The sequence below is a fragment of the Melanotaenia boesemani genome, chromosome 6 (genome assembly GCF_017639745.1).
Source record: "Melanotaenia boesemani isolate fMelBoe1 chromosome 6, fMelBoe1.pri, whole genome shotgun sequence".
Taxonomy (NCBI): Eukaryota; Metazoa; Chordata; class Actinopteri; order Atheriniformes; family Melanotaeniidae; genus Melanotaenia; species Melanotaenia boesemani.
The window spans coordinates 15290872-15405181 of record NC_055687.1 but is presented as its reverse complement, the minus strand read 5'-3'; the positions used below and the strand labels follow the sequence as shown (position 1 = coordinate 15405181).

Genomic DNA, 114310 nt, shown 5'->3' with positions numbered 1-114310 from the left:
TTATTCCTAATGAAGAGCTTGAGGCTCTATAGTGTGATTGTGGGTGAGGGGCTGGGATAGGAGGTGTGGGGATGAAGTTACAATGATGTTCTTCAGAAAAATTGCTCTATTGTTCAAACTTATAGACACACAATTTTTTTTGGAATAAAAGTATTCAAACAGCCCTCCAGTGGTGTCTTTGCTTTTCGATTGGAAAGTTAATTTCTTCTCATCTCTGAGTGATCTTCTGATTTCAGGGTTGGAGCCCGAAAATGCCCTGACTGGCCTGCTTGTCAAAAATAATTAAATAAAAAACATGGTGCATTACATACAGCAAAGTGCACGGAGGCAGAACAGCTGAGTTGCAGGGAAACATGGTGGCGAAGTGGACTCAGAATAAAATGATGAAAGAGGGAAGACAGTTGAGGAGGTGACTGGCAAGTGTTAGAAAATATGGGATATTTTTTAAATTACCAGCAGCAATTTAATAAATGAGTGATGGAGGAGAGACGGCTGGTGTGTTACAAGCTCCAAATTTTTATCTGAAAATAACATCAGCACTAGTTGAGATTCTCCATGGCCCTTTTTATGTTGCTGTAGTAAAGACCCGGTACTACTTGCTGTAATAATGATCTTGGTACTATTTGTTGTCAAAACTTCTTTCTATTGTTAATGTTGCCGTTATTTGTTGCTGTACTGTTCTCTCATCAGCCCAAACATAAACACTACTGGTTATTCCAACCTTGGACATAAAGGAGGGTCATATTTGAGATTTCCTGGTATCATAGATAAAATGTTAGCTTATATCATGTGCTATGTTAAAGTAACAGGCGGATATTTCAATACTGAGGGTGCTCGGCTAAGCTAGTCTGTACACATAGGCTACTGTCCACATCTGTCCAACTCAGAAACAGCTGTAAACTGAGCCAATGAGGAACATTTTATTAATTATGGGGAAGAGGAAACCTTAGTTCTACTTCCTCAGCTTGTCAGTGTGTTTCTCTGGTTGTAAATGATGTGGCTGCAGCGTGCTATGCTTATTGGTTTATTTTAATGCATGAAATATTGGTGGGTCCTGCTGGATCAAACATACCTCCACAGGTGGGTTGCTACATAGAAAAATTTGGAAAACCCCTCTTAAGGCTGGAAAGTCTCTTATCTGTAGTTGAGTTGACTTTTTCATTTTCTAATGGTAGTGGAATCACATCAGGTGAAGTTGCTTTTGACCACTTCTTGTTTTTATTGTTGCAGTAAATATTGATGTTACCATATTATATTTATGGTAAACTGGCATCTAAATTATTTGCTGACAAAATGACACAATCATGTTGTTTCAGATTAATATAAGACCATGATATGACTGATGGAGTCCTGCTATGACTGTTGGATTGAGTCTTTTGATGAGAGTAGGAGAGAAAAAAGCTCAGGGGCCGCATTTATCAAGCTTGCATAGGAACAAAAACCAGCATATGTCAAATATAGTCAGCTTTGGGATTTATGAAAACCAAACTTGACGGGAAAATGTTCCTACCTCCACACAAACTCTGACCCAGGTGTACGCACAAAACGGTTCAGAATAGAATCGAGGAAATGCTGTGAAATGTGAGACATTTGTGCACAATCCACTCTCACTTTTCACACCACATGTTAGGTATTAAAGCTGTTTGCAGAAATTAAGAGGCACATTCAATATTATTTCTCCAAAGAGCGCACCGTCGGAAAAAAACAAAACAAAACAAACAAAAAACAAACAAACAAACAAACAAACAAACAAACAAACAAACAAACAAACAAACAAACAAAAAACCAACAGGATTTTCAGGAAAAAGGGAGGTGACATTAATAAGAACCTCAGCCACAAAAATATGTTCTGTCATTGTGAAATAAAACTTGCATGTTATAAAATCTATTCGGCTAAATAAGGTGGACAGTGTGCTGCCAGCATGTAGGAGCCGGTGTGAAAAGTAGCTTTGGTCCTTCATTTAGCAGAGCAGGACACAGACTGGAGGCTGGAGCGTCTAGAAGTGATGCAACGCTAGTGAAACACACAAGAGGTGAATTTCCTTCTATTTATTTATTCTAACACAATGTTTTTTTTTATTGTTGTCCCAATTTCTGTCAAGAAGGTCTTTATTTCCCGAAACTTCTTGTCCACCTTGTTAATAGTGGTGATTGTGTCCCTCTGCACCGTCCACACCTGGAGCACCCAGCAACTTCATTTTTGTGCCGCAGACGCCACCTGTAGTTTGCTTTGCTACGCAGTTTGATAAATGAGGCCCCTGGACTGGTGGCTCGTAGTTGTGTGTGAATATCCATCTATATGGAATTATTAGCTTTTGTTACTTAACTTGTGTTTTTGTGCATGCATGCTTGTGTGCATTTGCATGTGAGCATATGTGTGCAGGATCTGAATTAGGGCAGCCTGGGTGAGAGTACAACTCCCGGCCTGACCACTGTAATCTACAAACAACCATCAGCCACGCAGCGCAAATCACAAATATATTGCACAATACCCATTTGGGATAAAACTTCGAAGAACATTAGAAACAAACTGCGTATCATTTATAAAAAGGATGTGAAAATCATAAAACCACCAGATGTGATGACTGTGTCACACCCTCAAGGCGGATCACAGGTCCTCCACTCCCTTCCAGGTTGTGATTCTTCATACACTCCTGAGTACAGTAAGACAATTCCTTCCTGCTTTGTGTCCCATTTAAGTTTGTTAAACTGCCTTCAGTCTCTGTGGGGTCCATGTGTAACAGACTGAGAATTTAAACAGTAAAAAATAGTGAAGAAACATTGATAAAACTTGTGATTAGGCTGAAAGCAAGTTTTTCTTCTTAATAATATACATGTGTTTGTGCAGCAGCAATAAAAGCCAAAGAATGCTGGATTATCTTTGGTAAACAATTGTTGATCACAATGAAAGTCATTTTATTTGTACTAATCAATTAAATTTTTCCTAAAATCCAGGCCATTCCTTCCTTCCTTCCTTCCTTCCTTCCTTCCTTCCTTCCTTCCTTCCTTCCTTCCTTCCTAAACTGTCCTCCTGAGGGATCTGGCTGGTTCATAATGAACCAGAAGATCCTGAATGTACTTTGGTCCTAAACCATTCAGTGCTTTGTAAACTAATAGCAGGATTTTGAAGTTTATTATTTGACAAACAGGAAGCTAGTATAAAGATCTGAGGAGCTATTAGATCTACTCTCTCTGTCTTAGTGAGGACTCGAGCAGCAACTTTCTGGACTAATTGCAACTGTTTGATGGATTTTTTTTAGGAGGCCTGTAAGAAAGCGTTACAGTAGTCTAGTTTGTTGAAGGTAAATCCATGAAGTTTATCTAAATCGTGCTGAGACATCAGTCCTTTAATCCTTCATATGTTCTTTAAGTGATAAAAGGCTGACTTCACAACAGTCTTAATGTACTTTCTATAAACTTCAAGTTCAGATACAAAGAGAAATGGCTGCACTTTTCATGGTAACAGGGGAAAAAAATGCTTATCATTCATCCAGTTTCTTAGTTATACACACCACTACCCATGAGGTAGCCATGCAATGCATTGCATGTGGGTACTGGGTATCAAACTGCCGGCTCTGTAATCTGAGGCATCTGTGAGAGTCAAGTCACAGGAAAAAAAGAGGAGAGAAATTACATTTTTAAATATTCTTGTATTTTTACAAATGTAAGTCTTGCTTTCTTTACAATACTTCTATTTATTTCATTTAATGTTCTCATGTTTTTTTTTTTTATAATCTTATCATAGGTTAAAAATGCTACATACTAAATGACCAGTATGTGTAGTAGATTACAAATTAAATTTTCTCACTTAGGTAACAGTATTTGGTTTCTCTATATGATTCAGCCGCATCAAACAGTCATTTACAGCCAACACAAAACTGCCGTTTATGTGGTAAAAAGAGAAACACATTACTGAAACAACCTTATTTAGCTACTGTTGCTCTTATCTTTCCAATGACGACAGTTTAACAGAAAAACCACCTTCCCTCTGACAGCGTAGTGTTATCAAGATTCTCAATCAGTGCTGATACACGGCGCAATTAGTCACATGAGAAATGACTTAATGCGGCACACAGAATACTTTTACACAGTGAAACTAACAAGATATTTCTCATACATGTACTAACAGCCCAACAACGTTGCAACCACAAAAACCTGAGTAAATGTGGCTTGAAAACTTTGAACTTCTTGGTGTGATACAGAATTCTCAGACTGCAACATCTGTAATAGAAGTGTGCATCATTAACACTGAACCATGTTGTGCACAAAGCAAACAACATAATTAAAGTCAGAACTAGAACATGAACATCTGCCACTAGATTATAGTTTTGTATACTGAAATATTAATCTGTAATTGTTGTGTTTGGTTTAAGGCTGTTTTAATAAGTTTAAGATAGGCAGAATGCAAAGTGGACGCAGAATGCAAACCACCATGCATGGTTTGGCCACAGGATGCATATATGTGCTCTTAGTTTCTTACAGCTGCATGTTTCCTGTCTATATCCGGTGTGCAGATAAGTAAAGGAAAATGTGTCAAAACCAAGCAAAACTGTCAAAGATAACAGACATTACTCAGCTTGTTCCCATTCCTTTCTTTGAACAATCACATGAAAAAATCTGAATGTTGCTTCAATTTCATTGGACATATTTTCCCAAGAAAGATTTCAAACTTTAAGCCTGACCCATGTTTGTTTAAAACCACAGTGCAGTTTGTCAGATTAACTTTAGGAAAGATGAGTTAAATCTAGCTGCAGGCTTTCATTCAAATTGTTTGCCTCTGTGGAATATTTTATTGATTGATGGCTTTCAAGATGAGATAGCAGTGCCACTAATTATAAACTTCATGGTTACTTGATTATATCTACTCTGATTCTGTGTCATCGGATGGAGGAGTAAAATCTCAGAGTGGGTTCAAATTGAACTCAACATGAACAAACATTGTGCTAATATTTATTTCCCTCGTTTTTGCAATTTCCCTCTAGGTTTAATAAAGTATTTTTCATGTATTAATCTTCATTATTTTTATCATTCTGTTATCTGACTTTCTGATTAAACTTTCTGTCAAACTCATGAGAACTTTCCTTGTGAAGCGTTTGTTTTATTTCATTAAAGCGCGTCCTCCTGTCGGTCTGAATTTACTAAATATGGAATCAGCTTTATGTAGAGATGGCCAGAAGTAGATGTACATGTTGTTTACGATTCATTTCCAGAAATTTCCATTGTTTACATCAACCTACATTATTTAAAAAAATAGACTTTTTGGATGTACCGTACAATGGTTTTGGCAAATTTAAAAAATTTTATTTCAAAATCTTTGGCAAGTGACAAAGTGGCAGATGTTCGACCCTGCATCTGCCATTTCTACATATTCTCCCCTTCAGATCAGGTTTGTGAATTTTATCTCCATGTTGGCTTTTAAAAATATAGATTTTTGTTTAATTTCCATATGTCTGCTGGAAATCCCAACAAACCTCAGGCATATTTGTGAAGTTTGGTCCTTGGATGAACAAGAACTTCAGGGTGACATCACCCCAACATATCCAATCACTTCAGACAAGATTCCTTATTTTGTGCCTGAAAATTAATGTTAGAAATGTTAGTCTTATTTTGAAAGTTGTACATCATAGTTAATCATCCTTTCAGAAAAGAATATAAACTAATTCTGCACTAATTTTTTTTAAATGTACATTTTTCAAAGTTTAAAAGCCATGATCTTTGCCTGAAGTAATGTGATATAAATCAGCCTCAATATGAAATGAGACCACGTACTGCAGGCTTTCACTGTGCACTACTACAAGCAGTTGAAAATGAAACTGAAAAGCCTTTGAAAATGAATAATATTCCTGATTTCATCAGCTTAAAGTCAACTTCAATGCAACTCAATGTCTCAGACCTTTAAGCCTGCAAAAATTCTATAAATAAAGCAGTGGCTGTAGATTTATACAGCATATGGCCCCCATATGCAAATTCTTAAAGCTGTAGACTAGAAATGTATTCCTACAAACCCTACAAATTCCCACAAGCAAATAAACTTGAGTGGAAATAAAAAAAAATGAAATATGATAGATTTCCAAGCTTGGAACTGTGGTTTTCCAGTAAGTCTCCCGATCATGAAATAAAAAAGGAACCAATTACATGGACTTACAGGTTAGACCGTGTCAGGACTGGGTATCAAGAGCAAGTTTGTCCATGATAAACCTAATTTTGTTTGTTTATTTTTTCATGGATATAGACAAAAAAAGTTTTGCAAATGTGACTGAACTTAAATAATAGCTCAAGTCAAACTCACAGGAGATTAAGTCGATTCTGTTATGACGAAAAGAGATGAGGACTCAAATGCCAGCTCATGGGAGTCAGGCTGATGTGGTGATAATGTCTTTAATGCAAAAAGTCTAAGTAATGAAAGACCTCCAAAACATGAACACAAGAATACTAGACAAGGGTAGATGGGGATCTGGCAATGAACAAAAGAAACCAATGAGTATTTAAGCCTCCTTTGTTTACCTGCTTACTGTAGAACAGGGTCAAAGAGGGGGAGCCCATCCCAGCAGCTATTAGACAAAAGGGTGTTACCCCACATTGGATTAAGCAGGTATAGATGATGGATGAATTTTCACTTCAGTCTGAAAAACTAAATAAACTGAAAATATGTTTATAGTAATTTAAGATTAGATCAAATTATTCTTGTACAAACACACATACACACACACCTGGCCCCACCTCATTCTAATGCCAATAATATGAGATATAGTTAATGCCATGATAGTCAGTAGTTTCAGCAGTCGTGCTGTATAATATCACCAATGTGAAATTGACCATCCTCAGTTACACTATTCAAAATGTAAAAAGATGTTCATAATGTTGAGATGATCATTAGATCACAAAAGGAGACTTGTGTGCATTTAATTGTTTGGAATGTGTTTTTATTAGTTTTTCATGGTAAACTGGTACATGCTAAAAGCACTTTACTTACTCATCTGTAAGGGTGGTGATTCCTTCAAATAAAAGAGGGAAGGCTGTAATGCTGCAGGTGTGTGAGCCTGAATCTGCATCTTCCTTTCAGAGGAGATTTAGGAGTATACTTTATTCCAATGAATAATGTCCTTTCCTCCCTCTGGGTGCAGGAGATCCCACTGACCTTGAGTAAAACTGTCATCTTGTGATTTTTTTTTTTTTTTTTTTTTTTTTTTGTTGAATTGGTGTGACTGGGTGACATCATGTCCGAGGTATTCAGTCACTTCAGGCAAAAGTTTGACTTTCTCTGCCTCAAAAACTGCCAAAAATTGAGATATGGAGTGGCAGAGGAAGACAAAAGAAGAATAAATAAATAAATAAATTTTAGTTAGTTTTATTTAACTTAGTTAATTATTTCTGGGCATGTGTTGTGTGTTCATACGGTCTTTGTAAACTGTGTCATTGATTCAAAAAACAATGTAAATTATACACAACTCAGCATTTTGTGGCTCAAGACCATAAAAAAAAATAAATAAACAGATTCACCTGTATGTAATGTTATGTAAAGCAGTACCAGTACTAGGTCACATGTTCAGTTATACATTTATATTGTGCACATTTACAGGTGGTGGATTTTAAATTAATAAATAAATTCAAGAAAATAAACATTGGCCAGAAAATTAAACCTGCTGTTTAACAGCTGGGTTTAGAATAAATCCCACTCATAAAGGAGAAAATAAAATATCCAGAAAAGGTCACGTTAAATCTAACCATCTGTGGTCTAGATATAAATAGATACATAAACTTTATTCTCTGTCCAAAGGGTAAGATAGGCTCTTCTTTGACAATAAATATCATTCATAAAAACCTAAAAACAAACTTTAATTGACTGATTAAACTTTATTAATTCCAAAGGAAATTCAGTATGGTCATCTGATTCACACATACATTAAAATCATTTATCCTATAAAAAAAACATAATCATAGCAATAAAATACTTAATAAAAAATAAATATATTAAAACTTTATGATAAAGGTCAAAGTTCAAAAGTGCTTTAGTGTCGTCTCTCTTCTCTCCCCCTCCCCTCCAGAGAGTTGTGTAGTCTAATGGTGATCGGGACAAATGACTTCCTGAGTCTTTCCGTGGAGCAGCACTGAGACAGCAGTCTGCTCTGAGTGAAGGCTGCGTGTAAGGGGTGGTTGGTATTCTCCACCACTAAGTTTGGACAGTGTTTTCTGCTCGGCCACTGTTTCTACAGCAGCCAGCTTCAGTCCCAGCACAGAGCCTGCCTTCTTGATTATTTTGTTCAGCCTGTGGATGTTCCTCTATAGAAGCACACAGGCAACTACAGACTGGTAAAACATGTTCAGTAACTTTGAACAGATGCTGAAAGATCCAAGTCTCCTCAAAAAATACCTGACCTTTCTTGTAGAGGAGGTCAGTGTTCAGTGTTCAGTCTAGTTTGTTATCCAGCAGGATCCCCAGGTACTTATAAAATGTTACTGTCTCTACGTTCACCCCATCTTTGCAAACAGGCTGTAGAGAGGTAGTCTTCCTCAGGAAATCCACTATAGAATGTCTATTTTAAATGGTAGTGGAATAAAGAATGTTTTTTCCAAGCCATCAGGACTCCGTAATGCCTGCCCTGTAACTGGAAGGAGTGCTGGTGTGAGTGTTGAGGGTCTTCTGTGGTCAGGGTGGCTTTCCTGTTCACAGAACAGTTATGATTTTGCTGATCTGGTTATTATACAGAAAAGTCTTGTATTTAGAAGTGAAGGTGTTTGTTCAGGTTACCGTATTTAAAGTCAGAAAGGATTTGATGAGTGAGCAGTAAATTAAAGTTAAACTGTTTTACTGATATTAAAGTCTTAAAAGACTTAGTTTCATTAGCAGGTGAAGACACTGTTATGCTTTACTGAACATAGAGTCTACACAGTGTGAAAGGAAACACGGGTGTTTGCTCTCACATATCTGAAGGAGCTGACTTCCTCTACAAACTGACCAAACATACAGGATTGTTTAAGCAGAAATGATCACTGAACAACTCCCTGGTCTTTGTGACACTGGCCTCCAGCGAGTCTTTATTTAAAGTCTGTTCCAGGTTGTGTCAGTTTGGTGAACCAGTCAGGGCCATGTGGGTTGTAAACTTTAATAGTTTCATTCATTGGTGTTAACAGAGAAGAGAATGGGAAATAAAGCACGCCATGGGGAAGTTCTGTGTCTAAATCTAACCTACTGGATTTAAAATAATTAAAACAAAACCTGGTGTAGTTGGTCATGGCAAACCATCATAAGATCTAACAGGAGGTGCAAAACTGTGTCTGTCTGTACAGTGTTTTAAAAACACAGTACAGACAGACACAGTACAGTGTTTTAAAGCACAACTTGCACAACCTGGGGTTGTGCAAGTTGTTTGGAGATTGTATCTAAAAGTGTGATACTTGCATCCGTTGCACCTTACACTGACATTCAGGCAAACTAATGGGGATCGGGTTTGTGTGGCAGTAAGTGGTCATACACTACTCTCTCCATATATTTGCAGAATAAAAAAAAATATTTGAGCTACTGGTCTGTGGTCCTTAAAGTCCTAAGAATGTCTCTTTTGATTGGGATTATGGTGGTCTTATTTTACTGGCTAGTAACACACCCAGAAGCTTAAATGTGCTGAAACAGTCTGGTGACGACCTCACATTCTGTATCTCAGTAGAGCAATCTTTGAAGACCTGAACCTGACAGGACCATGGGCTGCAGGATGGAGGTCACCAGCTGCTCATTAACATTAAGGACTTGGTGGGGAGAGCTAGTTGGAAAAGGAAGCAGTAACAGGTGCATCTTGCATTTCTAGGAAGGTTCAAGACTTCAAACTCTCTTTCTGAAAGTGTAAAGAAGGAAAAAACAGCTGGTAGCTCTGTATGAACGTGATGCTGCAACACTAAGAGCAACAGTGACCTCTGGTGGACAAATTATGAAAAAGTTGAGAAACATAATTTATTGAATGGCTTCAAACAATTTTATTGCTACTCAACCAAAAAAAAAAAAAAAAAAAAAAAAAAACTGCAGATATTCACACTGAGTTTTGATCTTTAAAGTAACTAATGTGTCAGGGTAAAAGATAAAAAATAAAATAAAATAAAATTAAATTAAAATGAAAGAACTGACCAATGGAGGATGAACAGTAGATAGAGGAAGTGCTACATATATGCCAGTAGGGAAATATAAATTATCTACCAACTAATAAAACTGATAAAAACAGCAGAAAATATTTTTTAAAACACTTCCTGTCATTTCAGCTGAAATGATCGATCGAAAGAGAAACTTAATCTACGGCTGTTCTGATAATTATTTAATCTTTTACACAGTTATTTGTACATCTGACACTGTTTTTTCTAACCATTGGTTGGACACTAACCTTTTTTAATTTCACAGTTCTGAACTCTTTAGATAAACGTCTGTCAATATGTGAGACGTGTGGTTTACACATACGCTTTACGTCTCTCAGTTCTTTGATAAAGGGTGCAGCTAAGAGGAAGAAAGGCATATTTTCTATATATTTATGTAGTATATATGTATATATATATATATGTATTACTAAAAATATAGAAATCTTCTTCTTTTTTTTACCGGGAGCCTCATGTAAAGCACATGCTCTACCACTGAGCTTCATCCCCAGCACTAAAAATATAGAAATAAATATAAAAAAAAAACTATATTAAAAGTACATTATTAATCCCAGGGGGGAATTATTAAGGTTAAATCCAAAATAATAACTAAAAAGTAGGTAACACTTTTGATTGTGTAAACATTTATGACCAAATAAATATATGATTTAAAATTCAAACTACTTAAAAAATCCTTCAAATGAAGTGAAACTTCCTAAAAAGATTCACAAGTCAGTTTTATTCCCCAGATGTTCTCAGCTATCATGCTTTCATCAGGGTGGTGTTTCCTCAACTCTCAATTATGTGAATACATTTCCCGGACTTTTCCAGTAATGGCCCCAGTGGAAATGTGATATACTGTTGTAGAACATCTCTAACTTCCAGTCCTGTTTGCATTAAGATGAAGATTAATGTGCTCTACGGGGAAGAATGGGTAAACATTTTCACATCTTAAAAATGCCCTTTAAACCAACATCAATAGTATGTTACTGCAGGCAACAGAAAACTTTCAGGTCTGCAGAATACAACAACAAAAATTAAACATTTAAATATAATTTCATGTCCCAGTTGAGCTATTTCACATTCTGTTATTGTACACCTATTAACAGGAAGAGTAATTTTAATTTAGGGGAAGGGTATTCAACTGTCAAATAGTTAAAGAGACACCAAGCATGCACAAAGAAAAGCAAAATTAGTGTGAAAGAGATGAAAATTACTAATGAAGCAACCAAGCAACCTGCTTTAATGATGAAAACCTCCATTTATCCCTCAGTGCTCATTTTTTACTATTGACATCCAAAAAACTCCTAACATAGACCTCATGGATGTGCTTATTTGGCTCTCGATAGTTCAAATATATTTTGATTTCGAGTAAAAATCTCACTGTGGTAAAAAAAAAAGAAAAAAAATCATAAAGAACTCCCTTCAAACAGCATTTATCTATCTTCCTCATCTGTTTCCGTTCTCAGCAAAAATAAGAAAAAATAAATAAAGAAAAATAAAGAAAGAAAAGGATTACCAAGATCTATGAGCGTGTTTATTTAACAACAGTAAATGAAAATACAAAAAAAAAAAGAAGAGTTACTTGTGTTCATATGTTCTGAAAGTACACAGCGAGTGCGGAGGATTATCACATCTGTTGCCTCGGGCTCAACATATCACACCCACAGAATCACACTGTCAGGAGATGCTGCTGTAAACCAGTAGGTGACAGTGACTGTTAGTCACCCAACATTACTGCAGGTTTGCAACCATATTTTTTCACGGCACTTTCAGCCTTCAACACTTGCAGACAGAATTGTGGCATTGGGCAAATTTTTAGCACAGCTGTGTCAAATGAACAGAAAACTAGGCAAACTTTTGCAAGACTGAGACTGAATTTATTCAGCTTTTGCCTTTAAATCTAATGTTGCTGCAGACCAATTTACTTGTCACTGTTGCCCCAGACAGACATATATGTGTATATATATATATATATATATATATATATATATATATATATATATATATATGTACAAGCCAAGTTACTTCTGCTCTGATTGTACAATTTTCTTCTTTTTACTTCTTTTTCTTTCCATCTTCCTCTTTTGATGGTTAGCAATTAAAGAACAGGAATTTAATGTTCACTTTGTGACATGCAGAAAGGTCTGCAGAAACAATTGACTGTACATGAAAGTCTCACAGGAAAAGTACTTTAGTCTGTTTGCCCAAAATATAGGACTGCCATTATTATATAAGAACTGTAGAAATTTTGAAATAGTAATGTTTTTAATTGCTTAAAGAGAAGCATTCAAGGCACAATGTAATTTTCCTATTACTAAGCATGTAAATTCATAGACATGTTATTTAATATTATTATTTTTTTGTATTTTCAAAGTAGAAGTATAGTGTTTTTGTAGCCAAGAAGGTTAAGAAATGCTACTTTTTTTGGTGTGGACCAGCATCATTCTTGGACATTCTGGTTGTGGCTTCTTCTGCTATCATACCTGACTGTGAAACTAGAAATGTTTTCAATGACTGAATAGTGCCAAAGGTAATTGCTTCGTGTGCCGATTTGTTTTAGCTGTGCTAGAATCACGCCACGGATGGAAATGCAGGTTAATTATTGGGCTGCTATGACATTTAAAACAGATGTTGATGACCTCCAGTGGCTTAAAACCTGAGATTTTGAGTGAAATAAAAACTATTATTAGAAGAAAATTCAAGGTCCCAGGAGGAATCAGCTTTAGTGATCTGCAGTTTGCCTGTGCAGACACCAGAGGTAAAAAATTTCCATTCAATCTAATAAATGGACATGGTCATATTTAGGCACAGATTAAATCAATAAAAGTTTGCTACACACATTTATAAAGGATTTATAACTATTATCCAGTTTTTAATCCAGTAACACCATCATCTTCAAATGTTTGACCGTTACAAAATGCCCAGACAATGGTGACTTTCCTCAGCTTTTTTTAAACATGGCTGCATAACCCCACATTATATACATATTGGCACACTAATTTAGCTTTTAACTCAAGTATAGGACTGTGCACAGGGGTGTGCAGAGCAGATGCAAAGGTGCTGGTGATAAGGATCAGATGTGAACACAAATTTTCCACTAAGTAAATTCAACATGTATACAGTAATGTAAGGTGAAAGGAAATTTTGCAGTCAATAAGTACAGTGCAAATACTATATACAGTAGGTATCATTTGGGTTTCCGTTGCAAAACTATGACCTCGGCATATGTGACATCATCAGCCTGTTCAGGGGCTCTGTGTTTCTTACTGGACCGAGTAGCATCTGCAGGTTTTTTAGGCTTGATGTCAGAGTACACCACTTCCTATGAAGAAGAGTACAATAAAGTGTGTCATCTCTTTTTCTTATGCTTCCAGCCTGATTTAAATGTATAAGACTGATTTAACATTGAGTTCACCTTCTCTTTTACAATGAAAGAGGGCCTTGTTGCAGCGGCCACTGGACCAGATGTATCTGAAAGACACAAACCGTAAGCTTTATTCAGGACAGCTGAAACAAACAGAAAACAGTTAGTAAATCAAGAGCTGTTTAGAAATAGAGTGAGGGCAGACGTGTTTTTGTCCTCACCTATGAGGACATGAAGCCTGACAGCTGCCTCACGTCTGAAAGAGGAACACAAAAGAGCAATCATTAAATTAGTTAAACACAGGTGAGAGTCACCTACAAAATTATCATAAGAACACACACTAACCTTCTGATGTAGATGAGGTAAACAACGGCGGCCGTGATCGCTAACAACAGAAGGACAGCGGTGACTATTGCAACAACAATCCCTGCTGATAACGGCTTCACTTCTGAGGGAAGAAGCATGATTCTCAGATGTCAGATGAAATTATGTCAGCTTTATGTAACTGTATGATAAGATATTAAATATTTGTCAGATTTACGTTGGTTGTTTGGTTGTTATATCAGCCTAAAGACAATAAAAGTACTATAAATTACACTAATGTTAACACAAAACTGTATTAATATGGAACAGTTATTGGAAGGACGATGTTTTTTTTAGTCCTTGTCAACTTTAATATTTTGTTAAACATTGTATAAAAACATTTTGGCGGCTCACCATGAACAAGAAGTTTGGTGGTTCCTTCAAGGGAACCACAGGGAAAGGTGGACAAGGTGCAGATGTACGTGCCTGCATCTGCCATTTCTACATGTTTAATTATCAAAGATTGCTTTTTTAACTCCAGTCTGTGCCTCAGATGGGATTCAGAAACGCTTTCTCCGTGTTGGCTGTTATAAACAAAAATGGTGGTTTTGTTTGCATCTGGCTGCAGGAAATCCCACTGAACTTGACTAATATTGCACTGCGGTTCTTGGGTTAATGCACAATGCAAAGTCACATCAGACTTGACATATCCAGTCACTTCAGGTGAGACTTCCACGTTTTGTGCCTTAAGAACTGCAAACAAACAAACAAATAAACAATCAAATAAGAAGGTAAATTTTAGCTGTTCTCCCCCAAAACACCATATGACATCAATTAAATAATCTTTGTGTAATAACAGGGAAGCTGTGCACAAATATAGAATAATCTTTACTAAATGTTAATGACTCGTATTGTGAACCGGACTGGATTGCTGTAATGGTCTTTTAACAGGACTTCCCAAAGAGAGCATCAAACAGCTGCAGCTCATCCAGAGCCAGTTTTAACCAGGACTAAGAACACATCACAGGATCAGAATACATCTGTGATCTGTTCATAAAATATAAACTTAGCAGAGCTCTTGGTTTCAATGACTCGGGTCAGCAGATCAGACCAGTCCAGACTAAACATGGGGAAGCAGCACTTAGCTGTTGTGCTGCAAATAATTGTAACAAACTGCCAGTGGAGATTTAAATTTTACCAAATAGACACCTTTAAATCCAAGTTAATAACATTTCCTTTCTCTTGTGTCTAATCTGCATGGTAAGGTTTAACTTATCTAGACTGTTGCTTTTAATTGTTTTGATTTAATTAACTAATTTTATTATTGTGTTTGCACACCCTTTTAATTATGTATCAATATGTTTTTGTTTACATTTGCTTTATGGGCTTTTTAATGCTTCATCTGCACCCTGCTGTGATGCTTATGTTTTATGTAAAGCACTTCGAATAGTTTTTTACATGAAATGTGCCTTACAAATAAACATGCCTTACCTACAAAGTTTCATTATTATATAAACAATGTCAAATTAATAAGTTGCACAAAATCGCACATATCAAAATTTCAGAGCAGCCAAGGTTTACAAAGAAGAATCTTACCTGGAAATAATGTGATGTAAATCAGCTTCAGGAGATGCTGAGATTTGTTGCAAGTTTTCATGGCGGTGGAGGAAAAGAAAGAAAGAAAACAACCAAAACGTGCTTTTTTGTCAACTTTCAAAACAATATTAAAATAGCTTAAACGCTGGTCAGGAAGAAGAAGAAGAAGAAAACACGGCTGGATCGAAGTCACACACATGCAGTGAAAGTGGCAGCAGACAAAAATATTCTCACCACATGTGGAAAAAAGAAGAAGAAGAAAAAAAGGAACTTCCAAAGAGGAACAAGCAGTGTTAATTCCGCAAAATGAACTCAAACTTTACCGCAACAGCTGTACAAAAAGTACTGTCCCAGGACGGGCTATACATAAAACCAGACATTTATCCATTCTCTGTTAATTACTGTGTAAAAAGAAAAAAAAATATGTATATATATTTTTAGCAAGAAAACAGCAAAAGGCAGGCGTGTAGCTCTTTAACGAGGCATCTTAAACAAAGGTTTATATCTTCAACCAGAAATTCAAACAGTACCTATGTGACTGCGAAGTGTCATTTCAGTTGTGTGGCGTCAGCGTGATGTCTGATGATCACAGACAGGACTTAAAGTTGCGCAAGTGTGACCTCCTGTGGTCAGATGGTGTTAATGACACGTTTACCGCTGCGTCACAAACAGAGGTTTTAATCATTTTTATCAATTGGAGGATACATACATCTTTCCTTAAGGATGTGGTAAACTGTAAGCAAAGGTAAAGCAATGCTGAGGAGATGTAGCCAGAACTGCTGCTTTCTGCATACTGACTTTATCCAACGGTGATGGAGTGTTTCAATGTGGGAGAAAAAGCTGAGACAAAGGAAAACATGAGCAAGTAGGTTCTCTAACAAAAATGCCACTTAGCAGGAAAAATTGAAGGGACTTTTCCACCTGTTGTCTGAAACTGATATTACGTTTTGTTCACCATATTTTCCTCAGGTCTTCAGAGCTGTTGCTCCTCCTCACTCAGTAGTGATTGTTTCCTGGTTGACCTGCGGCCTGCTGGTTGGTAACTATTTTTAGTCGTGTCTCATGTATGATTTAAAATCTGAAACATGATCAGTTTATGGTCAGCTGCATTTTGCTTGTTGGAAAATCTTAATGAAATGTAAATATAAAAGCAACCATTATTGCGACTGACATGAGAGCAATGTTCCTATAATGTTCTGCATTTCCTCTCACTTTTTCCATTTGTCTACATCAGTTATATAATACCAGTCTGTGACTATCAGTCTTTACAAGTCTTTAAATTCCCACTTTATAAATGTGCTAAGAGCAGGTTGATTCTTATCAACTTGGGATAAAATGAAACAGAACAGAGGGGAATAGAATAGAGTAGAATATTGTTGTTGTAACAAGTACAAAATTTAAAAGTGCCATCCAATCAATACCCCACATATAAAATTAGTATGAAATATACAAATAAAAGCAACATAATAAAAGATAGCACAAGCATCACTCACATACAGGCGTACCTTTTCCACTAGTGCCCACTTAGCCCTACCTTAATTCACACAACACCACCCCGGTATCGATTGTTCTCACTACAATAGAGCATTTAAGGCAATTCAGTTTATTTATTTATTTATTTTTTGTTATTGCATTCATCCCTTAGAAAACACATTGCACATTATATGTGTTTTTCAGTATTGTGGTGACTGCAGTTGGATAAAAGCTGTTTTTGAATCTGTTCGTCCTGGTCCTTGTTGTTCTGTAACGTGTCCCGGGTGTGAATTGTCCTCAATGGTATTGTGTGCTTTTGTAAGGAAACTTATTCATCAATCTTTAGCTTTTAAAGGTACTGGCACATAAAGGTCTCACCTGTTTGGTTTTATTAATCTACTGTAGTCTGATGTGGACAGTCCTTAGCACTAGGATTGTTGATTTTTTTTTTTTCTCTATTGTGTTAAAGGAAGTAATAAGATAAGAAGGCAGAGCACTATCTTCTACTATCTTGGTGTATCTGCAGAATGTTGATGAATGTTGTAGTCCTATAGATGCAAGCCAAGCAGATCTAGTCCCCAGAGTTGCTTTTGTTTCTTTTTTAACAAGCAACTTTATGTAAACCAACAATGAAATCGTTAAACAGTCAGAAATGAAGCTGGAAATGAGAAACAGATTCCACTTCAGCTGAGGCAGATTCCCCAATAGTAAGGTGTCAGCTCGATCTGAAAGATGACTATCGTGACAAATCACATAATATGAAGCAAAAGAAAAAAAAAAGGTGTTGCAACACGTTTAACAGATTTTTGTACTACATCTATTGTCAGAGAGAAGAATGACTTTGTTTGATGTTTTCAAAACCATAACCCTCCCACAAGTCAGCTCATGTCAAACCTCCCGAAGCAAAATGCCTCTTACAAAAGTCTGATTTTCAACACCCATCCCCGTCCCAGGTTCAATTATTCTCAGGTGTTTAACACAGACATCAGGTCAGGTCTCCAACGCTTTACTTTAAGTGACATTTTTGTTTACTTGTATGTAAAAAGTTTCTTAAGTGCAGGGTTTTTCTTATACTGGAGCATTCTGACTTGTACACATGTAGGTGTATCTATATTAAATATCTCTTCCATTAGTAGTTTCATTGGAATATTCTCACCCACAGAGTCAAAAAGTTTCCCTGAAGTAAGACCTGAGATGGAAATAGAGTGGGCAGGAAATAATTTAATTAGCAAAGTTAAACAGAGACACTCCCTCTGATAGTGATCTAAAATTAACTTAGGAAAGAACATTTATTGACAGGCAGCAGAACATATCTCATGTCTGTGTGTAAATCATTCTTATTTAACACAAACCCGACTTGGTCGTTAGCATATTTTTTTCAGCAACATTATTTTTCAGTCATTTCTGTGTCAGTCTGGTTAACTTATCAGTGACAAAGAAACATGTTGAAAAACAGCAGATGTGTGTTGAGTTCAGGGACCGTTGTGGTGGCAGACTATGAGTCAGGATCACACCATTCGTGCTGCTGCGATGCAAATGTTACATGTTTTGTCACCCAGAAGGGAAAATCAAAGTCTTACACACGGCTTTAACCAAACAGTCACACATTTACATTTCACATTCTGTGAACAGCCACAAAAAAGAAACAAAGAAAAAATAAAGCAGTACATCTGTGGCTTTAGTCGGTTTTAGATATGTAACATTGTGGCTTCAGGCCAAGTTCCCTTTATCTACAAACCATCATAACTTTTCATTTACCAGAGGACTACACATTCTGCATTTCAGAAAAGGTTTATACAACACTTAAAATGGTAAAAGCTGTTTCATAAAGCTAACCCCATTCACCTTACATTTAATAATATAGATACTAATACAATACTAGCATATGACCTCACTCAACAATCAAGCAGTAAAAATGGCTGATGTGGTCTCAGTATGTTTCCACAAGATAACACGTAAATAATTGTTTCTTGTGAGAGTGTTGGTTATACCAAGCAGTCACATTTAGTGTGCTGTTTCAAAACATCAGTTTTAATTGGAGGCTTCCATGAGATAAACTCATCAGGGGGAAATAATGTTATGTCAATTTGACACAATATGGAGTTAGTGCTCTGGCATTAACCCCATTAGTGCCAGAGCACTGATGACCATAACTGAGAATGACCACCAGGGGGCACTGCAGGAAGCTGCACATAAGAAAACGGACAATTATTTACTGTCACTGAAAATGGCTAAAACACAAACAAAAATAGTGTTTTTAATTTTTATTCCCTTACCTCTCAGATTCAGGACTGTGAAGTTTTCCTTCCTGGTCACCATATTTCTGGCAGTGCAGGTGTAATTCCCAGTGTTTTTTTCCTCTAATCTCTCTATAACAAACACGGAGGTGTTGATGTGTGTCTGGTTGCCGTCAAACATCCAGCTAAAGTTTGCTGGTGGGAACGAGGCTGCTGTGCACTGCAGGATCACTCTGTGGCCAGTAGAAGCTGCTGCTGGTCCTGTAATGGTTATGTTATGTGGTCCATCTGCACAGACAGAAATTAAATGTTATGTTGTAAAAATGCCTACAAATGATGTAAAAATCATCACATTTCTGTTTGAAATTTAAAATTAGAAACTGATCAGATATTCACAGTTGACAGTGAGATTAAAGGCTGCAGTCATGCTGCTGACTGGGTTGCTGATTTGACACTGGTAGGTGCCGTGGCTGGAGCTGCGAACAGTTTGTATGAACACTGTCCTGTTATCCGTGGATAAGCTGATAGTGTCACTGGTTTGAACGGGCTGGCCATCTTTCATCCACAGTGTGGTGCTGATGGAGCCAGAGGCCTCACAGGTGAGGTTGGTGGAGCTGTGATCTTCTATCAGCATGGCTGCAGGACTGCGGATGGTGGCCCCAGTTATCGGTGCTAGTGGTGCATGAAAAGTATCAGGTAAATTAAAATGATAGAAAATGCCTTTTAACAGTTGCTGTGTATTAAACTGGCCACGTGGAAAACATTTCCATACTTTCTTTTTAAAGGCATGTTTATTTTATTTATTCTTTCTGTATTTAATATCATGTTATTCATTAAAAACAAATATGTTTATAATAAACAGAGAAGCATGAATACCACCAATACTAACTTCAGCTAACTAGAAAATAGATGCATTTTATTAACCATTAGTCTGAATAAAGCTAATTCAAAGATTTGCACGAGGAAAAAGTTGTGTATGCAAAATAATAATTAACTAAATATGTTAAAAGGGCAAGAACTGTGTTGTACCTAATTGTAATTCTGGACTGTTAAATAGTTTTCATTAGTTTTCTTTTAAGGATTTTTAAAGCAGGTCTGAAACCACTAATCTGTGATGCAAGGAGGATTGCAGTGTTAAAAAGTTAGCAAATGTTAGCAATGTACCCCACCTCTAATACTGGGATGTTAGAAATATGCATACTGCTGTATAATGCATGAGGGCTTGCAATTGGTCAGCCCTTCAACAGGAATTTTCCTTAATGTCAGAATTAGGAGAACTTTGGCTGCCTAAACTGCAGAGAAGCACAAGGAATAAGATGGATTATGACCAGAGAGGCTGAAAGGCAGCATAACTGCCAACGCACCAGCTGGGCATTGTGGAGGTTTGAGTACAGCATACCAACTGAGAGAACCAGAGTCTTGGGTGTGACTATGATGAGTGAATGCTCTCTGGATTCATTTTGTGTGAAGCTGCAGTGATAAAGCGTTAGAAATCTCTGCCAACACCAGCTTAATTATGCACTTGGTGCTTTTAAAGTTTTTTTTTTTTAACCTGAGATAGATAAATACACCGAGCAAAATAGTTTACATTTTCAGCGTACATTTGGTATTTCACATCTAAGCTGTTTGCTTGAGTTAAAATGAACTCCACTATGTTTGCCCTGAGTTGATTACAGATCTGTCAATCAGGGTGTTGTACATGGCTTCGGAGCAGAGGACTATTCATTTTTTAAATGATTTTGAGGTCCAGTCTTATTTACCTGTTGGTTTCTTTAATGATTCAACTTTGGCTGAGTGGTTAACATGTTTGTCTGTGACGTGACAAACTCAGAACATGGATTTATCTCTGATTTGCTCAGGTAATGTTGATAAAATCCCTTTTACTTATAGTTTCTTCTTGTTCCAACTCCTAATTTATTACAGCATAAAATTTTAAAATTCACCTAGTTTCAAAACTAAATTATCTGAGAGGAACATTTCAACACAAATGTTTATGGAGAGTCATGTTTTCTGATTTAATAAGTGATTCCTATTTCTGGATATATTAACATTTCCTACATACATGGATAAAGACCTACTATAAACATTGAGAGTGGTCCACCCCTGTTCCTGCAGTCCTCCGTCTGGTATGATGGTGACTGTGTACTCTCCGCTGTCCTTCAGTAACAGGTTTCTGAGCTCCAGGACCCCTGTGGTTCGATCTAATGAGATCCTGTTGGCGTGTCCTGGCTCAGTGATGTTGATGCTGTTGGAAGTGATGATGTTTACACCTTTAAAGTTCCAGCTGACAGACAGAAATGGTTTCTCTGGGGGTGTGAGAGTGGTGGTGAACTTCACAGTGCCTGCTACAGCTCCATTCAGGGGTCCTGGAGGTAAAATACCCTCACCTGCGCACATTCCTTGTTTGCCCAGGGAACAACAAAAAAAGTAAAATTCAGAAAGTTCTGTGTGGTAAATATGATCTTAAAACCCAGAAAGATATAAGTGGTGTAAGACAAACAACATCACAGATTGTTGTATATGAACACATAATTTTACCTGATACAAGAAGCATCATAGCTGTCCAGGTGAAAGTCTCGTCCATGGTGTAAACTAACTTTTTTAGTGCTGTTTCAGAGGCTTCTAAGAAACAAAAACTATGAGAGTCACAGGTCCACCTGGTCTTTTATTGTCCCACACCCACCACACAGGACCAACTCCAGCCCCCCTCTCAGTAATGAAAAGCACAAACAGTGTTCATTACGCATGTGCACATGCACAAAACTACCTCTAGTTCAGACTGCATAACCCAACCTGATGGAGTTTTCTGTTGGAGAATCACTCAAACTGTCTCTGGTACACACACACACACACACACATATATATATATATATGTGTGTGTGTGTGTTTATCACATCGTTGTATATAAAAAAGTGTAATTAGTGAATTAATCTGTATAATATAAACATTGTCGTATTTAAACAGTAATACTTATTATACCAGTAAATAAATTAAACATTTAAAACATTTATAGTCTCTAAATCTACTATGAATGTGTGACTTATCAGTTTTTGCTGCATGTCTGAGTCATGTTGCTGATGGGGTTTGCATCAGTTTTATGGGCCTTTCAAACTTCAGTAAGAGGCCATTTAGTTGTCCTTTAGGGTCGTGTTTGAGAAGCACGAGTGATCAAAGACGTCCTGGAGACAGTTTGCCTGCCTCAGACAGCTTTAAAAAACACACATCTTTTTTCTTATCTTTACCGGCAAGAAATTTAGGAACAAGGACTCCTGGTCACTTATAAATCACTGGAACAAATATATTTTTTGATAAATTTAGTTGATTTCCATTGGAGAACTAGTGGAATAATGTCTCCTAACCCTGCAGTATCAGTGAGCTGCACTGAGTGTGAGCAACTTTCTTTGAGGATAACACAGCTGGAGAAGAGGATTGAAACACTGCAAGACATTCGTGTGAATGAAGAATTTATTGACTCTGTAGTAGCTTCTGTACAAGCTACTGAGTTGTCTAATGGATTGAGTCACATCTTCATACGCTAAGGCATGTCGAATGTGGAGCCTCCCGCTACAGACCTGGCTGATACACTTCCCTGGATGTGTTCAAATGACATTGGAATAGCTGAGGAAAATCCCAAACCGGACCATCAGACTGATCTCTCCTTCTGGAACACTGTTGGTGCCAGACCAAAGTCATCAACCCCGGCCAGAACCTGGTCTGATGTTGTTCGTCGCAGAGGTAAATCCAGCAGGAAATTTAAAGCTCCAGCACTCACTCCACCACCTGAAGTCTCACTGCATAATAAATATGATGTGATGAGTCATATTAACATGAATGATGATGAATGTAATGCAAGGATCTATAAAAACTCAAGAAATAGCCCTAAAACTCAGCCCAGGGCTAACCAGACCAGGAGGAGAGGCCAAAATTCCACAAACAGGAGGACTAGAGAAGCTATCGGCTTCTCCACACAAAAACAAATAGACACAATTCTGATTGGGGACTCTATAACACAGCATGTCAGGATGGCAAAGACGGAAAATTTAACACTTTTTGATACATCAGTCAGGGAACTGACAGAGATGTTGCCGACCATTCTGTCTTCACATCCAGATGGTATGAAGATTATTGTCCACACAGGGTCTTTTGATATTCTGAGGAGGAAAATTGGCTCTGAGATCCTGAAAAAAGACTTTTCTCTGCTGTTGGAGAGACTGTGTCAATTGGGAGCACCATGTTTACATTTCAGGACCCATTCCTACAGGGGGTAAAGGAATTGAACTTTTCAGTAGACTTCTTGGCCTGAACACATGGTTATCAAACGCATGTATCACCCATGGGATAAAGTTCATTGATAACTTCAATATCTTTTGGAACTGTAAGGAGCGATTCAGACCTGATGGTGTGCATCCAAATCTAACTGGATGCAGATTACTTGGTGCACACTTGCGTCATGCTGTTGGGACGGCAAACCCAAACATGAGTGTGCAGATAAGAGCGAAGGACACAGCAGAGAAGCGATCAACTCCCAGCTCTCCCCCCTCACCAGACCCTCTTCTCCACATCACCCAAGGTCTTAAAAAGATGTCTCTATCCAGGTCTGAACCCCAGCGACCACCATCTACCAAGAAATACAGGGCTCCCCCTCCTCCCCCTCCTCATCCTCCTATTAGATCATCTGTACTGACCGAGCAGGGCACGGGAGGAGGTGCTGGAGGGTCCCAGAGCAGCAAAATTCACAACAAAGATAACATGCCATGATGCGTTCAGGGTCCTTGCTGTAGTTTTGCTACTACTGACAGCTGTTCTGAGATCAAGCCTGGACCCAGTAGGATTCCTGTGTTAGTTAGTAAAATAAGGAATTGAACACGATCAGCTTGTGGGGTGAATCGATCTAATCTGTTAACTGTACCTTGTATAACTCAGAATACAACAGAGACCAGTGTAAACTTCATAAAGCTAGCTGTACTAAATGTTAGATCTCTGTCCAACAAGTCACTGTTAGTTAATGACTTCATCATTTCTCACAGTTTAGATTTTCTTTTTCTGACAGAAACATAGTTAACAGAAGACACAAGTGCTACAGTTCTTAACGAAACAGCACCCCCTCATTTTAGTTTTATGAATAAATGTCGAAACGGGAGGAAAGGGGGAGGAGAAGCTGCCTTATTTAAAGATTCATTCCAGTGTAAAGAAATTTCATTTGGGGATTTTACTTCTTTTGAATATCTTAGTTTTATTTTAAGGAGCATTCCTAAAATCCTATTTCTAATCATCTACAGACGTCCAGGACACTGTAAATTTTATTGATGAATTTTCTGAATTATTGTCGGTTATCTCTATTGATTTTAACCATTTCATCATAACTGGGGATTTTAACATTCACATAGATAACATGACGGATGGTAATGTCAAGGAATTTTGTTCCATATTGGACATGTTTGGTTTGTGGCAACATGTAAAAGAACCAACCCACATTCGAGGTCACATTCTGGACCTGGTTATTTCAAAGGGTGTGGAAATTTTTTCTGTAGCTGTCACTGACTTGGCCTTGTCTGACCATTTTTGTATTTTGTTTGATTTACTGATCACTCAGAATGTCCAACCAACCTGCTCCTCGGTTAGGAAGAGGTACATTACATTAACAAGTGCTAAGTTTGTGGAGGCCATAGCTATGTTACCAACAACCAGTGCAGAGTCAGTTGATGGACTCCTGGATAATTTCAATCTGAAAATCTTGAATGTAATGGATGCTGTTGCACCGATAAGAATCAAGAGCAACTTGAGCAAACAGAAAACACCATGGAGAAACACCACTGTGGTAACCAGCTTAAAAAGTGAATGCAGAAAAACTGAGCGGAAATGGCGGAAAAATAAACTTCAAATTTACTATGAGGTGTACAAACAATGCCTGCGTAACTATAACAATGAGCTGTGCAAGGCCAGAGAGCTGCATTTATCTGAAATGATTAACAGGAATGTCAACAATTCTCGCACTCTGTTTGCTATGATTGAAAAACTTACTAATCCTCCTATACAGATAAGCCCAGAGCTCCTTTCCACTGAGAAATGCAACCAATTTGCAAACTTTTTTAGCCAAAAAATTAAAACAATTAGGCAAAATATTAATTCCACACAGTCAAACAAGAAAATTAGTCCGTGTCTAAAATCCGGAAACAATTCTGCTGTCATGTCGCAATTTAAAATGGTGAATTTAAAAGTCCTACAAGAAACAGTTTGGCATTTGAAATCAACAACATGCACTCTGGACATGATACCATCCGACTTTTTAAAAACAGTTTTTACCTCAGTAGAAAGTGATCTCCTGCTGATAGTTAACAGCTCGCTGGCATCAGGCATTTTTCTCAAGTCACTAAAGATAGCTGCTATTAAGCCACTCCTAAAGAAAAGGACTCTAGATGCCTCTATAATGAACAACTATAGACCTGTCTCTAACCTCTCTTTTATTTCCAAGATTATTGAAAAAGTTGTATTTCACCAGCTTCATGACTTTTTAAATGAAAGTGGAAATCTTGATAAATATCAGTCTGGCTTCCGACCTCATCACAGCACTGAAACAGCTTTGGTCAAAGTGTTAAATGACATTAGGTTACCGATTCTGGTCAAGTATCAGTCCTGGTTCTGTTGGATCTCAGTGCTGCGTTTGATACTGTAGACCACAGATTCCTGTTGCACAGGCTGGAAAACTGGGTTGGACTTTCTGGAGCGGTCCTTAACTGGTTCAGGTCCTATTTAGAAGGCCGATGATACACAACTTTATGTGTCTCTGTCACCAGATGACTGCAGTCCAATAGACTTAATGTGTCAGTGTCTGGAGCAAATAAACACCTGGATGAGGGAGAATTTCCTAGAATTAAATGAAGACAAAACTGAGATTATTCTGTTTGGTAGCAAAGAGAAGAGGGTCAGCATTGGCAAACACCTGGAGACTCGGGCTCTTAAAATCACCAACCAAGTTCGTAACCTGGGAGTGTTGATAGACTCAGATCTGACTTTCAGCAGCCACATCAAAGCTGTCACTAAGACAGCTTTTTACCAGCTCAGAAACATCAACAGAATTAAAAGTTTAGTTTCCCAGAAAGACCAGGAGTTTCTCTGGCGCTGACGGAAGTCGGCGGCCTCGACAGTAGCTCCGTCTTCTTTCTCCTTATTTAAGTGTTTTTTGCACTTTTCTACCCTTTCCTTTTCTTTCTACACGCGTCTGCTGTGTATTTATATTATATCCTAAGGATATGGAGTATTTGGAGAGGCAAAGTTGTAGTAGAATCCTTGTTTATTCTAAGGAGAAGCTACTCGAACTATGGACAATAGGGCGAGCCGGCATTGTTCACCCCATACCTGCAGAGCTGCGCCGCCCGTATCGCGGCTGCCGAGCTGGAGCGAAGCTAAAGGCCAAGCTACAGGCAAAGCGGTGGAAATACAAGCCCGCAGTTCCTTCGATAGTTATGGGGAACGTAAACTCTGTGTCAAACAAGATCGACGAGCTGGCCGCCCTCGTTAAGACCCAGAGGACCTACAGAGAGTGCAGTGTAGTGTGTTTCTCTGAAACATGGCTGAGCAGCAGCACACCCGATACCACCGTGGAACTACCTGGATTTTACCTGGTGAGAGCGGACCGGGACTGTAAGCTCAGTGGCAAGAGGAAAGGAGGGGGACTCGCACTGTATGTGAACAACAGATGGTGCCACCCTGGGCATGTTACGGTGAAGGAGACTGTCTGCAACCAGGACACGGAGCTTTTAGCGGTGAGTCTCCGACCATACTACATGCCACGGGAGTTCTCCCACACCATCGCCATTGTTGTTTATGTTCCTCCACGGGCACACGCTGACACCGCGTGTGACGTCATTCAATCCGTCGTTGCCAGGCTGCAAACACAACATCCAGACGCGTTCGTCCTAATATCTGGGGACTTTAACCATGTCACACTGGACAATACATTGCAGGACTTTTATCAGTTTGTAAACTGCCCCACCAGGCAGAACCGGACAATAGACCTCCTGTATGCAAACACTAAGGATGCATACACCGCCATACCCCTCCCCCCACTGGGAAAGTCCGACCACAACTTGGTCTATCTCCAGTCTCAGTACAAGCCAAAAGTACAGAGGCAGCCTACAACCACCCGCTCCTTCAGGAAGTGGACCCCTGAGGCAGAGGAGGCTCTGAGGGACTGTTTCAACTCCACAGATTGGAATGTACTCATTGAGCCACACAGTGAGGACATTGAGGGGGTTACTCACTGTTTCACAGACTATGTGAACTTCTGCAGGGATACTGTTCTCCCTATTAAGACTGTGCGCTGTTTCCCCAACAACAAGCCCTGGATTACCAGCGACATCAAGGAGGTCCTCAACAGAAAGAAGAGGGCGTTCAAAGATGGAAACAGGGAGGAGATGAAGCAGGTACAGAGGGAGCTCAAGATTCGCCTGCGGGAGGCCAAGGAGTCCTACAGCAGGAAGGTGGAGTAGAAGCTGCAGCAGAACAACATGAGGGAGGTCTGGGAAGGGATGAAGACCATCACAGGCTGCAAGAAGAACCGCAGCACAGCAGAAGGGGACACAGAGAGAGCAAATCAGTTCAACCAGTTCTTCAACAACGCCCCCTCTCTCCCAACCCGCCCACCACCTATCATCATCAGCCAGCAGGAGGACACAGGCAGCGCCACAGCACCCATCACCATCACGGGTCAGCAAGTCAGCAGAGAGATGAAGCGGCTTCGCCCTGGTAAGGCAGCAGGTCCGGACAAGGTGTGCCCGAGATTACTCAAGGCCTGTGCTGCTGAGCTGGGGGATCCCCTCCAGCGGGTCTTCAACATGAGCATCAGTCTGGGGAAAGTTCCAACCCTGTGGAAGACATCCTGTCTCGTCCCAGTCCCCAAGACGCCACACGCGAGTCAACCAGAAGACTTCAGGCCGGTGGCTCTAACATCACATGTGATGAAGACCCTGGAACGGCTGATGCTCCACCACCTCAGACCCCAGGTTCAACACGCCCAGGACCCCCTGCAGTTTGCCTACCAGGCAAAGGTGGGGGTGGATGACGCCATCCTGTACCTCCTTCACCGGGCACACACTCACTTGGACAGTGGCAGCGGCGCTGTGAGGGTCATGTTCTTCGACTTCTCCAGCGCCTTCAACACCATCCAGCCCACTCTTCTGAGAGACAAGCTGCATAACATGGGAGCGGACTCACATCTGGTCTCCTGGATTGTGGACTACCTCTCAGAGAGACCACAGTACGTTAGGCTGGGTGGCTGCACATCTGACACTGTGGTCAGCAGCACCGGAGCACCACAGGGCACTGTGCTCTCCCCTGTCCTGTTCACAATCTACACATCAGACTTCCAGTATGAGTCTGAGCTCTGCCACATGCAGAAGTACTCAGACGACACTGCCATAGTTGGATGTATTAAGGATGGACAGGAGGAGGAGTACAGGAGTTTGGTGGAAGACTTTGTTGGCTGGTGCAGGGCGAACCACCTGAAGCTGAACACTTCCAAAACCAAGGAGCTGGTGGTGGACTTCAGGAGGAACAGATCAGACCTGAGGCCCGTCTCCATAGAGGGTGTGGAGGTGGAGTCGGTCAGTTCATATAAGTACCTGGGACTGCAGCTTGATGACAGACTGGACTGGTCAGAGACCATCAACGCCATCCACAAGAAAGGACAGAGCCGTCTGTACTTTCTAAGGAGGCTGAGGTCCTTCAACATCTGCAAGAAACTGCTGCTGATGTTCTACCAGACTGTGGTGGCCAGTGTCCTTTTCTATGCTGTGGTGTGTTGGGGAGGCAGCATAAAGAAAAGGGACGCAGCACGGCTGGATAGAGTGATCCGAAGGGCAGGATCTGTGGTGGGCACAGAGCTGGACTCTTTGGTCTCAGTGGCAGAAAAAAGGACCTTGGACAAGATCCTGACCATCCTGGACTCCTCCTCTCACCCTCTGCATAGAACTCTGAGCAGGCAGAGGAGTGTGTTCAGCCCCAGACTACTGTCCCTGACCTGCTCCACCAACAGACTCAAAAACTCTTTCGTACCCCGGGCCATCCGGCTGTACAACATCTCGCTGAGGGAGCAGGGGTCACAACCACAACCATAGTCTGAATAGTTTTTATGGACATGTGCCTTTTTCTCATTTGGAAGCACATTTGCTCTTATCCCATTCTGTTAACACTGTCTCAGCAGTTTTTGCACATCCTGCACTTTTTCACTCATGCACCTTGTTTGGCTACCACCGTCAACATATGTACATACTTGATCACCTGTACAGTATATATGTACATAGACCATAATAATGGTCTTCTTTATCTACCGTTGCCTCTATTTAATTTTAAATTAGTCTAGTTATGCTTAAGTACTAACCCCTAATGTCAAGTACTAACCTTTAATGTATGTATATGCTACTGGATGCTTGAATTTCCCTCGGGATCAATAAAGTATCTATCTATCTATCTATCTATCATCCATGCATTCATCTCCAGTAGGCTGGTTTACTGTAATGGTCTTTTAACAGGACTTCCTAAAAAGAGCATTAAACATCTGCAGCTCATCCAGAACGCTGCTGCTAGAGTTTTAGCCAGGACTAAGAGATCTGAACACATCACACCAGTTTTGAAATCTTTACACTGGCTTCCAGTCAGTCACAGAATAGATTTTAAAACCCTTCTGCTTGTTTACAAATCCCAGAATGGTTTAGGCCCAGAATACATCTGTGATATGTTGAGAGAATATAAACCTAGCAGAGCTCTTAGGTCCAAAGACTCTGGTCAACTAGTTCAGACCAGAGTCCAGACTAAACATGGAGAAGCAGCATTTAGCTGTTATGCTGCAAACAAATGGAACAAACTGCCAGTGGAGATTAAACTTTCCCCAAATGTAGACATTTTTAAATCCAGGTTAAAAACATTTCTTTTCTCATGCGCCTATGCATGAAATCTGCATGTTAACTTTTTAAACTTATCTTGCTTTTAATCATTTCAATGTAATTTATTATTTTATTGTGATTATGTGTTGATTATGTGTTGATGCCTTTTACTATTCTAAATATCTGTAATGTCTTTGTTTTATGTAAAGCACTTTGAATTGTCCTGTACATGAAATGTGCTATACAAATAAACTGCCTTGCCTTGCCTTGCCTTACTGGCTAAGAGCCTCCAGTCTGACTCATTTACAAAATATAGAAAAAGAAAACAAAACAAACAAAAAAAAAAAAATTAAATCTAGTATCTAAACCAGTGTTTCTCAGTCCTGGTCCTCAGGACCCCCTGCCCTGCATGTTTTTATTTAGATGTTTCCAATAGGTGTGCTGGAGTTTTAAACATCCAAAACATGCAGGAGAAGGGTTCCTGAAGACCAGGATTGAGAAATGCTGATTTAAACAATGCGTACTGTACAGATATTTGTAATTGTTTATCCAAATGAAATACTACGCTATGATTGAATTGCTGCAAATAACCATCACATCAGCTGAAACAACATCAGGCTTCAGTAAAGGAGGGGAGACATGCCACAGGAGGCGTGATGAGTTTCTATACCTGTAGCCCCTCTATAGAAATGTGTTTTTGTAAGGGAGACTAAGCACAGAAAATGTTCTCAACCCCTTTTGTAACACTGTGTTTAGAGGTGATGGGTGTTGGCAGAACTCTGGGTGATTAATGATTGCATCATCTTTAGTGGCAGCACTATTTCTCTATTTGTGACATTATAAAATGAAGAAATATTTCTGTTTATGACCCCGGGTTGTGACCTAAGATAAAAAAAAAAATGTTAAAAAAAAGTAATGATAGCAATGATAGCAGAAGGTATCTGATGTAAGTGGTTTGGATAGAAAAAATCCTCTCAAAGAGCAGATACAGACACAAAAGATCAGTCAAAGAAAAGTTATTTTAGTTATTAAACTAAACTTACCAACCACGATAAATCAAAATAAAGAAACAATGTCTGTATTCAATTAAATTATAGTAAATTAATTCTTTTTTTGGATAGATAAAATATTTTTGTAATTTCATGTATATATTCTTTACATAAGCTGATTTACCAAACAACAGCCTACCTAATAAGAACAATAAATAAAAAGTTAAAAAAGCTTTCAATTGGGGCAAAAATCATTTTATGATATTAGAATAGTGGAGGATCTTGATTTTGTCCATATAAAAATCAACAATACTGATGGAAACATAGATCTATATCCAGAGTTTAACGTTTTAGATCTATGAACTTGGCTGACCTCTGACCTCAGCAGCTTCTGCCTGCTCTTATCTGTTACATGTTGAATGGGTTAATGTTTTACAGCTCAGACATGCCACTGTTTTGAAGCTTATCTTGAAATAGGAGACAGTACATGTGTTAGCGACATCCAACCATCTTTCCAAACATCCAAAGTGAGGAATTTAGCTGTTTTTTAGCTCTTTGAACTATTGATGGAGGATGTCATGATTCAACAGTTATTTTCAACCCATTTCATGACACTGTGACCTGTTCAGGGTTCACACTTCCTCTCACCTAATAGCAGCTGGAATCGGCCCTAGCATCCCTATGATGCTGCACTGGAATCAGCTTTTATAGAAAATGCTTGGTAGGAATGTATTTCAAGACTGACAGGCAAATATTAAAGACTGAAATAAAGGCTGTACAATAACTACGTTTTCCTCACCCTGTTCCTTGAATTCAGTTTAAGGTTTAATTTGTCAGCACATGAATATTTTTCATCACCATATCAGTGTTCTGGGCTGATGAAACCGCAACTGTTTGTGGCATTTGATGCAAGACAAAGCAAGTTATAGTAAATGTCATGCATAAAAGCAAAAGCAAAGCATTATATTTTACATAATAGAACAGAAATAGGTTAAACTACAAACGTGCATAAATCAAATTAAATCATATAAAAGAAGCCCTTCGAGAGACCTCCACCAAGTTAAAGGGTCACTCACCTGAGAATAACCCCAGAAGGCCCAACAACCCACCCAGATCCAGATTATTAACACGGTCTGAGTAAAAAAATATGTTGCATTACAACATTGACCATGATGTCATCTTCTTCTTTTTTTTTTTCTACTGAAAATGTACTCAAAATCCATCCATAACTTTTTGACTTATGTTGCTAACACAGAGAAACTAACTCAGCCAAAAACATAATAAAAAATAAGCAGAACCAAAATAATGAATGCAAAATAAGCTTTGGCTATGCACCAACAAATGAATAAGGAAGCCTCAGATGAGGGAGAAGCGGTCAGTTCCTCGTATTACAATCAATAGAACTAAGTTTAGACATTTTTGACAAGTTGCCCAGACCTCTTGTAAAAAAACAACAAAACAACAAAACAAAACAAACAAACAAAAAAAAAAAAAAAAAGTGAAGCATTTCCAAGGTAATGTTTAGACATCTCAGAATGTCCATTCTCATTATCGTTATCTGTGATTTCTTTGTGTGAGCCTCCTGCAAAGGTAGCCATGTATTTCTGTGCCATCACATTACTCCTGCATGTTTAGTCTGTTCCCGTAGATAGAATGGGTTATTGCACAATATGTCACGTCCATTGTATTTGTACGTGTTTTTGGAGTTTTGCATAGCACTTCACCTACTATACTATGAGAGAAGGAAATCCTTCCCTTAACTTTTACACTAACCATTTAGTTTTATTTTAACTTTGCAAAATACTTCAAATGCAGTGTTGGGATAGTTACTTTAAAAAAGTAATTAGTTAATAGTTACTCATTACTCATTACTTTTGTAAATTGCAATGAAATTACTCGTTACTGCATTGAAAAGTAATGCCACTACTTATTACTGTACCATTTCTTAATTCACCGTGTAGACATGGACGAACATAATAGCCAAATTACCACTGCCTGTCTGCATAGTGTTTACTGTGTATTGTAAACAAAATGGCTTTGAAACCATAAGGACAACATCCCTGTCTGTGGGAAGAAATTGGCACACTAGTCTCATAATCATTTTATCTGGTATTTTTCTAAACCTGGGCGATTCAATAGTTGACAGGGGGAGCACGTCTCTTACAATGACCCCTAACTAGCTTGTTAATTTCTGTCTTAATGGCTGCTGTGCTCCAGAAATGTTGAAAAAAAGCATAGCTTGTTGAAGGACTCCTTCCACTGACCGGTGAGCAGGATCTTTCACCACAAGTTTGGACTGAACTAAAAATAATGCGAATATTGCCACTGACCAAAAAGCCTGTATCTCCGACTCTCTAGCTTAATTTTTCTTTCTCTTTACATGCGTACCACTTAAAACAGATCAGAACTTTACACATAGGCAAACACGGCTCGAGTAACGCAGAAAAACGCGTTACTGTAGTCCAGTAAAGTAATTTCGTTACCAGTTGTTACGACCCGACTCAGGGGTATGTAAGGGCGTAACAAAACACACGACATGGACAGGTGGTAAATTAAAATGAAAGCACATTTATTTACAATTCCCGTGAAAGTGATGACAACCTGTTAAACAAAATAAAGATGTGCTGGGGTTAGCGGACCTGCAGAAAGAAACAAACCAAAACCTATACCAAACACTCACCGAGTGCACACACAGACACAACCGCAACTCGGTGAGGAAACAAAAACCAAACAAAAGCAACAGGCCCATAACTAAAGTGACAGTCGTCACAACACAATAAAACACTAACCTAGCCCAGCACTAAAACAATCACAAAGTAAATTTAACACAACTAAACACTTAAACACCCATTGTGGAAAGGAGGTGGTCGCGACACACACACACCCGGTGCACAACATGAGGGGGAGAGCGGCCGGAGCCATTCTGGCTTCTCCCCCTCCAGACCTGCCTCGGCTGCAGCCTTTTCAGCCTCAGCGTTCCCTTGGGCTGCAGCCTGACTGGTCCAGAGGGCTGCCAATCAAACGGGGCGGGGACAGAGTCGCTGGCCTTAGCCACTCCGGGCAGCGCTCTGCAGTCCCAAATCAAAACAGAAACGGCCACAGCTGTCTGCAAACAGCAGGGGCCGTAACACACCCCTCCTAAAGTGTCAAAATCCTCCCTCAAGGATTTTGGCACAAAAATAAAAAACAACAAAATAAAAATCACAAACACAATTGGTAGCGTTGCTCCAAACCCAGTCCATGCCCCAAAATGTTCTCCACGGAGAACACGGAGGTACACCTAACCTTCTGGGACTATTCTACCGTCCCCGACTAGGGACATCAATCTGGCAGGACTCATCCTGCTACTTACACTCGAATAGTCCAGCCCACACAAAAGGATACCACCTAGCACAGCTGGTACACAAAACACAACACCACAAATGAGGGGAGACGAGACGCCCAGTCTTGCCTCTTCCTCCGAAGGTGAGGGAAACAAATCAAAATCAAATCAAATTTCTCACTCCACACACGAGCGAACCCTTTCAGCCACCACAACCGAAAGGAGGCCGACGGCGAGCGCACCCCCACCATGCTTCAAATGACAGGCTCACACAATTGAGCAGCTAAAAAGGCATAAACAAAGGAGAGTTCCTGAACATACGCAGCCTTCGCACAACCGCACTGTCTACACCTTCGCCAGGGTGTCAGAACTAGTGTCGGCATCTCAGGGGAGGACAAGAGGTACTCAACCTGCAGCACCTTCTCAACCTATGAGAGGGAAGTCCTCCACCTCACGCAGGGTCGCCCCTAGGCCAGAGCGCCCTATACAGCTGCAGCCTTGAGTTCAGGTCACCAATCACCTTTACACACACACGCTCCCACTGGAGTCGTGGCCACAGCAGCTCCGAATGCCCGTCATCAGCATGGACTGAACTCACCCATCGGCACCATGCTCCACCGGAAGCCGCCAACAGGAAGCTCCTTCAAAATAATAGTTCCCAATCACGCTCACAAGAAAAAAAAAACAAATGGCTAAATTATCCACACCGCGCAAAACCCCAGGAGATCCTTCAAGATGACACTAGAAGAAAACCTCCCGGACGAGCCCCCACTTGTTACGACCCGACTCAGGGGTATGGAAGTGTAACGCACTACTTCACTTCATTACCCAAAAAAGTAATATCGTTACTGTAGCGTTACTCCCAATACTGTTCAAATGCACCAAAATTTCACACAAAAGATTTCAAAGAGGTGTGCTATATGTTACAATTTGATCATGTTGCAGCAAGTATTATGACACTTCAGATTAAGCTTAAAATATCATGGTTAAAAACCCTATTTGTTACTATTTACTATAGGCAGCACTTTGAATCCACATAAAATAGTAAATATCCATTACCAAAACATCTCAGTTGCAAAAAAAAAAAAAAAAAACACCCTAAAAAACAACCAAACAAAAAACATTTGTTGAGACATTTGCTTTAGTATCTATAAGTGATGTGTTGCAAATGTACAGAGAAGCAGAAGACTGACTCATTGCTGCTTGTTCAAAAACTTGTGAAGGAAGCCGACATAGGTGGGGCTCAAATGTTTTTTGTTGGTAACGGGGTATTTTTTTTCTTTATCTCCTGAAGATAACAGATTATTCAAATGCAGAGTTACGAGGGGGCCGGAGCTGCTCCTGGTCCATCACAGAACCAAGACAGAGGCAAACATTCAGACTTTTAGTCACTCCTAGTGAGGATTTATAGACTCAAATCAACCAAACATGCACCGAAGCCAGGAGAGAACCCATGCAAATAGAACGTACAAACTCCACATAAGAATTATAAAAATAAGATATATTAAGTATGTACATTAATAAATTAAATTGGATTTTATTGAGCGTGTTTGTGGGAGAATCACTGTCCTCCTCCAAGCACTCCTTCATGTTTTGGATGCAGCAGTCTGTCTCTGAAGGAGCTCTGCAGGCTGTTAGTGTTCATGGGGGAACAGAGCTGTTCTACAGGGATGCCTCAGCACAGCAACGGACGCAAGCTGACGTCAGATCGAGCAGCATCCAACACTGATTAACATGTCCGATCTTTCTTCTATCAAGTGTGATAAAGACTGAAATTGCAACGTATCTGAATGTTAAGTTTTAACACAATTACACACATACATGACTGTAGCCAAACCCATCAGCTGTAATCTGTTTTGATCATTGAAATCAGGTGTCACACACTTACTTTTGAGCACACTGTAGCGGATTCCATTGTCTTCAAAATAAAGATTGGAACTTTTGTTTAATCGTGACTGAATTAAACATCTCTTGAGGATTTTCTCTCCTTACAGACTAACAGTCTCACTCCCAAAGTGGGGGTCTGACTCAAATTTATGACTTGGTTTCCAGCTCCACAGGTCAACAAAGGTCAACTCTCCCCAACCTGGACTGGGAGGACTTCATCAAGTTATTTACGAGACCTGGGAAATTTCTGAACTTTAATCCTCTGCAACATAAATTTGCTTTTTAGTTAACAACCCAAGGATCCCAGATGCAACTCTTCATCCCAATGTCCACTTTGAAACTGTTTCTTACTAAACTTGTGTTTTTCTTCAACTGATAAGCGGAAACCCCCTTTAACAGAACACCTGGACACACCAAGAAACGTTTATCTTAACATTCCAGAGGGTAATAAAGTGTCTTTCTCTGTTTCTCTGTGTCCCAGCACAAGAGGAGACAAAGACTTTGTGTGAAGAGTAAAAGATCATACTTTTACTAGTCAACAATGTTCATTTAAATAGATACATATATATGTGTGTGTTTTATCTTGATACCATGCGCATGCATATGATCATTATCATTTTGTACAAGGTTTAATCAACAAGCTTGATTAATTGGTGACCTGAAACTTTATTACTGTGTTTGTGTGAGATATAACCTTTTTACTATTTTCTTGTCTTTTCGACGATTCACTGATGGATTTTAATGATGTCTCATTTAAGGCTTTAATAACTTGGATATATAGATATATTCACAAAATGTTTAATTTGATAAGTCTTTACAACATGATCAGACCAGCCCCTCTGTATCTGCTATCTGACCCAAAACCAGCCCACAAGACTGTTATTGGTCAAGATAATGGTCCCATCCTTTCCATGGGGTGGGTCTCCAAACTAACACTTTTAAACTCAGAACAAAGAGTTTAGTTAGTTCTGTTCATCCCCCTCTGCTGCTCTCTTGCCCCTTCCTTTTGGCTCCTCTCCTCCTCCGTGGCCCTCGCCGCTTCAAGTGGACTTCAAGTTCCCTTCTCTCCAAACATGGCTTTCTTCCAGAGTTAGGACACTTGGTCTGAACGCCAGAGAGAGAGAGAGAGATGCTACCACAGAATTAAGTTTGCAGTGATGTGAAGAACATCACTACAGATACTAAAGTTCGTGCCTGCATACCAGATGCATGATTGACAATTTTTGGCTCTTTTTGGACTCCGTAGTTCATTCCCTTTTTCCAGCTAATACTTCGCTTTTCTTGAGTTTTTATCTTTTGGACTTTTAATATAGATCCTAAATAGATCCTACAGAGTTTCTTCTTTTTTGGACTGACCTAAAGCTGGACCTTTTTCATCTTTGCCATATCACCGCAAATCATTCACGGTCCCTCATCGATACCACCAGCCGAGCCGCGGGAGAGTCCGCATCCGCAGAGCTGCCTGATCCAAACCTTCGGACCACCACGTGACACATCTTCTGGCCTTCTGGAAGTCGCTCGGGATCCAAACCACCTGCGCCAACTTCCTCACTTGCCATCAGAGTCACCACAACGGTCGTAAGTCGGCTCGATCCAAACAGAACCAGACGAGTCCTGCTCGGATCAATTCTCTGCCTATCTGCTCTCAGAATGGTTGGTTGTCTGACAGTGACCTTAGTAGTTCTACATCTTAGTTAAACCTCCAATTCAACAGATGAGATTCAGTTTTCCCTTTTTCCTTTTAGGATTTAGAGATCTTTTTTCAGTCCTGAACCTTAGCTTAATTAACACCGCAGGTTAATTAACTTTTGTTCATTTCTTGCATACATTTCATTCATTCTGACACATTGAAATAAGATTTTGGGTTGAACTCCATAGTCTGCATTTTACAATGTTTGATTCATTTTTCCATACGAAGTCCTTTGTAAATATTTCCTTTTCATTTATGCATGATTAGTTTAGTAATAAATATTCCATATTTATTCTAAACTGGTCTGGTTATTGTGAACTTCTCCTTTGAACCATGTTATGGGTCCCTTCGACGTAAGAATTCACGTTAGTAGCGTCCTGAGACTGATTGATTGATAACGGATTGATTTTTAGTTTGAATTAATTAATTTATTAAATTAATTAATTAATTTAGTTCTCTAATGGTGTCCACACAGCCATTAGATTAGGAAAGCTATCTGTGTGGTGGTGCCCCACGAGGAAATTCATAAATAATTCCAAGAAATGATTAAAATTAATAATTTTATTAAACATCTTTAATGTTTAATGACGCTTAACGCTACAACACCTTAATCATCATCTCGAGAAAAATGGTCCTCCTTATCTCGAGATAACCAGAAAATTAACTCGTTATCTTGAAATAATGATTGAAAAAAAAAGTAAAGACGATAACGGCTGCTCTCAGCTTCCTTATGAAACATCTGCGCAAAATGATTTTTTTTAAAACAGTGTTGTTCTAAAATTTTGCTTCAAGTTTGATTAATTACTTTCGAAGTATTTTAGTAACCTGTTACAAAACATTTGGCATTGGTGTTTGTGCATTATGGAGGAAGATTAAATATAAAAACAACAATAAATAATAAATAACAGGCAACTAATGTGATCTGGACAAGCAACCCTTTATGATGCGTTCATTATTTGATTCTTAAAATATTTAAAAATAGCCATCTGATTTAAATATTTTGTTTTTACAGACCATATCTATGGCACCACCCTTCCCCTTCTTGTGAACTTCAGACTCAGTCATCAGTTCTCTCCACACCAAAGACCTGAAATGCTATCAAGTCACAACCTGGCGGACAATAAAAAATCATAAATGCTGAATAAACACTGAACAGGAAACTGGTCAGAAGAGCACCATGGATGATCTTCTGCTTTTTAATGGGACAGAAAACATGCAACAAATAAAAATCAACCCAACCCATGTGGTGGTTTAGAATTGCATTTTGCTCTACTAACTAGTTGATTTATGAGTCAGATAATAAATAAACACATACCACTGTTTTGTCCACGTGACTTGTACGGTTAAAAATTCTAAATTTCTCCAATGAACTCAACCTACATTTCTTCTGTTTAGTTGAATATTTGGTCAAATCTTATAGTCTGAGCGAAATCACATCATCCTTTAATGTGCTGCTCACCAAGGAGTTGATGAAAAAGCCAAAAAGCATAAACTGTTCTATTTGTTTTATTGTACAATTACAATCAGACATCATTTTAGCCACTGAGAGGTGACAGAAATGACTGTTTACTCCCTCATTAAGCCACTCTTCAGCAAACTTAGATCATCTTATTTACAGACTAAAACACAAATTTATCCCAAAGTGCTTTACATGGCAAAGAAAAATTCAAACTTAAACAAAAAGGGAAAATAAAAAAGTAAAAGATTAAATGACTAACAACACTGTAAAAGTATATTGCAAATGACGTTAAGATGTGTTGAAATTTTAAATAAATAAATAAATTAAAAAATCTAACAGAACGCTTTAACAAAATACAAAATTGTTTTGATTATTCACACAAGTAGCACACAGGTTAAATTATTGAATATAAGCACCTTCAGTTCAGTCTGATTTGTTTGAGAGTCTTTGTTGTTTTTAAATGAAGCTGAAAAAAAGCAACTTGTTAATTTTTTCTTCTAAAGCCAAAATGCTGTCAGAAGACAACATTTAGCATCCAATAAAAGACAAAAACAATCATGTGAAGTCTAATTTCACTGTGAACCCATAACATCTCATTTATCTAAAATACATATTTCTGTCATTTTAGTTTTAACCCACCCAAAGTTTTTTTTTATTTTACATTTTAACTGTGTTGTAGGTGGAGATGCTAGAAAAACAGGCTTTTTAAAAAGAGCAAAACAAGTAAAAATTCTATGTTTTGTCAAACAAACCCAGTCAAATATTCCCTCTTTATGGTGGAAGTGAAGGCATCACAGGAGTTTTAATTGCTGATCATCTGCAGGACAAAAAGTGGTTAAATGACTCAGATAAACACATTTTAACTTAAGAATTCTGTGTGAATAAATATGGTGATTAGAACAAATACTTAAATCAGTAAATATCATTTATTTAAAGAAAAATGACAAACTTGTCTCATTCAGACATTTATTATCATTTGTACTATGTCAGAAAAATGAAAACTAGAACTTGCCTGGGGCTGTTATTTGGTATTCATATTCTCGTACACTGGCCTTTCCTCGCCCATTTCCTCATACACGTGTTCCTGTTGCACTGGCGAGAAAAATAGAATTCCTTAATTAATTAACTTAATTAACTAAAACATTTATGATCTTACAGTGGGTGTAGGTTAATATAGGAATGAATACGTACCTGTTCTAAGGTTTGGATCAGGAAGTGGATTTTTCTTTCTAAATTTCAGAAAGTGCAGTTAAGATATGACAGTGCTGTCACTAACAATACACAGTATGCTTTTGTACATATATATATATATATATATATATATATATATATATATATATATATATATATATATATTAAAATGCGTTAAGTTGTTTGTCATTGTATTCATATCAAAAATGAGCAAAACAACGAACACTGAAATTTTAGCTGAAGTAACTTTATGATGGACACATATTTAATGGTGCTTTATTGCTTGTGCAATAGAAAGAAAGAGAAACTATGCACTCACAATTGTAGGTTTTAAAGATTGACTAATCAAATAAATATTTAGTTGTAATGCTTTTCTTTAAGGTTTAGTTTGTTCTGGTGAGAAAAGGTTCAGTTTTTGTAACAAGACAAAGAAATTATTTTTAACTTACACTCCTGGCATTTTCTCAGCCATTTCTTCATACATGTGTTCCTGTTGCACTGGTGAGACAAACAGAATTCCTTCATTTCCGTGGTATTATAACTAAAACATTTATGATCTTAAAGTAGGTGTAGGTTAATATAGGAATGAATACGTACCTGTTTTGTGGTTTGGATCAGGAAGTGGATTTTTCTTTCTAAATGTCAGAAATTGGGTGTAGTTAAGATATGATCACTTTTTTTGGAACATGACAAAGAAAGTTTTTTAACTTCATATCTACAGAGATTTAACAAGATATCTGAGTCAAAGCTGAAATCACAAATATGTCAAATATACACACTTGCTGAAAAGCAGATCATTGGAAAGTAGATTTTTAATATATTGAAGCTAAATATTTTTTGTTGCATCCATTTTACCTTTAATTTTAAAATGCTATTGTGTCTTGATTAAAAACCTCAATGATAAATGTAACTTATAGGTGAAAGCTGTTTTCTTCTTACTTTTTTCTGTACATGTAGTATCCTCCACTTACACCTGCAGCAGAAATGACTAAACATGCCACTACTACTGCAGCGATGCACCCAGAGGAACATTGTGATGATGAGATGCTTTCTGAAAAAGAATAAATGGAGAAAATATCTTTTTTACAGAACACCTGATATTCTCTTTGTTAGTGAAAAGATTAAGTATTATGAGTTTAACTAAATTAATAAGAGTAGCTAAATGTAAAATATGTGTCAAGAACAACCAGCTAGCCGCCTTTGATCATCTTTACTATGCTGGATTTCACCACATAAACAGAAAAACAACAGCATGCAAGTTTCCTCATAAGTTCAGTTATTGTCATGATGTTGATTAGATGCGCTAAAAAAATTAGGTCCAATGATTCGTTATAAGAAATTTAGAAATGAGCTACTATTCAGAAAACCTGGAATGATTGTTATGCTTCTCAGCTTAGTAAATAATAGGAAATATACAGGAATGCAGAACCCCGAATTTAATACCTTTATTCCATATTTCCAGAGCAAATAATCTGTTTTTAGAGACTATATCCTAAATGCCACTTCCTTAAAAGGAAACAATATTTAGTATATGAAAGTCTTTGTATGTATAGTATTTTAAAGGTACCAGGAAGTTCCATACTATCATTCTGTATGTACAGTCTGTATGTAATATATGATAGCTTAATATGTTCCATAATATGTTCTATATATGATATGCTTAATATGCATTTCGAGGCCAGCCGATGGATGTAGTTCCTTCAGTGGTCCTGGGTCTTCCTGGAGTCTCCTACTGGTGGGTAGTGCCCAGCACAGCAGGGAGGCATCCAGGAGGCATCCTGAACCAGATGCCCGAACCACTTCATCTGACTCCTCTTGATGCGGAGGAGCAGTGACTCTACCCTAAGCCGCTCCCAAATCACTGAGTTTCTCACCCTATCTCTAAGAGAGGGCCCGGCAACCCTGCTGAGAAAACTCATTTCGGTCGCTTGTATTCATGATCTCGTTCTTTCGGTCACTACCCACAGTTCGTGACTATAGGTGAGGGTAGGAATGTAGATTGACCAGTAAATTGAGAGCTTTGCCTTTTGGCTCAGTTCCCTCTTCATCACAACATGTTTCCAGTGAGGGTTGGACATCGCCAAGGCTGCCTTTTGTCACAGACTCTGATCATAACTTTTATGGACAGAAATTCTAGGCGCAGCTGAGGCGTTGAGGGGATCCAGTTTGGTGGCCTCAGGATTGGGTCTCTGCTCTTTGCGGATGATGTGGTTCTGTTGGTTTCAATGGGCCTTGATCTTCAGCTCTCACTGGAACGATTCGCAGCCGAGTGTGAAGCAGCTGGGATAAAAATCAGAGACCATGGTCCTCAGCCAGAAAAGGGTGGAGTGTTTTCTCCTTGTCAGGAATGAGGTCCTGCCCCAAGTGGAGCAGTTCAAATATCTTGGGGTCTTGCTCACGAGTGAGGGAAGGATGGAGCAAGGAGCATTATATGTGCTCCTTTTCAATATGTTGTCATGATTAATGGAACAACAGGTGATGGAGCGGAGAGCCACTAGACCAGCTACGTTTGTGTACAACACATGAAAAGAAGGAAAAAATAATATATATTGTGGGCGTGGAACCCTCTCAACGTGAAAAGTGTGGGTGTTAAGATATCATCGTCCTCCATGGGGTTGACGCCCATGTGTTGTTCCATTAATGTTCTTTTTCAAATCCATCCAGGGGGTCCGCAGACTCATCTTTTCCATCTTGCCTCTGGACGCCTCCACGTCCCGCCTTCATAATGGAGAAATGACGGATGTATTGGGCTTGTTATCCCGTGCATGCATTGTGTTAAAAATAATAATGTAATTTAGTTACCGCCATTTACATGTTATTTTGACAGCACTGACTATACTATATTATATATTATAATACAACTCATAACCCCAGTAAATTAGAAAATTTACCATTTTAAAAACCACAATAATTCAGGTCAGTTTAGGTTATAATCCTTTAAATTACCTCAAATTGCTTTTAGCCCCATCCTTTTCCATGCATTGTACAGTGTTGAACCTTTGCCCTATGATTATCATGAGTACAAGCCTAAACTGCACATTTTCCATCATATGTGCTTGCAAAATAAATAAATAAAAAATAATTAAAAAACTACTTGTATTTCCCTAATGTCAGGTAAATGCGATAAAGGTGAGAAACTCACAGCTGATGAAGACCTTTACTGAATCACTGATGCCACTGCTAAAAGCATTGGACACATGACAGCTGTATGGTCCCTCATCATAGCGGGTCACATTGATTATAGTTAAAGTGGAGCCTCCATCAGTGATCTGAACTCTGTCACTGGCTGCAACCTCAGAGCTGCCGTTCATCCAGAGGAAAGAGAGGAAGGATCCAGAGGAAGAACAGGACAGACTGACAGAACTGCTGAACTCTGGGACTCTGGGACCAGAGTGAGTTTCCCTGTAAATAATTACTATTTTTAATTGATTTGCAGTCTTTCTGGCCACCTGGCAAAGATCATCCGTATAAACTGTCCATTTTTAAATATCTATCCAACTTTCACACCTCAGTTATCTGTAAAGGTTTAAAATATGAATCTACAATGTGGATAAATTCAAGAAGGATCATATGACATAACCAAAAATTTATGATATTGTAAACTGTAAATTCTATGGGATTAATTCTTTTCTCCAGACTCACCGAGAACAGAGACAGTTGCAGGTTCAGATGTTTGATATCTCAGAGTTTTGGGATTGAAGGCCTGACAGCTGTAGTTTCCACTCTGATTCAGATTAATGTTGATCAGTGGGAGTTCTGGTCCAGTATCAGGGAGCTTGTTTCCATTCAGAAACCATGTACAATGGGCTGAAGGTCTGGACTCAGTGGAGCAGATCAGATTAACGTCTGACCCTTCCTCATAAGAATCTTGTGATGGCGACAGAATCATTTTGATATTTTCTGGACCATCTGAGTGTGGAGGAAACAGAAAATAAAAATAATATTAGTTGGTTAAAAACTTCACATCTGTTTACAGTCAGATTCACTGTGAGGTTTGTGGTCAACACTCCATCACAGAAACAAGCACTCACACCCAGGGAGAATTTAGAAAGACCAATCAACCTAACTTGCATGTTTTTGGACTTTGGGAAGAAGTCGGAGTACCTGGAGAGAATCCATGCATGCATGAAGAAAACATGCAAACTCCAGAAAGAAAGACCCCAGCTGATGTTTAAACCAAGAACCTCTTCATTGTGAGGCAACTGTGCTAAACCACCACACCACCATGAAGCTGAAATATTTTGTCCAAATTATGAAGAAACATAAAGAGATTTCCCACTGAGCACTGACAATAATGTAAATATTATCTTACGTTTACATGTATATGTCATTGGATATTCAGCTAGTAGATTAAGAACTCACAGTTCACAGTGATGTTTGCTGGATCACTGATGGCATTACAGGCAGGATTGGACACATGACAGATGTATGGTCCCTCATCATAGTCGGTCACATTAATTATAGTTAAAGTGGAGCCTCCATCAGTGATCTGAACTCTGCCACTGGCTACGACCTCAGAGCTGCCGTTCATCCAGAGGAAAGAGAGGGAAGATCCAGAGGAAGAACAGGACAGACTGACAGAGTCGCTGAACTCAATCAAGTCTGTGTTGTTGACATTGACGGTTACATTAGAGGCTAACCCTGTGGGTGGAAAACAAAACAGTGCTGTGTCTGCCATCATTTAACAAAAGGTTTAGAAAATAAATGAAGCTGAAGAAGATGCATTCTATCTATCTATCACCTTCAGACAGGTTTAATTATTTTATCAACTGTCAGTAGCAGTATGAATCAACAGTTTAATCATGATGCAATATTATATTGTTTCTGTGGATAAAAATTCATTATTTTCTGACTGGAATCAGTAGTTGAAATCAGAATTTACTACGGCTGATTTTACACAATCAATAGTCTTCATTTCAAATCACAAAAAACAATGAAAACATCAAAATATTTTTTTTTCCTGAGCTCAATGAGACATTAAAAGAAAAACAAACAAGTCTTTTTAATGTTAACATAATATGAAAGAAAACTATAAGAAAAAGTTTCTTTTTGTAAACATTAAAACAGGTTATAGTAAACCTTTAAGATTCTCTAACCAAATATTTTAGAACAAAACTAAAATTATGAAGGTACTACAATCAAACTTTATCATAGTTACACACAATGTAAATATAAACAATTCTACATGTTCTTTTTCAAGATCGTCTAACAAGTTTTTATTGTTGAATCGTTGCAAAGGTTGATCATTATTTTCAATTCTTATCAATTTTACTGGATCATTCATCATTTTATTGGTTTATCAATAGAAGTTAAGGTCATTTTTACACTCTATTCGATGTTTTTAAAAGTGTGTAATCAGATTATATTACAAAACATCCAGACATGTACTGTACCAATGTTTAGTTATTATTTTCAATTATTATCAATTTTACTGGATCATTGATCATGTAATTGATTTATTGATAGAGACTGATCTATTATTACACTATCAATAGATATGATTTCTGAGAATTCTGATGAATTAATGATAATTAAAAGAAAAAAAAACTTATTACAGTATGTGATCAAATAGATTTTATTACAAAACATCAAGAAACTATCTTTCCATTTTTCAGTAATCAGTTTTTATAAAGATTCTTCCACAATCATGTGCTGTTGAATTTCAACACCTGCTCACCATAAACAGTTAGTGTTGTTTTTCCTTCCAAAAGTCCTGGATAGATGGTAACTCCGTACTCTCCTGCATCACTAAGTTTCAGATTCCTGAGCTCCAGAGATCCAGTAGATATGAAGAGAGTGATCCTTCCTTCATAATCTGGTGCAGTATTGTTTGTTGTTAGGTCAGATGATATTATAGTTGTAACACCAAATTTCCAAAGAATGGTAATAAATGGTGTGTTTGTTGGAGTGAGTGTTGTGGTAAATGTTACTGTCCCTCCTACAGATGCGATTAGAGGACCATCTGGCAAAATACCTTCTCCTTCAGATAAACCTGGAAAGAAAAAATGAACATTTCTAACAAAGATTACATAAAGCAACAGTGTGTTTTACAACAACTGACATGACACACAACTATCAGGGTCAGACAGGCTGGAATCAAGGAGGGAACAAAAGGTCTTTTATTCAGAAAAAAATTATCTTTTTAGTATAATTCAGAAATATAAGGGCAGAAGAAACAAAACCACTGGAATACAGACACACAAGATAATCTGTCCACAGAAGGGAAGAGGAACACAGCTTAGCTGAAGAGGAGAGGAAGACAATAGCAGACAAATAAAGAAGCTGCTGTCTGATCTTGGATAATTAGAGTGAAACACAGTGAGGCATTGAAACATTTGGACACGGACACAGTCCAAAAAATACGTTGTGATTCATCACAAAACCTTCATCAAAGTGTCTGAAGATGCCTAAACCTTTATTTGTTCTGTGACCTGAATAAAAAAGTCAAATGTGAGAACTTTTAATTATTTCATTTAAATATTGAGATGACAATCCAGTAAAGGCCTGTGCAGGAAAGTCTAATGTGTGATGTGATATTTTCCTTCCCTGTTCTGCAGCATTTCACACTTAGTGTTAGTCTTTGTGTGGAAATAAACAGGAACTTCATACTTTGTTACACACTGGTGTCTTTCTACTTTTATCTAGTGACATTGGCCCATTGTTCATTTTCTCAGATACTATATCTTGTACAAGGTCAGAATGCAGATATATGTTTATTACGTCCAATACTCTTTTCAAATATCATGAAGAAAATAACAATGCACATTAAAAAACAAAGCTTTCAGGGGGTTTAGACAATAATGACACAGAAATTCACTGAACCAGGAAAAGAAATAAATGATCTTATTGATCTGTTTCAACTGCAGTGTTTGTTTACTCCTGTAAATTTATCAACTTAATCAACTTGCATATGAAAAGCTTCAGTAACAATCTTGAAGACTTGAAGACAAACCAGATTTATCAATAATCAAACATCGGCACATGTAAAGTTTGTAAAAAAAAAAAAACAAAAACAGTGTGAAAATGTTTTTATGTGCTGTATCAAGTGGTGAAAGCTCACCTGAGAGGGCTCCGAGGATGATGAGAAATATCATAGCTGCTTTCATTTCTTTTTACTTTATCAGATATAAGAACGAGCAAAGCTGTATGTCTTTCACTCTGTGTGTGTGTCCTTCAGTGAGGAGGGATTTGAGAACAAAAAGTTGGCATAAGGAAGTAAATTTGCATCTTTGAAAGGTTTAACTTACCTATACCTATTAATCATTTACAGCTGTTTCTGTTAAGCTTTCATTTCTTTGAGCTCCTCCTACTAAATAGTTTATGCAAATAAAACAAAGAAACAGATAAATATGAAGTATATGGGTGTATGTCAAACATCTGCGGACCCAGAAAATCCTGCAGTTGCTTGAAGTTGAGTCAGTCTAATCTGTCTCTCATCTGCAGGTCTGCCATCTTGGTTTGTTGTTTTTATTCAGTAAAAGAAACTTTTCTTTTGTATATTATAACATTAAAACTTAGATCCTCCAAAACCTGCACCATACACCACTGATCTAAATGATTTTCATACCTCATGATATAAAAATTCAGTCCAACCAAACCAGAAAAGTGGACTCTGTTCAGTCCAACACACTCAAATGTCATCAAGTTATAAACTGCTGGCCAATAAAATGATAAAAGCTGGATAAATAGTGCTCCGGGAAACAGGTCGGAAGATCACCATGGAGGATGTTCTGCTTTTAGGTAGAACAACGAGCATGTAATAAATAAGATAAAAAATATAAATAAATAAAACAAAAACTTATTGTCTTGTATGCAGGACAAACTTCCCACAAGATGGAGGTATTTTACATGTTCTTACTACAGACTGAAAGTTGTGCTGCAGTTCAACTTGTGCTGCTTTTCTTTTGAAGGTATTTCACAAACTCAGGGAAGTGGATTTTTAATCATCATAAGTAGTTTTTTGTGTTTTGTTGAAGATCCAGTTAAATCTATTTATTTGAGAAAAGTCATATAATGCTTTAATATTCTGGTCATCACCTTGTTGTGTGTTACCAACAAGAAAATCATTAAAAAATGTATAATGAAAAGACAATCAAAGCGGTCAGTTGCTGCTTACAGAAAAGGTAGGAAGGAGGAGGAAGAACGAGCCCAAAGCAGAGGTATGTCTTTTTCTTTTTACCCTGTCCTGTCCAGCATCCTAACATACAGAACGGTGGTCTGTGTGCCATATTTTGCTTGACAGATTTGCTCTACCAAGGGAGACATGTTATATACATGGCTACCCTTGATATTTTTATTTTTTTTATTGTAATCTTATTTTCTTTAGTCTTTATATGTCAGTGCCGAACCTGACAGGGAGATAGAAGAAGAGTGAAGGAAAAAAAAAGGGAGAAAAGGACAGGATTAAAATGTAGAAATAACAGTTGTCTCTGCTGCCTAACACACACCACAAAAAAACAATATAAACTACCACAGTACTTAAAGATGGCGGCGCGCAGGAGTGCAGCGGCCCGTATCTCTCCGAGTTGGTGTTTGCTATTTTTGCTTTTTTTGCAATTTGCCCCCCCCCCCCCCCGACCAAATTGTCAGCTCTCGGTACCACAGCAGAGCCTCAAACATCGTCAAGGACCCATTCCACCTTAACAACCACTTGTTCAACCTGCTGCCCTCTGGTAGGCGCTACAGAGCCCACAAAGCCCGTACAAACAGACTCAGGGACAGCTTTTTCCCCAGAGCCATCAGTGCCCTGAACTCCCATGAACAAACCAAACAATAAGGAGAACACACTCAACAATAAGACGACGAATCATCACACACATGTGCAATAGACTGCAACAAGTATTATACCACTGTGAAACTTGAACCTTGTTCTGCAATACAATACTTCTAAGTGCAATACATTCAAATTGTAAATATATGTATATATCTGTTTTTAGTACTTACCATATTTTTATTTTACTTTAAGTATTTTATTTCTATTTATTTCCTCCTTTTGCCTTTATTCTTAATATTTTTGATATTCTTTTTATTCTGATGCAAACACCATAAGGAGGAGTAGCACCCCCTAATCTTGTTGTATGCTCTGGTTTACAATGACAATAAAGGCTTTTTGATTCTGATTCTGATTCTGATACAAAAAGAAAACAAGATAATGAAGATATGAAAAAGTACAGTAGTCATCAAACGGACCTGCAGAAAAATGTACCAACACACAAACATCAGCAACATCTAGTCAGAAGTGTCATGGCTCCGTGTGTATGTGTGTGAGTTTGCAGGTTGGGCTGAGCAGGTTGCCGTGGGGACGGAGGGCGGAGGCTGGAGCCTCAATTGACACCACCTGCAGATCATCAGCGGGCTCGTTAGCCAGCTGTACTCCTGGCTATTTAGAGTCATGCAGGAGCTCCAGTCTTCGCCAGATTGTCATTCTTTGCTGTGTGGTAATCAGGCCTCTTCCTCGATTAATCTTGCACCTTTTTCTTGGATTGTTGACCGTGTCATCTCTGTTCCACAGCCTAAGACCCTGATCCCTTGGTTAAACCACAGCACCCAGGATCTGGACTACTCCTCGCATCAAGCCACCTGCCTGCCTGCTCGCCCTGCCTGCAACCAAGCTCACATCACCATCCACAGAGAACATCCCCTGGTTCACCCTTCCACCGTCAGTCTCACGCAGAAACACAGTAAGCCGCTGCCAAGCTGACACAACCCGGCATCTTTCCCTGAACCGCAATAATCCTCTGCCCTTTCCTAGGAAGAGTTGCCCGGACCTGAACCAAGCCACCAACACTACTTATTAATAAACATTATCGCACCTTTCTCCTTGCTGTCTAAGTGTTGTGCTTTTGCGTCCACTTCCTGGTACCGCTGCCGCAGGCCGTGTCAAGAAGCAGATGGAGAGACGAGCACGTTTGTGAGCATGCATGTGTGAATGTGCGTGTGTGGCCATGTAACAAGGAAGAAATGTGTGCTTGCAAGGGGGCCGTGATCACGCCGCACCCCGAAGCATCAGCAGGGGACAGGGGTAGCCTGAGGCCCCAAAGGCCCAGCAGGTCCACAGAGCACCAAGCCCAGGACAGCCCAAGCTGACAGAGCAGTGGCCCACTCAGACCAGAGCAGAGGGGCCCCCAGACTGGAGCCCCCAGACTGGAGCCCCCCCCCCCCCCGGCGCGATGGGGCACAGGGTGAAGGTGAGCAGGCCCAGTGGGTGCCGGGCACCCCACAGGCCCAAGGGCCACCCATTCCCAGCAGAGACATCACTTATCCCTATTTATTTGGACTTTATTTCTTCTGGCATCTGTTATACTCAGATTGTTCTGTATTTGAACCCATATTACGGGCTAGGAGTTTGGGAGTGGCCAACCCAGCACTTCTGAGCTACAGGTGTGGGTAATTTAAGGAAAAGCTTTAGCCTAAATCAGAACAGGTGTGTTTTTACAGGGGTATATAATCAGTTTGTTTGGGAAGCTCTCGAGGGAGAGATGGAGCGAGAGTAAGGATGCAACTGGGATTAATAAACCTTGTTTCATTAAGGAATACTGGACTGCTGACTTTGTTTCTTCCATCTATTCGACCAGTTTGGCCCATATCTTACAAATGGTGGCAGTGGTGGGATCCAGGCCACTAAAGTGCAGAAATCAACTAAAGGACGAAAACAGCAGGTATTAATGGAGGAGCCAGTGGAAGATGTTCCAGCTGAAGGGTATCTCCAGGGCACAGTTGGTAGACAGTCGACTGAGGGTCATAACCTGACTGAACTTTCCAGTTTGATTCGGGGCTTGATCCAGCAGCAACAGATCGTGAGACAAAATGGGAGCAGGAGAGACGGCATCAGGAGGAGCAGTGGAAAAGAATGTAGCACCAGTTCAGCCAGCTCCAGCAGAAGGTCCAGTCAGAATGCCAAGAGTGCCATCAGGCGCTAGGGGGAGCAGCTGCTGGACATGGCGCCATCCAGAGGCCTTCTGCTGGGCAATCCTTTTGTTCTCCAGCTCAACAGGGTACACAGTCCTATGATAATTCAGAAATTGATCAGCCACTGTGTGTTTGAGGATCCCCGGCTGGAAAGGTCCAAAGATGCACCCGTATCGAGAGGATGAGGATATCGAACATGACTTAACAACTTTTGAGAGAATTGCTAATGGATGTCAATGGCCAAGGGAAGAGTGGGTGTTGCATCTTGCACCTCTTCTTATGGGTAAGGCACGAGCTGCTTATGTGGCTATGGACACTGCAGACACAATGGATTACCAAAAGATGAAAAGTGCTGTGCTGGAAAAGTTTGAGATAAACACAGAGACTTACCGGATGAGATTTCGGGCTACAACAGTGAAGGATGAGGAGACTCCCAAAGAGATGTACATCCATTTGAAGGATCTTTATGTAAAGTGGATCGTTCTGAAGGAGCAAATAGGAGATGCCATAGGAGTGGAGCAGTTCATGAGATGTCTCAGCCCTGATCTTCGCACATGTGTTAAAGAGCGGAACTCCACTTCTTCAAAGCAAGCTGCGAAGAATGTCAACGGTAACACACCTATGCATGCCGCGCTGTCAGCACAGCAGCACTCTGTTGGACGTGATGTTAGCCTGTTAGCTTAGCTTAGCTGTTTTCAACCTGTAGGGTTTTTTTTGTTGTTTGTTCCTTTTATTTTTCCAAAGAAAACAAGATTTGGATTAAAACTGTGTGCACAGTGTCAGATAATTATTATCTGACACTGTGCAAAAAAAAAAAACTGTTAAGAAAAAAAAAACCAATTAACTGGCTCTATACAAGCTAGTTAAACTGTAACTAAAAGTTTCTGGTGACTTTTGTCGCACTCTGATGTCTTATTCTGACCCAACATTTTTATAGCCTTTTCTTTACAAAGGTAAATACACATGAGTCACTATGCATTTTTTTTCTTTCTTTCTTTCTTTTTTTTTCTTTTGGTATTACCTTTCCAGCTTGTGTTGGAAACTGTCAGATCCTCTCTTGCCTTATTGTTGATATTGTTTTCAACCTGAAGTGTGATGACAGCTGCATAACGGGCATGACGTGACTCCGCGAGACTACGAACAGCTGTCAACCGATTAACTTATCAATATGATAATAATGATACTTATTATTATTGTATTGATCAGTTATTAACTTCATTAGTATAAATCAGCTTTTATGATTATTGATAAGCTATTTATATTCAATATTACTGATTTGTCATGATCAGTAAGCTTTAGATTTATTTATTATCAATTTTTGTTCAGTTTATTTTTTAAACAATAAAATAAAAAGCAAATATCAGGGAGTATGATCCCACCAAGGCTGTAATGCTGTGGCACATGGAGGCCAGACTTCAAGGACTGTGTAAAAGCACAAGAGTAAAGATGGACGAGTCTGATTAGGTTTTAGTTAATGAATTCAGACATTAACACTTTATCAAATAAAACCATTTTTCTTGTTGTCTTTGTTTAATGTTGCTGTGTGTTGCTGTGCATGGAGGTATGTGTGTAAAGTAATTGAATAATTTGACCAGTAAAAAATGTTTGGCCGGTGGATTTTTTTCATCTACCGGCCAACTTGGCCGGTGAGTCAAAAAGTTAATTTCGGACACTGGTTGTGACCCCTCAATATCACCCCTGTTTTCTAGATGCGTAGCTGAATCGACGCCGGTTACTGAAAAAGAACGGGAGATATTTATATTGAAAGGGGAGCGCTTGTATTGGCGTAGCAAAGTGGGAGATCAGTTAATAGTGCCCAAAAGTTTGAAATCCAGTTTTGCAGTTGGCTCATTCAGTACCCCTGGCTGGACATCTAGGTCAACTTAAAACCTTTTCTAGAATGATATCTAGGTTTTATTGGCCGCGGCACTATGAAGACACACTGCAGTTTGTAAGGCGTGTCCACAGTGTCAGTTAACGGCCCCGGCTAAGGAGAGTGATCGAGCGCCTCTTATTTCCATGCCAATTATTGATGTTCCCTTTTCCAGGATTGCAATGGACATTGTAGGCCCTTTGGAGAGAAACAGGGCAGGCATAAGTATATTTTAGTGGTATGTGATTATGCCACCAGATATCCGGAAACCTTCCCTTTAAAGGAATCTATTCAACACGTTTGGCCCATATCTTACATGAATACAGAAAAATTGCCTGTCTGTATCTCTCTGAGTGGTGGGCTGGTGGCTGGAAAGACATGAGGGAATTATCTTAATAATCTTAACTAAACAACTTGTGTTAAAACTTACATATGAAACATGCTTCAAAAATTAAATTTGATTGCTTGATTAATTCTTTATTTTACACAGAGGCATTATTTTGTTTTATCATAACTGTAGCAGTGTTTGTAGTTTAATGTGTCTTTTAATGGCACCATTTTACATTGTTTTAGGATTTGTACATTTGCCACTTATTGCCCTGGAATTTTCCACTAAATGTTATTTATTTTGTGCTATTTATAAGTGTTGTAGCATTTTTTTGTGAGTGTTTCAGTGTGACTTTGTTTTGTTTGTAAATAAAAAGACAAGAATTTGTACATTAGTTACAAAATATGTGCAACTCAGTAATGTAGCTTCACTTTTGCTGCATAGGGTGTGGAGCAAAACACGTTTTTTTTTTTTGTTTTTTTTTTGTTTTTCTAAAGACCATAATCACACAACACAAACTGATCAATATTTATATTTAAGTTCTTTCAAACATGCTGAGTCTTACCAGCAGAGTGTGTCTGTGTGTGTGTGTCTGGTTGGTTTGAGAATTTCTGTGGTTTTGACTTAAGACTAAATCAAATCAACTTCTTTGCCCCCCATGGAGAAATTTGTCTTGGGCCAAAATGCTGCCATGTCGTGTAACAACTAATTAGAGTCAAAAACAGGTAGATTTTCATTTACTGTGAACAGATGAAATCTCACTCACTCATTCAGAGATTAGTCTGTGGTGAGTGACTCTGATGGAGAGGTCATAATTTAGGCCCCTTTAGGTTTGACACACCTGTTGGAAATTTATAAACACATCATTACTTTGTCCTGTTACCTACCAGACTGCTGGCACCACAGATGCACCACAGGAGGGCAGCAGTTCAGCTTCAAGTATAAAAATATTGAGTCCATTCAGAGGATGGAGCATGCAAAGAAAAAGATAAAAAATAAAACAAATATTAACTTATTGTCTTGCAGGGCAAACTTGCCACAAGATGGAGGTATTTTACAGGTTCTTACTACAGACTGAAAGTTGTGCTGCAGTTCAACCTGTGCTGCTTTTCTTTTGCAGATATTTCACAAACTCAGGAAAGTGGATTTTTAATCATCATAAGTAGTTTTTTGTGTTTTGTTGAAGATCCAGTTAAATCTATTCATTTGAGAAAATCATATGATGCTTTAATGTTCTGTTCACCATGAAGTTATTGAGAAAATGACCATTTAACAAGCATAAATGGGTTATTATGTAAAAATCATCATTTAAACCACTGAGAGGTAAAAAACAGAGCACTCTTAAAACACAAGTGTATGCCAAAACGTTGACATAGAAAAAGTAAAAAAGAACTGTGATGGGTAAGTTTAAAGGTAATGTGTAAAGGGCACTGAGAGGTCATGTAAATATAACAAATTCAAAAACTGATATTGAATAAATAAAGAGTTAACAGAATGTTTTATTTTCTAAAGACCATAATCTCACAATACAAATGGATCAATATTTATATTTAAGTTCTTTCAAACAAGCTGAGTCTTACCAACAGTGTGTGTCTCTGTGTGTGTTGGTTTGAGAATTTCTGTGGTTTTGTCTTGGGCCAAAATGCTGCCATGTCGTGTAACAACCAATAAGAGTCAAAAACAGGTAGATTCTCATTTACTGTGAACAGATGACATCTCACTCACTCATTCAAAGATTAGTCTGTGGTGAGTGACTCTGATGGAGAGGTCATAATTTAGGCCCCTTGAGGTTTGACACACCTGTTGGAAATTTATAAACACATCATTACTTTGTCCTGTTACCTACCAGACTGCTGGCACCACAGATGCACCACAGGAGGGCAGCAGTTCAGCTTCAGGTATAAAAATATTGAGTTTATTCAGAGGATGTGCAGTATTTATATTGAGACGTTTTACAGCATTTCATGTTTTTCATAATTTATTCTTTCCAAAGTTATATAACTACAGCTCTCATAAGATCACATTCATAAAGAGTGTTGTCAAGTTTGATTTGGAAAAATGATAAATGAAAAAAAAAAAAAACATTTGCTGATGCAGAATGATACCTATCTGAAGATAAAACTCTGTAGTTTTTGTCTTAACAAAAAAGTTTTATTTTTTTAAGAAAGAGTCTCATATTTTCTTTTTCTTGATGGAAGTGAAGACTTTTTTTTATTTATTTATTTATTTTTTTGTATTTTATTTAACTTTCACCCGGGAAAATCATAATGAGATTAAAGGAGATCTGGCCAACATAGTCAGCAGCAAATACAACAGTTACAAAATTTCACATTAATAACACAAAAAAAGATTAACTTTACAGACAATGAAAAACAATCAACATGAATTCATATGCTGCTAATGAATTTTGTTTAACTGATCCATATTATGTTTGAGCACGTCTATAAAGACTGCATGAAAAGTATGGATAATACTTAACTGTAAGGTACACAATTTATTTTGTTAATAGGGCACAAATGAGAAGCTACCTAGTAGTTTAATATAATATAATATAATATAATATAATATAATATAATATAATATAATATAATATAATATAATATAATATAATATAATATAATATAATATTTCTTCCTTAATCAAGTTCATTTGTACCAGCCACATTTTCACACAACACAGGAAAAGAAGGAAAAAAAGAAAGTGGGTGTGGAACCTGCTCAGCGCAAAAAATGTGGGGGTTAAAACATCATCCTCCTCCACTGGGTCGTCACCCATGTGTTGTTCCATCAATATTCTTTTCTTTCTTAAATCCATCCAGAGAGTCAACAGGCTCATCTTTTTCATCATGCTTCTAGATGACTCCATGTCCTGCTGTCATAACAGAGAAATGATGAATGTATTGGGCTTGAAATGCAGTGCATGCCTTTATTGTGCAAAAAATATTAATGCAATTAATTACATAAATTAAGTAGCAAAGCAATGTAGATTTAGTAAAGCAAAGGAAAGTAGGTACTGTGAATGATCATGACACAGATGACAGATTAAAGTAAAAAACTTTAAACAAAAACAATTGCTGATGCTTCCAAACAGCAGTGCTGCTTAACACAATTTAAATATTTGTGTCATGTAGTTCAGGTTCTGTTTCATGTATAAAAACTGAGAGATCACTTTTAATTTTTACCACAGTCGCTGGGGAAGATGATTTAAGGGACTGAGCTGCTTCACTGGAGGGTAACTGATGTCAGAAGTTTGAGTTACAAAAGTGACTGGTGTTTCAGTAATAAGATTTTAAAAAGGGGAAAAAATAACAGATTTGAACATTAAATAAGTGGCGCTAAATGTGTTTAATACCACAAGAGAACAACAGGCCAGAATTTTGACACAAACATTTAGCTTTTAAACCAGGTTTTAAACATGTGTAATGTGTGTGTGGTCTAACAGGCTGCGATGGACTAAAGTTTATGTTCATCACAATTCTGCCAGATAATTTGGTGAGTTTATTATTGTTTATTATCAGCTCTACACAGCAGGACAGAGAATGACCTGTTTTAGTCATCGAGTTTCTGCCGTTAGTTTCACCGCCTCCATGTTAAAAGACTCTGAAACTGTCATGTCCATGCTGAATACAGTTTAAAGTTAAAGTTTAAAAAAACATTTTTAGATAAATATATTTCTTTAAAGATAATGTGAGCTGTGCCCACAACTGTTTCCTAAATGGAGTATCCTCATTGAAAGTTGTTATGTGTACTTGGATGTTGTGTTTCCATTAATATGAGAACCAGTGCTGATGAGGACTCATTACTATTACAGGAGTCTATCCCTGATGTTATCTAGTAAGAGGTGGGCTACATACTATGATGTGGTGGGCAACGTGCTTCCATGATCTGTCCACTTGTACCCTGAGTCAGGATGGTCAGTGTTAATCAAACACAGATTTCAGTGCAAATGAAGACATTTGAAAGAATCTGGACTCCTGTGTTGGACTCTCCTGCCATCTTCAACATGATGAATGAAGCCATTGGAAGAATAATGCTCTAACTCTCCAGCAGCACACTGTAAAATCAGTTGTTGTCTGGGACCAGACTGAGTTTCCCAGTAAATATTTACTACTTTTAATTGATTTGCAGTCTTTCTGGCCACCTGGCAAAGATCATCTGTATAACCGGTCTCATTCTTAAACATTTATGTTTCACACCTCAGTTATCTCTTTAAAGGTTTAAAATAATCTACAATGTGGATAAATTTCTATATTCAAGAAGGATCATGTGAAATAACCAAAAATTTATGATATTTTAAGCTGTAAATTCTATGGGATTAATTTTTTTCTCCAGACTCACCGAGAACAGAGACAGTTGCAGGTTCAGATGTTTGATATCTCAGAGTTTTGGGATTAAAGGCCTGACAGCTGTAGTTTCCACTCTGATTCAGATTAATGTTGATCAGTGGGAGTTCTGGTCCAGTATCAGGCAGCTTGTTTCCATTCAGAAACCATGTACATTGGGCTGAAGGTCTGGACTCAGTGGAGCAGATCAGATTAACGTCTGACCCTTCCTCATAAGGACCTTGTGATGGCGACAGAATCAGCTTAATATTTTCTGGACCATCTGAGTGTGGAGGAAACAGAAAATAAAAATATTAACTCTGTTTAAATTGTAAACAGTCCATTAAACTTTGTTCATCATGTCATGCATTATATTTATCTTTTTTTCTTTTTTTTCCAGTTAATTGAATTCCAGATGGGGCTGTGAATTAATTTCACTGCCAATGTTTTCTCCTAGCCGACAGAAGCCAGGTACACATTTGGAAATATTTAGTAATACAAAAATAAGAAGTGTTTTGACTAATCAAAGCAACCTCCAACACCACCACCACTACCACACTCACACAATGAGTTATCAATGAATTCAACTGCAGTTGAGATCTGAATGCCCTCTGTTGACCAACATGGGTTCTATTGGTTTTACTTGAAGTAGTCGTGGGACTTGTAATAAATCCGCTTTGGTATATATAGCTTGACTTTGTGTGTGAGTCTGTACTGGTCACCGTGTTGAAAGTTTGGCATGGAGTCTGTGACAAGTCTCCAGACTCAGTGACTCAGTGAGTTTTCCAGCCACTATAAGGTAGGAGCAGCAGCAACGACCATCACACCAGTTCCAGCCAGCCACCCATCCTGCACCCTGCTCATGTGAGATGTACCCTCCAGAACATCTGCATGTAGAAGGCAGCCTAGATGAGGCCCAGGATGGTTCCTAGAGATTGTGTTTCAGAGTTAGCTGAGGATATTTACCGATATCTTGTACTGTTCTCACCTGTCTGAAGACCTGTCATTCTAGCATCCCTAAACGGTTATAGTTCAGAGGCTTTAAACATCACAAAATGTTTCATTAGACTGATGCAAAAAAACCAAAACAAAAAAAAAACACAACTTTTTTGATCCCACAGTAGGGAAAACAACTTGTTAAGGTCACCCGACAGTACAATGTGCAAAGAACATGAGGAAGAGTAATGTCTATTCAAGGCGGCTTTCCAATCATCCTGGATCCTCATCAGTCTGCAAACAGGTGCAACAGTTCATCTGATGATACCTTATGAGTACACTGGACTGCAAGATGTCCATGCTAGTTAGAACAAAACATCTGCCTGTGGATAAAGGTCTTTTTCACCAAATGGGCCACAGTCAGTCTGTCAGGATGGGCCCTTGTCATTGATCTACCCTGATCCTGACCATAGGAGCCCCACAGGGTTGTGTGCTGAGCTACTTCCTTTCCTTTTCCTGGCTGTACACACGACTGTACTCCATCACATTACACCAATTCTATTCTATCATTATATCTGCAAATGACGTGACAACGGTGGCACAAAACGCCGTTTTTAACGCACATTAAGGTGCGATCAAACAGCGCTTTTTACAAGCATTTCATTCAAAACGGCCCAAAAAGCGGTGTTTAATGACCTCCAAGAACATCGTATTTTTCTGTTTACCGAAGCTTTAAAAAACGGCGTATATTATGCCATTTTAGCCACATAAAATGGCGTATTTTACGCCGTTTTCATTACAAACGCGCCAGTAGAGAGGCGAATTATGACCCCTTTGGCTTGCAATAGAGCAGGGTGTTTCACTGCCTACTGCCATCCTTTTGGAGGAAGGATTGAGAGTTGGTACAGTTTGGTAGTGACCTACAGTGAGTGCCTGGGTTTAATAGTTTTTTTCTCTTTTTTTTATTATTTTTTTTTATTATTATTTTTAATGTGCTGCTGTTTTATTGCATTTGCCTTCTTTTATTGTTTTAACACTGTTTTGTTTCTTTCTTTTAGCGGCCTGAAAGCTGGGGTTGTGGTGCCTCCTCAGGTTCGGTCTCCTCTCTTGGTGTGACCCCCCCTTGTCTGGCTGCTGCTCACGTGTGCCTTTGTGGGGTGACTGGTGTTGTGTGGTAATGTGCATGCTTGGCAAGAGTGCTTGGGGTGGCTTTCCTTGGATTCCTGCACCTCGTTTCAGCCCACCTGCCCCCTGATAAGCCTTAGTCTTATTTTATATTTCTAACAGTTTGTTTTGTTTAAATTGTTAATTTTACTGGATGCTTGTTTCACGTCTCATCAGTATAACGAACCTGGTTGCCTTGGTGGAGTAAATATAAAGTCCCAGAGTGGAGTTGTCAGTCGTTTTTTTTTCTTTTTTTTTTGTGTGTAACTGAAGTTCACATACCCCCCCGGCCTTGCCACACATGCATGCATGGAGAAAACATGCAAACTCTAGAAAGAAAGACCCCAGCTGAGCTTTAAACCAGGAACCTCCTCACTGTGAGGCAACTGTGCTAAACCACCACACCACCATGAAGCTGAAAGATGTGCTCATGATATTTTGTCCAAATTATGAGGAAACATAAAGAGATTTCACACTAAACACTGACAATAATGTGAATATTATCTTAAGTTTACATGTATATGTCATTAGATACTCAACTAGTAGATTAAGAACTCACAGTTCACAATGATGTTTGCTGGATCACTGATGGCATTACTGGCAGGATTGGACACACGACAGCTGTATGGTCCCTCATCATAGCGGGTCACACCAATTATAATCAGAGTGGAGCCTCCATCAGTGATCTGAACTGTGTCACTGGCTGCGACCTCAGAGCTGCCGTTCATCCAGAGGAAAGAGAGGAAGGATCCAGAGGAAGAGCAGGACAGACTGACAGAGTCGCTGAACTCAACCAAGTCTGTGTTGTTGACAGTGACGGTTACACTGGAGACTGGCTCTGTGGATGGAAAACAAAACATTGCTGTGTCTGCCATCATTTCACAAAAGATTTAGAAAATAAATGAAGCTGAAGAAGATGCATTCTATCTATAACCTGTCTCGATGAGCAGTTATGGCTGATGTTAGAGGCTTGTGGTGGCCAATTCTGTCTTCACATATTTTCAGCTTATTTTAATACCACTACCACCAGTCTTCTAGATTTTTTTTTAATTATTGGTTATTCTAGCAAAAATAGGATTTATTAAAAGATTCCCGTATTTATTAGCATCAGTGTAGATAATAATATTTATGCTACGAATCTAACAGGTATTGTTACATGCTGTTGATGTACTGCAGACCTTCCTGCATTCATGTTGGGAGAAATGATGTATTACACTAGCACCTTCAGACAGGTTTAATTATTTCATTAGCTGTCAGTAGCAGTTTAAATCAACCGTTTAATCCTAATATTATATTGATTCTGTGGATACAAATTCATTATTTTCTGATTGGATTCAGTACATTTCTCAGTAGTTGAAATTAGACTTTATCACAGCTGATTTTACACAATCATTTCCTTTTATATATACATCTTCTTTCTCAAGCACATTTTACAAGTTATTACTGTATTATTGTTTGATCAATATCATTTATTCATATCAATTTTACTGCATCATTGATCATTTAATTGATTTCCGATAACAACGGATCCATTATTACACTTTATTAGATGTTTTTAAACGTTTGTAATCAGATTATGTTACAAAACATCAAGAAACAATCTTTACATTTTTCAGTAATCTGTTTTATAAAGATTCTTCCACAATCATGTGCTGTTGAATTTCAACACCTGCTCACCATAAACAATTAGTTTGGTCTTTCCTTCCAAAAATCCTGGAAAAATGGTAACTACGTACTCTCCTGCATCACTAAGTTTCAGATTCCTGAGCTCCAGAGATCCAGTAGATATGAAGAGCGTAATCCTTCCTTCATACTCTGGTGCAGTTGTGTTTGAGATTATTTCAGAGGATATTATAGTATTAATACCAAATTTCCAAAGAATGACACTAAATGGTGTGTTTGTTGGAGTGAGTGTTGTGGTAAATGTTACTGTCCCTCCTACAGATGCGATTAGAGGACCATCTGGCAAAATACCTTCTCCTTCAGATAAACCTGGAAAGAAAAAATGAACATTTCTAACAAAGATTACATAAAGCAACAGTGTGTTTTACAATGACTGATATGACACACAACTATCACGGTCAGACAGGTTGGAATCAAGGAGGGAACAAAAGGTCTTTTATTCAGAAAAAGAATTTTTTTAGGATAATTCAGAAAAATCAGGGCAGAAGAACCAAAAACCACTGAAACACAAACACAAAGATAATTTGTCCACAGAAGGGAAGAGGAACACAGCTTAGCTGAAGAGGAGAGGAATAGCAGACAAGTAAAGAAGCTTCAGCCTGATGTTGGATAATTAGAGTGAAACACAAAAATGTATGAAAATGTTTTTATGTGCTGTTTCAAGTGGTGAAAGCTCACCTGAGAGGGCTCCAAGGATGATGAGGAATATGATAACTGCTTTCATTTCTTCTTACTTCATCAGATATAAGAACGAACAAAGCTGTATGTCTTTCACTGTGTGTGTGTCCTTCAGTGAGAAGGGATTTGAGAACAAAAAGTTGGTATAAGGAAGTAAATTTGTATCTTTGAAAGGTTTAACTTATACCTATTAATCATTTACAGATGTTTCTGTTAAGCTTTCATTTCTTTGAGCTCCTCCTACTTTAATAGTTTATGCAAATAACACAAAGAAACAGATAAATATGAAATATATGGGTGTATGTCAAACATCTGTGGACCCAGAAAATCCTGCAGTTGCTTGAAGTTGATTTTAGTCTAATCTGTCTCAAAATTTTGATCCTCCATAACCTGTAACATACACCACTGATCTAAATGATGTTCATACATCATGATATAAAAATTCAATCCAACCAAAGAATTGTGGACTCTGTTCAGTCCAACACACTCAAATGTCATCAAGTTATAAACTGCTGGCCAATAAAATGATAAAAGCAGGATAAATAGTGCTCTGGGAAACAGGTCAGAAGATCACCATGGAGGATGTTCTGCTTTTAGGTAGAGCAACGAGCATGCAATAAAAAAGATAAAAAATATAAATAAATAAAACAAAAACTTATTGTCTTGTATGCAGGACGAAGTTGCCACAAGATGGAGGTATTTTACATGTTCTTACTTCAGACTGAAAGTTGTGCTGCAGTTCAACCTGTGTTGCTTTTCTGTTGAAGGTATTTCACAAACTCAGGGAAGTGGATTTTTAATCATCATAAGTAGTTTTTAGTGTTTTGTTGAAGATCCAGTTAAATCTAGTCATTTGAGAAAAATCATATAATGCTTTAATGTTCTGTTCACCAAGAAGTTATTGAGAAAATGACAATTTAACAAGTATAAACAGGTTATTATGTAAAAAGTCATCATTTAAACCACTGAAACGTAATAAACAGAGCACTCTTAAAACACCAGTGTATGCCAAAGTGCGTTAAAGAGAAAAAGTGAAAAAGAATTGTAATGGGAAAATTAAAAGGTCATTTGTAAAGGGTATTGAAAGGTCATGTAAAAATAAAGAATTAAAAAACTGACACTGAACAAATAAAAAGAGTTAATTTTTTTTTCTAAACACCATAATCACACAAGACAAACTGATCAATATTTATATTTAAGTTCTTTCAAACAAGCTGAGTCTTGCCAGCAGTGTGTGTCTCTGTGTGTGTCTAGTTGGTTTGAGAATTTCTGTGGTTTTGACTTCAGCCTAAATCAAATCAACTTCTTTGTCCCCATGAAGAAATTTGTCTTGGGCCAAAATGCTGCCATGTCGTGTAACAACCAATAAGAGTCAAAAACAGGTAGATTCTCATTTACTGTGAACAGATGACATCTCACTTACTCATTCAAAGATTAGTCTGTGCTGAGTGACTCTGATGGAGAGGTCATAATTTAGGCTCCTTTAGGTTTTACACACCTGTTGGAAATTTATAAACACATCATTACTTTGTCCTGTTACCTACCAGACTGCTGGCACCACAGATGCACCACAGGAGGGCAGCAGTTCAGCTTCAAGTATGAAAATATTGAGTCCATTCAGAGGATGTGCGTATTTATACTGAGACGTTTTACAGCATTTGATGTTTTTCATAATTTATTCTGTCCAGAGTCATATAACTACAGCTCTCTGTTACGGCCACTGCCGATTGCCGGCAGCTGCAGCTAATTTTGTAATTAGTTGGTGATCTTAGAGCGCTGCCTGGATTGGCTGGGCGGGCACACCTCCGTATCCGCTCCTCTGATTGGCTATGTCGGGACCTATCAGGCTGCAGTTTACAGAGAGCTGAGTCTGAAAAGGCTGCCGACGGAGCCAGTCGAGGGGGGAAGCTAGATTGGCGCAGGCCGCTTCCCCTCACATTATTCACTGTGTTCGTGTGGTAGAAGCAAGGCTGATTAGCGCAGGTGGCCTCATCTCCGAGTATGGCAGTGGCATGGGTTATTGGGTGTCCGCTGTGCTAAGTTTGGTAGTCTGTTTGGTGTTGGTCTGTTCGAGTGTGCACCAGGACATGTCCTGGCTGTTTATGTGTTCCCAGTGGGGGACGGTAGAACAGATCGTTTAGTTAGACTCACCTTTTGTTTTACACCCAGTTTCAGTTCTAGCTATGCCACTTCCTAGATTGTACTCTGCCTTCGTTATTGTTTGTTTTAAGTTGTGTTGGGCTAGTTTAGGCTTTTGTTTGGGACAGACGTCTCTTAGTCTATGGGAACTCCTGCACCTTTTGTTATTTAGTTAAGTTCGCCAGTTTAAGTGCACTCTTTTGTTTGTCTTAGTTTGGTTATTCTGACTTTTCTTTCAGCTGTTCCACTAACCCCAACACATGTTTCTTTGATTCAGGTTTTATTCTATGTTCCCTGTCTATGTAAATAAAATGTCTTGTGTTCACCTTTTACAACCTTGTCCCTGCGTAACTTGTTGCACCCAGTCATACCCCAAATCCTGGGTCGTAACACTCTCATATGATAACATTCATAAAGATTGTTGTCAGGTTTGATTTGGAAAAACGATAAAAGAAAAAAATAACATTTCCTGATGCAGACTGATACCTATCTGAAGATAAAACTCTGCAGTTTTTGTCTTAATGAAAAAGTTTTATTTTTTTAAGAAAGAGTCTCATATTTTCTTTTTCTTAATGGAAGTGAAGGTATTACAAGATTTTTTTTTTTTTTTAACTGATCCATATTATGTTTGAGCCCGTCTATACAGACTGCAAGACAAGAATGGATAACACTTTATTTAATAACAATTTAATTTGTTAAAAGGGCACAAATGAGAAGCTACCTAGTAGTTTATTTTAATATAATATAATACACTTTCTTCCTTAATCAAGTTCATTCGTGCCACCTGGGCTTCTCTGATTCCTCGTCTGTGCTCAGCCCTACTCAAACTTTCTTCAGTCTCTCCTTCCCTGCCAGATCATCAGCAGCCTTGTGCCAAGTTGAGGATCAGCGTTTGCTTCTCTTGACCACACGTCTGGACTTATGCTTCCTAAGCTGGGAAGCCCAGAATTCCCTCTCCCTGGATCCCTGGATCCCTGAGCTTCTTACCATATCGCTAAGTGGTGTAAGACAAACAACATCACACATTGTTGTATATGACTAGCACATAATTTTACCTGATACAAGAAGCTGTCCAGGTGAAAGTCTTGTCCATGGTGTAAACTAAGGTTTTTAGTGCTGTTTCAGAGACAGCTATCACTATTCAGAGTCAGCTATCACTATCAGAGTCACAGGTCCACCTTGTCTTTAATTGTCCCACACCCACCACACAGGACCAACTCCAGCCCCCCTCTCAGTAATGAAAAGCACAAACAGTGTTCATTACGCTTGTGCACATGCACCAAACTACCTCTAGTTCAGACTGCATAACCCAACCTGAAGGAGTTTAATGTTGGAGATTTCATAGAGAATCACTCTGATCGCTCGAACTGTCTCTGGTATGTGTGTGTGTGTGTGTATATACATATATATATATATATATAATCTTGTTTAGATAGTGTCAGCTAAATGACTGTAGGATATATACATACATATATATATATATACAGTATATACACACTTCAGTAAGAGGCCATTTAGTTGTCCTTTAGGGTCGTGTTTGAGAAGCAGTGAGTGATCAAATACGTCCTGGAGACAGTCTGCCTGCCTCAGACAGCTTTAAAAAACACATTACTGCCTAAGAGCCTCCAGTCTGACTCATTTACAAAATATAGAAAAACAAAACAAAACAAACAAACAAAAAAAAGATTTAATCTAGTATCTAAACCAGTGTTTCTCAGTCCTGGTCCTCAGGACCCCCTGCCCTGCATTTTTTTATTTAGATGTTTCCATCAGGTGTGCTGGCGTTTTAAACATCCAAAACATGCAGGAGAAGGGGTCCTGAAGACCACGATTGAGAAATGTTGATTTAAACAATGCATACTGTACAGATATTTGTAATTGTTTATCCAAATGAAATACTTCTCTATGATTGAATTGCTGCAAATAACACAATCACGTCAGCTGAAACAACATCAAGCTTCTCTTCACATGTGATTTCAGTAAAGGTGGGGAGACATGCTACAGGAGATGTGATGAGTTTCTATACCTGTAGCCCCTCTATAGAAATGTGTTTTTGTAAGGGAGACTAAGCACAGAAAATGTTCTCAACCTCTTTTATAACACTGTGTTTAGAGGTGATGGGTGTTGGCACAACTCTGGGTGATTAATGATTGCATCATCTTTAGCGGCAGCACTATTTCTCTATTTGTGACATTATAAAATGAAGAAATATTTCTGTTTATGACCCCAGGTTGTGACCTAAGATAAAATAAAAATAAAAAAGTAATGATAGCAATCAGTGACATGCAGTGAAGTTTATGGTTGGTGAGGCACTGATTTACAATTGTAAGAACTGAAAAGAGCATCTTATTTTAGTATTCAGTCAACAGCCTAAAAGTCAACCTAAAAGTCGCTAGAAATCGCTAAATGACAACATCTAATGTGCATAATAGCCTGGTACATGGAGGCTGCTGTGGAGATGAATGTCATGGGAAAGGCAAAAATGGACAACAAGACAAGCTAAAAAATATTTAAAAAGGCAAAACTAATAAAAATAAAACAAATTCTTTGGTTAATATTTTATTCTAGTTCAATTTTATTAAGTGTATGTTGTTTTCTAATTAAGAGACTGCAACATTTCACAACACTTGTTTTCCTCCACACTCTTCATTAATAGACATTAATATCTGACGGTAAGCCAGCGCGAAATCATCCTGCACCAGCTTTGAACGTTTCATTTTCAGCCTGGTCCTGAAACATCATCTCCTGCTCTGAATGCAGCTACTGCTGCTGCCAGAAGCCTCTTCTGATTGCTTTTGGACAGGAGCACCCACTCCTCATTGAGAAGAATAAACTACTTTCATATACGTCAGTCTACAAAAGTCTCCAATATTAAAAAAGCCCCTTTTTGTCACTAGTCGCTTTAAAAAAACAAACAAACAAACAAAAAGGTCGCTAAGTTGGTAACACTCACACACCGTGTTGGTGTGTGAGTGCGCCCCCTTGAGGTGAGGCAGAGTACTGTTTGCCTCACCTGCTGACTTTTCTCTGCTCTTCATTGTACGATAAAGGGAATATTTCTCTCATAAATACATTAACTACATTACACAGACTGTAGAGAGTCATGGTGTATAACAAATATTTCTGTAAAGTTCATATTGGCAATATGCTGAGGAACATATTGCACTGCCTCACCTGACCGCACGTCACTGACAGCAATGATAGCAGAAGGTATCTGATGTAAGTGGTTTGGATAGAAAAGAAATCCTCTCAAAGAGCAGATACAGACACAAAAGATCAGTCAAAGAAAAGTTATTTAAGCTATTAAACTAAACGAAACCAACCACAATAAATCAAATTAAAGAAACAATGTCTGTATCCAATGAACTTATAGTAGATTAATTCTTTTTTGGATAGATAAAATATTTTTGTAATTTCATGCATATATTCTTTACATAAGCTGATTTACCAAACAACAGCCAATAAAACAACCAACAATAAAAAGTTCAAAAGGCTTTCAATTGGGGCAAAAATCATTTTATGATATTAGAATAGTGGAGGATCTTGATTTTGTCCATATAAAAATCAACAATACTGATGGAAACAAAGATCTATATCCAGAGTTTAACGTTTTAGATCTATGAACTTGGCTGACCTCTGACCTCAGCAGCTTCTGCCTGCTCTTATCTGTTAGATGTTGAATGGGTTAATGTTTTACAGCTCAGACATGCCACTGTTTAGAAGCTTATCTTGAAATAGGAGACAGTACATGTGTTAGCGACATCCAGCCATCTTTACAAACATCCAAAGTGAGGAATTTAGCTGTTTTTTAGCTCTTTGAACTATTGATGGAGGATGTCATGATTCAAGAATTATTTTCAACCTAGTTCGTGACACTGTGACAAATGAATAAGGAAGCCTCAGATGAGGGAGAAATGGTCAGTTCCTCTTATTACAATCAATAGAACCAAGTTTAGACATCTTTGACAAGATGCCGAGATATCTTGTCAAAAAAAAAAAAAAAAAAAAAAAAAACGTGAAGCATCTCTAAGGTAATGTTTACACATCTCACATTGTCCATTCTCAATATGTTTAAATTATCTGTGATTTCTTCGTGTGAGCCTCCTGCAAAGGTAGCCATGTATTTCGATGCCATCACATTACTCCTGCATGTTTAGTCTGTTCTCGTAGATAGAATGGGTTATTACACGCTATGTCATGTCCATTGTATTTGTAAGTGTTTTTGGACTTTTGCATAGCACTTCACCTACTGTACTGTGAGAGAAGGAAATCCTTCCCTTAACTTTTACACTAACCATTTAGTGTTATTTTAACTTTGCAAAATACTTCAAATGCACCAAAATTTCACACAAAAGAGCTCAAACAGATGTGCTATATGTTTTACAATTTGATCATGTTGCAGCAAGTATTATGACACTTCAGATTAAGCTTAAAATACCATGGTTAAATTTGTTACTATTTACTATAGGCCGCACTTTCAATCCACATAAAATAGTAAATATCCATTACCAAAACATCTCAGTTGCAAAAAAAAAAAAAAAAAAACATGGCACCACCCTTCCCCTTCTTGTGAACTTCAGACTCAGTCGTCAGTTCTCTCCACACCAAAGACCTGAAATGCTATCAAGTCATAAACTGGCAGACAATAAAAAATCATAAATGCTGAATAAACACTGAACAGGAAACTAGTCAGAAGAGCACCATGGATGATCTTCTGCTTTTTAGTGGGACAGAAAACATGCAACAAACATAAATCAACCCAACCCATGTGGTGGTTGGACTTGTAAAGTTAAAAATACTAAATTTCTCCTCTGAACTCAACACACATTTCTTCTGTTTAGTTGAATATTTAGCCAAATCTTATAGTCTGAGAAAAATCACATCATCCTTTAATGTGCTGCTCACCAAGGTGTTGATGAAAAAGCCAAAAAGCATAAACTGTTCTATTTGTTTTATAGTACAATTACAATCAGACATCATTTAAACCACTGAGAGGTAACAGAAATGACTGTTTACTCCCTCATTAAGTCACTCTTCAGCAAACTTAGATCATCTTTATTTACAGACTAAAACACAAATTTATCCCAAAGTGCTTTACATGGCAAAGAGAAATTCAAACTCAAACAAAAAGGGAAAATAAAAAAGTAAAAGATTAAATTGACTAACAACACTGTAAAAGTATATTGCAAATGATTTTATGATGTGTTAAAATGTTAAATAAATAAATAAAATAAGAAAATCTAACATAGAAAGTTTTAACAAAATACACAAGTATTGTGATCATTCACACAAGTAGCACACAAACAGGTTAAATTATTAAATATAAGCACTTTCAGTTCAGTCTGATTTGTTTGAGAGTCTTTGTTGTTTTTAAATGAAGCTGAAAAAAAGCAACTTGTTGATTTTTTTCTTCTGAAGCCAAAATGCTGTCAGAAGACATAATTTACCAACCAATAAGAGACAAAAACAGTGTGAACTCATAACATCTCATTTATCTAAAATACATATTTCTGTCATTTTAGATTTAACCCACCCAAAGTTTTTTTTTATTTTACATTTTAACTGTGTTGTAGGTGGAGATGCTAGAAAAACAGGCTTTTTAAAAAGAGCAAAACAAGTAAAAATTCTATGTTTTGTCAAACAAACCCAGTCAAATATTCCCTCTTTATGGTGGAAGTGAAGGCATCACAGGAGTTTTAATTGCTGATCATCTGCAGGACAAAAAGTGGTTAAATGACTCAGATGAACACATTTTAACTTTAGAATTCTTTGTGAATAAATATGGTGATTAGAACAAATATTTAAACCAGTGAATATAATTTATTTACAGAAAAATTACAAACTTTTCTCATTTAGACATTTATTATCATTTGTATTATGTCAGAAAAATGAAAACTAGAACTTGCCTGGTATTTATATTCTCGTACACTGGCCTTTCCTCGTGCATTTCCTCATACACGTGTTCCTGTTGCACTGGTGAGACAAATAGAATTCCTTCATTTCCGTGGTATTATAACTAAAACATTTATGATTGTACAGTAGGTGTAGCTTAATATAGGAATGAATACGTACCTGTTTTGAGGTTTGGATCAGGAAGTGGATTTTTCTTTCTAAATTTCAGAAAGTGTGGTTAAGATATGACAGTGCTGTCACTAACAATACACAGTATGCTTTTGTACATATATATATATATATATATATATATATATATATATATATATATATATATATATATTAAAATGTTTTACGTTGTTTGTCATTGTATTCATATCAAAAATGAGCAAAACAACGAACACTGAAATTTTAGCTGAAGTAACTTTATGATGGACACATATTTAATGGTGCTTTATTGCTTGTGCAATAGAAAGAAAGAGAAACTATGCACTCACAATTGTAGGTTTTAAAGATTGACTAATCAAATAAATATTTAGTTGTAATGCTTTTCTTTAAGGTTTAGTTTGTCCTGGTGAGAAAAGGGTCAGTTTTTGTAACAAGACAAAGAAATTATTTTTAACTTACACCCCTGGCATTTTCTCAGCCATTTCTTCATACATGTGTTCCTGTTGCACTGGTGAGACAAACAGAATTCCTTCATTTCTGTGGTATTGTAACTAAAACATCTATGATCTTACAGTAGGTGTAGCTTAATATAGGAATGAGTACGTACCTGTTTTGTGGTTTGGATCAGGAAGTGGATTTTTCTTTCTAAATGTCAGAAATTGGGTGAAGTTAAGATATGATCACTTTTTTTGGAACATGACAAAGAAATTATTTTAACTTCATATCTACTGAGATTTAACAAGATATCTGAGTCAAAGCTGAAATCACAAATATGTCAAATATACACACTTGCTGAAAAGCAGGTCATTGGAAAGTAGATTTTTAATATATTGAAGCTAAATATTCTTTGTTGCATCCGTTTTACCTTTAATTTTAAAATGCTATTGTGTCTTGATTAAAAACCTCAATGATAAATGTAAGTTATAGGTGAAAGCTGGTTTCTTCTTACTTTTTTCTGTACATGTAGTATCCTCCACTTACACCTGCAGCAGAAATGACTAAACATGCCACTACTACTGCAGCGATGCACCCAGAGGAACATTGTGATGATGAGATGCTTTCTGGAAAGGAATAAATGGAGAAAAAATTCATTTTTACAGAACACCTGATATTCTCTTTGTTAGTGAAAAGATTAAGTATTATGAGTTTAACTAAATTAAGAAGAGTAACTAAATGTAAAATATGGGTAAAAAAAACCAGCCGGTAGCCTTTGACCATCTTTACTATGCTGGATTTTACCACGTAAACAGAAAAACAACAGCATGCAAGTTTCCTTATAAGTTCAGTTATTGTCATGATGTTGATTAGATGCTCTAAAGCGGGGGCGCTCAAGTCCAGTCCTCGAGATCTACTATCCTGCAACTTTTAGATGCAAGCCTTCTCCAGTACACCTGAATCAAATGACTGAATCATTCTACACACACACATACACACACACACACACACACACACACACACATACATATAAAATTTACCATAATATATCATGGTTCATGTTCTTCCAGACCTCTAGTGATTGCTTCCTTAATCAGGTTCATTCGTGCCACCTGGGCTTTTTTGATCCTCCCTCCCTACCTCTCCTACCGCCTTGGATAAGTATCCTGACTTTTGTCTCTCTGTGAGACCATTGCCTGTCATTTTGACACGCATCTGGATGTTGGACTTATGTTCAAACTGTCAGGAGTGTTTTCAGATCCCAGAACCAAACTGTCCTGGAGTGTGCTACCAGACGGTCTTTCCAGGATCTGAATATCAACCACCATCCTATCTCATTCCTGACGATCAACCAACCTCTGTTTAAACATTAACTTTTGTGTCTATCTGACTTTCCGGATACTCCACTACAATAATATAATAGTGGGAATATTTAATAATGGATTTTCATAATTCAAGAAAATTGGAAAACTGTCCTAAATTTGTTAACCATTTTAATAGACACAATAATAAGGGTCACATTATTTATTTTTTTATTTATTTATTTTTGTTTTTAATTTTTTTATTTTTTAATTACAGCAAATTGCTTTGAGGAGCCGCCTTTACCATTTATTATCCAGGGTTGAACGTTTGCCTTGTGATTATCATGAGTACAAGCCTAAACTGCACCTTTTCCATTATATGTGTTTGCAAAAACAAACAAACAAACAAACAAACAAACAAACAAACAAAAAAACATCAAAAAGCTCTAGTAAGACTCACCATGAACAGAGATGACTGAGGGTTGAGATGTTTGATATCTGAGAGTTTTGCTGTTAAAGGCCTCACAGCTGTAGTTTCCACTCTGATCCATCTGAATATTTATTAGTTTGAGCTCTGGACCAGTATCACTCAGCAGGTCTCCATTCAGAAACCACTGAAAAATGGCATCAGGTCTGGATACAGCTGAGCAGAACAAGTAGATGTCTGACCCTTCCTCAAAACCTTCTTGTGATGGTGATATTTTCAAATCTGTATTTTCTGGGCCATCTGTAATGTGCAGCATATGTAGAGAAAAGTCACCAAAAAGTCATGTTAGCAGCTGAGTCTCATTACATGTATGTATATAATGTCAGGCAAATATGATGAAGGTTAGAAACTCACAGCTGATGAAGACCTTTACTGAATCACTGATGCCACTGCTAAAAGAATTGGACACATGACAGCTGTATGGTCCCTCATCATAGCGGGTCACATTGATTATAGTTAAAGTGGAGCCTCCATCAGTGATCTGAACTCTGTCACTGGCTGCAACCTCAGAGCTGCCGTTCATCCAGAGGAAAGAGAGGGAAGATCCAGAGGAAGAACAGGACAGACTGACAGAGTCCCTGAACTCAACCAAGTCTGTAGTGTCTGATTTTACCACAACATTGGAAACACGCTCTGTGGGTAAAAACACAGATGTGCCCATAAAACAGAGATATGTAGCAAAGCAATGTAGATTTAGTAAAGCAAAGGAAAGTAGATACTGGGAATGATCATGTGCTATAGATTCTATGACTTTGTAATGTTGGCTTGGCATTCAAGGTTCATGACACAGATCACAGATTAAAGTAAAAAACCTTAAATAAAAACAACTGCAGATGCTTCCAAACAGCAGTGCTGCTTAACACAATTTAAATATTTGTGCCATGTAGTGCAGGTTCTGTTTCATGTATAAAAACTGAGAGATCACTTTTATTTTTTACCACAGTCGCTGGGGAAGATGATTTAAGGGACTGAGCTGCTTCACTGGAGGGTAACTGATGTCAGAAGTTTGAGTTACAAAAGTGACTGGTGTTTCAATAATAAGATTTTAAAAAGGGGAAAAAATAACAGAGTTGAACATTAAATAAGTGGCGCTAAATGTGTTTAATACCACAAGAGAACAACAGGCCAGAATTTTGACACAAACATTTAGCTTTTAAACCAGGTTTTAAACATGTGTAATGTGTGTGTGGTCTAACAGGCTGCGATGGACCAAAGTTTATGTTCATCACAATTCTGACAGATAATTTGGTGAGTTTATTATTGTTTATTATCAGCTCTACACAGCAGGACAGAGAATGAGCTGTTTCAAGGTTAATGTTTTCTGCCGTCAGTTTCACCTCCTCCATGTTAAAAGACTCTGAAACTGTCATGTTCATGCTGAATACAGTTTAAAGTTAAAGTTTAAAGAAACGTTTTTAGATAAATATATTTCTTTAAAGATAATGTGAGCTGTGCCCACAACTGTTTCCTAAATGGAGTATCCTCATTGTAAGTTTTTATGTGTACTTGGATGTTGTGTTCCCATTAATATGAGAACCAGTGCTGATGAAGACTCATTACTATTACAGGAGTCTATCCCTGATGTTATCTAGCAAGAGGTGGGGTACATCCTATGATGTGGTGGGCAATGTGCTTCCATGATCTGTCCACTTGAACCCTGAGTCAGGATGGTCAGTGCTAATCAAACACAGATCCTAGTGCAAATGAAGACATTTGAAAGAATCTGGACTCATGTGTTGGACTCTCCTGCCATCTTCAAAATTATGAATGAAGCCATATGTTTTGGAAGAATAATGCTCTAACTCTCCAGCAGCACACTGTAAAATCAGTTGTTGTCTGGGACCAGACTGAGTTTCCCAGTAAATATTTACTATTTTTAATTGATTTGCAGTCTTTCTGGCCACCTGGCAAAGATCATCTGTATAACCGGTCTCATTTTTAAACATTTATGTTTCACACCTCAGCTATCTCTGTAAAGGTTTAAAGTATGAATCTACAATGTGGATAAATTTCTATATTCAAGAAGGATCACGTGACATAACCACAAATTTCTGATATTCTAAACTGTAAATTCTATGGGATTCATTTTTTTCCAGACTCACTGAGAACAGAGACAGTTGCAGGTTCAGATGTTTGATATCTCAGAGTTTTGGGATTAAAGGCCTGACAGCTGTAGTTTCCACTCTGATTCAGATTAATGTTGATCAGTGGGAGTTCTGGTCCAGTATCAGGCAGCTTGTTTCCATTCAGAAACCATGTACATTGGGCTGAAGGTCTGGACTCAGTGGAGCAGATCAGATTAACGTCTGACCCTTCCTCATAAGGACCTTGTGATGGCGACAGAATCAGTTTAATATTTTCTGGACCATCTGAGTGTGGAGGAAACAGAAAATAAAAATAATATTAGTTGGTTAAAAACTTCACATCTGTTTACAGTCAGATTCACTGTGAGGTTTGTGGTCAACAGTCCATCACAGACAAACAAGCACACACACCCAGGGAGAATTTAGAAAGACCAATCAACCTAACTTGCATGTTTTTGGACTTTGGGAAGAAGTCGGAGTACCTGGAGAGAATCCATGCATGCATGAAGAAAACATGCAAACTCCAGAAAGAAAGACCCCAGCTGATGTTTAAACCAGGAACCTCCTCACTGTGAGGCAACTGTGCTAAACCACCACACCACCATGAAGCTGAAATATTTTGTCCAAATTATGAGGAAACATAAAGAGATTTCCCACTAAGCACTGACAAGAATGTGAATTTTATCTTAAGTTTGCATGTATTTGTCATTAGATACTGAACTAGTAGATTAATAACTCACAGTTCACGATGATGTTTGCTGGATCACTGATGGCATTACTGGCAGGATTGGACACACGACAGCTGTATGGTCCCTCATCATAGCGGGTCACACCAATTATAATCAGAGTGGAGCCTCCATCAGTGATCTGAACTCTGTCACTGGCTGCGACCTCAGAGCTGCCGTTCATCCAGAGGAAAGAGAGGAAGGATCCAGAGGAAGAACAGAAAAGACTGACAGAGTCCCTGAACTCAACCAAGTCTGTGTTGTTGACAGTGACGGTTACACTGGAGACTGGCTCTGTGGATGGAAAACAAAACATTGCTGTGTCTGCCATCATTTAACAAAAGGTTTAGAAAATAAATGAAGCTGAAGAAGATGCATTCTATCTATAACCTGTCTCGATGAGCAGTTATGATGTTAGAGGCTTGTAGTGGCCAATTCTGTCTTCACATATTTTAAGCTTATTTTAATACCACTACCACCAGTCTTCAAACAATTTAGATTGTTTGCTCTAATTATTACTCCCAACACCTTAAAATTAAATTTGTTAAACTAGCAAAACTAGGATTTATTGCAAGATTCCTGTATTTATTAGCATCAGTGTAGATAATAATAGTTATGCTACGGATCTAATGAGTATTGTTACATGTTGTTGATGTACTGCAGACCTTCCTGCATTCATGTTGGGAGAAATGATGTATTACACTAGCACCTTCAGACAGGTTTAATTATGTCATTAGCTGTCAGTAGCAGTATAAATCAACAGTTTAATTCTGATGCAATATTATATTGTTTCTGTGGATACAAATTCATTATTTTCTGACTGGATTCAGTACATGTATGAATTGTTGAAAATGAGACTTCATCACAGCTGATTTTACACAATCTTTTCCTTTCATTGCAAATCACAAAAAGCAACAAAAACTTCCAAATTAAATTTTTTCCTGAGCTCAATGAAATATTTAAATGAAAAATACATTTTTTAATGTTTACATAATCTAAAAGAAAACTATAAAAATAAGTTTCTTTTATATACATTAAATCAGGATATATTAGACCTTTAGATTGTCTAAACAAATATTTTTAGAGCATAGCTAAAATGACCAAGGTAGTACAATCTGACTTTATCGTAGTTACACACAACCTTTGCTTGACAGCATTTTCTCATCATATTAGAATGAGACATTTTGGTTGTTGACCAATGTAAACATAAACAATTCTACATGTTCTTTATCAAGCATGTCTAACAAGTTTATATTGTATCAATGTTTGATCATATTATCAATTCTTATCAGTTTTACTGGATCTTTGATCATTTAACTGATTTATTGATAAAGATTGATGTATTATTACCCTCTATTAGATGTTTATAAAAGTGTGTAATCAGTCTGTTCTATAAAGATTCTTCCACAATCATGTGCTGTTGAATTTCAACTCCTGCTCACCATAAACATTTAGTGTGATCATTCCATTAAAAGATCCTGGAAAAATGGCAACTCCGTACTCTCCTGCATCACTGAGTTTCAGATTCCTGAGCTCCAGAGATCCAGTAGAAATGAAGAGGGTGATCCTTCCTTCATACTCTGGTTCAGTCGTGTTTGATGTTAGTTCAGAGGTTATTATATTATTAACACCAAATCTCCATTGAATGACAGTAAATGGTGTGTTTGTTGGAGTGAGTGTTGTGGTGAACGTCACCATCCCTCCTACAGATGTGATCAGAGGACCATCTGGCAAAATACCTGCTCCTTCAGATAAACCTGGAAAGAAAAAATGAACATTTCTAACAAAGATTACATAAAGCAACAGTGTGTTTTACAACGTCTGACATGACACACAACTATCAGGGTCAGACAGGCTGGAATCAAGGAGGGAAAAAAAGGTCTTTTATTCAGAAAAAGAATCTTTTTAGGATAATTCAGAAAAATCAGGGCAGAAGAACCAAAAACCACTGAAACACAGACACAAAGATAATCTGTCCACAGAAGGGAAGAGGAACACAGCTTAGCTGAAGAGGAAAGGAAGACAATAGCAGACAAGTGAAGAAGCTACTGCCTGATCTTGGATAATTAGAGTGAAACACAAAAATGTATGAAAATGTTTTCTGTGCTGTATCAAGCGTTGAGAGCTCACCTGAGAGGGCTCCGAGGATGATGAGGAATATCATAGCTGCTTTCATTTCTTCTTACTTCATCAGATATAAGGACGAACAAAGCTGTATGTCTTTCACTCTGTGTGTGTGTCCTTCAGTGAGGAGGGATTTGAGAAGAAAAAGTTGGTATAAGGAAGTAAATTTGTATCTTTGAAAGGTTTGACTTACCTATACCTATTAATCATTTACAGCTGTTTCTGTTAAGCTTTCATTTCTTTGAGCTCCTCCTACTTTAACAGTTTATGCAAATGAAACAAAGAAACAGATAAATATGAAGTATATGGGTGTATGTCAAACATCTGTGGACCCAGAAAATCCTGCATTTGCTTGAAGTTGACTTCAGTCTAATCTGTCTCTCATCTGCAGGTCTGCCATCTTGGTTTGTTATTTTTATTCAGTATAACAAACTTTTCTTTTGTACATTATAAGATTAAAACTTAGATCCTCCATAACCTGCATCATACACCACTGATTTAAATGATTTTCATACCTCATGATATAAAAATTCAATCCAACCAAACCAGAAATGCGGCCTCTGTTCAGTCCAACACACTCAAATGTCATCAAGTTATAAACTGCTGGCCAATAAAATGATAAAAGCTGAATAAATAGTGCTCTGGGAAACAGGTCAGAAGATCACCATGAAGGATGTTCTGCTTTTAGGTAGAGCAACGAGTATGTAATAAATAAGATAAAAAAATAAAACAAATGCTAGCTTATTGTCTCGTATACAGGGCGAACTTTCCACAAGATGGAGGTATTTTACATGTTCTTACTACAGACTGAAAGTTGTGCTTTTCTTTTGCAGACATATCACAGACTCGGGGAAGTGGATTTTTAATCATCATAAGTAGTTTTTAGTGTTTTGTTGAAGATCCAGTTAAATCTAGTCATTTGAGAAAAATCATATAATGCTTTAATGTTCTGTTCACCAAGAAGTTATTGAGAAAATGACCATTTAACAAGTATAAACAGGCTATTATGTAAATATAAATAATTCAAAAACTGACTTTGAACAAATAAAAAGAGTTAACAGAATTTTTTATTTTCTAAAGACCATAATCATACAACACAAACTGATCAATATTTATATTTAAGTTCTTTCAAACAAGGTGAGTCTTGCCAGCAGAGTGTGTCTCTGTGTGTCTCTGGCTGGTTTGAGAATTTCTGTGGTTTTGACTTCATACTAAATCAAATCAACTTCTTTGCCCCCATGGAGAAATTTGTCTTGGGCCAAAATGCTGCCATGTCGTGTAACAATCAATAAGAGTCAAAAACAGGTAGATTCTCATTTACTGTGAACAGATGAAATCTCACTTACTCATTCAAAGATTAGTCTGTGGTGAGTGACTCTGATGGAGAGGTCATAATTTAGTCCCCTTTAGGTTGGAAATTTATAAACACATCAGTACTTTGTCATGTTACCTACCAGACTGCTGGCACCACAGATGCACCACAGGAGGGCAGCAGTTCAGCTTCAAGTATAAAAATATTGAGTTCTTTCAGAGGATGTGCAGTATTTATACTGAGACGTTTTACAGCATATGATGTTTTTCATAATTTATTCTTTCCAGAGTCATATAACTACAGCTCCCAAAAGATCACATTCATAAAGAGTGATGTCAGGCTTGCCTTTGGGAAAACAAAACAACAAGAGAAAAAAGAATATTTCATGATGCAGACTGATACCTATCTGAAGATAAAGCTCTGTAGTTTAAGTCCTAACCAAAAAAGTTTTAGTTTTACTTTTTTTTAAGAAAGAGTCACACATTTTCTCCTCTTCATGAAGTGAAGGCATTATGTAACCCAGTGCTACCAATCGTAATTAAAATCTCAGTGGGAATAAATATGGTTAATTATTAAAATGTGCATTCATAAATATATTTTAAGTATGCTACAAGGAAAAGCTAAATAGCTGTAAAAGGACGATAAATATGTATTCTGTTAAACACACTAAGCAACTGATAACAATTTTGTCTGACGATAAAGCTGTATCCTGATAGGCGCACCGAACAGTCAATATTATCGTATAAGATAGCTGTCAAAAAGACGTATGCATGATTCTAAGATTTGTAGTCGTATTTTTGTGTTAATAAAAGTTTTGTACACAAATCAAGGCTGTCATATATGTGCGTCTGGTCAATTTTGTGGATTAGGAGTTGTTTTATGTGAGTATGAATCTTAAAGCTGTGAGTGCAAAATCTTGTGAATACAACTCCAATTTCTACGAAGACAAAGTCTCCTATTCTGTGTGGACACGAATTCACGTTTTTGGGTACGAGTAGAAAAGTATTCAGATGAAGTCACAAGGGAGGAGTAATCGATCTGCCGATTGTACAAAACACAACAAGCTCCAATTTCAAAGATGGCTGAAGAAATTGCAGCGGGAGGAGCTACCGGCTCAAGTGAAGCATCACAGGTAAGATGTTCAAGCGGTCTTTATTTATATATTAAAGAAAAACATACTATTTTCAATAATATTCTTTGATTTAAAGACGTACTGCTATAGTTTGCCATGTCGGGTAGTGCTAGCATTAGAAGCTGGCTTGTGCTATTAGCATTGATGTAGCGTGGAAACTATAAAATGTTTATTCTTAGACAATGTCGATTGAAATGCGACTTTTATGGATTTATTAATTACGCTATTTAGTCGATCAGTCTGTCCTCGCCAATCCTCTTTTCCATTTACCCCACTCCCTTCGCCCGCCGAAGCTGAGGATAAATCAATCCATGTACCGGTGAATAACCGTATTTATTATATATGTCATGATATGCATATTTATGTAATCTTCTCTGCCATAAACACGATATTGCGGGGGTTGCGGGGGCGTTTGAGTGACGTGACCTGGGACGCCGATGGAGTGAAGAGACTTAATTCCTCAACCAGCGGAGCACCGTTGCTAGGGGCATTGGCGTCCCTAGCAACGGTGCTCCGCTGATTGATCAGATGACAAAGATGATGCTCAGGGAGGAAATATGCCAGATATTTGCCCTATGAGGTTTTACGCGGTACTTAACCAACTTCAGAGTAATAGTGATGGTTAAAGAAATCCATTGCAACTTTCTACTGGGAGGAATTAAGTCTCTTCACTCCATCGGCGTCCCAGGTCACGTCACTCAAACGCCCCCGCAACCCCCGCAATATCGTGTTTATGGCAGAGAAGATTACATAAATATGCATATCATGACATATATAATAAATACGGTTATTCACCGGTACATGGATTGATTTATCCTCAGCTTCGGCGGGCGAAGGGAGTGGGGTAAATGGAAAAGAGGATTGGCGAGGACAGACTGATCGACTAAATAGCGTAATTAATAAATCCATAAAAGTCGCATTTCAATCGACATTGTCTAAGAATAAACATTTTATAGTTTCCACGCTACATCAATGCTAATAGCACAAGCCAGCTTCTAATGCTAGCACTACCCGACATGGCAAACTATAGCAGTACGTCTTTAAATCAAAGAATATTATTGAAAATAGTATGTTTTTCTTTAATATATAAATAAAGACCGCTTGAACATCTTACCTGTGATGCTTCACTTGAGCCGGTAGCTCCTCCCGCTGCAATTTCTTCAGCCATCTTTGAAATTGGAGCTTGTTGTGTTTTGTACAATCGGCAGATCGATTACTCCTCCCTTGTGACGTCATCTGAATACTTTTCTACTCGTACCCAAAAACGTGAATTCGTGTCCACACAGAATAGGAGACTGTGTCTTCGTAGAAATTGGAGTTGTATTCACAAGATTTTGCACTCACAGCTTTAAGATTCATACTCACATAAAACAACTCCTAATCCACAAAATTGACCAGACGCACATATATGACAGCCTTGATTTGTGTACAAAACTTTTATTAACACAAAAATACGACTACAAATCTTAGAATCATGCATACGTCTTTTTGACAGCTATCTTATACGATACAATATCAGTTAATCTGACGCGGTGTTAGCCAATAAGGTCAAGGTTGAGCCCCTGGGTAGTGCGCAGCCTGCGTCTTACTCAGTCTCTAACCGGACGTTGACCAGAGAACCCCCTGCTCGTGTTTTACTCGTGCGATAAGAAAACTAAAGTGTGGAAATCTACGTTCTTCTAGTGATTCAGCTGGTTATTGGTAAGCACAAACCAATATTAAAATGTCTGAACCGCCATTACGTTTCAATTGGTGATGATCCTTTTGTTAAAACGTTAAGATACCGGAGTGCCGAGTGCCACAGAAGCCCTGAGAAACCCCGTAGCCTTGTTAGCACGTTGCCCAGCAGCGGTGAGTCTCATATGCAATGTACAGTATTGTGTTAGCATCGATGTTAATTCCCGCTAGCTTTATTACTGTTAAAACGGCCTTTTTGTGGGCCAAACGATTATCTGTGGGTGGTTTGTTCATTCACTCATGTCACTTAAAGGTCTTGTATGTTATGTTTGGTACAGATTATTAGATCTAAATGCCAGTGTGTGTTTATAATGCTTGTTAAAGGTATTCTATTTTATTTTTGGTACAGATTATTAGATGTAAAGACCAGTGTGTAGTTATTATGCACTTTAAAGGTATTCTGTTATTTTTTTCATATGGATTATTAGATTTAAATGCCAGGGTGTGTGTTCATAATGCACTTTAAAGGTGTTTTGTGTTATTTCAAAGGTGTATTTACTATGCATCTTAAAGAGATTGAATTAGTACGATCACTTTATTACCGCATTCCAACTATTTTAATTGGTTTGTCATCGGGTAATTTTGTAATTGTAAAATCTTTGGAGCTATATTGTTGTACAACATGTTTTTATTTTTTTTAGAACTTGAATCTGAACAGTAGCAAGAGTATTATAGTAAAAAGTACTTATTTTAAGCTACTTCATTCTGACCTCACCTCTTAGGTCAGGTTTTTCTGTTCGGATCGGAGTTGTGGACTGCAGACGTGCAGGAGAGTGAACCCTTTTCCAGTACTGGATGGCGAGCCCAGCCCAAGAAGTCGAACAAACCGGTAGCTTGTAGCCCGACTGGCTACAAACACACTGAGCACTGAACGAACACTTGAAGAGCATTGCTCAGACTATAAGGGACAAGACCCGGGTCTATTTCATTTATATTTTATTTTATTATTTTTTGGGGTGAAGAGAGCTCTCTAATTTTTCATTGTTACATTTAATCTTATTGTCAACTCTGCTCAATATATGGTTCTTCTCTAAATCAAAACTGTTGCCTGTGTCCTGTGTTGATTGCACCCCTAGGCTCCTTCGTGCTTAGAATCTGTCTGAACTGGCCTACTCTTCCTCTTCCTCTGGTACATAGAATAAAAGTAACTACAGTACTTTGCCATAACCAAACATCATAGGGGAGGTACAGAAAGAGCGCTGCAAGCGTTACAAAATAGTGGCGAGCCAGCCAGGAGCCTAGTGTGTCGTGTATCAACATTGGAATTACCCCCCGAAACTGATTGAACATTTTGGACATTGTTGGAATGGAGATTGTTGAAAAATTTGATGTTAAGGTTCCAAATGCACTCATTGTTAGTGGTTTTACTGGATCAGATAAGGATCAAGAACTTTTGGAGTATCTAGAACAATACGGCACAGTCAGTAGAGTATTAACCATCGAGTCATCAGAGTTTAAAAACAGTAGGATTATTGAATATGACTCCGGTGTGGCGCTCCAACGATTAGAAACTTCTTTGCCTTACACTTTCACGTCCGTTGACAATCCTGATCTTAAATATTGCATTAAAGCTCTGAAAGATGTGTACACCAAGACAGTAGCGGATGGTGCAACTGATATCTACCTCAGAGAGCTAAAGGGGTTAGCCAAGTTAAGTGGGAAAGATTTTGAGGATGTGTTGCGGGAGGTTATGTCTACCATTGCAAAGTCTATTGGTGATGAAGAAGCTGAGCCTACTGACACTGTAGACATTGTTGAGCCAAATATTCATGTTGTTGAGCCCACACAGAGTTCAGTCTCACCCCCACACCATTCTCCAAAACCATTCCAGAATCCCTACCAGGGCCCCCTCAGACAAAATGTGACACCTCAAATGTTGAATCCAGGCGACCTTAGTCCACCTGAAATTCAGAAAATAGTGGTTGAGCATATTGTTAAAAGCGCAGATAAGACACCTGGTGCCCATTCCTCATTAAGACTGCGTGCTTTTTCTGGAAAGACACCCAGACCTTACGGTGAAGCTGACTATGAAACGTGGCGCTTTCATGTCAACATACTGATTGAAGATCATTCTCTTTCCGAGATGGAAAAAACTCGGAAGATTCTGGAAAGTCTGCTTGCCCCCGCTTGTGATGTTATACGTCCTCTTGGGCCAGATGCAACTCCTAAAGACTACCTTAAGCTCTTGGATTCAGCCTTTGGCACAGTTGAAGACGGTGAGGAATTGCTTGTGCGATTCATGAACACTCTTCAAGATCCAGGCGAGAGACCCTCAGCTTACTTGCACCGCCTGCAGGTGGCACTCAATCTTGCAATGCGTAGAGGTGGGATTGAACACAGTGAAATGAACAGGCAGCTTGTGAAACAGTTTAATAGAGGCTGTTGGGATAATGGTCTATTGGCAGAACTGCAGTTAGAGCTAAAACAAAGAGATCCACCTTCTTTCGCCGAGTTGTTGCTCCTCATACGCACCGCTGAAAACCGACAAGAGATCAAAGACACACGAATGAAAAAACACTTTAATGCCACAAAACAAAAAGCAGTCTCCCACGAACAAACAGTCATTGAAATGAACATGAACACAACTGAAACAGAGTCAAGTAGTCTAAAAGAGCTTAAAAAACAAGTCGCTGATCTAAGAAGTCAATTAGCTGCGGCCACGAAACAAAAGAAACAGCCAGTCCCAAAGAGAGAATACACAAGAAAACCCGAAAATAAAAAACCTGACCCTGCAACCCTTGAAAACTTACCTTCACACAGCCGAGCCATGACTAGGCCCAAACCCTGGTATTGCTTCCGTTGTGGGGAAGATGGGCACATAGTTGCTAGCTGCGAGTCAGAACCAAACCCAGCTCTTGTAGCTGCCAAGCGAAAAGAACTGAGAGTGAGAAGACAAATATGGGACAGCCAACACAACCTTGTCCCTTTAAACTGAAGTCTGCCTCCGTTGTGGGACAAACAGAGGCTACTGAGGAGTTCATCCGTCCCACCCAGACCAAACAAAAGAAGCTTTCTAAAAAATGTGCAAACCTAAAGTCTCATACCAAACCAGACACCTTTAAGCTCCCATCTGGTCTAATTGGCACAAAGAGTACAGCCCAGGTGAAGGTGAATGGCCAACCCGTGAACTGTTTGCTAGACACTGGTTCCCAAGTCACAACTGTCCCTGAGTCATACTACAAGGAACATCTGTCTACCCAGGAGTTGAAGCCACTTTTTGAGCTCTTGGAAGTTGAGGGAGCTAATGGCCAGTCTGTACCTTACTTAGGCTATATCGAGGTACAGATCACTTTCTTTAAAGATTTTTTTGGCGTCGAGGCTGACGTGCCCACACTTGCCTTAGTTGTCCCTGACGTGCGGGCTGTTTCACAGTCCCTTGTGCTAATCGGGACAAACACACTAGATGTACTTTATGAGATGTACAGTAATGCTTGTTCTGAACTGCAGCCAGCCACGCCCCATGGATATAAGGCAGTGTTAAAAGTCCTCGAGTCGCGCCACAAACAGTCTAAGGACAGCAGCCTTGGTTTGGTGACTATGCATAACAAGGAGCCCCAGTTAGTCCAAGCTGGTCAAACCGTTGTCCTCGAAGGCTGCATCGCTGCATCAGCCATTAACAGTGAAAAGTCAGTCCTGCTGGAGCACCCAAGTATGTCCACCTTACCTGGAAGTGTCCTTGTAAAGCCTTGCCTCCTTGACTTACCCGAGCGAGCACCGTACCTTGTCCCGGTCATACTTACCAACGAATCTCAACACGATGTGACGATCCCTCTAAGATGCGTAGTCGGTGAAATCAGCGCATACCAAAGGGTTCTGTCAAAAGAACATGCAGTGAATTCCTCCGAGGACCAAACTGAACACAAAACAAACATCACTTTCAACTTTGAGTCTTCCCCTGTCAGCGCTGAGTGGAAGGAACGCATAACGCAAAAATTAAACCAAATGCCGGAAGTTTTTGCACAAAATGACCTTGATTTTGGGAAGACCGGCCAAGTGAAACACACAATCAAATTATCAGATGAAACGCCATTTAAACACAGGGCGCGCCCTATACATCCAAGCGACCTCGAAGCTGTTCGTAAGCACTTACAAGCTCTCCAACTAGCTGGCGTAATCAGAGAATCCACCTCCCCTTTTTCTTCGCCTATCGTAGTGGTGCGCAAGAAAAATGGTGAGGTCCGTCTCTGTATAGATTACAGGAAGCTAAACATGCAAACGGTGAAGGATGCTTATGCCCTTTCCAAATTTGGAGGAGACGTTCTCCACTTTAACAGGTTCACGTTGGTTCTCCGTCCTTGACTTAAAGTCAGGATTCTACCAGATTGAGGTGGAGGAGCTGGACAAACCAAAAACCGCATTTGTGTGTCCCATCGGCTTTTGGGAATTCAATAGAATGTCCCAAGGCATCACAAATGCACTCAGCACCTTCCAACGCCTCATGGAAAAATGTATGGGAGATATGAACTTAAAAGAGGTGGTAGTGTTTCTCGACGATATCATTGTTTTCTCAAAGACGCCTGAGGAACATGAGATCCGTTTAATGAAAGTTCTAAATCGGCTCAAAGAATACGGCCTTAAGCTCTCCCCCGACAAATGCAGATTTTTTCAAAGTTCTGTACAATATCTTGGCCACATTGTATCCCACAGAGGGGTAGAGACCGACCCTGAAAAGGTGAAAGCCCTGAGTACTTGGCCTATCCCCCGTGATCTTAAACAGCTCCGCTCCTTCTTAGGCTTTTCGGGTTATTACAGGCGCTTTGTTCAGGACTATTCCACCATCGTAAAACCCCTCACAGACCTTACAGCCGGTTACCCGCCTCTAAGAAAAGGTTCAAAACCCAAAACCAAGTCAGCCCAATATCATGACCCCAAAATGCCATTCGGTGACAGATGGACTTCTGCCTGTGAACTTGCTTTCCAAACCATCATTCAAAAGCTCAGTAATGCGCCTGTCCTAGGTTTTGCTGACCTTAAGTTGCCCTACACGCTCCACACAGATGCTAGCACTACAGGGCTTGGCGCAGCCCTCTATCAGCAGCAAAACGGCCAGACTAGAGTTATAGCGTATGCTAGTCGCGGGTTGTCTAAGAGTGAGTCACGTTACGCCGCCCACAAGCTAGAATTCCTAGCCCTCAAGTGGGCTGTAACCGAAAAATTTGCTGACTATTTGTATGGAAATCAGTTCACAGTCATGACTGATAGTAACCCCTTGACTTACGTGTTGACTACAGCTAAGATGGATGCCATGAGTTACAGGTGGCTAGCTGCTCTGTCCACATTTAACTTTAAGCTCCAGTACAGAGCAGGCAAGCTTAACTCTGACGCAGATGGTCTGTCCAGGCGGCCACATGGCGAGCTTATTAATGATGCTGTGTCCCAAAAAGAGCATGACCGCATACAGCAGTTCACACAAACTCACCTGTCCCCAACAGAGAGTAGTTTAGGTCCAGAAGTAGTGTCTGCTGTTTGCGAGAAACATCTTGTCTGCAGCTCTCCAAATGACACCAGCCCGCCTGTGCACTTACTAGCCATCAATGAAGCAGCCATCCCTGACGAGTTTGTCAATGAAAGTGGCTGTGGCGGTCTCCCGATTGTGCCCCATATGTCTCCTGGACAAATAAAAAACGAACAAAGAACAGATCCCTGCCTGCGAGAAGTCATAACACAAATCGAAACAAGCGAAAAAGTACCACCAGCAGTACGAACAGAGCTTCCCGACATCAACATATTACTGAGAGAGCTAAACAGACTTGAACTTCACAATGATGTCTTGTATCGGACACGGCAAGATGGAGGAAATGTTACTTACCAACTGGTCTTACCTGAACAGCTCCGTAATGCAGTCTTTCAAGGTCTCCACTGTGATATGGGCCACCTAGGCACTGAACGTACCCTTGACCTTGCTAGAGCCCGATTTTATTGGCCCCGCATGGCATCAGACATTGAGAACAGGATAAAATCGTGCAATCGCTGTGTTAGACGCAAATCCCCTCCTGAAAAAGCTGCCCCGCTCGTAAATATAAAGTCCACCAGGCCCCTTCAGTTGGTGTGCATGGACTTCCTGTCCATCGAGCCTGATCGCAGCAATGTTAAGGATGTGCTCGTACTAACAGACCATTTCACGAAATACTCACTTGCCATTCCAACTGCAAATCAAAGAGCTCAAACTGTAGCTAAAGCCCTTTGGGATCATTTCATTGTCCATTATGGAGTCCCCGAACAGCTGCTAAGTGACCAAGGGCCAGATTTCGAATCCCATCTGATACAAGAACTCTGTAAAATCATGGGCATCCGCAAAATCCGGACAACCCCATATCACCCTAGAGGTAACCCGGTCGAGCGCTTTAATCGAACCCTTTTAAGCATGCTGGGTACCCTGGAGGAAAAAGACAAGTCACAGTGGCACAACTTCGTCAAACCACTTGTACACGCGTATAATTGTACAAAAAATGACACAACTGGTTTTGCGCCATATGAACTTATGTTTGGGCGTCAGCCGAGGCTGCCAGTCGATTTAGCATTCGGTCTGCCCTTCAACAATAAAAGTTTCAAGTCACATTCTCAGTACATTGAAAATCTCAAGACAACTCTTCAAGAAAGCTACAAACTAGCAGCTGAAAATGCAAACAAAATGGCTGAAAGAAACAAAACAAGATTTGACTTGCGCATTAAGCCCTCAAAGTTAGAACCTGGTGACAGAGTTTTGGTCCGTGCAGTCCGGCTCAGGGGTAAACACAAACTAGCCGACAAGTGGGAAACTGGTATTCACATTGTGGTGGACCAAGCAGGTGACTTACCAGTATATACTATCAAGCCTGAAACGAAACAGGGTCCAGCCCGTACGGTCCACCGTGATCTCTTGCTCCCCTGCGGTTTTCTTGCACCTACAGAAGAGACCCCTGTCAAACCAAAACGTGCCCCCAGACCAAATACTCGACAAAGTCTTGAGCAAAATGAGGACTGTGATTTTTCAGAGCCAGAACTTGAGGATGTCTATTGGTTCAAAGAGCAGCCTGTACACGATCCCCTAATATTCACTCGTATCTGTGGGAACCCAAACCCAGTGGCATGCTCAAAAGACCCTAAACCCTCTGAAAATGAAAACCAACCTGAAAATGACAACCTCCCTGGATGTGGAAACTTACCTGAAAATGACAGCTCACCTGAATGTGGAAACTTACCTGAAAATGACAACCTCCCTGGATGTGGAAACTTACCTGTAAATGACAGCTCACCTGAATGTGGAAACTTACCTGAAAATGACAACCTACCTGAATGTGGAAACCTACCTGCATGTGGAAACTTGGATGAAAGAGAAACAGATGGAGAAAAGTTAAACAATGACATGGAAACTGAGTGTGAAACCAACTTGCCTACCATACCTACCTGTGAGGAGAAAGGAACTATGAACGGAAATGAAACTAAGCAAAATCAAATGACTTCAACTGATGGAGAAGCCGACACAAGCACCGAAACTGCAAAGACTGTGAGACGCTCAGAGAGAACTACAACCCAACCAGAGAGATTACAGTACAGTCAATTGGGTAATCCTCTGATAGCCATTGCTCAGTCCCTGTTCCATGGACTAAGCCTTGCTTTTACCAGTGCCCTGTCAGAGGCTGAGGAAATACTCCCAAAGACCCCCATTTCGCCTGTTATTTCTAGGCAACCGATCCCATGCAAAGGGACTTGCATGATTCTAGGGGGGGAAGGTGTAACCCAGTGCTACCAATCGTAATTAAAATCTCAGTGGGAATAAATATGGTTAATTATTAAAATGTGCATTCATAAATATATTTTAAGTATGCTACAAGGAAAAGCTAAATAGCTGTAAAAGGACGATAAATATGTATTCTGTTAAACACACTAAGCAACTGATAACAATTTTGTCTGACGATAAAGCTGTATCCTGATAGGCGCACCGAACAGTCAATATCAGTTAATCTGACGCGGTGTTAGCCAATAAGGTCAAGGTTGAGCCCCTGGGTAGTGCGCAGCCTGCGTCTTACTCAGTCTCTAACCGGACGTTGACCAGAGAACCCCCTGCTCGTGTTTTACTCGTGCGATAAGAAAACTAAAGTGTGGAAATCTACGTTCTTCTAGTGATTCAGCTGGTTATTGGTAAGCACAAACCAATATTAAAATGTCTGAACCGCCATTACGTTTCAATTGGTGATGATCCTTTTGTTAAAACGTTAAGATACCGGAGTGCCGAGTGCCACAGAAGCCCTGAGAAACCCCGTAGCCTTGTTAGCACGTTGCCCAGCAGCGGTGAGTCTCATATGCAATGTACAGTATTGTGTTAGCATCGATGTTAATTCCCGCTAGCTTTATTACTGTTAAAACGGCCTTTTTGTGGGCCAAACGATTATCTGTGGGTGGTTTGTTCATTCACTCATGTCACTTAAAGGTCTTGTATGCTATGTTTGGTACAGATTATTAGATCTAAATGCCAGTGTGTGTTTATAATGCTTGTTAAAGGTATTCTATTTTATTTTTGGTACAGATTATTAGATGTAAAGACCAGTGTGTAGTTATTATGCACTTTAAAGGTATTCTGTTATTTTTTTCATATGGATTATTAGATTTAAATGCCAGGGTGTGTGTTCATAATGCACTTTAAAGGTGTTTTGTGTTATTTCAAAGGTGTATTTACTATGCATCTTAAAGAGATTGAATTAGTACGATCACTTTATTACCGCATTCCAACTATTTTAATTGGTTTGTCATCGGGTAATTTTGTAATTGTAAAATCTTTGGAGCTATATTGTTGTACAACATGTTTTTATTTTTTTTAGAACTTGAATCTGAACAGTAGCAAGAGTATTATAGTAAAAAGTACTTATTTTAAGCTACTTCATTCTGACCTCACCTCTTAGGTCAGGTTTTTCTGTTCGGATCGGAGTTGTGGACTGCAGACGTGCAGGAGAGTGAACCCTTTTCCAGTACTGGATGGCGAGCCCAGCCCAAGAAGTCGAACAAACCGGTAGCTTGTAGCCCGACTGGCTACAAACACACTGAGCACTGAACGAACACTTGAAGAGCATTGCTCAGACTATAAGGGACAAGACCCGGGTCTATTTCATTTATATTTTATTTTATTATTTTTTGGGGTGAAGAGAGCTCTCTAATTTTTCATTGTTACATTTAATCTTATTGTCAACTCTGCTCAATATATGGTTCTTCTCTAAATCAAAACTGTTGCCTGTGTCCTGTGTTGATTGCACCCCTAGGCTCCTTCGTGCTTAGAATCTGTCTGAACTGGCCTACTCTTCCTCTTCCTCTGGTACATAGAATAAAAGTAACTACAGTACTTTGCCATAACCAAACATCATAGGGGAGGTACAGAAAGAGCGCTGCAAGCGTTACAATTACAAGACTTTTTTTTTTTGTATTTTATTTAACCTTCTTTTTACCCAGGAAAATCATGTTGAGATCACGGGAGATCTGGCCAAGACAGTCAGCAGCAAATACAACAGTTACAAAATTTCACATTTAAAACACAAAAAAAGACAATGAAAAACAAACTAGTGATTAAAAAAATAATGAAAGAAATAAAGTACAAATAAAACAAATCAATTTTACTAAATGTAGGAAAGTTTCTTTGAAGTAGACACACACTGGAGAGAACAAATACAAAAGCCCAAGGAAACAGTTGACTTAAAGGGCACTAAGAGGTTTGCTCTGCATTTCTATGAGGAACAGAAAAACATAATAAATCAATAAAAAAAAACTTTTTATGCACACATGTAGTCAACCTATTTCCCAGCAAAAATTACTAAATTTTGTCCAGGTGATTTTAAATGTTGGAATTCATACTTTCCATCTTGATATTATAACCACAGGAGGGAGGCATCCTGCAGCTAAACAATCTGATCCCATCAGATCATTCTGTAGACAGCAGACTGTAGGCGGGCCGTAGATTCAGTGGGCTGCTCAATGTGGCCATTTACAACATAACATGTGAGTAAATATTCAATGTGATGAGTTACCCGTTTGGTTGTTCATTCAACTGTCCTCATTCATACATCATTTCAGTCAGTGAGAATGTTGCTCATTTCTTTTATTGTAATGGCGGCATTTACAGGTAAGAACCTAAATTTATCTGTTTAAACGTGTTTAATAGGACTTCTGTAGTCCGACTTAGACCATACTTTATAAAATAAGATAAATTTAAATGCTCATTTGCAATTTTCTAACTGTTGTTTCCAGGTTTATCTGAAGGAGCAGGTATTTTGCCAGATGGTCCTCTGATCACATCTGTAGGAGGGATGGTGACGTTCACCACAACACTCACTCCAACAAACACACCATTTACTGTCATTCAATGGAGATTTGGTGTTAATAATATAATAACCTCTGAACTAACATCAAACACGACTGAACCAGAGTATGAAGGAAGGATCACCCTCTTCATTTCTACTGGATCTCTGGAGCTCAGGAATCTGAAACTCAGTGATGCAGGAGAGTACGGAGTTTCCATTTTTCCAGGATCTTTTAATGGAATGATCACACTAAATGTTTATGGTGAGCAGGAGTTGAAATTCAACAGCACATGATTGTGGAAGAATCTTTATAGAACAGACTGATTACACACTTTTATAAACATCTAATAGAGGGTAATAATACATCAATCTTTATCAATAAATCAGTTAAATGATCAAAGATCCAGTAAAACTGATAATAATTGATAATGATGATCAAACATTGATACAATATAAACTTGTTAGACATGCTTGATAAAGAACATGTAGAATTGTTTATGTTTACATTGGTCAACAACCAAAATGTCTCATTCTAATATGATGAGAAAATGCTGTCAAGCAAAGGTTGTGTGTAACTACGATAAAGTCAGATTGTACTACCTTGGTCATTTTAGCTATGCTCTAAAAATATTTGTTTAGACAATCTAAAGGTCTAATATATCCTGATTTAATGTATATAAAAGAAACTTATTTTTATAGTTTTCTTTTAGATTATGTAAACATTAAAAAATGTATTTTTCATTTAAATATTTCATTGAGCTCAGGAAAAAATTTAATTTGGAAGTTTTTGTTGCTTTTTGTGATTTGCAATGAAAGGAAAAGATTGTGTAAAATCAGCTGTGATGAAGTCTCATTTTCAACAATTCATACATGTACTGAATCCAGTCAGAAAATAATGAATTTGTATCCACAGAAACAATATAATATTGCATCAGAATTAAACTGTTGATTTATACTGCTACTGACAGCTAATGACATAATTAAACCTGTCTGAAGGTGCTAGTGTAATACATCATTTCTCCCAACATGAATGCAGGAAGGTCTGCAGTACATCAACAACATGTAACAATACTCATTAGATCCGTAGCATAACTATTATTATCTACACTGATGCTAATAAATACAGGAATCTTGCAATAAATCCTAGTTTTGCTAGTTTAACAAATTTAATTTTAAGGTGTTGGGAGTAATAATTAGAGCAAACAATCTAAATTGTTTGAAGACTGGTGGTAGTGGTATTAAAATAAGCTTAAAATATGTGAAGACAGAATTGGCCACTACAAGCCTCTAACATCATAACTGCTCATCGAGACAGGTTATAGATAGAATGCATCTTCTTCAGCTTCATTTATTTTCTAAATCTTTTGTGAAATGATGGCAGACACAGCAATGTTTTGTTTTCCATCCACAGAGCCAGTCTCCAGTGTAACCGTCACTGTCAACAACACAGACTTGGTTGAGTTCAACGACTCTGTCAGTCTTTTCTGTTCTTCCTCTGGATCCTTCCTCTCTTTCCTCTGGATGAACGGCAGCTCTGAGGTCGCAGCCAGTGACAGAGTTCAGATCACTGATGGAGGATCCACTCTGATTATAATTGGTGTGACCCGCTATGATGAGGGACCATACAGCTGTCGTGTGTCCAATCCTGCCAGTAATGCCATCAGTGATCCAGCAAACATCATTGTGAACTGTGAGTTCTTAATCTACTAGTTGAGTATCTAATGACATATACATGTAAACTTAAGATAATATTCACATTCTTGTCAGTGCTTAGTGGGAAATCTCTTTATGTTTTCTCATAATTTGGATAAAATATCATGAGCACATCTTTCAGCTTCATGGTGGTGTGGTGGTTTAGCACAGTTGCCTCACAGTGAGGAGGTTCCTGGTTTAAACATCAGCTGGGGTCTTTCTTTCTGGAGTTTGCATGTTTTCTTCATGCATGCATGGATTCTCTCCAGGTACTCCGACTTCTTCCCAAAGTCCAAAAACATGAAAGTTAGGTTGATTGGTGTTTCTAAATTCTCCCTGGGTGTGTGTGCTTGTTTCTGTGATGGACTGTTGACCACAAACCTCACAGTCAATCTGACTGTAAACAGATGTGAAGTTTTTAACTAACTAATATTATTTTTTATTCTCTGTTTCCTCCACACTCAGATGGTCCAGAAAATATTAAGCTGATTCTGTCGCCATCACAAGGTCCTTATGAGGAAGGGTCAGACGTTAATCTGATCTGCTCCACTGAGTCCAGACCTTCAGCCCAATGTACATGGTTTCTGAATGGAAGCAAGCTGCCTGATACGGGACCAGAACTCCCACTGATCAATATTGATCTGAATCAGAGTGGAAACTACAGCTGTCAGGCCTTTAATCCCAAAACTCTGAGATATCAAACATCTGAACCTGCAACTGTCTCTGTTCTCGGTGAGTCTGGAAAAAAGAATTTATTGCTAAATAGTCTACAATTTAAAATATTTCAAATTTTTGGTTATGTCACGCGATCCTTCTTGAATAGAGAAATTTATCCACATTGTAGATTCGTATTTTAAACCTTTACAGAGATAACTGAGGTGTGAAACATAAATGTTTAAAAATGAGACCAGTCATACAGTTGACCTTTGCCAGGTGGCCAGAAAGACTGCAAATCAATTAAAAGTAGTAATTCTTTACGGGGAAACTCAGTCTGGTCCCAGACAACAACTGATTTTACAGTGTGCTACTGGAGAGTTAGAGCATTATTTTTGTAAAACATATGGCTTCATTCATCATGTTGAAGATGGCAGGAGAGTCCAACACAGGAGTCCAGATTCTTTCAAATGTCTTCATTTGCACTGAGATCTGTGTTTGATTAACACTGACCATCCTGACTCAGGGTACAAGTGGACAGATCATGGAAGCACATTGCCCACCACATCATAGGATGTAGCCCACCTCTTACTAGATAACATCAGGGATAGACTCCTGTAATAGTAATGAGTCTTCATCAGCACTGGTTCTCATATCTCATCTCATAATGGAAACACAACATACCAGCGCACACAACAACTTTTAATGAGGATACTCCATTTGTGTAACAGTTGTGGGCACAGCTCACATTATCTTTAAAGAAATATATTAATCTAAACTTGTTTCTTTAAACTTTAACTTTAAACTGTATTCAGCATGGACATGACAGTTTCAGAGTCTTTTAACATGGAGGCGTTGAATCTGACGGCAGAAACTCGATGACTAAAACAGCTCATTCTCTGTCCTGCTGTGTAGAGCTGATAATAAACAATAATAAACTCACCAAATTATCTGGCAGAATTGTGATGAACATAAACTTTGGTCCATCGCAGCCTGTTAGACCACACACACATTACACATGTTTAAAACCTGGTTTAAAAGCTAAATGTTTGTGTCAAAATTCTGGCCTGTTGTTCTCTTGTGGTATTAAACACATTTAGCGCCACTTATTTAATGTTCAACTCTGTTATTTTTTCCCCTTTTTAAAATCTTATTATTGAAACACCAGTCACTTTTGTAACTCAAACTTCTGACATCAGTTACCCTCCAGTGAAGCAGCTCAGTCCCTTAAATCATCTTCCCCAGCGACTGTGGTACAAATTAAAAGTGATCTCAGGTTTTATACATGAAACAGAACCTGCACTACATGACACAAATATTTAAATTGTGTTAAGCAGCATTGCTGTTTGGAAGCATCTGCAGTTGTTTTTATTTAAGGTTTTTTACTTTAATCTGTGATCTGTGTCATGAACCTTGAATGCCAAGCCAACATTACAAAGTCATAGAATCTATAGCACATGATCATTCCCAGTATCTACTTTCCTTTGCTTTACTAAATCTGCATTGCTTTGCTACATATCTCTGTTTTATGGGCTGTGACCAGTAAAACACATCTGTGTTTTTACCCACAGAGCGTGTTTCCAATGTTGTGGTAAAATCAAACACTACAGACTTGGTTGAGTTCAGGGACTCTGTCAGTCTGTCCTGTTCTTCCTCTGGATCTTCCCTCTCTTTCCTCTGGATGAACGGCAGCTCTGAGGTTGCAGCCAGTGACAGAGTTCAGATCACTGATGGAGGCTCCACTTTAACTATAATCAATGTGACCCGCTATGATGAGGGACCATACAGCTGTCATGTGTCCAATTCTTTTAGCAGTGGCATCAGTGATTCAGTAAAGGTCTTCATCAGCTGTGAGTTTCTAACCTTCATCATATTTACCTGACATTATATACATACATGTAATGAGACTCAGCTGCTAACATGACTTTTTGGTGACTTTTCTCTACATATGCTGCACATTACAGATGGCCCAGAAAATACAGATTTGAAAATATCACCATCACAAGAACGTTTTGAGGAAGGGTCAGACATCTACTTGTTCTGCTCAGCTTTATCCAGACCTGATGCCATTTTTCAGTGGTTTCTGAATGGAGACCTGCTGAGTGATACTGGTCCAGAGCTCAAACTAATAAATGTTCAGATGGATCAGAGTGGAAACTACAGCTGTGAGGCCTTTAACAGCAAAACTCTGAGATATCAAACATCTCAACCCTCACTCATCTCTGTTCATGGTGAGTCTTTATGCAAGCACATATAATGCAAAAAGGTGCAGTTTAGGCTTATACTCATGATAATCACAAGGCAAAAGTTCCACACCAGACAATGCATGGAAAAGGAGGATGCTAAAAGCAATTCTTTAAAGTGACCTGAAATATTGTGACTATTAAATGATGCACATGTAGGACAGTTTTCTAATTTTAGAAAAGCTGTGAAGCCGCTTCCTTCTAAACACAGAAGTAACAATACGTGATGAATATCAGCATCAGGCGAACAGACAGAAAGCACGATTAGAATCTCACAGCTTCTCCTCACAGCTTGTGAGAAGAGATAAATGTTCATAATATACACAATAACTTCCATCCATGCACCTTCAGTGTTTCATCATCCAGATTTCTTGCCTATAAATTCTCTTACCTCTCATTCTTAGCTTGACTGCTTAGCTTAATCTCTTGCACCTGCACTCTTTGCTACCAGCAGTTAAGGGATTAACATCCAGTTTTACAGCTGTAATGTCAGGACTGCAAATGCAGTCATAAACATGCGTGATATCCACAGAAAGTCCAGAATTTCAGCTAACAGCTTAGTAAAACCATTTCTGTGACCATCAAACACAGTCAAGACAACAAACAATTAAAAGATCAGGTACACAAAGTATAAAAATATATGTAAACCCAAATTAACAAAAAAATTAACAACATTAAATAATGCATGAAGGAGATAATAACGTGTTAATGTACCCAGCATTAATTAATTATATTATATTATATTATATTATATTATATTATATTATATTATATTATATATTAATGTATCAAAATAAAAGTACTGATGGTGCAGAAGCATGAGGGCTGAGCGATTAATCGAATTTTAATCGCAATTACGATCTGGGTTTTCAACGTTCATAAAAATGAAAGGATCCGATTATTTTTGTCCTTCGCAGTTTCCTCTTGTGCTGTTTTCAGTTGCAAATCGAGCGCAGCAGGCATTGCAGCCCCGTCTGCTTTAGTTTTATTCAGCGCAAGTTGCGAACACCTGGCTAGTTATGTGCTGGACACACGGGACGCGACCTCGCTCCTTCTCCATCATTTTCTATCGAACTTGCGCGATGAGGCGGAAATCGCTGCCCTGGTGTGAACGTGGCTACAGTCCAATGTTTCGCCACAGCTGCGGGCCTGTGGTCAAGCCGCACCATAGAGCCGTATATTAATGTCGCTACATTTTATTGACGCGGATTTCAACGTGAATAGATGTGTTCACACATAATAAAAAAATGATTCCCTATGGAAGTACTTAGGGTAGTTTTTTCACATTGATTCTGTTTGTTGGTTTCATTTTTTTAAAAATATGTACTGTTTAATGTCAAATATAATATTATAAGATGTTTTTCTATGACATTGTTTTAAGTAATCCTAGGACCTGGTGTTTAGAGTGATGAATATTAAGATGAGTCAAAGTGGAAATTACAGCTTAATAAACAAAAGGCTGAGATATAAAATATCTCAGCCCTCAGTTATCTCTGTTCAGGGTGCAGTTTGGGGTTTATAAAATGTGGGATCTAAGTTACTAAGTGCCCACCTGCAGAGGATAAAGCCTTCTTCAAAGTTCTCGTCTTTTTATTTTCATGAAGTAGCATAAAAGTGTAAAACCAACTTATTTAAGCAATACAGTTAGAATGAATAGAAATATTGAATGAAACATGTTTGAATTAGCAAGCTACTTATACGCAATCTCATGAGGTTGCATAGATTTTTCTCATATTAGGTTTGTTTTATTGAAGTTGGAGTAAAACAAACAAAACAGACAATACCTTTAAATTTATCATTACATTTCTTTATGGGCAATTTCAACTGGAAAATATTGTGTACATATTAAATTTGTTTAGTCATATTTTAGTTGTTTATATAACTGGCATTTAGATCAAGTCCAAACTGAGAATAACTTGTTTCTGCAATTAACCTCAGTTATTCAGACCTTTTGCTGTCTTTTAGCAAATTATTTTAGTTTTCTAGCTCAACACATATTTGGTCTATTATAATTATTTTACTGTACAATTTACTGAGCATTTAAAAGATTAAGAAACAGATGTTGTCTTCTGGAGTTGGTAGAGAAACTTAAAAAAAGAATGATGGAAACTTATTGTACATAATTTTGATGATATTTGTTTTCAGCCAGTATTGAACTTTGTTACTGATTTATAATTCTCCATATTTATCAATATTCAAACACACGATGTGTAGATTTGTAAATGAGTAAATTTGTTTGCCAGCAAAATGGTAACATATAAACTGGTAATTAATAATATACTTTCATAATACAAAAGTTTCTAAACATTTAGTGAAATATACATTTTGTAAATGTAACTACTATTATTCATTTTGTTCTTTACTTAGTAAATTATGACTTGTTTGGCAGAAGCACCTGGCCTTGTCTCTGTCAAAGCATCTTATAACCATTGAAGGAGTCATTGAAGGAGACTAATATAATTGTGTCATGTGATGTGAGGTCTCTGGTTGTAAAAGAATGTTTTTCTTTTATTGTAGAAGCCACCAATGATGGATTATCTGGTGGTGCCATTGCTGGAATAGTAATAGCATGTATAATCATTATTGCTGCTGTTGGTGCTACAGCGTACTACTTCGTTAAAATGTAAGTGGGAAACTTTGGAAAAATAAGTAAGCAAACATTTCTGCTGAAAATCATTGAGAATTGAAATCACATTATTTTTATTTAGTAGGTTTAATTTAAAGTGTAAAAAGAAAAAAAAAAGGGTTGATAATCAGCAAATGAATAATTAAGCCAAGAAGTTCTGATCATGCCATCCATCCAGCTTTGATTTTTAGTCTTTGTATCTGTTTATTAGTGAAACAGAAATTAAAATTGGCCTTATAATCTGTACAAGCAGTTCATAAATTTTGAGTTTTCTTATGAAGTGGTTGTAATGGCATTTTTGTTTTTAATGTGATGCTGGACAATTTAATTATTGCAATCATGATTTGGTCGTATGTTTAAAGAATGCCTAAATAACTGCTTTATTTGCACTGACTTGTCAATCTTTTTTTAACAGAAAACCCAAGAAAACATCTATGAAGAGGAATAAATCCACAGCAGGTTAGTGTTTATTGAATGGGTGTGTAGTTCACACACCATAATTTATCCCTTTGATTTAATTTAAGCTGTTTCTGTTTTGAAGGTGGTGGCCAACAGGACAATGCAGCATATAGAAGTGAGGTAAAATTTATCTATGTATAAATTTCAATGGATTAAAATATATTTTAATATGCACATGTTGCACTCATAAAAATGATGCTGAAGCTGGTCTGCAGTGTAGCACACTGAATTTCATTAGGAACAATAAGACAAGAAAATAACTTTATTTCTGGCGTCTCTGTTGCTGCTGCATTAGTTGTCGGGTCTGACGGCTCACTCTACTAGTGAAAACACATTTTACAAACTCAACAAATCCTTGTGTTACAACTTTCTTATAATGTGTTAATATCTTTTAACCAAACAGAAATATCTTCAGTTAACTTCTTTTTAATCCCATCGCTCATAAATCAACACTCTTACCATCATTTAAGTTCTTACTGTTTTGAAATCACAAGTCTCTATTTCTACTAATTTCTCAACCACAACAAGGTGTTATGAAAGCAGAAATTCTGTTAAATACTAAAATTTACTTTACGTCACTGTGTGACAAAAACTCTTTGCGAGCAGCCGAAGAGTATTAAACATCATCTTAGCTTTGATGTTTTGTGTTCAAATGTTTCACCTTCTTTTCATCTAAAATAAATCACTGCTAGTTTCTTTCTTTTGACTCCACATTAATTTAAAATCAATCATGAAGGTCCAGGTAGTTAACATGAAGATGACGGGGGTTTATAATGAAGTATTCACTCTATCTATGATACACTATCTTGGGGTTCATTCTTATGGATATTCATGGTGTTTCTAAGGTGAATTTGGGTGCTATCCCTCAATTCTCCTGACTATGACTACTGATAGAGGTTATTGATCATCAAAATCAGCCAGTGGGTTGCAAAGATATTTACCTTCGTAACACCTCCTTAAAATAACTGTAAAACTGCACAGGTCGACATTTTTCAGGTTTTACTTTTGCACAGTTACTTGTCAGATTTGCTTTAGTAATTCCAGTAATTCTACATGAATAGGACTGCTATCACTATTTCACCAAAAGTAATGTGGTTTTCTGTTAGGCTGAGATAATCTTTTTATTTTTCTACTGTGTTCTAAGTGAATTTACTCTGACACAGTAGCACATATCTTGATTCTAACACCAATGTCACATCCAGTATTTATACAGTATACTTACTTTCTAACAGAAACAGGAGCATAGACTGATTTCCCTTGTTCAGGTTTATGAAAGTAAAACACAATCATGTATTGCATCCTTTACAGATGTAGTAAGACGTTTGAAGTTGATATTTTGTCTGAATCTATGGGAGGTTCTTTGAAATATGCTTGAAGTTGGTATTCTGGATTAGTATTTTCTGAGCTGATGCACCGTCTCCCTTCCCCCATCTGTCAGACACACCTAGGATTTTGCGACAAGATCGGACTTTGAACCGAGACAAAGACCTCTGGCTTAATGGAGTGAACGTTTACAAGTCTCCACACTTTTTATTTGGGACTGTGATAGATCGATAAGGAAAAATGTGCTTTCTGTTAGACTCTCAGAGAGCAATGATGAGATGCCCTAATCAAAATATATTTTTCTCCCAATCTTTCTATTTTCCAGGAGCTGAACTACGCAGATGTCAGGTTTTCTAGAAACAGAAATGTAGAGACAGTCACTGTGGGCTCAGAGAATAATTCAAACTACGCTCAGCTCAAAGTGAACAGCACAACGCCTGCAGCATCTTCTCCTCCCACCTACGATGTCCACATGCAGCAGGCGATGAAGAGAGCTCCTCAGCCCGGTGGTAATGGGGACTCAACTTATGCTCAGGTCCACAAAAACCGAATGCGTTAGATCTGATGGATGCAGCTCAGATGAAGCCGTAAGAAGCTGATGTGTTCAGAGAAACTTGCACATCCCTTTCAGTATCTCTATGGTGGAAAAATATGGACTTGAGTTTACTTAGTCAAAGCACTTTAGTGGTTAATAATCAACCAGCTGTGACAATCATTGCTGTGGCTGAGCTCAGGTGTCACTTTGTTTTCACATTATAACTTTGTGTTTTCAGTCAATTATAGGTGAATAGTATATTTGTCTTCATGATTCGGTTGTTTGCTTGAGCATATTTATCATCATTCTGATATTTGGCTCAACATCTGTATCTGTACATTTATGATTTCTATTAAAATTACAGTTAGCAGATAATCGTTTTTAAAATAATGTGTATTTATTTGGAATTCTATAAAAATCTTAATTTATTGATCCGGTTAAACAATATTTTATACAATCTCAGGATATAATTGTTAATATTACTACACTGATACACCTGTGTATTACTTGATATCAGTGTAGCTTGTTTATTATTTATTAACACAATGAACTACAGTATAATTACCATACTCTGGTGGAAATATGTAAATGAGATTCAAATTCATTATGGTGCAAAGATTTCTGACTCATAATAAGCAATAATGTTGGTAATAATAACAATAACATATTTTTCTATAAATCTACTTAAAGTATATAAATGAAACAACAGATTAGCATTAAATTTGAAAGTGTGTAAAAGTTGAGGAAGTCCAGTGGTTATATGGTGGATATCTGATAGATAATAAATGCACTGAGTCTATCCAGACGAGATGCAGAAACTGTTCCCTGATTCAGACCAGGTTTACAGTAAACAGCAGATGTTGCTCTGATAAGATAGAAAATTACTTCCTCCACCAGCATGTCAAAGTGCAAAGAGAAAAGGGATGTTAGCTGACATTACCACAGTTGCACATACATCTATTTATGTAATCTGGAATACCCTGATACTATTAATGCATATTGTTTTAAAGCAGTCAATTATGTATAAAAGTGGAACGCGTTGTCTTTGAGAAGGTTCACCGTTGACAAACTGAAAGTAGTTTAGAGCCGTCAACCCAGAATATTATTGCACTCAGTTTTATAAGAGAGCTTAAAAATCTGGTAATTCAGTAAAGTAATTATACTTTGCATGAGGAACATATCACGTTAGAAAACATATTTAATATGCTATAAATATACAACAGGGAAATGTAGAAAGCCACATATTAAATTTATTTTGACAAACTCCAGCAAACAATCAAAAGTCTGTTTGGATGTTACTTTTAAATCTGATACATGATTAAGATGTGAAGAAGTAGATTTACAGGCAGAAACTTACATTAACCTCAGCAAATCATTATCCATTGTTAGACTGTTGCCCAGCAACACAGTTGTTTATTGTGAATGAATGATTTCTGCAAGCATCCTGGTTGGTGGTAGCACCAAATATTTATTTAACCTGATTGTTCATGTAAGTTGTATTTTGATCGTTGTTGGTACTCTGAAAATAATTTGAAATAACAACTTTAGTGTGGAGCTAATTATATGGTGACAGTCTTGATACCAATGACCTCACTCTCATGTAAGTTAATCATTACTCAAAATTAACACAGCTGGGCCAATGATTACTCCTGCACTGAGACTTTGCTTTGCTGTCTCCAGGAAACTGTCATTTCTTTTTCTCAGTTCAACCAGTAAGTCTCTACATTCAAAGGCAAATGTGTGATAAATGTTGACCATTAAAAGAATGCAATAAGTGTAAGTCTTAGGATGCAGATGCTGTATTTGTAAAGACGTGTATGATTGTCTTTATCTCCACCAAGGTGGAGGTCTGTCTGTCTGTTTGTCTGTCTGTTAGCAACATAGCTCAAAATGTTATGTACAGATTTTGATTAAATTTTTAGGAAATCTCAGAAATGGAATAACTGATTAAGTTTTGAGGTGATTAAGATGACCATCTGGATCCAGGATTTTTGTAAAAGATTCTTTACATGGGGGAGAATAGTGCCATTTAAGCTTCTAACTAAAAAATATAATGCCCACAATCACTGGCAAAAAAAAAAAAATGGCTTGGCAAAGGTTTGTGCTCTCTCAGTGCTTTTAGTTCTAATAAATTGTTTTTAAATGGATGAAAATGCTCTCCTGTTATTACATTCACACAATTGCATCTGTAATCACACACCTGTATGGTCTCTTTTCTCCAGTCGGACATAGTCGGGCTCTACAACAGGTTGTGCTTTTTTGCTATGTAATAAAAACAAATGACTATGTAATGATTGTTGGGGCACAAAATGAAGAAGAAATGATGTCTGTTTGTTGGTGATGGTAATTGTGTGAGAAAATGTGTCAAAATTAGTTTTGAAATACTGATAACACACTGAAACAAAGCACATGTGTTTTACCCTTCTCATTATAAATGTTTATTTCTTTATTTTTCCTGATGGCTTACTTGAAATAAAATAGAAAGAGAAAGTAGAAAGACTTTATAATTGAGGAAGGAGTATGAAATAATCATGGAGTATAAAATCTATTTCCAGTAATCACACTGCATTTATAGTACAAAGTTCATTGGGAATAAATATGTCACTTTGACAACATGATGGCTTCACAATACAATTCATTCCTATAATAGTGCTATAAAAGGACTGAATAAATGCTTGTTATCAATAGGGGTATTCATCTGTCGTGCTTTTACTCAAATAAGAGCTCCACCTGTCTGAAAGCAGATAACAGCTACTTTGAACTTTTAATGTAATAAAAACTTAGCGCAGCAGTAAAAGGTTGTCATAATGTGTGGTTATACAAGGCATGCTTTAGTTTCTAGGTCACAATCCATCTGGAGTGTAAAATGATACAAAGGGCATATTCTTGAATTTAAATAGGAACTAACTGCTTAAATCAATAGATACCGGAGAAGAGGTAAATATTATAATAGGAAGAAAGTAGAAAAGAGATGTTGGTAGGGTGCTGCTTTGTCATCATTTACAGCCTCAACGACTGCTGATAGGCTGTTGTAAGCAAGCTATCTGGTCACGTACTAAACCCAACTTATATACTGGTTTTATTTGGAGGAGGGAATGCAAGGGATGAGAAACTCCAGTGAAACAGTGCCATCTAGTGGTGCTTACACCAGTGGTTCTCAAACTTTTTGTACCGCGCTCCCCTTTGGACGAAAAAGCATTTCCATGCCCATCCTGTCTTTATATATACAGAGCAATATTATAACTATATAACTCATAACTATGTAACTTACTATACCCATAACAACACAGACAGCCACCCAGCGTGGGTCAGCACCCACCCCAATTTTCCAGCCGCACACCCCGGGAACCAGGGCACCATCTACCACTCCCCTCATCCTCCCACACAACCCCCATCTATCCACCCCACAACCCCTTACTCACAGCCACCCTCACACCGTACCCACAAGCATTCTCTTTCACACACCCACATCACACTCTACCCTCCCTCCATGCCCTGTGGGAGTCATCGCGGACAGGCCAGAGGATAGTGAGCCCAAATCCAGCCCAACTGACATTTATCTTTGTCCATCAAAACTTATGCCAATAAGCAGAAAACTGGGATTTATGGGTGATAAACGGCTCCTAAAAGACAATGAGGAAAGTAGTTTTTTTTATTTATTTATTTATTTTCATATGTTTATTTTATTTTATTTTTAACTAAATGTGGTTTTATCCTGCTGGGTTTTAGGCAAGACAGCAAAGGTACGACATTTTATGGTTATATGCTTTATAAACCTGAAGCATAAATTGGCCTTCTTTTGCCTCTGGTTCAGTAAATCTTGGTCATAGCAAGATGAAAATCAGTCATGAAAAACTTACAGTTTTGGAATCGGTGAGATGTGAGCTTTCAGTAGAGGTGTGGTTTGTCTTTGTTCATGCCGTCGGGTGGACACAGGGAGACATTAATTTGTGTTTACATATTTTTTTGGACTGGTCTTTTAATTGTTTATTGTCTTAACTGTGTTTGAAGCCAAAAAGCAGAACCAATGTGAACAAACTAAGTACACCCTAAGTCCTTCCTTAGAGAATAATTTATTTTTTATTATGTGTGAGCACATCTAAAAAAAAATTTAAAGAAAAAAAAGTTGTCAGTTTGCCAATTGAGACAGTCTATCATTCTACAAAATGAGAAAGTGGGTGTCCCAGCAAATTCATCTGAAGGTAAGACCATCCAATGTTCTGGAAAACTGTTAAAAATCCAAAAGCTTTACCTTGGACTCTACAACTCGGATTTAACATGTTCAGTTAGAAGACTGCGTGACAAGTATGGATAACACTTAACACATTTGTTAGTAGGTAACAAATATAATATAATAATAATATAATATAATTAGAGCTGGGCACATTGACACCTTATTATCGCCCTAACGCATTATTTAATTAATGTATCCAAAAATTCACAGGAATAAAATAGATAAATGAATGAATACAATTCTCATTATGAAATAAACTGCAAATACTGACTAAGCATTTGTTGTGTAATGACAAACTTCCTCTCATTAGTTTGGAAAACTCTGTGTCCATCTGCAACAATGGTTTCATCATCAAGTAAATTCCCATGCTGTGAAATGTGGGTGGACTAAGATATGCAATGGTTTAGTAAAAGGTTCAAAAGACAACTCACTGTCTCTAGCACATAGAGATGAGCTTCAATTAATATAAATAAAAAATAATTTTCAAAGAAAATTGTGTTTATTCACATTTTTTATCAGTTTATGAGCTTTTTTGTGACCATTATTGACCCCCACAACCAGCAAAGCAGATGGAGGAACATGAAGGAAGTGGAAACTTTTGGTGCCTTCATTCAATTAATTTCTCAGTTTTGTGTATCCCAAACCCTGCAAAATATAAAAAAAATATTTTATTAGAGTCTGAATTATTTTTATTTGTCTATAGAAAATGGTTGGTTTGTAGTTTATATACCATTCAATTCTTTTAAATATGAACATGCAAACAAAACTCTGCACTTAATTGTAAGACAAAACCTTTCTTTTTTGTTAGTAGGTAACAAATATAATATAATAATAATATAATATAATTAGAGCTGGGCACATTGACACCTTATTATCGCCCTAACGCATTATTTAATTAATGTATCCAAAAATTCACAGGAATAAAATAGATAAATGAATGAATACAATTCTCATTATGAAATAAACTGCAAATACTGACTAAGCATTTGTTGTGTAATGACAAACCTCCTCTCATTAGTTTGGAAAACTCTGTGTCCGTCTGTAACAATGGCTTCATCATCAAGTAAATTCCCATGCTGTGAAATGTGGGTGCGACTAAGATATGCAATGGTTTAGTAAAAGGTTCAAAAGATAACTCACTGTCTCTAGCACATAGAGATGAGCTTCAATATGAAAACCAACTTCAGTCTTTATTGTGCTCTGCTGGTGGCACTCATGGGTGAGAGCACTTCATTTACTGACTTCTTATTTTACTTATATATAAAAATGTCATTACAAATAAATCTTTTGTTTATTGCCTGTGAGGTGGCATTTAATTCATGATAAACATGTGACTGATGAAGAATGAGAATCAGTAAGCTGAGAACATGAAGTTAAATTGTAATAGAAAGACGAGAATGGCTGTGAGGATACAATACTGTATACATTCTTAGCTCTCATTCTGAAGTTGGCATCCACAAAATTAGCCTATAAATAAAACCTAAAATGACTCCTTCCTGTGTTTCAGGAGCCCCGGCGTTGGGTATAAGTGTCGAAATCGCCTGGATGGGCAGTGTGAGAGCTGGTTACCCTACCGTGTTCATCTGCTCTTCTTCATGCTTTTCAAACTGCATCTACACTTGGAATTTTGAGGACAGAACAATCAATGGGAGCACATTAACCTGGACTCCAGATGGCCGTGATGATACAGTGGAACTGAAGTGCACTGTTCTTGATCGAAAAACAGGAGAATCCATCAGCACTACCACCGTTCTAGATATTATTAAAAGTAAGTATAGTACTGGACAAAAACTTAAAACATTTGCTTAAATATTTTACTTAATTATTTTTAAGGCAAATATATTTATTTTTTTATGCAGTCATATATTTCTACTTTATTACATGTTGAGAGGTCTACTTGTTTTATTTCAGGTTGGATATAAAATAAGTTCCTTGTAATATCTCTGAGGTTTCAGTGGGGACTCCTGTTCTAAACTTTTGAGATGGGTCATATTTTATATCTTAAGCTTGATATCTAAGCCTTGAAGATGTAAAACCATTCAATACTGAGATTATCAATTTCAAAGTCCATAAAAGAGATGAAAAGTAATTTTATTATTACTCCCATAAAATCTATCTTGGGGCTGTTCTGTTTGCTTGATCTATAGTTTGGAAGTCACTGGACTTTGTAAGGACAATTGACTGATCATAGGCTCTGTTTCTAGATAAGCAAATATCTGAATAAATGTGGTAATATTTGTCAGAAATGCATTGAATCCACTCTTTTAAGCCAAAGATGTATTAATAAAAGAAAAAGAGTTGGAGTCCTTCTTCTCTCTCAATCAATTAAAATCTTTTTGGGGTGTTTTGTTTTACAGATCCAGTGTCTGTACAAACCAGTCCTTCGAACACAGTACCTTCTGTCAATCAGTCACTGAGTCTAGTTTGCAAGGGTGCTGCATCTGGTGATCCACAAGGTCCGTCAGAACTGATCTGGTTCAAAGATGGAGCAAAACTGACTTTGCATGAAAATATGCAGCTCCTTCAAAATAATTTCACTCTTCACTTTAACCCACTGCTGCCCTCCAATGTTGGTTTCTACCACTGTGAAGCTTTTCTGCCTACACTGCAAACAAGAGTCTTAAGCTCAGGCTATCTACTCAGTGGTAAGTATTCAAACGGAGGATGCGACAATGAGGAGTTTGCTACTGCTAATTATTGTAAACTTTCTAATCTTTGCAGTTGATCCGTGGCACGTCACCATCAGTGGACCTGACTCTGTGTTTGTAGGCAAAATGAGTCAATTCACCTGCCTGACCAGCTGCAAATTGAATGTTGAATGTACAGTCAGGTGGCAGTACAGAGGAGGTTTCCCTACTGGAACCTACTTTTCCGTCCACGCAAATCAGCTCAAGTGGACTCCGTCCATTCCTGGGACTTTCCAAAACTTCACCTGCATTGCTGAAAATGCAGCTGCTGGACGCTCTGCTGAGGCCACGAAAATGGTAGAAGTCAAAGGTGATGACAGCTGTTTAGTATTCAGTCCCTTTTCTGTGGCCCTTTGTTAATGTTCAGCCAAATATTGAATGTATTTGTTTTTATTATTGATTAATCTATTGATTGCTTGCTTGATTGACTGAATGTCATCTTCCTCCCTAAACAGGAATTCCAATCTCTGGATCAGAGGTCATGAAGCTCGGTGGGCTTTTTTCACTCATCCTAATTGTTGAACTTTTAACCATTTTTGATTTTTAAATCTTTTACATTTTTCATGTTTTTTTTAACTTCTTAATATAAATAAAAACAATTTCCAAAGAAAAGTGTGTCTATTCAATTTTTTTTAATCAGTTTATGAGCTTTTTTGTGACCATTATTGACCACCACAACCAGCAAAGCAGATGGAAGAACATTAAGGAAGTGGAAACTTTTGGTGCCTTTTCTCAGTTTTGTGTATCCCAAACCCTGCAAAACTTTAAAAGAAATCTTCTATTAGAGTCTGAATTATTTTTATTTGACTATAGAAAATGGTTGGTTTGTAGTTTATATACCCTTCAATACTTTTAAATATGAACATGAAAACAAAACTCTGCACAAAAGAAATTGTGTCATATGCTCATTGCTGCAATTTCCTTGAAAAGTCTCCTGTGACTCAACAATCAGATTTCTTCATATCCTCTTTGCGATATTTCCTGAAAGATCAGAAACTAAGGTGTTAAGTCAGAGATGTTTCTGCATAATAATGCAAACATTTGATTTTTCTCCAAGCCTTCCCACTTCATTAGATGCTGTCTAACTTCATTACCTGGATGCACAACTACACAACATTCTTCAGTCAGTAACAAGTCTTTTAATGTTATATTAAAATATCAAGCATCATCTCAGGTAATAATGACATTATTTGATATGATGTTCAATGTATTATCAGCTGTGATATGCATTGCCAAGCTTACCAAGCTAGATCTGCCAAAAAAACGGCCAAAAGAAAGTATTTTGCATGATAGCTATTTATTTTAGCTACCCATATATGTGAATTAAAGGGGCAAAAGCAAAATTTTTTCAACGCAAGGTTTGCTGTTGTGAGCTGCCTGTTGAGTAAAACAAAGTGTGTCATGAGCCACACCTGCCTCTACCTTCTCCCTCTACTTGCATCAGATCCATAGCTATTCGCAGCCATTTTAGTCAGTGGTTTGGTTCACACTGGGCGCTGCAGTGCGTGTCAGAAGCATCCCAGAAGCGCCATGTCGACTAAACACAGAGCTGAGTCTATTTTTGTCTGCGCATGTGTCTAAATGTACAGCTCAGCAGTTCAGACAGAAGCAGACAGGAAATCAGACATGGGAGCAATGTAAAAGCCTCCGGAAACATGAAGACATCATGTCATTAATCGGTCCAGGTGTCTCAGGGTTTTGTTTTTTTTTAAATCATGGATAATAAGACATTTATCCTGGAAGTGGAGAATCACAAGATACGCTGTGACGCTGTGACAATCACAAGATTCTCCACTGTTACTGTGATTTTGTGATCTTGCAGATCCAGCTACAAGAATGCACCACATCTGACACACTCCAGGTGTGAACTGACCTTCTGCAGAGGTCGGAACGAAACAGCACCACAGCCTGAATGCAGCACACACACACCTGGTGGAAAGTGGGGGTAACTTATAACGTTTTTGGTGTTACTTACCTGACCAGGAGAAGAAGAGCTAGCTCTGAGTCAAAGCCTCTTTAACTCTCGCAGGGCTCTCCTCTTTGGAAATATCAGCCCAATCTCAATCTGGGTTCTGTCTCTTTCTTTGTTGATAACTTTTATTTCCTCTGATAACTTCTAATGCCAGATCATGGATGTCATCTGGTGAAAGTTTCATTTCACTCTCCGCCATTTCTCCTAAAAAATATCAGCTGCCATTACTCACTTGCTGTAGCTGTTAAGAGGGAGGCCCAAGGGCTCCGAGACGAGAGAGGAGGCAACAATTCACATGAACATAAATGAATGCAAGGCCAGACCGGCTGGCAAACACACCGTCTCTCTGGAGATCAACACAGAGACGTGACGTCATGCTATACTCCGGGTGAAATTACACCTCTAGTTCTTCACATATCCATTTTTAAATTTGTTCAGTCTAGAAATGATGAATTTCCACGTATTGCCCCTTTAATGACCACAATATACTATTATAATATTCATGAAATTTCCCAATAGGCTTCTTCATAATCTAAAGACATCAATAACATGAGCAGCTCAGGAGGAAGAGCGTTTACCAACCTGAAAGTTGGTGGTTCAATTCCAGGCTTTCCCTGACTACATGCTATGCCCTTGAGCAAGATATGGAACCCACGTTGCCTCCCAATGTGTCCATCGGGTTATGAATGTGTGTGATAGGAATAAGCACTTAGTATATGACAACAGAAGTGCTGTATGAGTGTGTGTAGTCGTAGTGTGCAGCAGTTTGAGTGGTCACCATGACTAAAAAAACTGCTATATAAGTTGATTGAATATTTTTTTTATTAAAACCAACTTCAATTATTTTCATTTATTTTATTACCTACTTTTAATTCTTATCTTTGTGACCTTCTTCAGTTTGTTTCCCACAAGGAAGTGCTGTACTCTCAATTACTAAATTGCTGTATGAATTGTACATCCTGTGACACAGTAATGAAGTAAGCAAGTACTGATGAAGTTTCTTTACCAATCCTGTATTATTTCTCTGTTGCGTTCTATGTTTGTGAAACCATAAAATTGCTCATGTGATGTGGTAGAAATTTAACTTAGAACAGTATGAGCTTGGATGTTTACATACACCCATACACCCACTCTGTGGAATAACTATCATACCTTGTTGGAGAGCAGTTGCTTCCCTGACGATGAATGTACTGGATCACAAAGATAGAACCCGTAGCAGGCGACTGATCGAGAATCACACAGATGTATTTCACCAGTTTCGTTATTTCCACCACATGAATATTTGTTGCTACAGCCATCTGTTAAAATTGTGGTTCTGAATGAATTAAATCAATCCACAAAGAACAGTATTAATGTTATGAACATACAGATGTCAAACACGGAGCTGCTATATTTACCTTAAATATATATAAAGCCTCATAAAATAAATCTAACGAGTAAAGGAGTAACTGGCAAAGTACAGAAAAGACTGGGGCCAGAAAGGGTCTCATGATCTAAAAGTAGTGATAAGTATCGCTCATGATGTAACACTGCCACCTATTGCCCACAAGTTATATCAGGACATCTATTCTGCCTCGCCAAGCTGCTGAGTCATACTGATATATGCGAATACAGCTCCCCCCTCAAAACCTTGGTTATATTAATGTAATGTAATATTGCCACTATGTCAGTCACAGTAGCATAAACGTAAAAAGATGTCTTTGAAACAACAGTAAAAAACTTAACTGCTATAAACAAACTTTACCAAGAACATCTAGGCCTGTATAGGTTTATAGTTGGATTTCCTCAGCATTGCATAGGTAATGAAAAGATTAGGCTGTTCTTGCCAACTTTGGTTATTGGTCTCTTGTATGGTCCAGATATAACATGAATGTTTTTGTAAATATAAGAAGAGCTGATACAGATGGTCAGTGTGGTTTCCACAATTGGTTTTTAGCAGATCTCACAGGTTCTGCAGATCTGTTTTAGATGTCAGACTTTTTGTAATAAACTTTTTTAATATTCATCAAGCTGGTGTCCGGAGCTCTTTTTCCTTCCCAGCTATCTTTTCCACGTCACCTGCCTCAAGTAATCTAAACTTTGTACAGAAACTTCATGTGTTTGGAAAATCATTTTTAAAGCAGCCTATGCTGAGGGGAAAGGGAGTGGCAGTTACATTTTTATAGAATACTTTGTGACTCAAACTGAAATTACCAGCAAAATGCATAAATAAATATATAAATGCCACAATAATTTCATATGTCAATCAACAATATTGAAATATTTAACCATCAGTCTAAACAAATGAGAGGGAATTATGTTATTTGCTCTCACTCCTATTAAATGTTTTACATCTGTATTTTTATTTTTAAAAACCCTACGATGGCTGTTTTACTGAAGATTTAATGACGCCCAGCCTTTGCAGCATCCTTACGACTAAATCTAGGCCTTGAACTGATGTGAGCTGATCTCAGGGACATATATTACTCCAAGGTGAACTTGTACAGCTATTTATTGTAATATTTTCTTATTTTATAACCAATACGGTACATAACAAAACAGGATGCAATAGTCTTTGGAACAAGGGGAACTCCTGTTGTTTAAACATCAACACAAAAACAGGTTAGTACCTGCCTGCAGCATCAAAGGACACCAAGAGTGACATGTCTCGCCCTTCCCTCTCCTCCTCTTCCTCATCATAATTTAATTATATCCTGTGTTGTGGTTTATTCTCAGATGTTTAAGGAGGTTTGTTGTGTTGCTCCTCTGCGTCTTCCCACACACATCATACATCACGTCATTGCTGTTCAGCTCCACACGTGATGCACGGACTGAGTGAGTGAGAGGCGCTCTGTTGCTCCACTTCACTTATGGCGATGGCAGGCGCAAGAAAAAGTAGTTCCTACCAACTGGGTACAATTTAGAGAAGATCCTGATATTTTAGTTACTCTTCATGTATTCAGGTTTTAACTGGTACAAAGAAACGAGAGCACATAACTTCAGTTCTAGCGACCCTTCATGGCTTCCTGTGTACCTGTGAATTAATTTTAAAATCTTTTATTTGTTTTAAAAATCTCTTAATATACATGACCCTTCTTGTTTGTCAGACATGTTGCAGCCATATGTGTCTTCTCGCTCCCTCAGTTCTGTGGATCAGACACTGTTAGTAGTTCCAAAGAATCAAGGAAAACTTAGAGGTGGCCGTGCTTTTCTGTTTTGGGTCTAATGCTATGGAATGAGCTTCGCCAGCACATCAGACAGGCTCCCTCAATTGCTGTTTTTAAGTCTCATTTAGTGTTTGGCCTTTGACCCTGAGCGAGGCTTTGACAGTTGCGATTTGATTACTGGTGTTTCTCTTTTGCTGGCTTTAGTTGTTTTTATTTGTTTTGTTTTGGGGTTTTTTTTGTGTGTGTGTTTTTTTATGTCTGCTTTAAGATTGTTCCTGTGTCTGTTTCCTTTTTATATATTTGTTTTTATTGATGGTCTTAGGTTTTAATGTGTTTATTGTTCTATTTTATTTAATTTTATCTTATTTTATTTCTATTTTAATGTACAGCACTTTAGTTGGCCACATAGTTGTTTATAAAGTGCTTTATAAGTAAAGCTGGTATGCTATGGTATTCCAGTTGGTGATAGACTGTATTTTTATCCAAAATCAGTCAAATATTGACATTTTAACATGAAAATCAATTCTAGAAATATTAAAA

General features: G+C 38.1%; 5 protein-coding genes across 7 annotated transcripts; 2 read left to right on the top strand and 3 right to left on the bottom strand.

Annotated features, from left to right (window-relative positions):
- Window positions 1-11632: 11632 nt before the first annotated feature.
- On the bottom strand, window positions 11633-16367 carry LOC121641147. 3 transcript variants are annotated; one of them, XM_041987110.1, is made up of 7 exons: window positions 16301-16367; window positions 16089-16172; window positions 14198-14536; window positions 13826-13928; window positions 13702-13736; window positions 13532-13587; window positions 11633-13438 (listed from the first exon to the last, which is right to left on the bottom strand). In XM_041987110.1, exons 3-7 carry the CDS (start codon window positions 14280-14282, stop codon window positions 13304-13306), a joined length of 414 nt encoding a protein of 137 aa, XP_041843044.1. In that variant the 5' UTR covers window positions 14283-14536; window positions 16089-16172; window positions 16301-16367; the 3' UTR covers window positions 11633-13303. The 3 variants fall into 3 exon arrangements, with proteins under 3 accessions (XP_041843044.1, XP_041843045.1, XP_041843043.1); XM_041987111.1 differs by lacking the exon at window positions 16301-16367 and having other exon boundaries at window positions 16089-16230; XM_041987109.1 differs by lacking the exons at window positions 16089-16172; window positions 16301-16367 and adding an exon at window positions 15380-15931.
- A 2588-nt stretch (window positions 16368-18955) lies between these two features.
- LOC121641393 (carcinoembryonic antigen-related cell adhesion molecule 5) lies at window positions 18956-62444 on the bottom strand. Its single transcript, XM_041987498.1, has 10 exons — window positions 62399-62444; window positions 61715-62029; window positions 60597-60875; window positions 58035-58220; window positions 46185-46499; window positions 44870-45148; window positions 44150-44416; window positions 19486-19761; window positions 19129-19377; window positions 18956-19038 (listed from the first exon to the last, which is right to left on the bottom strand). Exons 1-10 carry the CDS (start codon window positions 62442-62444, stop codon window positions 18956-18958), a joined length of 2295 nt encoding a protein of 764 aa, XP_041843432.1.
- Window positions 62445-72779: 10335 nt separating this feature from the next.
- Window positions 72780-75999, bottom strand: LOC121641392 (carcinoembryonic antigen-related cell adhesion molecule 5-like). The gene is made up of 4 exons (XM_041987497.1): window positions 75645-75999; window positions 74923-75189; window positions 73175-73453; window positions 72780-73060 (listed from the first exon to the last, which is right to left on the bottom strand). Exons 1-4 carry the CDS (start codon window positions 75961-75963, stop codon window positions 72780-72782), a joined length of 1146 nt encoding a protein of 381 aa, XP_041843431.1. The 5' UTR covers window positions 75964-75999.
- Window positions 76000-92005: 16006 nt separating this feature from the next.
- Window positions 92006-103784, top strand: LOC121641391 (carcinoembryonic antigen-related cell adhesion molecule 1-like). Its single transcript, XM_041987495.1, has 10 exons — window positions 92006-92021; window positions 92141-92461; window positions 93611-93889; window positions 94357-94623; window positions 96117-96395; window positions 96510-96776; window positions 99306-99411; window positions 99830-99873; window positions 99956-99993; window positions 101522-103784. Exons 1-10 carry the CDS (start codon window positions 92006-92008, stop codon window positions 101753-101755), a joined length of 1851 nt encoding a protein of 616 aa, XP_041843429.1. The 3' UTR covers window positions 101756-103784.
- Window positions 103785-107092: 3308 nt separating this feature from the next.
- Window positions 107093-109199, top strand: LOC121641390. Its single transcript, XM_041987494.1, has 5 exons — window positions 107093-107184; window positions 107473-107733; window positions 108323-108610; window positions 108687-108962; window positions 109108-109199. The coding sequence occupies exons 1-5, from the start codon at window positions 107124-107126 to the stop codon at window positions 109197-109199; spliced, it is 978 nt and encodes a 325-aa protein (XP_041843428.1). The 5' UTR covers window positions 107093-107123.
- The last annotated feature ends 5111 nt before the right edge of the window (window positions 109200-114310 follow it).

Coding starts and splice junctions, on each gene's coding strand:
- LOC121641147 (XM_041987109.1), bottom strand. CDS start 15,578: ATGTGTGTGACTTCGATCCAGCCGTGTTTTCTTCTTCTTCTTCTTCCT. Junction 14,537..15,379: donor TTACATCACATTATTTCCAG/GTAAGATTCTTC, acceptor GTTTGTTTGCAG/TTCTTAAGGCACAAAACGTG. Junction 13,588..13,701: donor CAGGCTTCATGTCCTCATAG/GTGAGGACAAAA, acceptor TGTGTCTTTCAG/ATACATCTGGTCCAGTGGCC.
- LOC121641393 (XM_041987498.1), bottom strand. CDS start 62,444: ATGAAAGCAGTTATCATATTCCTCATCATCCTTGGAGCCCTCTCAG. Junction 62,030..62,398: donor CATCCTTGGAGCCCTCTCAG/GTGAGCTTTCAC, acceptor TTTTCTTTCCAG/GTTTATCTGAAGGAGAAGGT. Junction 44,417..44,869: donor AGCAAACATCACTGTGAACT/GTGAGTTCTTAA, acceptor CTCCACACTCAG/ATGGTCCAGAAAATATCAAA.
- LOC121641392 (XM_041987497.1), bottom strand. CDS start 75,963: ATGATGGCAGACACAGCAATGTTTTGTTTTCCATCCACAGAGCCAGTC. Junction 73,454..74,922: donor TGCAACTGTCTCTGTTCTCA/GTGAGTCTGGAA, acceptor TTTTACCCACAG/AGCGTGTTTCCAATGTTGTG. Junction 73,061..73,174: donor AGTAAAGGTCTTCATCAGCT/GTGAGTTTCTAA, acceptor TGCACATTACAG/ATGGCCCAGAAAATACAGAT.
- LOC121641391 (XM_041987495.1), top strand. Junction 94,624..96,116: donor TGCAACTGTCTCTGTTCTCG/GTGAGTCTGGAA, acceptor TTTTACCCACAG/AGCGTGTTTCCAATGTTGTG. Junction 96,777..99,305: donor CTCACTCATCTCTGTTCATG/GTGAGTCTTTAT, acceptor CTTTTATTGTAG/AAGCCACCAATGATGGATTA.
- LOC121641390 (XM_041987494.1), top strand. CDS start 107,124: ATGAGCTTCAATATGAAAACCAACTTCAGTCTTTATTGTGCTCTGCTG. Junction 108,611..108,686: donor CTCAGGCTATCTACTCAGTG/GTAAGTATTCAA, acceptor TAATCTTTGCAG/TTGATCCGTGGCACGTCACC. Junction 108,963..109,107: donor GAAAATGGTAGAAGTCAAAG/GTGATGACAGCT, acceptor CTCCCTAAACAG/GAATTCCAATCTCTGGATCA.